The sequence below is a fragment of the Suncus etruscus genome, chromosome 10 (genome assembly GCF_024139225.1).
Source record: "Suncus etruscus isolate mSunEtr1 chromosome 10, mSunEtr1.pri.cur, whole genome shotgun sequence".
Taxonomy (NCBI): Eukaryota; Metazoa; Chordata; class Mammalia; order Eulipotyphla; family Soricidae; genus Suncus; species Suncus etruscus.
In genome coordinates, this window is record NC_064857.1 from 82378740 (window position 1) to 82521673 (window position 142934).

Below are 142934 nucleotides of genomic sequence, written 5' to 3' on the forward strand. Positions count from 1 at the left end.
TGTCACTGTTGCTGATTCTGTGGGTAGAACAGGGTAGTGGTGGAAGTGACTGCAAAGTGTGAACCAAGAAGGCTCACAATGACAGTGGCCACAGTAATAGTAACAACAGTAATACACAATACTGTAGCATAGTAATACATGGTAAGAGCGCTATATAGTAAAATGATGGCAATAGTAATATCCAGTAACAGTACTGTAACAGAAGTACAGGGTAACGGTACTACATAGTAATACACAGTAATGGTTGCAATAGTAATAACAGTAATAGTACTACGTAGCAATACTCAATAACAACTGTAATTGTAATACACAGCCACAGTACTGCATAGTAATACATAGTAATGGTTGCAATATTAAAGCACAGTAATGATCACAATAGTAATACACAATAATATGTATTACATAGTAATTTGTAACTACTACATAGTAAGGCATAGTAATATTACTATAACAGTTATACACAAATATAGTAACAGCAATCATATCTCCACTATTTTTGTTTTTGTTGTTGTTTGTGGGTCACACCCAGCAGCACTTGGGTTACTCCTGGCTCTCTGCTCAGAAATCGCTCCTGGCAGGCACGGGGAACCATATGAGAGGCCGGGATTCGAACCACTGTCCCTCCTGGGTCAGCTGCGTGCAAGGTAAACAAATGCTCTACCACTGTGCTATCTCTCCGGCCCATGTCTCCACCATTTTTTTTTTTATGTCTCCACCTTTTGATAAAAGCTCTGATAAATGGCAAATAGGGGAACCCAATATGGGGAGGAAAATGCTAAGCAAAATGATTTGTTTTTGTTTTTTTGACTCATCCCTGGCTGTACTCCTGTCTATGCTCAGGAGTGACCCCTGAAGGTGTTGGGGTGGAAACGGCCATGGTCAGCCCAGGTGCCCTGACTTCCCTCCCATCCTCCCTCCACCCCCTGTCCTCTATTTTGGCTGAAAAGGCTATTTCTTGGGAGATGTGGAGGCTGCCGGGGGCAGAATGTTCTAAGTGTTCCATGAGCTTTTGAGAACTCAATTCCTGCTGGGGTAAGGCGAAGGCACTTGGCTCTCAGTGATGGCTATAGGCCGATGAAGTCGAGTCCAGGCCTACCACTGCTCCCAGTGAACAGCGACTCTAGGGCGTTTCTGGTCAGGGGGCTGCAAGATGCACCCCGGCCACCATCACTGGCACTGTTTCCCCTAGCCAAAATCACCTCGCACAGCCTGCCTCAGTCACACAGATCCACAGACTTCTTCAGCACAGGATGGAATGTCACTTACATAATCTGGCAGGTCGCAACGGTGCCTTATGAGCCAAAACCTACCACGAACCTGTACAGTGTTTTTATTTAAAGGCATCTGTCTTCTCTCGGAAACAGTGCTCAGGGCCCGAGTAATGGCCCCTCGGTTATCTGTTACCGGTAACAGAGCAGGCCGTGCCAGCACGGACATTTGTTCCATGCGTAATTGCGTGTGAGTGCGTGTGAGACAATGCTGCAGCTGCCCCCGTTCCTGGCAGCCAAGCTCGGAACAGGATTCCGATCGCCAGCCGTGTGTTTTTTACTCTTTTGTTTTCGAGGCCCCTCAAGTGCCTGCCGCAGCACTCTGCCATCGGAACAGACGCAGCTGAGCAGGGAACCTCGCGCCACATGAGTGGCCACCACAGGGGCTGCGGGACGCCTTGTTCCACATTTGTGCTGCCAGCCCAGAGGCATGTATCTGCGTGTCTCCGGGAAGCCTCCCACTTGCCGTGTGCCTGGTTGCTTGGACTGGTGGAGGCGATGGGATTAGAAGTGCTGTGTGGGCACAGAGTGTGTATGGGAGGGAGGGTGGAGGGACGCTGCCTCGGCTGCCTGCTCATTTGCTGAGTATCAAGTGGTTTGAGCACTCCTGGACCAGATGGAGGCTCAGCTGACTGAGTGGTCGACTTTGCTCAAAGGAAACTGGTTTTTATCTCTGCTTCCCTGAGCAGCCATGGGAGTAGAGCTCATTGAGTGCTACCAAGGTTTGGTGCTCAAGCCATAAAAACAAGACAAACAAACAACAAAAAAAAAAAAACAACTTACAAAGGGGCCAGAATCATAGTACAGTGGGTAAGGCTTGCTCACAGCCAGCCCAGCTTTGATTCCCAGCATGGTTGGTTCCCTATATGGTTGTTTCCCAGAACAGAGCCCTAAGGGCAGAGCTACAGGAAATTCTGAGCACTGCTGGGTGTGCCCTCAAAACAAAACAAAACAAAATCCCCACAAAACCCTACCCCCTAAATAACCTCCACACCCCACAGTTCCTTTTTTTTTTTTTTTTTTTTGGTTTTTGGTTTTTGGGCCACACCCGGCGGTGCTCAGGGGTTACTCCTGGCTGTCTGCTCAGAAATAGCTCCTGGCAGGCACGGGGGACCATATGGGACACCGGGATTCGAACCAACCACCTTTGGTCCTGGATCGGCTGCTTGCAAGGCAAATGCCGCTGTGCTATCTCTCCGGGCCCACACCCCACAGTTCTAATTGTGACACATATCAGTGTCTTCTCTCTGCTTCTTTATGCAGGTTAGTGCCTGGACCCAGGGTTTAAAGGCATAATTTCCCTTCACTATTTTGCAGTTGGGTCATACCCAATGATGCTCAGGACTTAGTCTTGGCTCTGTGCTCAGGAGTGGCAGTGTTTGGGAGATCATTGCACTGCCATGGTTCAAACTGGGACCAGCCACATGCAAGGACAGTGCCTGACACCCTCACTCTATCTACTATTTCTGCCCAATATTTGGTTCTTGGCCTGTTGGGTTTTTTGCTATTAAGTTAGCAAATTCCTGATCACATCAGATTAGGCAGGGCCCAGCTCCTCCTTAGGTTCTGGCACATGTGAGTAAAATGTGACCAAACAACTCGGCCCTTGGGAAAAACCATTTGGGGTCATGGCTTCAGTTGAACTTGGGAGGGGCTGGAGCCATAGCACAGTAGTAGGGTGTTTGCCTTGTTTGCGGCTGACCCAGGATGGACCTCGGTTCAATCCCCGGCATCCCATATGGTCCCCAAACCAGGAGCGATTTCTGAGCACATAGCCAGGAATAACCCCCGAGCATCACAGGGTGTGGCCCCAAAACAAACAAACAAAAACAAAACAAAAAGAATTTGGGAGCAATCTCTGACTTAGCCACTTTAGTTCTACATGCAGCTACTTGTGGGGCCACAGAGGGAGTGCCCAGGTTTACCTTGCATGCAGTAACACATGCCCCCACTCTGCCAGGCCTGAAGGCACCAAAAACCACCAGGTGGGCTGGGTTATCTCTGCATCTCAGGTCCTGAGAAGCACCACATCTTGAGGTCTTGCATTGAACTGCTGACAATCACTAGAAGAGACCATGGTTCTCCTGAGGACTGCTTGGGAATCGCCCACCCTCCAAAAGATGACACACAACAAAAAAGACTTATTCAGTAGTTGTGCACATCTGTTCACCAAAACCATGTGCTTTAGGTTGTGGGTGTAAAAGTGCTGGGGGGGGGGGCACCCATGGTAGCAGAGTTGCTGAGTTGTGCCGCAGACACACTCGTTGCTTAAACTAGAGACGGAACTGTCCCTATGAAATCTCACTCATGCCAGTGGCTTTTGTATCTCTGAAACAGACAAACAGGAACATCACTGCCCATCCATACACAGCTGAGAAGGTCTCATAGCTGAACTTTCTTTTGCCATGGCTCTAGCTCCTTTCCTAAGTTCTTTCAGGCTGCTGGCAAACTTCTGGACCTTTCTGTGATGGGCACTGAGGTCTCTGCCTCCCATCCTTGCTTCCTGCCAGCCAGGCACCACGCACAGCATGGCCACAGGGAACCCTCAGTTCTCAAAGCCAGCAGGAGCAGGAGGGTTTTTCCCTCCCTCCAACCCTTCTCACAGGGTAGAGCACAGTTCCTCCCTGGGACTCAGCTGAGAAAGTCCAGGGAGAAACAGTTTCCCTGTTTTAAATTGGACCTCCCCTCAGCTGGATGTCTCCTGCCACTGCAGCTCCTGTTACTGTGTGGCCAATTACCAGCATACAAGTCCGTGCATGGGGGGCGGGATGGTGGCGTTAGAGGTAAGGTATCTGCCTTGCAAGCGCTAGCGTAGGACGGACAGCGATTCGATCTCCCGGCGTCCCATATGGTCCCCCCAAGCCAGGGGCAATTTCTGAGCGCATAGCCAGGAGTAACCCCTGAATGTCAAACGGGTGTGGCCCCCCCAAAAAACAAACAAACAAACAAAAAACAAGTGCGTGCATGGAAGAAGTTGAAGATCCCCGAGTGTCATCTTAGGAGTCTGCCCACTGTATCCAGCAGGCAGGTGAACTCATGCCCCATGGTGATCAAGGGCACGCCCCAAGAGTATAGAACTTACTGTGTCCAATGCAAGAACAAGGAGTCACCTGCCTTCCAGCTCTGGTGTGAAATTTCTCTTTTTTGGGGGGGTCTCTCCTGTCCTCCTACCACATCTCTTGCTCTTGCTTCTTAAATAAAACCCCTCACCTCCCTAATAAAAGTTCTGGGCTGGAAAGCAGCAGTCCTCAGAGCTGGAAGTCAAACAGGCTTCTCTCAAGTCTGTAAGAACTGGGAAAGCATAGGAAGGGGTTCCTAGGGAGGGCCCCCCAATTTTTGTTTCTTTTACTTAATATGCATTTCTTGAAGACATTTTATTAAAGCAGTGTGTTTACAATATTGCTTCATAGTGATGTTTCAGACAGGTTTTCAGCACCTGATCCCACCCCCGGTGACTCTTCCCTCACCAGGCTTCCCAAGTACCCTCACTCCCACCCCTAGCCCCAGCTGCTGCCTTCATGGGCACCTTTTTATTTGGTTGTTGAAGTTTGGATCTTGTTTCCTGTGTTGTTGGCATTGTGGTTGGGTCTTTAGCTCTATCGTCCCCAGCACCATCGATGCATTCCCCCTTAACCCTTACCCCTAGTTGTTTCCTGTCTTTCTCTTCTCTCCTCAGTTTCCTTCTCTGCACTTTTCCTTTCTGTAGTCTGGAGTCAGAGGTGATCCAGGCATTTCCCTTTCACACATTGTACCCCCTCATCCAGTTATTCCATATCCTACATATAAGTGAGATTATCCTGTGCTTGTCCTTCTGGGTTATTTCAGTCAATGTAGTATCTTTCTGTTCTAACCTGGTTGCAGCAGATTGCATGGTTTTATCATTCCTTATAGTGGTGGATGTATATACATTCTTTTAAAAAATATTGTAGTTGGGGCCAGAACTATGGCACAGTGGGTAAGGTATTTGTTCTGTGCACAGCCGACCTGGGTTCTCTCCCCAGCATCCCATCCCAAGCCTGCCAAGAGTAATTTCTGAGTGTAGACCTAGGAGTAACCCCTGAGCGCTGCTGGGTGTGGCCCAAATCCCCCCAAAAGAATTGTGGTTAAGGTTATATATTTATAATAGTATTGGCATTTAAAGTCTTGAGGTTCCCTTTTTGCACCTCATCATCACCACAGTGCTGAGACTCCCCCCGCTCCCACTACTGACCCTACATGCCCTCTAGTCTGCCTCTTTTTTCCCTCTACTCTGTCCCCTCTCTGTTGGGTAATCTCAGTTTTGGCATCTAAGGCCCAACAGCTTGTCATCCTTGGCTACTGTTCTAGTCCCTTCACTTGTCCCTGTCCACAGAAGAGTGAGTCCTCTGCTCATCTCCCTTTGGATGATTCCAGCTAACCTGATGCCCTTTGGTTCCTCCCACATTGTAGCATTTTGTTTCCTGATCTGTTTCCTAGTTATATTGGGTGTGTTCAACGTGTAGAGACTCAGCACACTGCACATCTACAAAATAATCTGGAGGGGCTTCCTTTGTACACAGCTGACCCAGGTTCAAATTCATGGCACCTCATATGGTACCCTGAGCACTGCCAGTGAGTGCTCCCTGAGTACAGAGTCAGGATTAAACACTGAACACTGGGACCGGGAAGGTGGCGCTAGAGGTAAGGTGTCTGCCTTGCAAGTGCTAGCATAGGACGGACAGCGGTTCGATCCCCTGGCGTCCCATATGGTCCCCCCAAGCCAGCGGCGATTTCTGAGCGCATAGCCAGGAGTAACCCTTGAGCATCAAACGGGTGTGGCCCAAAAACCAAAAAAAAAAAAAAAAAAAACACTGAACACTGCTGAGTGTGTCCCCTCCTCAGCAAACAGTGATTAAGTAAAGGACTAATTTAGGGATTTTTTTTGTTTGGTTTTGGTTTTTGGGTCACACCTAGTGGCACTCAGGAGTTACTCCTGGATCTGCAGTCAGAAGTCGCTCCTGGCAGGCTTGGGGGACCATATGCCAGGATTCAAACCAGGGTCTGTCCTGTGTTGGCCACATGCAAGGCAAATGCCTTATCATTGTGCCACTGCTTCATCTCCTACTAATTTGAATTTAATACTTAAAAAGTGATTTGTGGGGGCCGGCGAGGTGGCGCTAGAGGTAAGGTGTCTGCTTTGCAAGAGCTAGCCAAGGAAGGACTGTGGTTCGATCCCCCAGTGTCCCGTATGGTCCCCCCAAGCCAGGGGCGATTTCTGAGCACTTAGCCAGGAGTAACCCCTGAGCATCAAACGGGTGTGGCCCGAAAATAAAAAAAAAGTGATTTGTGGGGCCAGAGAGATAGCATGGAGGAAAGGCATTTGCCTTGCATGGAGAAGGTCTGTGGTTCAAATCCCGGCATCCCATATGGTCCCCTGAGCCTGCCAGGAGCGATTTCTGTGCATAGAGCCAGGAGTGACCCCTGAGCACTGCCAAGTGTGACCCAAAAAACAACAACAACAACAAAAAGTGATTTGTATTTCCCAAAGACTTAAGGCTTCAGAGAGCATCGTGCCTTCACTGTCGTCCTTGGGAGCTCTGCAATACAGGGCCAGCCAGGTGAAAAGGGGGGTATGTCAGGTGTTCTGGGAACAGTAAATTTGTGTCAGCTAAGGCCAAGTGATGAGCCTTGTTCAAAAAGCATTAAACATTGAAAGCAAGTGTGGAGCCAGGCCAGGTCACAGCCCACCCCTGCTGTGGGAGAAATGGAGCCTGGGATTCTGGAGACTGGGTGATCCTGGGCTGAGTTTTACTTCCTTCCACTGAGAAATAGGCGGGCTAGAGGCAAGGGGAGCCTAACTCAGGGTACATGCACCAGCAAAGCACTCTGGGATGCTTAACATCAGCCAATCTGGAGACTTTTGATCTACCTAAATGTGTCTTTCCTTTAAGAAGTTAAATATTCTATTGCAGATGAGTTCTCTCTCTCTCTCTCTCTCTCTCTCTCTCTCTCTCCTCTCTCTCCTCTCTCTCTCCACTCTCTCCTCTCTCTCCTCTCTCTCTCTCCTCTCTCTCTTCTCTCTCTCCACTCTGTCTCTCTTCTCTCTCCTCTCTCTCTCTCTCTCTCTCTCTCTGTGTGTTCTGTGTGTGTGTTTAGTTTTGGGCACCATACCCACTGGTGCTCAGTGCTTATTCCTGGTTCTGTGTACAGAAGAATCACTCCTGTCCTGTCTGGGGGGATCATATGTGGTGCCCTGAGTAAGTCACATGCACGATAAGCACTTTATCAGCTTTTTAATTTTGAAGATTTGTGTGCTGGGATGGAGGCTGCTTTGGCAGTGCTTGGGGGACCCTGTGTAGTGCCTGGAATACGGAATGGAGTTGGTGGGTGCAAGGCAAGTGCTTTACCTGCTCCCCTGTCTCTTGTGCCCTTTGATCCATCCTTCTTTACAGCCAGCAAGCCTCCACTTCCACTTTGCCTGTTGGAATTCCAGGTGATGGATAAGGATGCTGAGGGACTTAGTGGTTTATATATATTCCTGTTCCCAATCCCAGGAAGAAAACAGGGGAATGCCAAGGTCAGAGTCCCCGAGTCTGGGCACTTTCCCTTCAGAGTTCTTGCTGAGCCTTGTGTTTGTGTCAAATTGCAGTGGCGGCCCCAGTGGGACTCTAAGACGTCCCCAATAGCGGCTGAAAGGCCCTGACTCGGGGGGGGGGGGGGTGGCCAGGACAGAACGCTGCCAGGGAGGGCTGGTGAGGCAACCTGGCCTGGCGGGCGACTCGCCTTGCACTTGCCTTGTACCCACCTACTCCAGTCCGTATTCCAGGCACCACGCCAAGATAGCTTCTGGTGGACTCAGGCAGGCGCTCCTAGGCTGTCCTGGGGCACAGCCCTCCGCAGACTTGGGAAGCTTTGTGGGGTGGGAGCTGGTACCCCCTCCCCCCCAAGGGGTTGCCAGTTGCCCGTTGTCCGAGGTTATCCAAGGAGACCGGGTGTCTGTTGGAGAGCGCCTGGGTCTGATGAGAGCCCGAGAGCCGCAGCTGGGGAGGGGAGACGGGGAAGGAAGGAGGCCCAGGACCTGGCCCGGTCCCCAAAAGCGGAGCTGAGCCGCGAGGCGCGGGCGGTCATCCCAGGGCCATCTGCATGCGGACACCGCGCGCGCCGTCCTTGACCGGCCGCCGGGCTTGACCTTGCTCCGCTTTCCCGGGAGCGGCGAGCAGGGGGAGCGCCGGAGAGACTGCGCCCCGCGCCCCCGCGCAGGCTAAGCCCTCCCCGCACCCCGCACCCCCTTTTCTTGGATTTCCTCGTCCACGGCGCGAACCCGGCCTTTTCCCTATTCCGCGCCCCCGTCCTCCACGCCGCCGCCCCGCGTCGCACCCGGGAGCGGGGCGCAGGCCCTCCTACCTGGGCGCGGGGGCCACCCCGGGCGGCGCGCTGGGCTGTCGGCTGTCGGCGCGGGGGCTCCCCCGCTCCCCATTGGCCGCCGCGGCCGCAGGAGGGGCCGCCCCGCACTCGCCGCACCTGGCGTCGCCGCTCCGCAGGGACCTCGCGGCCGCCGGGCACAGCGCCTGGGGGTCGGGGCGCCGGGAGGGGAGGCCCGGGGGTCGCCCACTTCGCCCCGCCGCGTGACCCCGCTCCCGTGGTGGCCCCCAGGCTCCCCGCCGCCCCGCGCCCCGTGGCGGGCACCCCCCGGCGCGGGCCAGCGGCCGGCAGGATGCGCTACGCCGACCCCTCGGCCAGCCGCGACCTGCTGGGCAGCCGAACTTTGCTCTTCATCTTCATCTGCGCCTTCGCGCTGGTGACCTTGCTGCAGCAGGTCCTCTACGGCAGGAACTACATCAGGAGGTGAGAAAGTGCGGCGCGGGCGAGGGCGCGGGGTGCTCTTCCGTCCGGGGCCCCTCCGCTCCCCGGGGCCCGCCGCTGCCCTGCCCGAGGGGACACCGGCCTGTCTGCCTGCCCTTGGCCTCGGAGCCCCCGCCGCGGTCGGGTCCCCCGGCTCCGAGCTCTGAGCGCGTGCCCGGCGCGGGTCGGAGGGGCCCCACAACTTAGTTCTGTTGAGAAAAGGTGGTGTGTGTGTGTGTGTGTGTGTGTGTGTATTTGGGTGTGTGTGTGTGTGTGTGTATTTGGGTGTATTTGTGTGTGTGTGTGTAGGGGAAAGTACAGAGTGGAGTCCCCCCCAGGTTCTCTTGAGAAAAGGTGGTGTGTGTGTGTGTGTGTGTGTGTGTGTATTTGTGTGTGTGTGTGTGTATTTGTGTGTGTGTGTGTGTAGGGGGAAGTACAGAGTGGAGTCCCCCCCAGGTTCTGTTGAGAAAAGGTGGTGTGTGTGTGTGTGTGTGTGTGTGTGTGTGTGTGTGTATTTGTGTGTGTGTGTGTGTAGGGGGAAGTACAGAGTGGAGTCCCTTTCATCAGCAGCCAGGTTCTGTTGAGAAAATGGTGTGTGTGTGTGTTTGTGTGTGTGTGTGTGTGTGTGTGTGTGTGTGTGTGTAGGGGGAAGTACAGAGTGGAGTCCCCCCATCAGCAGCCAGGTTCTGTTGAGAAAAGGTGGGGTGTGTGTGTGTGTGTGTGTGTGTGTGTGTGTGTGTGTGTGTAGGGGGAAGTACAGAGTGGAGTTTCCCCCCCACTCCAGCATCCAAGATGCGGGTATATGCTTTTCAGTGTCCCAAGTGGCCGCAGGGGTCAAGTCGGTGTCCCCAGATCTACATACAGTGCATGGAGTATTTGGTTGGAAAAAAGGCTTGGGGGGGATGGGGGGTGGTTCCGAGCCCAGTAGTATTACTTGGCCAGAAGTGAACTTTGTGGACCCTTGGGGGTATGCCCTGGGGGAGGAGGGAAAGGGTACACGGATAGAGTGCACACATACACACACCAAGAACATGCATACTACATACCTGGCTTATACACACCAAGCAAGCACATATGGGCATATGCATATAAACACACACATATGCATATAAACACACACACACACACACACACACACACACACACACACACACACACACACACACACACCCCTTGCAGGAGGCTCATAGGGTCACAGTGGGCCTAAATCAAGGATAGTGAATTTCTTTTTTATCTTTCAGAGGCCACACCAAGTGATGCTCAGGGGTTACTCCTGGCTTTGCACTTAGGAATTACTCCTGGCAATACTCAGGATCGTAATGGGAGGGTCATTGAACCCCAGTCAGCCACATGCAAGGCCTGCGCCCTACCTGCTGTACTAGCTCTTCAAACTATCTCTTCAAACTGGATGGTTTTGTTGTTTGAGCTACACCCAGTGGTGCTCAGGGATTAGTTCTGGGAAGTGTGGAGGAGATTATAACGCAGTGGGCTGAGTGCAAGGCCTTACCCACTGTGCTATCGTTCAGGCCCCTTGAAATTGTTTTTTAAGTTTTTTCTTTTAATTTTGAGAGACCAATAATTCATGATACTGTTCATGACAGGATTCCATGTAGACAAGGTTCCAGCACTCCATCCTCTGCCAGAGTGGTGCCCCCTTCCCCTAGTCTGTCCCCACTCCTTCAGTCTTGTCTTTGCTGTGAGCCCAGTGTACATTTCTGTCGCTTTTGGCCACTAGTTCTTCCCCTGCCATGTTATTTTACACCCACATTCGGAGAGATTGCCCTTCCCGTTCTGTCTGACTTAGCTCAGCAGGGTCCTCTCTGTAGAGGGCTGTGAGTGACACAGACCCAGATCTGTGACTGCCACTGACCTCTCAACCATGGGGCCTCATCCTTAGCCCAGAAGCTACAGGAGCTCCTGCTCAGGGGTGTGTCCATGACTCTCTGCTGCCCCTCTGGGACAAAGAGCCTGGGAGGTGTCACTCTGCACAGCTCAGTCCCCGTATGCCAGGGGAAGTTCCCCCAGTATGCCGCTAGCTGAGCAGAAATGCCTCTTGGGGCTCTGGGGTTGGGGATGAGCTGTACCTTTGAAGACAACCCCCATCTCCTCTCTGCTAGAGGATTTTTTTTCTTTGCAGTCTCCAGCTTCCTCCCAAGGCTGACAGATGACAGAATGTCTCCACTTGGATAGAACTACCAGATCCTCTTCTTGAGGTTTCCCTTCCATCAAAGCCCTGTGTTTGTTTTTGTCCTAAGGTGGGATTGGGGGGGGGGGCGCATAGGGAGGGAGTTGGCCAGGATGTCCTTCATAGCAGGAAAGCCGAGCCACTAGACTGTTTCTGCTACAAGGCCCCTACCCTGGGCAGTTTGCCACCAGCCACACTCCCACCTTCCCCTGGGCCTTCTCTCCTGCTTGGCAAAGGCAGCGCCTAGCCCTTTCCTTGCAGATGGACATTTCTGAGCATTTTCTGTTGTGCTGGATCTTCTTCAGCTCTTTTCTTTCTCAAGTTCCTCCTGGTGTACAACAAGGGCAGCTGCCACTCAGCAGGGTGCTTTTGGGCTCCCATCCGCTGCTGGTGGCAGGAGAGTGCCCGTGACCCAGAGCTAGATCATCTCCAAACTGCGGGTAAAACCAACCTGGTCTTGGTGGATGGGTCCCCAAGTGGAGCCACATACCCGTGGTTTCCCATCCTTCTTTGACAGAAGCTCCCTGAAATCTAAGGTCCCCCAGGGGCCTCGCTTCAGAGACCTGGTTTGTCCAGAGGAGCCAAACTGGCAGAAGCTGCATTTTAGCGGAGACCTCGAGGTCCATGACGGAATGATGAAGTTGGAGCTCTGCACATGTTTGCATGATTCCCAGGGAAACATATGGTCCCTTGAGCACTGCCAGGAGAGACTTCTGAGCACAGAGTTGGGAGTCGTCCCTGAGCACCTCTGGATGTAGCCCCAAAGCCATACATAGAAGGAAGGAGCTGGAAAGATGACAGAGAGCCTGAGGCACTTGTCTCATGTGCATTTGATCCCTAGGGCCCTGAGCCCTGCCAGAAATGATTCCTGAGCTCAGAGCCAGGGGTAAAACCTGAACACAGGTGTGGATCAAAACAAAACAAAAAAACATAAGAAAGAAAAAAGAGAGGCCAGCATGATAGTGCAGTGGTAGTGGTAGTGCATGTGGCTGATCCAGGAACAGACCTTGGTTCGATTCCTGGCATCTCATATGGTCCCCCAAGCCAGGAGAAATTTCTGAGCACAAAACTAGTAGTAACCCCTGAGTGTCACGGGGTGTGCCTCCCAAAAAAAGGAAAGAAAAATGAGAGGTGGTGATAGTGGTCTCTAGCCCTCATTCCCTGCCTATTCATGCAAATGATCACCTCCTCAAAATGGCCACTATAGGATAAAAGCAAATAGCAGACAACACTGATGTCCAAGGGTTTTAAGTCTATTTGGGTCAACAAAAGGGTCACAAGCGAGATTCTCAGCAAGTAGCAGTCAAGAGTCTGAGATGGGAGACACTGCTGGGCTGGAGTTGTTAGGGAGGATTGCCTGGAAGAGGGGGTGGATGAGAGTTGGTGAGGTGGAGGAGAAATTCATAGCAGGAAGCAGAGAAGGCAGGAACAAAAGCACAGAGAAGTGACGAAACCCTGTTCTCCACTTCCATGCTGACTCTCTCCATCCTGGAAGTGGTACTGGGGAGAAGCCTGAGGAGGTTGGATTCTGTGTCATGTCCCTGCTGTGTCCTGAGTTCCAAATATGTGCCTGGGTGCTGGAGAGATAGTACAGTGCCTACGGCACTTGCCCTGCATGCAGCTGATTTGGGTTTGAACCTCAGAGGGTTCCTTGAGCACAGAGCCAGGAATAATCCCTGAGCACACAGACCTTGGAGTGATCCCTAAGCAGAGTTAGGAATGATCCCTAAGCATTGAGCCAGGAGTAAGCCCTGAGCACCACTGTGTGTATTTCCCTCTTAAAAAAAAAATAGCATGTCACGTAGGTGAGTAGTTTTGGTGTTTTGGTGAGGTGCTCTGGGGTGGTGGCTGGAAGGACTCTGGGAGCTTAATTCTTTTGACTGTGGCCAAGAGCAGAGAGGACAGGGGTCAGATAAATGCCACTCCTTGAAGGTTATCTCAGAGCTGCGGCCTTGTGAAGAAAGAGGCCAGGTCACTGCAGGGTCCCTAAGAGGCTGCCAGCCTTGGCTTCTGAGCAAAGCGGCAGAACTGTATTTTCAAACTGGTCCACAGGGTGGGTCTGTGGGCTCGTAAGTATACAGCATTAGGTGGAAGAGGGCAACCACCGGCAGGAGCATGTGGTTTTTTTTTTGCATCCCCTGGTCTGTTTCCAATTGGACCAGGACTTGAACTCACTAAGTTCTGAGGACCCTGATGTTCCAGACAGTGAGACTGAGGTCTGGGGCGACAGAAAATCCATGTATTCCCCCCCCCCCCCCGGGCTTCTCATTGGGTGAGGGACTCCAAAGATCCAGGGAGAGAAGCAATGAGAACCAGGAGGTCTTCATGGCTTATAGAAGCAGGTTTTCTTTTCCATTGAACAAAAGACATTTTTTTTCAAATTTCTTTTTTTTTATTGTTAAATTATCTTTATTTAAACACTGTGATTACAAATATGATTGTAGTTGTATGATTACAGTCATGTAAAGAACACCCCCCTTCACCAGTTCAAGATTCCCACCACCAATTTCCCAGATCTCCCTCCTCCCCACCCCACCCACACCTGTACTTGAGACAGGCTTTCTATTTCTCTCATTCATTCACATTTCTAGGATAGTTTTCAGTGTAGTTATTTTTCTAACTGCACTCATCACTCTATATGGTGAGCTTCATGTCATGAGCTGCACCTTCCAGCCCTCATCTCTCTTGTCTCTGAGAATTATTGCAAAAATGTCTTTCATTTTTCTTAAAACCCATAGATGAGTGAAACTATTCTGTGTCTATCTCTCTCCCTCTGACTTATTTCACTCAGCATAATAGATTCCATGTACATTCATGTAGAGGAAAATTTCATGACTTCATCTCTCCTGACAGCTGCATAATATTCCATTGTGTATATGGACCACAGTTTCTTTAGCCACTCATCTGTTGAAGGGCATCTTGGTTGTTTCCAGAGTCTGGCTATTGTAAATAGTACTGCAATGAATATAGGTATGAGGAAGGGATTTTTGTATTGTATTTTTGTGTTCTTCGGGTATATCCCTAGGAGTGGTATAGCTGGATCATATGGGAGCTCAATTTCCAGTTTGAGGAGGAATCTCCATATTGCTTTTCATAAAGGTTGGACTAGATGGCATTCCCACCAGCAGTGAATAAGAGTTCCTTTCTCTCCACATCCCTGCCAGCACTGCTTGTTTTCCTTCTTTGTGATGTGTGCCAATTTCAGTGGCATGAGGTGTTACCTCATAGTTGTTTTGATTTGCATCTCCCTGATGATTAGTGATGTTGAGCATCTTTTCATGTGCTTTTTAGCCATTTGCATTTCTTCTTTTACAAAGTGTCTGTTCATTTCTTCTCCCCATTTTTTGATGGGGTTAGATTTTTTTTCTTGTATAGTTCTGTCAGTACCTTGTATATTTTGGATTTTAGTCCTTTATCTGATGGGTATTGGGTAAATAATTCTCCCACTCAGTGGGTGACTTTTGTATTCTGGGCACTATCTCCTTTGAGGTGCAGAAGCTATAGAAGCAGGTTTTAAGGAAGGAGAAAAGCACCATAATCTGGGGGTCAGAGGCACTGAATGCGTGGAAACTCCCCTCTCCAGCTTGAGTAGGGTTGGGGAATGCGGAATGAGTGAGTAATTTTGCATGGCTGGGGTGTGGTGGCTGTGAACTGTAGGATGGGCTTAGTGCTGAGGAGCTCCCCAATTTAGGCCCTACATGCAGGGTAGAGACCCAGCCAGGCCAGTGCTGAGACCTGGAATCACCAACCACCAGTGCCTTGGATTGATCTTTCAGAATTGTTGTCTATGGTAACAGATATGCTTATTTTCTCATGGCTCAGGAGCCACAACAGACATACCAATGAGTTCTGAACATTGTGACATGAAACCCAACTTGTGATGAGAAACATGTCTGTTATTTTCCTTCTCTCATTAAATATTGCTCTCCTGGGATGGGATAGTACAGCATTTAGGGCACAAGTCTGGCATGCACCTGACTTGGGCTTCATTACCAGCACCACGTGGTTCCCTAAATACTGTCAGAGTGGCCTTGGTATCTCTGGTCCTGCAGAGCCTGAGCAGCACTATGTCCTCGAGCTCTTGAGCTCAACCATCAGCCTGGTTGGCTGAGATTTGCCAGTGGGGCCCTGGTGCATGAGCACCACCTGCAAGACCACTGATCCCACATTCTATCCTGCTTGAGGATTCTTGGGATATGGCTCAGTGCTGGAGCATGCACTTACATGTAGGAGGCTCTGATCTGACCCCCAAATCTGGCTGTCCGCCTGCTGAGGACGGCTCCAGTTGAACAGATCTAAGAAAACAAGACAAAAAAAAAAAAGAAAAAAAGAAAAAGAAAAGAAAAGAAAAGAAAAAAGCATGAGGTTGGGGCTCAGAGCCTCATGGACTCTGATTCTCTATCATGTTCCATAATTTTTTGTCTTAAGCTCAACCAGCAATCATTGGTGGAGCAAAGGCCATTGTTTACAAACATCTGCTTGTCTATACTAACAGCTAAACTAAAGCAAGTTAACAGGAACTATATGACTAAGGGGGCAAAGTGGCTACACTCTGAGGGTCTCTAAAGTGGATTTATCTCCAAGGAATTATCTCAGGGAGAGGTAGCAGAGATAAAAAGTGGTTACAAGGCTGGAGCCATAGTATTGTAGGTAGAGTGCTTACTTACATGCAAATGGCCCAAGTTTGACCCCTGGCACCAATATGACTTCCAGAGATGTCCAGGAGTAATTCCTGAATGTAGAGCCAGTAGTAACCCCTGAACACTGCCAGTGTAACTCCAAAAACCAAAAGAAAATAAAAAAGTTATTCTAACACCCTCATTAAGACAGCTTCTCCCTAAGATACCACTTTCTAGAATACAAAGGTCCCATAAACCACTTTTTCAACCCCTCTCCTCAGTCTATCTGACTTTCTCTTTTTAAATAAATTTAATTGTATCTATTTCTGATATTGTTCCCATCCAAGAACTGCTGGGAGTGGTTTCTCTCCCCACAAATAAATAAAAACAGCAAACAAATAAACAAACAAACAAAAAACCAACAAACAATTAAAATGAAAAGGAAGGACCTTCTGATACACATGCCATACAACTTCTTTGACACTAGGTGAAAGAAGCCAATCATCAAATGACAAATATTGTCTAGTTCCACTTCTCTAAGGTGCCTAGAAGAGACACTGCCATGGAGGTTTCTAGGGACCAGGGTACAGGACAGGGATATTGGGGGTCAGCATTGAAGGGGTGCAGTGTTGATTTGACTGGATGATGGGATCGCTGTTCACTCAAGCCATTCACTTCATGACACTGCACTGTTCACTTAACCTGCTGTAAATGGTCAAGTGTGTGATGTATAATTTATTACCATGAGAAAAATTTAGAAGAATAAAAAAAATTTAGGAACATACAGGTCATTGTAAAACCTACTGCAGATAAAAAAAAGTGCGGGGCTATGTGGTAGGTGGTAGGAAACCACAGAGAGACAGCTAGAGATAGATAGAGACAGAGAGAGACAGAGTTGGAGAGAGAGATTCTGGCACTGAAGGTAACAGGTAGTACAGAAATGATGGTGTTCATCTAGAGGGGCAAAGACAGTTTGGGGAAGAATCGGGGACACTGGTGAAGACAGGGCTAGAAAGGCTTTTTTTAGAGTGGGGGTCCTAGTAATTGTTACCTCTAACCTTCCACATTCCTAAAACCCCACTGTTAGGGCTAAAGTCTCCACAGAAACGCACATTCCAGGCATATTAAAATTTTCAAAAATTGAAAAAAAATTTTTTTTCAAAAATTGGGGCCAGAGCAATAGCACTGTAGGTGGGGCATTTGCCTTGCATGCAGTGGACCTGGGCTCAATCCCTGGCATCCCATATGGTCCCCCAAACCTGTCAGGCATGATTTCTACTTTTTTTTGTTTGTTTGTTTTTTGGGCCACACCCGGCGTTGCTCAGGGATTACTCCTGGCTGTCTGCTCAGAAATAGCTCCTGGCAGGCACAGGGGACCATATGGGACACCGGGATTCGAACCAACCACCTTTGGTCCTGGATCAGCTGCTTGCAAGGCAAACGCCACTGTGCTATCTCTCCGGACCCAGGAGTGATTTCTGAACACAGAGCAAGAAGTAACAGAGCGCCACAGGATGTTCCCAAATAACAATAAAAACTTTTTTTTTTCAATGGATGCAAGATAAGGATATATCCACATATATCCATCTGCATGTATCTACCTGTGAGGTTTGTGGGCCACTCCCTATGGTGCACAGGGATCACTCCTGTCTGCTTTCTTCTGGTGGGACTCAGGGGACCATATTGATGTCAGTGCTGTACTTGCTCCAGGATAAATATCTTAAAGTAGAAAGGAGGCATTACATTTAGAATGATCTGATTTCAACCTTCCTTTTATTTTTTTTTAATTTTATTTTAATATGTGTACAGAGTTGACTCTATAAACAAGGCAAGGCTGGGTTCAGGACTTGTGGAGTAGATCAAACTCAGGGCCAGGCACACATTAGCCATCTACTTGCCCATGCACCACCTCCTTAGCCATTCGACCTGCCTTTGCTTTTTGGGCTGTTGGTTTGGTTTTGGACCCATTGATGATGAGGGGCTACTCCTGGTTTGGTGCTTAAGGGTCAATAGGGACCCTGGAGTGCCAGGGATTCAGTTTGGGCCTCCCTCAAGTGACTTGTTCTGTACAGCTTTTGGAGTATCTCCTCAGCCTTATTAATCTGTCTTCTAGACTTAATCACAGAGAAACATCAGGCAGCCTCAGGTTGGGAATGTCCTCTTTGATTATCTTTCAGTTGAACTTAATTCTCCATAAAGAATTTGAACCTGTTTCTGAGGCCAGAGTGATACCACAGCAGTAGGGCGTTTGCCTTGCACGAGGCTAACCCAGGACGGATCTGGGTTCGATTCCTAGCATCTCATATGATCCCCCGAGCCTGCCAGGAGAGATTTCTGAGTGCATAGCCAGAAGTAACACCTGAGTGCTGCCGGGTATGATCCAAAAATTAATAATAATAATAATAATAATAAACAAGCAAAAAAAATTAAACCTGTACCTATATGTCTAGATACAAGTTTTCACTACTATTATGCAAAATATTTTTTAAAAATTTGTATTTCTTAGGCTGGAGTGATAGCACAGCGATAAGCGTTTGCCTTGCACGCAGCCAATACAGGATGGACCTGGCTTTAATCCCCAGCGTCCCATATGGTTCCCTGCGCCAGGATCGATTTCTGAGCATAAGTCAGGAGTAACCCCTGAGTGTCACAGGGTGTGGCCCAAAAAAGGCAAAAGAAAAATGCATTTCTCATCATTTTAAGTACATTTTTAAGTAAATTAATTTTTTATGTATATTAATCTTATACTTAGCAATTGAGAACACGTGTAATGAATATCATTCTATAAAATCTTCCGGGATTTCTACAGGGACATTTTTTCTTTATTTCCTTACCTTTTTCCTTATGCCTTAATACCTCATTGCTCTGGCTTAGGTTTTTAGCATAATGTTCAATAATCATGGCGTAGTGAATATCATGACCTTGCTTTTGATTTTTTTTTCCTTTCTTACAAAAAGCTTTCTTGAAGTATGAAACACTTGCTCATTTCCAATTGACAATGAAATGACTTTTAGTATATTCATGAAATGTTCTTCCATCCCACAACCACTTTTAGACCCAAGAAGAAACTCCCTATCCCACACTCCTGAGTCATCACAGCAGCTCTCTCTCTCCCAACTCCTGAAAAGAGCAAACCCTCCTCTCCATTCCATTCTAGACTCCTCCTATAAGTGAAATCTTGTGGCCCCACGTGGCAGCTGTCTTTCTCAAAGCACAACAGTTTCAAGGGTCGCTTGTGTCAGCACTTCCTGGCTCTTGATTGCCACATAATGTGCCCCTGACAGACACACCATGTTTTGTCGATCCATTCTTCAGCTCATGGCATCTGGATTTTTCCACCTCTCTGGCATCATGCTGCCAAGAAGCATTTATGTACACGTTTTCTGTGGACACATGTCTCCATTTTCTCTGGGTTTCTCCATAACAGGAATTGCCAGGAATTTCACTTCTTCCAGTAGGGTTCAAGGATCTAGTTTCTCTGCCTCCCTGAAAATGTTCGTTATGATCTTTCTGTGTGATTACAGCCCTTGTGGTTTTGAAGGTGATTTTATTGTGAGTTCTGTTTTGTGTTTTCCTGTGACTAATGATGCAGCTCATCTTTTCATTTGCTTATGGACTAATTTCACATCTTTGGAGAAATGCTCATCAGATCCTTTGTCCTTTTGTAAATGGGATGGTTTTTCTTTTTACCATGCTTTGAATTGCATGAGGTATTTATAGCTATAATGTATTGGGGCTGGGGCAATAGAATAGGGTAGACGGGCCCGGAGAGATAGCACAGCGGCGTTTGCCTTGCAAGCAGCCGATCCAGGACCTAAGGTGGTTGGTTCGAATCCCGGTGTCCCATATGGTCCCCCGTGCCTGCCAGGAGCTATTTCTGACCAGACAGCCAGGAGTGACCCCTGAGCACTGCCGGGTGTGGCCCAAAAACCAAAAACCAAAAACCAAAAAAAAAAAAAAGAATAGGGTAGAGCACTTGCACTTGCCTTGTATGTGGTCAGTCTTTTCAGTCCCTGGCATCTCACATGGTCACGGAGCATCAGTAGGAGCACCGAACAAGAAGAAAGCCTGAACACTGCTGGGTGTGACCCAATAACAAAAACAAAAAGAACCAAACCCATACTAGCAATATTGTTTATAAGATAAGTAATTTCTAAAAAACATCTCTCTTATTATTTGGGCTGTTGTCTCATTTTCCATACTAGCAATATTGTTTATAAGATAAGTAATTTCTAAAAAACATCTCTCTTATTATTTGGGCTGTTGTCTCATTTTCCTTTTTGCAGGGCTGGGAATGAAACCTAGAACCTTACATGAACAAGGACTGTGCTCTACTCTCAGCCATAAACATAGACTTGACTTTCTCGATGACACTTCAATACATAAATAAAATATTTTTACTTGTAAAGAGCTGCAATCCTTCTGTTCTTTTCAATGGTTGCTTATGGTTCAGGAATTAGATATAAGATACCATTCCCTCTGCCTCGTGTCACAAAGATTTAGTCTAATTTTTTCTTCTGAGTGGTTTATCATTTTAGTATGGATGCTGAGTCTTTCTGTTCCTTTTAAGTTTATTTTTGCAAATGGTGTGTGTGATTGATCCTGATTTTACAGCAAATGATAAAGTGTCATTCATTACTGAGTGTTTCTGCTGAGTTTTTTTTCCTAGCCTCTGTGCACTTAGAGTTATGAGCTCCTTGTCAACACTTCCCTGATGTGTATTGAAGACACTCTCACACATACGCTAGTTTACACGAACATCTTCCAGTGAACCTTCCTTGTCACAGTGGCTGTACTCATTTCTGCCTTAAAGTCACCTTTGTCTAATACTGATCAATAGCTTTAATTTGGTTGGTATTTGCTTGCCCTAAATGCTTCTATCCATTTTTCCTCAACATGTCCCATGCCCTTCATTTCATGTCCGTTACACTGTTCTGTGTCTTGTCTAGCCAACTTTGTCTTTTACCTGGCAAGTCTAGTATCTCTCCATGTTTTATGATGACCAATTTCTTAGGGTTTATGTATAACATCACCTTTGGTGCTTTTGTTTTTAATAGATCCTGCTTTGCCTCTGGGATTTCTTGGGCTGTCAGGAGGAGTTTGCTGCTGCAAACCTGAGCTTTGCTCTTGACCCGACCCACAGGACCACTGTGGCTTTGTGACTCGGCCCCTCTTTCCTTGCCAGATGATCCCTCATCCCTTTAAGAAAGTGTCATAGTCCCCTGAGTGATAGCACAGTGGATAGGGTGCTTGACTTGCATGATGCACCAGACTGGATTTAATCTGTGGTACCTTGAGCCCTCCAGGAGTGATTCCTGAGAATAGAGTCATGAGTAAGCCCAGCTGGGTGTGATCCTTCAAAAAAAAAAACAAAACAGAATAAGACAAAAAACAAACAAACAAAAAAAGCACCAAAAGGCATCTTAAACACATCTTGGTTATTAATTTAGGGTTTCCTAGTAAGGAATTTTGTATATTGGCACTCCTGGATAGTGGTTCCCTGGCCAGAGGCCTACAGGTGTTTATTAACAATGTTCCTCGGATCCATCTATGTCAGGTGGGACACAAGGGGTTCTGGGAAAGACATTGGTCAGTTCCAGGGCAGTTCTGCTGGGATGGTGCTGGGGTGAGGCTTCCTCACAGGTGAGGAGTTTGGGCTTTTCTGTCTCAGGTTTGCTAGACTTTGACTATGGGCTGTCTGTGACACATTGCCATTTGGCCAAGGCTCTGTCCCTATGTGAGGCTGTCCAGTAAGGGATCAGCTCCCAGGGCCTCTTTTCTCTCTAGGGGCCCCTGGTGCAGAGGGAGTTCTCTCAGTCTGTCCCTGAGGCTCAAGTTCCTTCCCTCACATCCCTGGGGTCAATCTGGACCTGGAGCCTCACTCTTGAAAGAAGGTGTCTCTTCTGTCTCCCAGCTTTGTTTTGCCTCCCTTTGTACCATCATCTGCCTCCTTTTGCTTTCTTCCTGCCCATACACATCCTATTTTGTGCCCCTTCCCAGCCATGGTGCTCCTTGCCTGCTGTGAGCCCAGCACTTCTTCCCAGTGCTGTCCTGGAATCTATGTGTTGTGTGTGTGTCTGTGTGTGTGTGTGTGTGTGTGTGTGTGTGTGTGTGTGTGTGTGTGTGTGTGTGTGTGTGCCTGTCTCCAAGGCTGGGGCAGGTGTGAGTCCAGAGGAAATGAAGCTGTCAAAGACAAGTCTCGACTTTGTGCTGCCTCCAGAGGGTCTCTTTGAAGGCAGTCAAGTGGTCCCCATATCAGGGACAAAGACAAGGGGCAGCCCCAGCAATGGGGATCTTGGGGGCACCCAAGGGTGCATCAGGGTTCTCTCTGGGGGATAATTCTGGGGTATATGCCAAGAGGAGGGGACCGTGGAGAGGAAGCTGACTGGAAGCTGGGCACTGGAGATGATGGGATTAGTGGGGGAGGTTTGCACCTTGCTGCAGAGCACCTTGTTTCCACTCAGTACAGGTCTGTTGTGCTCCTGCCTCAGGACTGAGACCCCAAGGAGAAGGGTGAGCCCACAGGGGGTAAACTGAAGCGTTTCACAGTCTTGTGTCCCTATGCTGGCTAAGCCCGAGAGTGTGGCTGCTTTTGCTCCGTGCTCCAGGTCCCTTATGAGCCAGGGCCATCCCCCACCCTACCAGCTGTGTAGCTGACCTGGGGGGCTCATGCCAGCTTCGGGGCATACACCCTGTAGCCCCGAACCTTCTATGCCCCGCCCCACCATGTCTATCTCTAGGTCTTGTTGACATTTGTACTTAGCAGTAAAACTGACCCTCATAGAAAATTTAGTGTCTCATATTTGCTCTCTCCAGCTTGGTTCACTTCTCATCTAATAGACTCACGCCCAATAATTGTCAGATGTGGCTCTTAGCTGTATACCATGAGGGATGACATTAACTGTTTACTTTTATTGACAGTGCATGAGCCACACCTAGCTGAAGCAGATAAACCCAGATGAGAAAGACTCACCTGTTAAACAGACACAATTGTCCTCACTTAGTCTCAGAGAAGGCGAGGCCCCTGGCAGGGCCCAAGGCCCATCAGAAACCATGGATGTTGTGTTTAGCCTGAAGTTCTAGACCTTGGAAGGTACTAGGCATTGATTATTGAAGAGAGGAAATTGTACTAATAGTATCCCATCATGTTTTCCTGACAAGGGACCAACCTCCCTTGTGATGGGAAGGATATGGCTGGCCCTTGGAGAACTAGCGGAGGGTCCTGGAGAATACAGGGCCCTTCTAAGAACTTGGCCATCATGGAAGATTATGAGAGAGTGTGTGATGAACTATTATGGCATCTCTCAGCAGCCTGAGATCTCCAGGAAGGCCTCCAGGTGGGACTATATGTGGTGCTAGGAGAACTAATGGGTATAGACACAGATATGGGGGTTGCTCTGGAGCAGGCAGTATCAAAGCTAGAGGAGCAGGTAAAAAGTCCAAGTGGGAGTGGGCTCTTTAGCTTGTCCTGATGTGTATGTCTGTGCTCACTCTTGCCAGAGAGGATGCCAGCCTATGATACTTGCCCTGGTAACCCCAGCACCCCAGCTCAGCCTTCCTCAGCAGATCTGTCCAGGGACCCATGTTTCCCTGGAGCCCCATAGCTGTCCCCTCACAGGAGCTGCTCCCCAAGACCGTTCTGTCTCTTCCAGGTGGGGCTGTGGGCTGCTGTGCTGCTTCTGATGCCAACTCATCTCTTTGGGTTTCCATACTGCCACCAGTACCTGCAGGGGCATCTCTGCCCCTCAACCTTCCTCCCAGTGCTAGCGCAGGGCTGTGTGCAGTCAGTCTAATCACTCAGGCTGATGAACTGGATTCATTTACTCATTTCTCAAGGGTCACACTGCTGCCTAAATTGAATGTTCTCTCCATGCTTGACCTGGGCTAACCAGTCCTGAGCTATATCTAGCATATAGCTATATATGCTATATATATGCTAGTCCTGAGCTATAGAGTATTTATGGAATATTGGAAATGTGTATGAATAATTAATGAAGTTAGTTTTGTGGGGGAGCCTCACAGGCTGTACTTAGGAAGTCTGGAAACCCCCCCCCACACACACACACACTGGTAATTATCTATCAATGCAAGGGCCCAAGGACTGGTGCTGCACAGGTCCTGCAATGCTGAGGATCTCTTGGCGACCTTGGCAGTTCTGGAGCCTCCAAGGCTGCACCCAGCAATGCTTAGGGACCATGTAGTGCCAGGCGTCTAATCTGAATTGGCCTAGCATATGCCCATAATGATAATAAATTTGTCCTCACACAGGCAAGGCAAATACTCTGCCTGAGCGACACATTCTGTAAGTCTAACACAACAGATTTCAAGACATAACTGGGGAGAGAGTACAATGGACAAGGCACTTGCCTTACACACAGTGGAACTGGGTGTTTTACTTATTTATTTACTTGAGCTTTTGGGCCACACCTGGCAGCATACAGTGGTTACTCCTGTCTCTACACTGAGAAATCACTCCTGGCAGGCTCGGGGGACCATGTGGATGCCAGGGATCGAACCTGGATTTGTCCCAGGTCAGCCTCATGCAAAGCAAATGTCCTACCTGCTGTGGTATCCCTCCAGTCCTGAACTGGGTATTATTTTTGGCACCCTATATACTCCCCCAATTCCCCTGAAGAATGGTCCTTGAGCACAGAATCAGGAATCAGCCCTGAAAACAGTTCTGAACAAACCCCCAAACAAACAACAACAACAACAAAATAGACATTGAGGGCATAGTACCTTCCCAAGAGTAAACCATCCCATTAAATGTTTTATATGTGAAGTGATAAATTTTAGGATTGAGTTTAAATATATCCAATGTAATTTAATATGAAATTTAATTCACCTGCCTTTTTCTGACTTAAGTAACTGAGATTCCTGGGTTCCCACGCAGCTGTAAGAATAGTGCAGGGAGAAGCCATCTGCCTGCTTTCCTGCTCTTGCCTTCTAGTTGAAACCTAGTGGGGAAGTATAGCACAGAGTCCTACCCATGAACTTGAGTCCAGCCCATCAACCTTTTTTGCCAATCTGTCCATTCTGCATGCATTTTTGTGTCTGTGCATTTCCAGCTATGCCAGTTTATTACACGCATTTAGCTTGGTTTATAATGTGGTCAGCAGAATGTTCTAGATTTCATAGGTGGCATTTTTGCAGAATGGCACTGTTCTGAGTACTGTTTGCCAAGATGCATGAAACAGTTCTATTGTTCTAGAGCTCTGAAGGAGAGGGACTGAGGGTGTGTGACATGTTTACAAACTGTGGGGACTCAGCACCCAGGGGGTGGGAATTTTCAGATGGACAGACCCCTCTGGCCACAGGCTGCCTCAAAAACTTGGGCTATAAATGGAGAACGGAGGTGATGTGTGTGAAATAGGGTGAGATCTCCAGCCCTAACTTTCCCCTCTTTCTCACACCCACTTTTCCACTTCCCCTCTGTTTCTACAAAGGCTTGAAGGGATCCCTAAAGTCAAGTTTGGGAGCCAGTGAGTCAGGCTAAAGGTTTAAGGGATGCCTGAAAGGAAGAGTAAGAGGATGGATTTCACAACCTTGAAATCAGGTTTGCAGGGAGCACTAAAGGGGCTTTTTGAAAAAGCAAATCAAACCACAAACATAATACATAACTTCTACAAAAGGGTGGCAGTGAATTTCTTCATCTCTGTATCCCACTCAGCAACCATGGCCTAAACTCACCCATCACAGAATGGCTGGATGGATCAGAAAACTGAACCCCACTTTCTCCTGCCTGCAACAGACATGCCAGAAACAATCAGAGTAAATGCAGCCTTCAAGTCAAAGGCTGGAGAGCAAGTTTACAGGCAATCAATTCCTCTGAAAAAAATCTGGGTTGACGTGAAATTTAAACAGGCCTGAGATGGGACCAGGGTGACAATCCTGGATAGGGTCTTGCTTTGCATATGGCCAACTCGGTTTGACCCTGACATCCTATATGGTCTCCTGATCTCACCAAGAGTGATCCCTGAGTGCAGAGCCAGGAGTAATGCCTGATTGCTGCTGGGTATGGCTCCCCTAACTAAAATAAATAAACAAAAAAAGAACAAAAACACTATCATATTATGGACAACTTGGTCAACCATGGTGCCTAAATTGAAAACAATATAAATAAAATGAATAAAGTATAGTTAATAAACAAAAAAACTTCACTGTCATAGAAATAAGAATGGCCATTCCCTAATGATTAAAGAGTCTATACATCATGAACCCAGACTCTTAATTGTACTATCAGATACTAAAACTGCCAACAGAGGTGCCAGAGCAGTATAGCAGAGGGGGTAGAGTGTTAGCCTTGAATGTGGCCACCTGGGTTTGATGCCTGGCATCCCATATAGCCCCCAAGCCTGCCAGGAGTGATTTCTGAGTGCAGGTTCAGGAGTAACCCCTGAGCACCACTGGTTGTGGCTCAAACCTCCCCCCAAAAAAAACAAAACAAAAAATACCAATAAAACCTGCCAACAGACCTGAAGTAAGATACTGATAGCAGCCTACTAGTGGTGGGAAGCTTCAACATCCCTCTGTTCCCAATAGATAGATCAATTGGGCAAAAATCCAACAAGGAACACTGACCTTAGTGGAGTCCTGCACTTCACCCAGCCTCAGGCCCATCACTCCATCAAGTACTCTGTCACTTATTTTTTCTGACTGATTTTAGGTTCCCAGTGCTGTGACCACAGATGTCTCCAAGGTGGTACCCTGCTTTGGTGTGTACATCTGGGAAATGCATCAGAGCCAAACTTCAAGTCATTTTTCCCTGCCTCTGCCTATTCCTCTGTCAGAGGCTAAACTGTGTATTGTGCTGTGGTATCCTCTCCCCATTGTCCCCAAACCACCACCATCTGCGCGCGCGCGCACACACACACACACACACACACACACACACACACACACACACACACACACACACACACACACACACACACACACACACACTCACTCATGATCCCATGTTGAGGGCCTGACCCCCAAAACCTGTACAGGAGACCTCATTTGGAAACAGGGTCATTGCAGATGTGGAAACAATGAAGGCAAACGTGGAATCAGCTAGGCGGTTGTTAATTTATACAGACCCCTAAATGAAAGTTGGTGACAGAGAAGCACCCTCACCAAAGCTTGGAGCCAGACTGATGCATCTTGGGAGAGAAGAAGTGGCTACTGTATTTTTTTTTTTTCCTCTCTCTGCTTAGAGAGATTCTCCTTGCGGGTTTCTGGATTTTATTTTCACCATGTCAGACTGGAGTAAGTGGGGGTGTCCCCTGAGCCTGGAGTTCTGGAAAAGAAAGATAAGAACACAGACTCCCACTGTTGGGGGCGGTTAAGGGGAGATGTGAAGGGGAAACTCTGGAGGCCAGGAGGCAGTCTCTACCCCACCAGCCTGCAGAAGACTGAGAGAAACACAAACCAGACTCCCTGACCCCAGGCTCACAAGCCACCCCAATAGCACCTTGATCTTGAACTTCAGCTTCCAGAGCAGCCGGATCATACCCTGCCATGACCGAGTCCCTGACCTGAGTTTCTCATGACATTGGGGGGCAGTCTTCTGACATGGGGCAGCCATCCTCCTCTGACTCTAAGGAAGTACTAAGTTGTTTAATTTACAAGTGTCTGAGGTTCCCCCCTCCTCGCCCCCATTTCTATATATAATCATTTCCAATTCACAGTCTTGTGACCCGAGTGACAGTTGATCCGATTTCTATTTCCCTTACGGAGATTGTGGGACCAGCACAGGAATGTTGTATACGCTGGAGAAGAAGGCACACTCAACTCTAGGGGCAGGAAGTCCCTTCCATATGTCTTTTCTCTTGGGGGGGGGTGCTTCCAAGGGGTGAGGTGGGAGTGCCCTGGAGTAGGTCAGACACCCCAGGGGTTCCAGCACCTGACCTTTAACCCACCTGGTTCCTTTGTTCCTCAGGGGAGTGGGAGCAGGTAGGGGGAGGGTCTCTTTCCTTACAAACTCCCACCCTGAGCCCCACATGAAAGCCCCTAGCCCCAGGGGGATGAAAACACTTCTTTCCCCCCCCCCCCCAGGTGTCTAGTGTGTCTCGAAAAATCATATGAGTCATTGGTGAGTCAGGAGATGAGGACAGGAGAGAACATGGAACCGGTAATTAGGCCCATTATTCCCCCTTTGCAAGGCTTCCCAGCTGGCAGGCACTTCCGCTTTGATCTGGGGGGAATGGTGTCGTCTTTCCTGACCACACCACCCATGGGAAATGGGGAGAACTGAGGAGCTAGAGCCCTCCCACGTGAGCTCTCTGCATCTCAGAACATGATGCTAGGTCCCTTCATCTTTGGGCCCCAGAATTTTGGGGGCCCTAAGACTCCAGACTGATGGAGCTGACACTTCCCCACTTATTTATAGGCTCCCGAGTCTCAGTTGCAGGGGACCCCCCCACCTGTACCTCTCAAGCCTTCCCTTCCCTTCAGCAAGCCCCAGAACAGATCCTAGGGACAGTCATTGCTAGTGATGGAAAGTTCTAGCTTCTTCTGGAATATTCTTCCCTCTCCCTACCTCCCAACTCATCTGTTCTTTCACCCCCTACATCCCTCAGTCTTCTTTTCTGAAAAGACCACCAATAATACCCCATCTGCATCCCAAGCTTCACACCCCTTTTGCACCCTCTGTATTTCCAGGACAGCACCACTTCTCCCTGTCGGGTTAAACATGGCCCTTCAATAATAATAATGATGGAGCTGGAAAGATAGGACAAGTAAGGCTCTTGCCTATCATGTGGTCCACCCAGGTTTGATCCCAGCACTGCATACAGAGTCAGGAATAAGCCCTGGTGCAGCCCTCAGACAAAAAAGAAACAAACCTCTCCCCCCTCCGAAAAAAAAAAAAACACAAAATCAAAACAGATATAGAGGGACTGGAGTGATAGCACAGCAGATAGAGTGTTTGCCTTGCACTGGCTGACCTGAATTTGATCCCTGACATCCCATATAGGTCCCTGAGCCTGCCAGGAGTGATTCCTGAGTGCAAGACAGGAGTAAACTCTGAGCACTGCTGGGTGTGGCAAAAAAACAACAGACAGACAAACAATAAAACCAACCCCTCCCCCAAACAAAAAACCATTAGAAGTGGAGGGGTGCCAGAGACAGCTCACAGGGGTATGTGCTTTGGGGCAAGCTCCAGCTGGAGATCCCTGGCACCACATAGTCCCCCAAGACTGAGCTGGAAATAGCCCCTATACACCTCTGGGTGTGGCCTTAAGTTCCCCTGATTGAGTCCTCCTCAAGAACCTGGGTTTTGGGGAGGAACAGAAGTGGAGCTGCTCTAGCCTGGCCAGTGCTCACGGCTCTCCAGGCTACAGTTACTTTGGCCCAGCCTCCCAAGGTGTGTCCCCTGGCCTGGCCACGTAGAGGGAAATGAGAAGTTTTGGGTGAGAGACCTCTAAACCATCTCTCTGGGCTTCCTGGATGGACTCAGGGTGGTCCCTTCCCTGACTCTGAGGCCCTGGTTTAGTTCCTAACCAGAAGGGCACATCAGCCAGGCCCTCTCACATCACACCCCTCACCCTTCACCAGTGTGCTAACAGGGAGGAGAAATGCAGATGAATAATTCAATAGCTTCTCCTCCCACTGTAGTTATTATTTTTTTTTATTTTGTGAATGACTCTCTTTTATTCATTTCAGTTTTGAATACAAAGGTCCCAGGGTTGGCCTTGTAATAACTGCAGCTCTATCCTGAGCCCAGTGCTTTGTCAGTTAGTGGGGATGATCACCTGGATTTTCTCTGGGTGTGGGAGGCAGATCTTCTGCATGAGACAAAGGTTGAAGGTCATGGTCCCAGCTGAAGTGGCTGGTATCCATTGTCTCCCTCCTAGAATGGTGGTCAGGACTGAGTGAGATGGTATGAAGAAGCAAGTCCCAGCTAGAGTGAGTGTCCTTACGACTTGCGAAAGGGCATGTTTGATCTCATAGGGTTTCAAAATGAAATTCACATCGCTAATGTGATGGCAGCGCCCAGTGCTGGCTCCTGCTGTACTTTAATTGTTTTTGTTTTTGGTCTACACCTTGCAATGCTCAAGGATAACCCTGACTCTGCACTCAGGAATCACTCCTGATGATGCTTTGTTTTGTTTTTTTGTTTTTGTTTTTGTGTCACACCCGGCAGCACTCAGGGGTTCTTCCTGACTCTATGCTCAGAAATCGCCCCCAGCAGGCTCGGGAGACCATATAAAATGCCGGGATTCAAACCAATGACCTTCTGCATGAAAGGCAAACACCTTACCTCTGTGCTATCTTTCCAGCCCCTCCTGTTCCACTTTTTTTTGTTTTGTTTTGTTTTTGGGCCACACCCGGCACTGCTCAGGGGTTGCTCCTGGCTGTCTGCTCAGAAATAGCTCCTGGCAGGCATGGGGGACCATATGGGACACCGGGATTCGAACCAACCACCTTTGGTCCTGGATCAGCTGCTTGCAAGGCAAACGCCGCTCTACTATCTCTCCGGGCCCTCCTGCTCTACTTTTATTGGATCTTTTTCACCAGACTTTTACAGAGCCTGGTGCCATCTATGAGGCCCAGTGTGAGCACAATGGCTTGTTAAAAGAAAGAAGGGCATTCTGGGATTTTTTGACTTGAGAGGTTCATGATGGAGAATGACTGTTGACTTGTGTAGCCAGGACAGATCCATCAGGCAGGCCAGCCTCCCACCCCACCTCAGTACATATTGTATCCTTGAGCTAAGCCTTGATTCTTGGAGGACTTCTAAGGGGGATGCTAACCCTAAGGCCCCCAACCTCTACGTAAGTCTAAGTTCTTCTGATGGGTGAGAGTAGGATGAGAGGTATGAAGTGGGGTAAGCCTCCTCATACTAGCTCGAAGAGGCCTGGGTGGCAGAAGCCATGCTAGAGAAAAACTTGTAAGTCTGCCCATACCCTTTCTGGTCTTAGTGCAAAGAGGTGGTCAAGCTTGGGCTTCCTTGTGGGTCCTTTATTGACTCCAGCTTTTCTTGGGACTCTCCTATCGCTGTGCAGCAGAGGGTGACCTTAAAGCATTTGCCTCTGCTTTCTTCCTTGAATATGACTAAGACTTGATCCTAGTGTTTGAAGCCAATAACACAGAAAGAACAGTTCCTGTAGGCTTTCCTGCGGAGATCAAGGGTGATATTACTCAGCTGAGATTGTGTGTAAGGATCAATGGGATGGTCTTTTCCTTCTGAGGCACCTGGCTAGGCTTTCCCTGGATCCCACCAGTAGTAAATGTTAGTAGGGTTATTTGTTCGACTTGCAGCCATGGGCATGTTCCCAAGTCCGCCTGAGCTGTGTCCTCTCTCATGCAAATTCTGGAGCCAATTTCGCATCAGTTCTTTTGGAAATTGAGGCCATGTACATAAATTGAGGTTGTTAATAGTATGGAGTCAATCAGTATCTCTCTAAACTGAACCCAAAATTCTCCCCCAAGAAATACCTTGTGCATCTCTTAAAAATATAGTGATCCCTCTGTGAGTAGATCCTTCTGGAACTCATATTACATGAACTGATCCTCCTAAGCACTGCTGGGTGCAGCTCTGGAGATACCTAAGCACTGCCTACATCACCTCCAGCAGCTCAGGGTTGAAGCATCACTGCATTCTCAGGCATTCTTTGAACCACCTGTCAGCCAAGAACCACTGGACACTGTCTGGGGAGTGTTTTTTCCCCCTGGAAAAATTTCTTGAAATCAATAGATAAACCAACGGGAATAGTTTTTTGGTTTGCTGTTGGGCCATATATGGCTGTACTTAGGACTTTCTCGTGGTTCTCCCATTGGTATCTGGGGAACCCTATGTGGTGCTAGAGATTAAACCCAGGTTGATTGTGTATAAGACAAGTGCCTTACCTGCTGTACTAACTTTGCACCCCCAATAAAAGAAAATGTATTTATATGATAGTCAATATATTGCACCTAATAATTATTATATGGAATTATGTATAATACATGCAAGTAATATGTAAATATATAGTTTTCCATAAACATGGATATTATATATCTATGGAATACCTATCTCATCTGTGGAATATTTATCCTATCTGTTGGAATATCCTGTCTATGGAATATCTGTATTATAGTGAGGTAAAGATATGACATCATCATTTATATATAAATAAAATATAACATCTCCAGAAGCTGAGATGACTCCAAGGGCATTTTGCTGAGATATCTGACACTGTCCTCTCAGACTGAGTGTCCTTCAGTTATGGAGATGAGAGTCTGAGAAAGACCCAGTAGTGGGGTAACCCAGCCGAGCTTGGGGAAGCCCCCCATCTGTTGTCTCTTGCTACTGAGGCTCTCTAGAAACTGGGCTGACATATTGAGGGGGGGGAATGACAGGGCTTTGAGGAAGGGGCTGCTCATAGAGGATGGGGCACTGGGACACTTTGGGGCAAGGTCGCCAGAGATGTGCAAGATCATTCTCCTTCTTGCAGGCTGGGGACAGAAACTTGAGACTTCACAGGGGTCACTCAGGATCTTTGTGTTTTTGCTTGTCTTTGTTTTGGGACCAAATGGTGATACTTGGGACGATTCCTGGCTCATTGCTAATTTTTTTTTCAGAGGGGCTCAGGAGACCATGCAGTACTAGGGATGATGCAAAGCACATGCTCAACCCTTTCATTCCTTCTCTAGCTTGGGACCTGCCTGTTACTGGCTGGTCTGAGTGGAGCAGAGCCTGTCCAGCAGCCTTCATTGTCTTAGGTATCCTTTGTTAATAGAGTTTTTCTTCTGAGGATTTTAAAGCTTAAAGGTTTTACTATTACTCCTTTACAAAAATATTTAGGGCCATACCAGGTAGTCCTCAGGACTTACTCTGGATTCTGTGATCAGAGATTACTCTAGGTGGGGCTTGATGATCCATATGGGGTGCTGGGAACCAAACTCGGGTCAACTGTATGCAAGGCAAGTGCCCTACCCTCCATATTGTCTCTTTGGCCCCAGTTACTTTTTCTTTTTGGTAAACCTTACTCATGGGTGAGTGTTTTGAACAATCTCTTCACATTTAAGATAAATCTCTAGAAGATCCTTTGGTGCTCAGTGAAGTGAGCATTGTCTAAAGATAATGGTTCTCATCCAGAGTAATTATGCCTCCATAGGTCACTTGGCAGTGTCTGGAGACAGGGGGTTGGGGTATGTATTACTCGTTAGGCAGTAGAACCATGAGTGAGAGTCCATGGTCTTTCACTAGTAAGTGATGGTGATGTGGTGATGCATTGGAAAGTTGGGTTTCATAAAAACTACAATGTCTGGCTTCTGGTGCAAGCTTGCTCACCAGCTTGCCCTTCCCATGGTGAACTCTAGAGGTTGGGGTTGGAGATACAGAGACCAGGGACCAGAGAGCTCCGTGACCTTGACCTTGCTACTTCTCTAGTTTATGTGTGACTTATGTATGATTTGGCCTGGTGGGTGAGTGAGCCTAGACTGATGTGGACACTCTGGAAAGCTCTGTGGTGCTCTCTCCTCCTTCTCTTCCTTCTCCTCCTCCTCCTCCACCTCCTCCACCTCATCTTCCTCCTCCTCCTGGCTCTACTTTCCTCAGGCCTTGGCCAAGTGTACTCAAGGACAGGTGTCACTTGGGGCCATGACAGAATGCGGTTCTGGCAGACAGGTGAGACCCAGCACTAGAGTGTATACCGACTGCCCCATTCTTTTACCAGAGGCCTCGAATTCGGTTGGCAGAGTGGCGACCCGCTGGCCAATTGGACGGGGTTCTTTAATGCCACCGACGACCCAGCAGTGCAGAGCAGCAGTGACTCCAGCTCCAGGTACAGCCCGGGTGAATGACCAGGGAAGGTGGGAAGCTCATCCTGGGATGACCCATGGCCCTTGCCCTATGACCCCCTCTACTGGAGGACCCACGGAGTGCAGTGGGAAGACAGGAATCAAGAGAGAGGAGTAGGCTCAGCATTGTGTCACTGCATTTGGGGATCCTGCCTTGTCTCCTTTGACTTGAAGGGTGATGTAGAACCAGTCATGGAAAAGTAGGCACCGATTATGACACAATGAGCGCCAATCATCTCAAAGTAAGGACCAGTCACAGCAACATAGGGCCAATCACAGAAAACGAGGGCCCAATCACAGTAGAGGCTAATCACTGCAAAGTAAAAGCCAATCACGGTAAAGTGGGGACCAATCAAAAAATAGGGACTAGTCACTGCCTAATAAGAGCCAATCTCAGCAAAGTAGGACTTTCTTAGCAAAGTAGGTGACTCACTGCCATGTATCTCATGGTGTGAGGGTGCAGGGAGTGGAGGCACTCATGGCAGAGTCTGGGTCTCAGGTCTCCAATTGAAGTAGTGTAATAGCTTTGTCTTGTGACAGGGGTTTTGGGTATCAGATCCCAATGGTGATTCGTTTGTTGTTGGTTGGGAGGCTTGAGGTGTGGGGGGCTGTCCTCTGAGTGCCCTGTACTCTGAATCCTATAGGCATACAGTCCTTCCTCTGCCCTCAGGCAAGGCTGGACTTGGCTAGGGAAGACCCAAGTTGTGCAGAGGGCAATGCAATTTAATATTCATCTTGTCATGAGGTTATTTCTTGGATCTGCCACAGCACTTGGAGCTAAAATCAGCAGTTAAGGACACTGTGTATTCAGGAGTAGAATTTGGTTTAATATTCATGGGCTTGAATGAAAATGGAATCCTCTCTGCTGGGGTGTGCTCTTTGAGGGAAGGCATGGAGGTGGGTATTTTTGGACCAGGCAGTTGTAGGGCATTAGGCGTGGCTGGAACCTGTCTGCTCAGGGTTCAGAGAGGCTGACAGCATTTGGTTCCTTGATTTTTGCTTTTCTTAGTGAGGGCATCAGACTGTGGCTACAAAGCTCAGGGTTATGGGGGTGTCCCCACCCCCACAGCTCAGGCTTTTGCTCGAACCTCTTAGGGCCACAGCTTTTGTCTGTATGTATGATGGGAGGTCAAGTGAGTGGAGTGGTTGGATGAAACCCACAAAGAGAAGACCAAGTGGCCTTACCTAGACTACCCTCCACACTCAGATGGGGATGATATAGGATTGTTGTCAGGGGTCTGTCTGTTAGAGGACTCATTGAAGAGCTTGTGGACAGCTTTTGGCCAGAAAATAGGACTAAACTGAATGTGGGACCAGGCCTAGGTTAAGGCATCTGGGCCTCCAGTGCTGGTCCTCTGTCAGCAGAACTGACTCCCTATTTTTCCTGCCTTTTCAACCCTCTTCTGGCCTAGTTTCCTATCTCCACCCCTAATCCCAGCTCTCCTCTTTTTCTCCCTCTGGATCCCTTCTCCTTTATTCTCTTTCCTGTTCTCAGTCCCACAGGCCAGTCCCCTCTGCCATGGCATCAGAGACTCTCTTGGTCTTTTCCATTTTGGTATTGACCTGAGAGGCCCATTATTCCAAAGCATCCCCAGCCGGTTTGATTTTCTTTCAGAGAGGTGCCCTTTGCCCTTTGCCCAAGACCTCCCCTTTCATAGAGTAAATGTGATGATCACACTTCTCGTAGTTTTGACTGGACTAGTCATAGTTTTAAATGGACCTTTCAAGAAGTCATTATATATACAGTTAAACTCAGGCTGGAAAGGTAGTTTAGGAGTAACGGTGCTTGCCTTGCATGCAGCTGACTCTGGTTCCATCCCTGGTACCAAGCTCCCCAGAACCCTGCCAGAAGTGTGATCCCTGAGCATAGTCAGGTGTAGCCCAAGCAAATAACACCCCTTAAACACACACACACACACACACAGACAGAGAGAGAGAAATAGAGAGAGACAGAGAGAGAACACTAAACAGGTAAACCAGTTAAAAGACTGGTTAATGGTTAACCTTATTAGAATGGAGGGGTACCTTGGAAGTTTCTTTTTTCTTTGTTTTTATAGAGAAGTTCCTCAGTTGGAAGGCCACTTGGTCTACATTTGGGAGGTGTCTGGGATTAAACACAGGGCCTCACACATACCAAGAATGCGTTTCACCCCTTTGAGCTATCTCTCTGACTCCCAGATACATTATTGAAGAAGTAGCTCTGACTTCTGTGCAGTTGGTGGGGCATGCTGAGGAGAGGGTGGCCTGAAAAGCAGGGTGCAGCCATCACAGGGGGAAGCCTGGATTCTTTCCCTGGCACCATACAGCTGGACACTGCCAACTGTGGGTCCATCCAGTGCCTTTGAAGGGCTTGAGAGATGACTTAGGAAGGACATCATGGTAAGTCCTCTCCCCATCCATCTGTGTCCGGAATTTAGGATGAACTTGGTGGTTGATGTTCTTTGTCTAGTGCATAATTCAACACCTGCCATATTTCGCTATCTATAGTTGTGTGGTGTATTGAAGTGTGGTTCAATCACCATCATTTATTATTCATGGTGCTGGAAGGAAAGTCGGGAGGCACCATATTTAAGCAGAGGATCCAAAGTCGCAATAGGGGAAAAAGTGACTCATAAGTTATGTCCTCCATCAGGAACCACAAGGAGAGGGAACAGCTCCAGATGATAGGTGGGAAGATGCAAACAGGTCCACAGAGGAAATGGGGCCAGGGAGCGCTCGGAAAGGCAGCAGGCCAGCCTGTGCATGGCCAGCAGCTGGGTCACGATCAAGCCCAGTTGGAAAATGTTTGTGTTATAAAACACTCGGATGATAGCTGGACTGATTTCCAGTTGGGGCCTGCAAGTGCCCAATACAGTGTCCTTTGGGGAAAAGCTTTAATGAGCAGGTAGAAATAATTCCTGACCTGCAAATGCTTCTGAGTGGATGTTTTGAACTGCATTGTCTTGCATGCTGAAGTTCTGTTTCTTCCCATCTTTGAATTCTAATGCCCTCTCCCAACCCCTCCATTTGACATGTAGATGCTTGGTCAGAGGAAAAATATGACTGAATCAGTAATTCTCAAGACAATAGGGATGAGGGCCAGGAGGACCAGCCCAAAGTTGGAAGCTTGCCACAAATACTGGGCAAGTGTGGTTAGGGCAGAGAAGGGACCACTATGACAATGCTAGTTGGAACTGATCACTCTGAACAAGAACTGAGTGCTGAAAGTAAGTAAAATGATATGCATGATACTCTTTCACTAACAATATTGAAAACCACAGTGTCTAAAAGGAAAAAGGTGGAGAGAGAAAGGCAGATAGAGAGAGAGAGAAGAGGAAGAGGAAAAATGTCTGCCATAGGCCAGGCAGGGGAGAGGGCAGGGAAAGGTTGGGATGGAAACTGGGATCATTGGTGGCAGGAATGTGCACAGGTGAAGGGTGTTGGACATTGTATGACTGAAACTCAATCATGAAAAACCTTGTAATTGTGTGTCTCATGGTGATTCAATTCAATCATTTATTTCATTTAAAATGAATTAAAAAAAAAAAAAAGAATGACTGAATCAAGGGCCCAGTAAAGGCAATAAAGCTATGTCAATGTCTGTGGACACTTCGGGAGAGATGCTTCTTTGTACCAACCCTTGTTCCTTTCTTTTGAAATGTGCCCCCAGCAAGGGAAAAGTCACTTGAAATTGTCACTCCCTTAACTCCTGTGCCCCTGTGCAGTGATCAGGATTTTTCTCTCCAGAAGAATCTGTCACTCTGAGAGCTCTGGGTGTCCTGGTAGGAGAGGGGAGAAGATATAGAAAAGAGAGAGAAATTCAGGGGCTGGAGTGACAGCACAGCAAGTTGGGCATTTGTCTTTCATGTAGACACTTTGATCCCCAGCATCCCATATGGTCCTCTGAGCCTGCCAGGACTAACTCCTGAGCGCCATCGAGTGTAGCCAAAAAACTAAAAATAAAAGGGGTGGGGGGAATGAGGCAATGAGGCAGGTGATACATTTCTGCTCCCACAGGCTGAGAAACTCTCCCAAACTCCACCTGCAGTTCAGGGAAGACATGGGATGGGACAGTGGAGGCAAGGGGAGGGTGAACTTTCACCCTCAAATTCTCATTTCTCCATCAACTGCCAACTGACTACTCAGTGCTTTTGTCCCTCTGGCCCTGCCACCAGCCTGCCAGCCTGAGGAGCAACAGGACAGAATAGCAGCACTCTTGGGGGCTGTGACTTTGCAGAATGTATGACATCATACTTAGCGAGTTAGGGTGTCCATGGGAAATCATCCCATACCCCTCCAATCCCCCAGGTAGAGAGCAGCTGAGGCTAGTGTCCTGGACAGGCCAACTCAGTCTGACCCAAAGCCCCAGCATTCAGAGCTTCCCTCGTCTTCTGCCTCTGGCCTCTGCTGTCCACCTCACCTCCTTCACGAAGCTTTCCCTGATTGCCCCTTTAGCTGAGAGTTCTGTGAAACGTGTCTGGCCAGAGGGCTAGTCAGGTGTTCACAAACTCAGAACTCGCCATTTTTGTCTGCTCAGGCTGGGAGAACTGTCCTGATCTGCTGGTATAGGGTGGCAGCTTGGGGGAGCGTAACCTGCAGACTCAGCGAAGCCTTGCAGGGCCCTTCCCTGGGACTCAGCACTGCTGGCTGGGGGTGTGTGGGAAGTCCATGAAAGAATATGGTTTCTGAGATTTGGAACTGGCCTTTCTTGTGAGCTGTGTAACTTTCCTGCTGGGGTGCAGAAGACAGCTTGGGTCATGGAAAGCTAAGCAGAGGGTCTCTGGCTACTTCTGCTCCCCAGCAGAGCCCTGGAATTGTCGAATGGGGATCAGTGCAGCTGGGTTTGGTGCTGTCAGACTGCAGAGCTGGAAGGAGCTGAGCTGAATTCTACGTAGAATGTGATCACGCCACATGGAATTGTTCCCTAATTGTCTCAAGACAGCTGTAATTAGGGAATGAATTGTGCAGTGCACGTGACAGGCTCCTCCTCTCTGCATGCATGGAGGGATTGAACTCCAAGTCAGGGAATGTGGTAGTGGTGGTGGAGGCAGCAGCTGGTGTAGATCTTGACAGGCAATGCCCACGGCCCAGGACTGTCTGGGCACAGCAAGTGCCAGGCACTGCGCCGGACACTGACATGTTCAGCTGCTTTTCATCCTTCTCAAACAATCCTTCTGAGCTGGACTTTGCACCTGGCATGGGGAAAGGAGATTGAGTCCCCACTTGCAGGCAGTGTATGTGAGGTGGTCCATCTCCCCTCCCCGTGCTTTGTAATTTCAAGAGCCCTGACTGAAAAGCTTGTCTTTCTGGGCTACATACACAACCTCTAGACTTGGGATTGGTGTCCTTGCAATCTCCTTCCTGTCTCAACTGGGAAGTGCGTTTCAGGGTGTGGGAATATTCCCCCCCTATTATAGTCTGTACTATAGGAAAGAGGGTTTTGTTGTTTTGTTTGTTTTCTGTGGTGTAAGGGGTGCACTCTAGAGGCTTCTCACACACAAGGCGATACTGTTCCCATAACCAGTCTCCAGCCCGGAGGGTCCTTTCAGGTTTCTCCTTCCCTATCTGTGACCCACCCAGTTTTCCTTACCCCCCAACCTTCATCAGCCCCTGTGTTTATTTGCCATGTCCCAGATTTGGTCACTGAGAAATTGTTTCCTCTTTTCTGCTCTGGGAGGGTCTGCCTTTTAACTAAGGCATCCTGGGTTAGATTACCTTAGGGAAGAGACTTCCCCTGAGGTGGAGTGTGTGTGTGTGTGTGTGTGTGTGTGTGTGTGTTTTGTGTTTTAGGGGAATGTTGTCATGAGCTGACAGTGTCTGCCATGTTAGGTGCATATTGGTTCATCATTTGTCTGTCTTTCTGATCTTTCTCTCTTCTGTGGAAAAGGACCAACCACCTCCCCCAAATGGGTAGAGTAGTTCCCAGCTGGGAAGTTGGAGAATCTGGGTTCTGGAACCAGAGACCCTTTCCCTCCCATGCCCCAACAGACATGAAACTTTCCAGGAGTGGGCTGCAGGCCCTGGGGGTATGTCTCCCTCAGCCCCATCCCCCCCCCCCCCCCCCCCGCCTTTCACTTTGCAGCCCTAAATTGAGTCTGTGTTGGTCCCCTCTGGGCCTTAGAAACTCCTGCATGAGCCTTTCCAGGCCTCAGTTTCCTCCTCTGGCAACTCCTATCTGATTCTGCCCCTACCAGGGTCCCCAGAGTCACCTCCTTGGCTGAGTTTGTCCTGCAGGTTGAAGGTACCAGTACTTCCAGTGTCCGCCTACCTATTCCTTGAAGGGAAGAAAAATTGAATGGAAAGAAAAATAGGGCTGGACTGGACTAGGATAGTGTGTGGCTGTCAGAAGCAAGGGATGTCAAGGGTAGCTGAGTCTCCCACACAGATGGCTAGGCATGACTCCAAAGCCTTCCCCAGAAGATGGGCTCTGAGAATCCCCAGGGTTCATGTTCAGAAGCTCCTACATTTGCTTTTTGGAGACCCCGTAGTATTTCTGTCTGTTCCTTTACACATTCGTCTGGGTCTCATGCCCTAAATCTTCCAAAGGGCCCCATTCCCACTCCCTTAGAGGTGCAGGTCTTCAGCACATAGATTTGAGGTGAGGGTGATAGGTCTCAAGCAGTCCATGGCCCATATTTCCATGTCACCATCTTCACCATCTCCCATGACCAGTCTTGCTGCAGCTGTGCCAGGGAGGCCTCCATTTCCCTTTCCTGGAGCTGATCTTGTAGAGGTCAGCAGTGCCCTCTTGGCAGTTGCTGGGTCACTAGGCTGTGCTCAGCCTCCTCCTCCATTAGCATTGGGCTGGACTGGCTCTTCTGCTGTGGACACACGCTCTACCCCTGGCTTCTGGCCTTTGGTTATCTGGGTTTTCTCCCTACTATGGACCTGCCTTCCTCTCTCACCTCTGTCTCGATACAGGAACTGACTGCAGGCTCTGCCTCCTCCCTCTGCCTCCCAGAGAGCTCCTGAGTACTACTGCCCTGTGTCCTTCCTCCCTTCCTCCCATGGGGTCCGTCTTGATCTCTTGGCTGAGCAGATTGCTCTCTGGCTCACTGGCTCTCTTGGATGTCTTGGCCAGCTTTGCACGGCCCTGGAGACTCAAGTAACACGAAGAACCTCTTTAATTTCTGTCCTTCCCACCTCAGATGGCTCCATGCGCCTGTGCGTGGTGCCAGCCGAAGTTCTCCTTTATTTTCTTCCTCTTTCATTGCCAAAACATCCTGCTGCTCTACCTCTGACCTATTTCTGGGCTGCCTCCTGCATGCTCACTTGGTGCCATCTATCATTTCCTCTTTGCAGTAATAGCATCTCTTTGTCCCATGCCTGCCCTCTCTCTAGTCCCTTCTTTCTCAAGCAGCCTGAGGGAACTGGCAAAGGAGCCTGTCCTTCCTTTGCTCCTGCTGTGCTGGGGGTCAACTCCTGGGCTCAGACTCTTTCACACCGCCAACCTGCCTGCCCTTCCCCTCCCTTCTAATCATGCCTCCATCTTACAGACTTTCCTGAACTTCCCACTAACTTTCACATAGCCTACAACCCCTCTCCTGCCTTCCTGTTCTCTCACTCTCTTAGTCCCATCTTGCCTTCATGTCTATTTGTACTCCTGACAGTGGGCTCCTGTCTGACTGAGGTTTTTGGCCTTCACTGGACAGGGCAAGTCCACAATGAGTGATTGGAAGAGGATTAAGTGTGTGTTCATTGAACGGTCCAGGAGACTGTGCAGGAGTCACATGGGATTGCCCTGGAGGAAGGGCTGGAGGTTTGCCTGGGGGTTGTGAGCACAGGGGCAGAAGGGTGGGAAGGATTCTACCAGGAGGCCAGCAGCCAGGCTGATGTCTGGTGGGCTAGCAGGTAGTAAGGAAAGACCCTCTGTGCGTTTGTGAGTGCATGTACTCTACTAGGGTGTCTCTCCTTGGAGCTGAAGTGGGGAGAGGAGGAAGAGCAGGTCTCAGCCTTTAGCTTAACCCAAAATCTCAGGCCAGAAGTGACCTTCCAGTGAGGCCCCCACCCCTCCAAAGTGGACTGGTTTATTACCAAGTCATTAAGGGTGGCACTCTACACTCTGGGCCTGTCACCATCCCTATTATCCCTGCCACTCAGTTCTGGCACCTCCTTGGGACGGAAGAGGAAATGCAGTCCCCAGAAGTGATGTGGCAGCCTCACCACTCCCTCCATCAGAACCAGGGAGCTACACGGTGGGTGGGTGGGTGGCTCTACTCAGCGGGGAACCAGCCCTTCCAGTCTCCCTTCATCCATTTGGGAAGTTGCTGCAACCCTTTTGCATCATCAGGCTACAATTTCCAGACTCTGATTTCTGTATGGATCTGACTTACGAATCAGGCTCTGATGGCTGCTCTATCTGGACACAGCAACTGTTCTGGTTCTAGAAATAGAATGGAACCTCAGCTCATGAGGGGTTGGCAGCCTGGGGAGGAAGGGTCGGGTGTTGCTTAGTCAGACAAACCCCAGATGTCCATGGCTGGTCAGAGTCAGGGTGAGGAAGATCAAAGAAGTGAAGGAGCACTTGGGAGTTCTGGGCAGTCCAGAGCCTGTGCTTCCTTTCTGGAGCTACCAGGGGCTGGCTGGGAGGTTTGGGGCTGGTGATGTTCTCTCTTGCAGCCTGAGTCTCTGTGATGAGTTGGGCAAACCAAACTTGCTCCTTGGGGCTGACTAAGCAGGGAACAGCCAGAGAGGAGAGTATTATACTATAGCTCACATACAGCTGGGCAGGGCATGCATTTTGCTAAGGCATTACACCTCCCCTCCCTTGTCCCCCAAACCAGGTGGTCGAAATCCATCTCTTTCTCCCCCACAAGCCACCTAACCTGCTGCTTCATCCAGAGAATGCCTTTCTCTTCAGTTACATAGCTGTTGTCTCCACCCTGGGCTCCTATGCCTTGTGGAGTCTCTACATCCTGCTCTGGTTCTCTGATCTAGCACTGGGTGTGACAGGATTCTGGGGGCTCTGACTGTGGCTGAGCTTGGCAACTTTCCTGGGGGATTGGGTAGGCTTCTCCAAAGTGCTTCTGTATGGTTCAGGGACCTCCTGGACTCTTCTGCTCTTGTGTTTCAACAGCATGGAGGGTGGCAGGACAGGGCAAGGGAGCTGCATACCTGGGCCTCAGCTTGTACTGACTAAGTCCCATTGTTTTTCAAGGAAGAGCCCACAGTCCTGAATGCTACTCTGGAGGCACAGGGCAGGCCCAAGAGCTTTGTACCCCATGCCTGGGTCTGACACTACCATGTTGTCTCAGCTCACAGAGCTGGAGACTGCAGGAGGTGGGATCCAGGTGAGAGGAGGGGGCCCGTACCTTAAGGCCATGTGGTCACCTTCACCCCTGCCTCTGTCTTTTCACTTTGTGGGCATCCATCACCTGCTGTTGCCCATCACAGTCCCTGAGGACACTCAGCTCATGGACAGGACCCAGGCATCCTGGCATTGGCTGTTGGCTTGTGGTATCTGAGATGAACTGGGTACCTGAGGTGACCATCTGGGAGGGGACACAGTTTCCTCCCTGTGTCTGAGCAGGGTAGAGATCAGCTTTCCAGAAGAAAGAAGAGACACCACTGACTCACCTTGAGAAGCTGATGCATTTCACTGTGTTGGAGAAAGTGTTTCTCTCCATCCTCTCAGTCTAAGCTGGAACTCTTGAGCAGGAGAGCCATAACTTAGAGCTGCTCGAGTAAAAGGGTCAGAACTATTGCAGAAAGTTCATAAAGCTGTGGAGATGTACTTTTCCCTCTGGTTGCTAGGGAGGTGCCCCTTGCTTGCAGTTCTGAGTGCCACATCCAGTCACTCATGGCTGGAGTATTCTCTGTGTGTGTGTGTGTGTGTGTGTGTGTGTGTGTGTGTGTGTGTGTGTGTATAACGGTGCTGTGTGTTTATGTGTATATGTGTAAACCATGTGTATGTGTGTAGATTTGCATGTGCATATGTGAATATGTCTGAATCTGTGTCCAGGGTTTCACCCACCATTCCTCAGGCTTCTGGGAACCAATCTTAGAGCATTTCTATTGTGAAGCATATACTCCAGCCTTCAGAGTTATTTTCCCATCTCCAAAATTTTTTTTGAAAATTTCTTATCTCAATGTTTCAGGGAAAAAATATCCGGATGGCTCAGAAACACAAAACACTCTTTTTGTGACAGTTTTCTTCTGGTCAACATGGCTGCTCATGTCTGTATTTTGGATAGCATTGCACTAGGCATAAAGGTCTGTATCCAGCCAGATAGAATTTCCATGGCTTCTTCCAGAATGTGGGCTTGGAGCATCGTGCCAGACACTTGACTGTGGGTTACCTAGGGTGGCAACATCTCACCGTCTTATTTCCCCCAGTCTTTGGGGACCAAGATGGAGCTGGCATGACTTCCAGCCAAGCTCAAATTGGATGGTTTAGGAAACCAAGTTCTGAGTCCTGTTTTCACCAGTTTTCAGAGATGAGAGTGGCCTCCTGCTCTGGGCACAGTACAATTTTCTCAGCAAAGCTGAGGTTCCACATGGAAAGGTTTAGGGGACCCTGGGGTCTGTTCCCATCAGGCATGGGCTGGTGCAGTCACAGAAATGACAGACATGCAGGATAGACTTTGAACGCCAACTCGGGCCAGCTCCAGGGTTGGGTAGTGGGTAGAGGGGACTTGGGGGTGAATATGGACAGAATCTTCCTCTGGGAAGGAGCTGATGAGGTAAAGATGTAGGATTAGGATGGGCCCCTGTGAATGATGCCACTAGATGGTCAAGGGGATCAGGGCAAGGGCATAGTTTTGTGAGGATGTGGTGGCATAGTCTGCGCTTGGATCCTCAGATTAGTATGTCCCAGGGATGCTGATCCTGAAGGGGCCTCACACACACAGCTTTTACAGGAGGCCCAGCCTAGAAGGGTGACGCTGGTCGGACAGCCCCGTGTCCTGGCAGAGCTCAGCACAGGGTCCCCTGGTGGGTAGCGGGGGATCAAATTACTACCACCACCACCAGCAGCAAGAGATGGGCCAGGCCAGAGAGTGGAGAAAGTGCCTAACTCAGCTCTGCATTAGTCTGGGGAACCCAGACCAGCTTCCTAATCCCTGGTCCTCTTTTCTCTGGCCTTTTGCCAGCAGGAGAAAGGGGAAAGGGAAAGTGCCATTTCTTGGGCTCTGTGCTGTGCATTTCCTGACACACACATGGCCAGTTCATGTCACTGTTACATGCATGCTGTGCTTTTTTTAGAAGTGCTGATTTTACAGATGAGAGCCCAGAAAAAAATAATGGCTGGCAGAGAAAGGCCATGAGCCTAGCTCTTCTAAAAGTCTTGAAAGGGAGTGACAGAGGTGAGGTGGGGATCATGCAGGATGACTGATAATGGGAGAGCAGGTTACTGTTTACTGGAAAATATTAATTCATGGTGCCGTTGTCTTGGCTGGGAGTCCCCAAAGCACGGAGGGAAACATGGTTTCTATTTTAGTGCTGGATGTGCCTTTCTACATCACGTGGTTCACTCGGATTGTTCTGTGGAGGAGAAAGAAGAGGCCAGAGAAGGGACGTGATTGACCTTAGGACCTTAGGTCACAGAGCTGATTTAGATGCATCTCACCTGATCCCTGCCAGTCCCCCCACTGATCTCCCTCTGTTGGAATCTGGAACCTTCTCCCTTCACAGCAGCTCAGGGCACAACTTCGGTGACCCACTGGATTCTAGAGAACATAGTGCCACTGGCTCAAGTTGCAAACAGTGAACCTCATGATGGTGATCAGATACCAGACCTTGCTTACTGATGTGGGCTGGAAAATTCAAGCCATTTAGCACCAAGGGCATGCACTGTCAGAGTGTGACCTTGGTGACGCCTTGTTTTCGGTTGTAGATAACAGAATCCACTTAGTTAAAGCTGAGCGGGATTTGTTAGGAAAAATGATCCTTCCAAAATGTTGGCTTAGTGGAAGAAAGACTCTGGGCTGAGCTTCCAGGAATGGGACTCCCACTGACCTTTGAAATGAGGTTCTTGCCTCCACTATCATCTGAAAGGTGCTGCACTGTAAAATCACCACACATCTTCAACCCCAAGTGAAAAGTCTGAATCAGGATTGCTTGTGAAATAATCCAAACCAGGCTGAGGAGGAAACACGTAGAATCTTGCAGTCTTTTACAACAGATTTAGCAACAAGCTGCTTACCAGAACTGTTTTAATTGACAGTTTTTATTGTTTTTCTTACAGAGACCACCCCCAGGTGGAACAGTAAGTATATAGTAAGGGCAGATAGCTCAGGCTATCCTGAGCCTGTCCCACCCAGGTTTACATATAAGACAATCTTTGTTTTGGGTGAAACCAGATTGTAAACAAAGATACAAAGAAACCAGGGATGAGCTTTGTTTTAGATTAAAATAGGTGTAAACTAACAGGTAGGATTAATGGTCGCACCCTAATCAGTACTCATACTCCATCCTAGGGTATGATCTGATGATCCTACAGCGCCATAGTTTCCAGGAGGGCTGCCACCTCTGTCATTTTCTGCATCAGCTAAATAGTGCATTTCAGAGAACACCAAGTTTCATGCTAAAAAATACCAAGTTTCTGCTAAAGTCAGAGCTAGAGTTCTGGCTGCAAAGGACTGGGAAATTAAAACTCAAACTCTTCTGAGTTTGGTAAAAGTACAGAGATAGCAAAGACAGATCTCTCTGTGTTTGAGACACTCAAGAGTTTGGAAGGGAAAGCCTGTAAATGGATTATTATAATACAATCATCATTCTGATTAAGAGGTAGTGTGCAGAGGGACCCTCTAGGCAAAAATGCAAACACAGGGGCATTTGAGTTAATACGGAACCATGGACTTATTGATAAGAGTTTGCTAAGTGAGAAAGATTAATAAAGGAGTTCCAAAGTACAGAGGGGCAGAGATGAGTGGAATATTTTGGGACCCTCAGTGCCTGATTCTTTTATGATGAGCATAAAGAGCTTCTTGATTTTGTGAGAAATGATTTTATTCTCTAAAAGTTTTAGCATTTTAAAATATTGCTTTAATTCCTTAAATATGCAATTAGACTACTTAGGCTATCAAATATAAATTTAACTACTAAATATAAAATTATATTTCAAAGCTATAAATAATTATTTAAATAAATCAATTTGAGTATAACTCATTTCATTTTCTAAAGCATACTCACAGGGCCAGAGATAGTAGAGAGCAGTGTTCGGCAACCTTTTTTTCAACTGAGCCAAATCTTGCCAAAACCACAAATGAAATTTATTTTGAGAGCCACATTTTTAAAACCGAAAATACATAGGATGGCACACTGTTTTTAGTTTCAATAAGTTTTTATTGAGAATATTCTGCATACAAGTATCCACACAGAAATCCGAGGATTGCCGACCACTGGTATAGAGGGTAAGGTGTTTGCTTTGTGTACAGCCAACCCTGATTATAGTTCTTGGCATTACAGTCCCTGAGCACTGCTAGGAATGGTCCCTGAGCACAGAGCCAAGAGTAAGTCCGGAGCACACTCATCTCATGTCTGGTCCCTAAGCCCCCCCAAAAAAGTTTACTTACTATATTTTCCGGCATATAAGACAACTTTTTAACCCATGAAAAATGTCTTAAAAGTCAGGGGTCATTTTATACGCTGGTTTACAGCATACTGAAACTTACTCCAGCTTCAGGGACGAATGATCTGCCCCCCTCTTACCACCGCATCCCATCCAGCCTCTGGTGTCATTGCTGGTATGTAGCTTTCCGGTGTCAAACCCTTTATTTTAACAAGAAAGTAGGGGGCCATCTTATATGCCGGAAAATACAGTACATAAATGTGTATAGGAAGTTAGGGGTTAGGGGTATGTATGAAATTTATATGTAAACATAGCTGCCACATAATTCTGCAAATATTATTTTGAATATTATAAAAAATAATTTAATGTTTGGAGATTGTCATGGATGGAACTTGGCATCACACACACATGAAGCTTGTGTTCTACCCTGGAGCATTTTCAGCCCCCTCAGCTCCCCTTGTCATGGAGGCTTCTGAGAGATGCTGGAGAAATGACTTTTTTTTTAAATCCTTGGTCATTTTTATTTTTAGGGTGTTTTGGGGTAGTCACACTCAGTGGTCAGTTTTTTTGGAGGGTAGCACCCAGAACTTATTTCTGGTTCTGCACTTAGGGATCACTCCTGCCTGTGCTTGGGGACTATATCGGGTGCCGGGATCAAACCCACATTGGCTGCATGCAAGGCAAGTGCCCTATCTGATGTACTTTCTCTTGCTATTTAAAAGGCACTGGTCTTGTGGCATCATTCCATCTTCTGATTCTCTAGGACCTGAGGCCACTGACCCCAAATTAGAATGACTTGACCCTAGAGTCTCCTTGATTCCTTGGTGCTGAGCTGTGGTGAGGTCCCACTCTCCCCAGTTGATCTCCTCAGTCTCGATAAATAGTCTCAGAGACAGGATGTGGAACCCAGCATGGGTGGCAGGGAGAGTCAGCCTTGGTGCTCACAGCAGACTCCTTGGGGGTTTTCTAGGTGAAGATTTGTGCCAGCCTGACTTTGAACAAGTGCCGCTGCATTGGCACCATTTCCTTAAGAACCTGTGCTTGCTTCAAGTCTCTGTAACATTTGATGAAGGACATTTAAAAATACATTCTAGACTGCAGTGCAAGGGGAACCTAAATTCTCTAGGCTCTGGGAGATTCTGTGACATTGCTTTATTGTGGGCTGGAGAGATAGGATGGGGGATGGTGGTTGCTTTGCATATGGCCAACCTAGGTTCTATCTTGGGCACTCCACATAGTCCCCCTGAGCACTACCACGAGTGGTACCTGAGCAGAGAGCCAGGAGTAAGCTCTGAGCACTGCTAGTTGTGCCCTCTTCCTCCCCAAAACCCACCAAATTAAACAAAAAAAGAAACATTGCTTTATTGGGATACTGGCCCAGTTGGACTTCTCTGGATCTGAGCAGTCAGTGTCCTTGAGGTGAGGAGGAATCCCTCCTTCCCCAGGCAGTTGGAGCTATTAGAGGGAGAAGGGACCAGCTGCTTCCAAGAATGATCTCAGAGGACAGTGGGAACCAGAACCTGCACCTTCCCCTTCTCCCCAGGCCTGCTTCTGGCTGAAAGAGGTTTACTTTCTTGGTTAGTGGGAATGGGGATAAGCCAGAGAATCCCTTTAAGGAACTGTCCACTAGGATGGGGCTGGCCTGCTCTGTTGATCTGACCAGGATCTGTATTGCCCTCTCAGAGTCCTGGGAGGCCCCCAAAGCCCCCCAAGTCTGGCAGGAGTGGTTTGTTTGGGTGGTAACCTCTGTTCCCGGTGCTCCTCAGGTACTTCGAGTTTTACGAGGGCCCTCTCGAGTTTAATTCCACAAGATGCCTGGAGCTGCGGCAGGAGATCTTGGAAGTAAAGGTGCTGTCCATGTAAGTGGGGACCACAGTGTGTGTGTTGGGGGGCTGGGGAGGGATGCAGAAGCAAATGGAACAGAGAGTATCTGGAAGACAAGAAAGTAGGTCTCACTTCCCTGGGGCCTGTGGTGTTTTGGGAGCCCTGCAAGAGGAAGGCAGCCAAGACGATGAGGAAACAAGGCCAAGCTGGCAGGGCCGCCTCTGGTGACGCGACTCCGAGTCCCGGCTCAATTACTAGTGGCCATGATTAGCATCACAGGGCATCTCGGGAGGGAAACCATGTAGGCCCTGAGTACCTCATCTGAAACTCTGCCCTCCCCGTGCCAGCACTGAGCCTTCTGTCTCCTGGCTAGAACCTCAAAGATGTCACATAGTCATTAAGAATATTGATTTTTAAAAGAGCAACTGAAAAGATGCAACAGCATTCAAGAAGTGCCAAGAGGTTGGCCACGAATCTCACCCTGCCATGTGCCGCCTCCTGCCCTCCCCAGCTCTTCTTCGAGGCAGTCCTTGCCTCCTTCCAGAAAGGCCTTCTCAGTCCCTATGGAGGGATCAGCTTTGCCTTTGTTTGGAGAGGGCTGAGGGGCCACACATAGCTGTGCTTGGGGATCTTTGTGGTGCTGGAGACCAAATATGTGGCTCCCAAATGCCTGTGTTCTAGTCCTGTGAGCCGACTTCCCAGCCCAATAAATGGCAAGTGTGCTGTGCTACTTGGCTTCCCCAAATGCAGCCTCTGGCTCCTTGAGCAACTGGTTGAAGAGCAGCTCACTGGGTGCATTTCTGTGGGTTATGTGCAGGTGTCCCCCACCCTTTCCCAGGACTGTCCTTGAACCCCTATTAAAGGAAGCTTGTGCCGCTGACTAGACGGATTATTTGAAAGCAGTTCTATCTCTTTGTGGGGAAGTTGCAGTCAGCAGGGAGGAGTGTAGCCTCCAAGGTGAGAGAGAGAGAGAGAGAGAGAGAGAGAGAGAGAGAGAGAGAGAGAGAGAGAGAGAGAGAGAGAGAGAGAGAGAGAGAGAGAGAGAATCAGGCTAGCTGGACTCTACCTTGCCCCCACCCCCAATAACTGCCACACTTTACTTATACTTTAAAGACAATTGTAAGTTGCAGGGGGCGTGTCCCATTACAGGGGATCCCAGTCCAACTGCCATCATGGGGTGGGGGGGTCATCACCTTTTAAAAGTACATCAATTAATTTCCTTAAGTACATCAACAGGGGTGGGTGCTGGAGTTGACACAAGGCCTCAGGTGTGCCCTACCTGCCTGCCATTCCTGACCTCTGGGTCATGGTCACGATTCTGTTAGATGTCTGGCCTGACTTCCTATCAGTGAGCCATAGAGGGATCCGTGGGACAGGGTCTAGGCTCAGTTACTACAGTTCAGAGCTGCAAGCCAACCCAGGGTCTCACCAGCTCTGCCTCTGACACTCCCTTGCTTCTCTGAGCCTTTCCTTATCTACCAGAAAGAAACATGATGACCAACTCCTTTACAGGTGCTGAAGAGAATGGTGGAAACAAGGTGCACAGAAGCAAATAAAATCAGCCCCAGGGTCCCAGGCCCCAGGTTCTCTGCTCATGTTCAACCTTCACCCCCATTTACTCCCACTTTCCGGATATAGCAGCCACAGCTTCTTTATCTGCTCTTCAGATGCCATAAGCTCAGCAGCTACTGGATAGCTTGGTCCTTGTTCTAAGCAGGGACCCTCTCTAGAGACAAGCACAGATGCCACATGTCCCAGCAGCCCTGACACACACCATGGTGGGTGCTTGCGTTAATGGGACTGGGGAATGCCAGTGCAGGGGCCAGGAGACCCACAGCCTGCTGTATCCCAGGCCAGAAGGGTTAGCATCAGGGGAGTGTTTGTGTATGGGGAACAGACATTGTTCACTAGAGGGATGACAAACATGGAACCTTGGAGGGCTCAGTTTCCTCTTCTCTGAAGACCGGAGCATCTATCCACTGGCATTTCCAGCAGGTGGTGGAGAGTGAATGGTGTGACTGGTGGTGGGATTTAATTAGCTGCACGGTGACCCAGACCTCAGTCAACATCCAAATCCACAGACATGCTAGGAGGGAGACCTCAATGTTGGCTCATAATTCTGAGCACAGACCCTTCTGTGTGTTTGTGTGCTTGAGCCCTCACTGAGACTGTACTTTTGTGCTCTCCAGAAGCAGATATAATGCTTTATTTTTAGTTTCTGAGCATATCTGATGGCTCCTGGTTCTGTGCAAAGGGATCACTCCTGGCAGGCCCAATTGCGTGGAAGGCAAGTGCTTTTTCCAGCTATTGTACCTGATCTCTAAACTTGGAACTCATTAAAGCGGAGTGTTATGGTAAAGGTATAGGAAGGTCTGAGAGGGCAGTCCCTGCTCCTCCTGTGTCACCTCCCATCTCTCGTGCTGAAGTCCGATGTTGAAGTCCCCTTGTGCCCCTACTATTGTCCAGTCCTCATTGGTTAAGACCATCCTGACCCAGGCCACTGACTTCAGCAGCAGACCACCTGCTTGGGGCTAGAGGCCTGAAGTCCAGCACCAGGAGTTGTTGGGCTAGAACTCCTATGGCCTCTCCTCTGCGCTGTGCATGCTCCTTCTCTCCTCCCTTTTCTGATGTGTCGGAGTCCTGATCTTAGTCATGCTGGGCACCTCATGATGTTCCTTTAGTCACCTCTGAGGATATCATCTCTAAAGAAAGTCACATTCTGGAATTTTAGAGCTTAGGACTGTAGCATCAAAGTTTTGCAGAAAACACAGTCCTTCGAGGGGCCAATTGAGATGTGAGCTAGGCACTTTATTTCACGTCTAAATCATGGGTGCCATTGGGGGGAACCTATTTCTGCACCATCTGAGCCCATGGATGTATTTAGTGGCCTTTGGTCCTCCCTGTGTTCACCTCCATTTCTCACTGAGCCCCCTCTGAGCTGAACAGCCATCCCAGCTGCTGACCCAGGGCTTTGTACTGCATGGCAAGTTGTCCTGCCTGGAGTCTTCCTGGCCTGGGAGTCTGGGCCTTGGTGGCCACTGCAGTATGTGTGAAGGGATAGGAGACAGGAAAGGCAGAGGCGGCCTGTGGGGCATCTGTGTGTGAACTGGTGGTGGCAGTGGGGTGCCCAGAGTCAAGGGTTTACCTCCTTGAGCCTTCAAGCTGCAGATGGGTCTTTCAGTGCTGAAATCCGAGAGCCCCGATGCCAGCTCTGATCTGAGTGGTTCTGACACCTTCAGCCCCCGTGGGCTTCACTGTGCTTTGGCCCAGACCACACCAAAGACTCCTGGTTACTGTGAGTCAGAAGAGATGGCTGAGTCCCCATATGTTTAGAGGGGTCCAGCTGGCTGTGCACTGAGGCCCCTCAGGAACGCGCACGTCTGCTGGCTTTCTAGCTGAGGAGACAGGCAAGTGGATGATTCATTAGGGAATGTTTCTCATCCAAAACTGCTTGTGTGCACCGTAAAAAGCAGCGAGCCAGAAAAATTCCCACAAGAGGATGCCTTCTTCCCAGCAGGTCAGATACCCACTGAGCTGTTGTCAAGTAATAAAATATGAAAAGGCGAAAGACACAGGTTCACATCTTTTAGCCCTTCCAGATAAGCTTTCTTCAGCCTTTTATAGCTGTAGACTGGCACTGCCCTGCATGCCAGGCCATAGACCTGAAACTATAACCAACGGTGTAAACCAGTGAGTTTTCACCTTTTCACACCTGTTCATTTGCACCTATGCTTGAAGAATGCTGTTCTGGGGCTGAAGAGATAGTATAGTGAGGAGGGTGGTTGACTTGCACACAACCAACCTACGTTTTATTCCCGTTTTATTCCCATAGTGTTTCCTAAGCCTTGCCAAGAGTGATTCTTGAGAACAGAGCTAGGAGTAAGCCTGAGTGGTGTACCTCCCCTCCCCCCAAAAAACACATTGATCCGGGGATCTTTCTCTCCTTTCTTCTCTCTCTCCCTTATTCCTTTCCTCCTTCCCTCCCTCCCTCCTTCCCTTCCTTCCTTTTCTCCCTCCTTCCTTCCCTCCCTTTCTCTCTCCCTCCCTTCCTTCCCTGCCTCTCTCCCCTCCCTCCTTCCTTCCCTCCCTCCCTCACTTTCCTCCCTCTCTTCCTTTCCTCCTTCCCTCCCTCCCTCCCTTTCCTCCCTCCCTCCCTCCCACCCTCCCTCCCTCCCTCCCTCCCTCCCTCCCTCCTCCTTCCTTCCTTCCTTCCTTCCTTCCTTCCTTCCTTCCTTCCTTCCTTCCTTCCTTCCTTCCTTCCTTCCTTCCTTCCTTCCTTCCTTCCTTCCTTCCTTCCTTCTTTCCTTCACTGTTTCTGGTTCTGGAGTGACCTTCTCATTATGCTCATGTTGTTCCAGGGAGTAAATTTATTATAACACTGTGATTTACCAAGCTGTTCATAAAACAGTTGTTTCAGGAGTTAAATATTCCCATACCAATCCCACCACCAGCATGTCCTTCCTCCCACCAAGGTCCCCAACCTCCCACCCACCACCTCAGCTTGCCCACTTTCAGGCACAATAAATTTACTTCTGATGGTATTATCAGAACTTAGATCAATGAAAGTTAGTTTTTGATAATTGTTTAGCAATTCACAATGGGGTTACTAACGTCATTGTCTGAGGACTTGTTGATAGGTTGGTGCGGGTGGAGTTCCTGTATTGCTATTTAGAGTCTCTTCTTTCTTTCTTTATTATTATTATTAATATTTAAAAAATTAGACACTGCAGTTATAAGGTTGTTCATAATACATTTTTCCTACAGATAAAGTTATAGGTTTAGTTACAGTCATACAATGTACAACAACCTTCACTAATGCACATTTCCCACCACCTGTATTCTCAGTTTCCCTCCCACCCCTGCCTGCCTCTGGAGCAGGTATTTCTCTCTCTCTCTCTCTCTCTCTCTCTCTCTCTCTCTCTCTCTCTCTCTCTCTCTCTCCTACCCCTTTTGACACTGTGATTTGTGCTATTGCTAATTAAAAGGTACCATACATATCACTTTATCCCTTTTCAGCACCCAATTCTTGTCTAGAGTGATCAGAGCCTTTTTCTTTTTAAACCACATCCTAACTGTGCTCAAACACAGGGAGGGAGCCTGGTACCTCTGCTGGAGAGGCCTTTTCTACCTCTATTTCTCCTTTCCGGATGTGTGTGTGAGTTTAGTTCTGAGGCCAAGAGAGAGGTGGGGTGCCAGCATGGTCCCATGGGCAGGATTCTCCAGATTGTGGGTGCCCTTTATGCCCAAGAGAATCAGAGTCCTTGAGCCTGACCATTTACTGTTCCTACACTGGCTCCTAAGCAGTTGAGTGAATGAATGGTGAGGGTGCAGAGGAAACCTGATGGAAGCAGAACCATCAGGGGAAAAGGAGAAGAAAGGAGGCATATAAGGTAGTCATTGTTGGGGCTGGAGAGATAGTACACAACAGTAGGGCATTTGCCTTCCAAGCAGACCCAGGACCAATGGTGGTTTGAATCCCAGCATCCCATATGGTCTCCCATGCCTGCCAGGAGCAATTTCTGAGCACAGAGCCAGGAGTAACCCCCGAGCACTGCCAGGTGTGGACCAAAAACCAAAAAAATAAATATATAAGGTAGTCATTATAACCTCCTTTTTTATTGTCACCCTTTTTAATACCAGGTTAGAACAAAACATGTAACACACTGAAGCTTGTAACAGTGTCAGCTTCAGACAAAAAAGCAATCCATGGTTCCAAGTGTCAAATGCTTTGTTCAGAAGCACTGAGAAAGGCCCATGGGAAGTGTGAGGCTGGCTCTTCCCCAAAGGCCAGCTACACCTTCAGGAGAACCCCTCTGTCCTTGTCTGTCCATGAGGGCTGGGAAACATCAGCACGTCCTGTGGAAAACAACAGGCATGCCAGGGCCTATCTTTGCTGACAGACCATGCAAAGGCACGCTTTTTTTTTAATTAAATATATTTTTTATTTAAGTAACATGATCATATTTGGGTTACAGTCATAACCAGAACACCCCCCTTCACCAGTGCAACATTACCCCCTCCCCCCTTCCCATCCCCTGCCTGTTTTCGAGACAGGCATTCTACTACAGTAATTTGTTTTTAAGTTCAGTGAGTTGTATTTTTTTTTCCTTAAAGGATAAGAGTAAAAAATATAGTAAAGGTGTGATAGTGGCAATCACCAATGTTTGCATAGGTCCAGAAAAATGGAGAAAATGGGAAAAAAAATTCTTTTTTTGTTTTTGTTTTTGTTTTTGTTTTTGGGTCACACCCGGCAGTGCTCAGGGGTTATTCCTGGCTCCAGGCTCAGAAATTGCTCCTGGCAGGCACGGGAGACCACATGGGACGCCGGGATTCGAACCGATGACCTGCATGAAAGGCAAACGCCTTACCTCCATGCTATCTCTCCGGCCCCGAAAAAAAAAATTCTTGACCTGATTACAAAAAGGCCTCACCCCAGAAGTTTATTGGCATAAGACCTACTCTGGGTTCCAGGCATACCAGTCTATCCAACTCCAGTCATTCTCAAGGTTCCGGTGAAACTTTTTCACACTTTAGCTATAGTTGGTATCAGACTTTTATATTTAAAGACTCTGGATTCTGTGCATTTCTTTCGTTGATGTCAGGCTGATGTGGAACATCCTCTAGTTTCAGCATATCATTAAATGCAGAGCGATCTGCTCTGCATGCAGACTGTTGCTGAGTCACCTGGGTGTTGGGAGCACTCTTTGGAGTCAGTCAATGCCAAAGCAGTGGTAGGTCTTCTCTGGTAGAGGCTTGGATCCTGGGAATGTTAAAGACAATTGTGGTTGTTTCCATAGTTCAGGTGTGTGTAGGCGATGCCCATTCTTCTGAGGCCTGAGCCAAATCATTATGTCAATGTTCAGGGTAAAAGGCCTAATTACATTTACCAAATTTGTGTTCCCATCTCTATTAGATAAGAACTTGTTTGTATATGTATTATTTCCCCATTTTAATGAAAGGCACGCTTTTTTAGTCTCTGCATTTCACTGAAGCAGGTTTTGTGCATGACTTTTCATACATGTGGAAGTGTTCTTTTCCCCACCCCTCTTGCTCTAGGTCCTCCCCAGCCCTACTCCTTCATCCCTCGGCATCTTCCCCTGGTCTTGCTTTCCCACTACTTTCAGCAACGCACTCAGATGTTGAGATGCCTCTGAGATACCTTTGAGAATCTGGATCAAGATACTAACCTGCAAAACCCAAGCTTAAATGAAAGCTGGCAGGACTTGGTGGAATGCAGGGAAGAATTTCTGGCTTAAATGAGAAAACAGCAGAGCAGGGGAGATAGCAGAGGAACCCCGCATTTGCTTCATGTGCAGCTGTGGACCCTGGTATGAACCCCTGGCAGCATGTATTGGGCGCCAGGCACCACCAGGGGTTACTCTTAAGCACAGAGACAGGAATAGCCCCGAGTGCTGCTGAGTGTGGCCCCCATATTGTGGCCTCCAAAAGCAGTTACCATGAAAAGGGAACTGCATCCAAGTGAATGAAACCTGTGTGTACAAGAGTTTGGAAGTAAGGGCATGATGCTCAGATCTGGAACAAACAAATCATCAATGAGAAGGAGATGAGGGTCCTGTGGAGGGCATAGCATGTGTGCTTCAGGGAGTGTTGAGTGTTGGGTGCATTTGTTTAGTCATGAGCATTTACCTAGTGCCACATTCTGCCGAGCTCTGTTCTAAGAAGCTGAAGTTCCAGCACTGGGATCGTGTCGATGGCAAAATTCTAAGTATGGACATGGAAATTGGCATCTTAAGAACCATTTGTTTGAGACTGAATTGATAGCACAGTGGGTAGGGCATTTGCCTTGCAAGGAGCCAACCTAGTTTTGAATCCTGTTATTCCTTATGATCCCACAAGCTTGCCAGGAGTAAATTGTGTGTGCAGATCAGAAATGACCCCGGCCAAAAAAAAAACAAAAACAAAAACAAAAAACAAAGAATGAACTGTTGGGGGCCGGGCGGTGGCGCTAAAGGTAAGGTGCCTGCCTTGCCTGCGCTAGCCTTGGACGGACCGCGGTTCGATCCCCCGGTGTCCCATATGGTCCCCCGAGCCAGGAGCAACTTCTGAGCACATAGCCAGGAGTAAACCCTGAGCGTTACCGGGTGTGGCCCAAAAAAAAAAAAAAAAAAAAAAAAAAAGAATGAACTGTTGAATTATTTTGTTGGGCTCCATCAAAGGGAAAGAGGGATGTGGTGTGACTGGTCCTTTTCCAAAAGGTGCTTTAAGGCTCTCACATGCAGAGTTGTTACACCCCAAGCAGCACAAGTCTTGCAGATGCATATTTCACTTCCTCACCCCCTAGAACTGTGATCTGCCCTTGTGAGGGAACAGACAAAGACATGAGCTTGAGCTTGTTGTGATGAAACCCCTGTGTGCCAAGTGGAGTGGGGTCATCACAGACCCGCCTAGTGCTGGGAAGCTGCCCAATCCCCTTTCTGGGAGAAGCTGGTCATCTTCTGAGGATGAGAAGGTTGCAAGACTGCTTAAAAATATACCCAGGGTTTGTTTTGGTTAGCAAAGTATGGTTGGAATTAGGGGCTGAAGCAGTATTACAGTAGGTGGAGTGTTTGCCTTGCATGTGGCCAACCTGGGATCCCATATGGTTCCTCGAGCCTGCCAGGAGTGCAAAGCCAGGAGTAATGGGGCCAGAAAAATAGCATGGAGGTAGGGTGTTTGCCTTGCATGCAGAAGGATGGTGGTTCAAATCCCGGCATCCCACATGGTCCCCTGAGCCTGCCAGGAGTGATTTCTGAGCATAGAGCCAGGAGTGACCCCTGAGTGCTGCTGGGTGTGACCCATAAACCATAAAAAAAAAAAAAGCCAGGAGTAACTCCTGAACACTGCCAGGTATGCCCTAAAATAAAAAACCAAGCAATCAAACAAACAAAAAAAGCAAAGTATGGAAAGAACTGGAGCAATAGTACAGTGGGTAAGGCACTTGCCATGCATGTGGCTGGCCCAGATTCAATCCCTGGTTTCCCTGACGGTCTCTGGAGTGATTTCTGTGCATTGGCATAAACCTTGAGTAAGGAGCCCAGGGATCACTCCCAGAAGTGCTTTTATGGGGTCATCCCTGAACATAGCATGCTGGGTGTGGTCTGGAAACTAAAACAAGATCACAAACAAGCTAAAGCACGGATGCAGAAATGATGGTCAGAGGTGAGATGACTTAGGATCCTCAGGAACGGGCCACGTAGCTCATCATGGGTGCCATATGAGGAACATTGGGATGGCTGGGAGGCAGTGTGGGCAGGCACAGGACCGGCAAGTTTCAAGAATGTCTGTGTACCTGGAAGCCTGGCACAGCCCCTTGCTGTCTGATACCTGTCCACTGGTGAGCTCTTGAGTTGGTGGTTTGCACAAGAACTGGGAGCTGGCAGGAGACTCCTCTCCATGAAACAGGAAAATGGGGAGCATGGAGGAGCGGCCACGGTCCAGCCGGGAGGAATGCAGGTGGGACATATATTGAGGGATGAGAATCCAGCCCAGCCCCTCACTCACTACCTGTCTGTGCTCCTCTCCCAAGGGTGAAGCAGACGGAGCTGTTCGACAGGTGGCGGAGCCTGCAGATGTGCAAATGGGCCATGAACATCTCAGAAGCCAACCATTTCAAGTACCAACTCTTTTCCTTCCAGACAGCCCTTGCTTCTCTGCTCCCCTACTCCTCTTTCCTGTCTCCCCAAAGCTGCCCCTGATTGGGATTTGGAATCTGGCCCAAAGACAGGCTGTGTCTCATTATCCCAGGTTGCCTGGGCACCATGACTCTGCTGGGCTGAGTGTTCTCACTTGCTGGCTCCTTTTCTCCCAGGACAGTAATGGGCTGTGGGGCCCCAGCAATATAGGTGTTAGGTCTCTTCCTTGGGGTCTCTCCTCTTTTCTGAGCAACTGCTCTGACTCAGCACTTGGGTTCCTTAGCCTCCTGGGGGGCCTGAACCATAATAGGACCTTATTCTACTCGGCTCCAACAGAAACTAGTAGAATATGCATCTGCAGGATAGTTAGATATTGTTTGTTTTTAGGTTATATTCAGCGATGTTTATGAGTTACTTCTGGCTTTTTCCCTTCCCTCCCCTTCCCTCCCCTCCCTTCCCCTCCCATTCCCTTCCCTCCTCTCCCCTCCCCTTCCCTTCCCTTCCCTCCCCTCCCTTCCCTTCCCCTCTCCTCTCCTCCCCTCCCCTCCCCTTCCCTTCCCTTCCCTCCCCTCCCTTCCCTTCCCCTCTCCTCTCCTCCCCTCCCCTCCCCTTCCCTTCCCTTCCCTTCCCTCCCCTCCTCTCCCCTCCCCTCCCCTTCCCTTCCCTCCCCTCCCTTCCCTTCCCCTCTCCTCTCCTCCCCTCCCCTCCCCTTCTCTCCCCTCCCCTCCTCTCCCCTCCCCTTCCCTTCCCTCCCCTCCCTTCCCCTCCCCTCCCCTCCCCTCCCCTCCCCTCCTCTCCCCTCCCCTTCCCTTCCCTTCCCATGACCATATGTATGCTGGGGATTGAACCTAGGTTGGCCAAGCACCTCCCTATTGTATGATTGATCCAGCCCCACAATGTCCATCTCAACAAGAGGTAGTTTAATCTTTTCCTCCTTCTTCCCGTCCCCTTACTATTGCAGCTGTGATTTCTGTCATGTTGGCTGATTGCTGAGCATGTGTGTGGGGTCTGGAAAAGGGGCCTCCCCGCCACCAGGGCCTTCCACTCTGGCAGCCTGAAGTCAGCTGATGGCACCCAGACTGCTCGTGGACTCCAGAGGCCAGTGCAGTCCGGGAATGGGCTGGCTGGAGCTTTTAAAGAAAAGTGAAACAGCAGGAGGGGCTGGAAGGGCTCTGGGCAGCTGGGACAGCATGATCAGAGGCATGGGATATGGATGCAGGAGGACAGGGTTCCCCATCTCCTTCAGGGCCTTGGTTCCATGACCACTTTGTTGTCCATGGGGCCAGGCTCTGCCTTGGCATCACCAGCCTGTCCCCCTCTTCTCCGGCAGGTCCACACTGTCCAGGTGCTGCAACGCCCCGTCCTTCCTCTTTACTACGCAGAAGAATACACCTCTGGGGACGAAGCTTAAGTACGAGGTGGACACCAGTGGCATCTTCCACATCAACCAGGAGATCTTCCGCATGTTCCCCAAGGTTCGGCTCAGGCAGGCAGCAGGTGGAGGGACTGACTCAGTATGGTTCGTGTGAGCAGCAGGGCAGTGGGCCTATTACTCTGCCCTCTGCACATAGTGGTCCTGGCCCCACTAGTCGTTCTGCTCTGCTTCTGGGAGCTTTCTGGGGTCCTCTGGGACTTCTAGGATCCTCTCTAGGCATCCTCTAGGGTCCTTTCTTTGACTACCAGTTAGCTGTTATTTTAGTGATTTTTGGGGAGCAGGTGTTTGTTTCTGTTTTCCATTCCTTATTTTTTTTGTCCATACCTGGTGACGTTCAGGGGTTATTCTTGGTAGGCTGGTGGGGGAGGGGACCATATGGGATGCCAGAAATCGAACCCAGGTTGGTCACATGCAAGGTAAATGCCCTACTTGCTGCATTATCTCTCTGGTCCCTGTTTTCTGTGCTTGCCTGGCCTGTAGAAGGTTCCCTAAGATGTCTGGGAGTATGATGAAGTAATGATTCCTCATCCCAGGGAGGCAGGAGATCAAAACCTGTAAATCCAAAGGTGTGTGACCAAGAAATCCTAACAGTACAAAGCAAGGCCCTGGAAGTCTGATGTGGTCCAAGTCAGCCTTGTGTGGTTGGTCATAGGTCCCACAAAGACCATGTATCCCTGTCTGTTCTGCTGGAGTGTGCACTAATATCAGACATTTACTCCATTCCTTTTACCTAAAACAAATGAGGGTGTCTCCTCTGTGGAAAAGTCGCGTGGTCAGGATCCAGAGAGACATCAGGATAACAGGTATCCTTACAGGAGTTAGGTTTCTTACAGGCATTGTGCTTGCCTTGTTTGAGACCAACCCTATTTTGATCCCTGAAGCCTCATGTAGTCCTTGAACCCCACGAGGTTAACACCAGGAGGGACTCCTGAGCACAGAGCCTGGAGTACTGCCAGGTGTGGCCGCCCCCAAAGAAAATCATGTGATTTTCTTGTGAAAATCTGACACTTGTGCTTCCTGTAAGGTTGGCTGTGGCCATCTGACTGTATTGTATGGTTGTGGGTAATGCTTTCAGTAGCCACAAGACCCTTGACAGCAAGAAGTTTCCCTTCCACTCAGACCTAAAAGCAGCTCAGAGGTGGCTGGTTCTCCCAGGGCTAGTGTGGCGCCCTCTGGTGGAGGATTCCATAGAGCTCCTCATTCACTGCTTCTCTACTGTGTGAGATTTTTCAGGAGGGCCTTCGAGAAGGAGGCTCTCTGGGATGAGTTCATAGCCACTGCTGGAGAAGGCCAGGTGGGTGGAGGTCTTTGCAGGGTGGTTTGTAAAGATGCCTAGTGGGGGCAGGTATAGTTTTTTCAGGAGACAACTTGAGGTTCTGGGTTTAGGGGAGAACCCTAGGGGTTCGTGGCCTTCTTTTACTCATTGGAGAATGTTGGCATGAATGTGTTGAGAGTGCCTGTCATGAGAATGTTGGCAGGGGGCAGGTGGGGGATGCTAGGGAGGAGCTGGCAGTAGGGAGGTTTCTGATGAGCCCCCCCTCCCCCAACTCACATCCCAGTGCAGGAGGAGAGGGGGAGAGGGGGAGCTGCCGAGAACACGAGGCCGCCACAGCAGGTGAATCCATGTCTCACACAGGTGGTGCCTGTCAGTTGTGACATATGGGTTCAAGCAGGACTGAGGGTCCAGAACCACAGGGAGCTGGAGGTGGCTTGCCAAGTGCTCTCTGGAAAGGATAATAAATATTTCAGGCTCTGCAAGCCATATGGCACCTGTCACAGCCACTCACCTCTATGGTTTTGGTGTGCAAGGAAACAGAGATAATGGATACACAAGCCAGTGAAGCTTAAAAACACAAAATTCCGGGGCCGGAGCAATGGTGCAGCAGTAGCGCATTTGCCTTGCAAGCAGCTGACCCAGGACAAACTGTGGTTTGATTCCCCCGGCATCCCATATGGTCCCTTAAGCCAGGAGCAATTTCTGAGTGCATAGCCAGGAGTAACCCCTGAACATCACCAGGTGCAGTCCAAAAAAAATACAAAATTTCCACTCACTGAACTCTCTACTCAGTCACCTACCCATATATTCTTACAGTATTCCATCATTCCCCCATTCATTCATTCATCCATCAATCCATCCATCCATCCATCCATTTTTTCAGGCATCTAACATATACCTATCTATCATTCCACTAATGCATCCCTCAGTTCATCCATCCATTCACCCATCCATCCATCAGGCATCCATCATTTGTCCAACCATCCATCTGTCCTTCTATCCACTCATCCATCCATCCATCCATCCATCCATCTATTCATCCAGCTACCCATCCATCATTCCATCCACCCACTCATCCACCCATTCTACCTTCTATCATTTTGGCAAATATGCCTTTATTTGTTCAAAAGTACTTACTATGTACTTCCTACATAACAGACAATTTTAGGAATGAGGCATACAGGGTGAATGAATAGACAAAGTTCTTGTCCCTAGAGAGCTCATGTTTTTACTTGCAAAAGACAATGAACAAATAAGCAAATATGGGCACATTATAATTTAGGAAAATAAAACCAAATCTATTCATAGCTGTGGGTTGTAAGAAAACAGATCTGGTCAGATGTGGCCCAAGAGCCAAGATTTATCTTCCTCTTAATCAGAAAATGTCATCTACAAGTGTTTTCCTCCAGGAAAAATTTTTTTTTGAGTTTTTAATAAATGGACCTTCCTGGTCTCGTACCCCTACCTGGAAGATTCTGTAATTCAGGGATGGAGTTTAGGAATTCAGCAAGCAACACTGCAGCCTTGATAAACTGATATTTGGGCATTGCTGACCTCTATGAAAAGCCTTTGTTGATCTTGCCCAAGAAGACTTTGGCTTCTTTTCTTTGTGGTAAAAGTCAATGTCACTTCTCCCATCGTCCCCCCCCCCATTGTGAAACCCTGGGCTGTCCCTCCAGGGAAGAGGGGCCATGGAGGACAGTCCCCAGAGATAAATGCAACATGTCCTCCAGAAATTTTTGATTCCTCGGATCTCTGAGTGCCAATGGGCTGCACTCATACAGGAGTATGTAGGTGGTGTTGGGAGCAAAGCTACTCAGCTAACATCTGGACATCAGAGATGGAGAGGACTGGCTCATTTACTGCTAATGATTCCATCTCTGTGCCAAGATGCCTTTGTGATTAGCACTTCTCTGCTAAGTTGGGGACAGTTTTGGTTATAACAGGGATATTCCTGAACTCTCACAGCCAAAGGCCAGGCACTGCTGAGCCAGCCCCTTGACAATGAGAGTATGGCCTCTTGTGTCACAAGGCACAGAACAAATAACAAGAAATACTCCATACCCACCTCATTATGCCAACAAGGAAACTCGAATCTCCAGCAAATTTTATAAAACACAAGAGACTTGTTCATAGTTCTCTTATCTCATTATGGGGCAATGAACCAGGGTTCAATTTGGCTTTTTCTTTGGGGGGGGGAGGGCACACCTGACAGTAATCAGAGGTTACACTTAGTGCTGTGCTCAGGGTTCATTTCAGGCAAGGTCAGGGGACCCTATGGGGTATTGGGGATCAAACTGAAGCTGGCTATGTGCAAGGCAAGTTTCCTATCCATTGTACTATCGCCCTATCCCCATCAGTTTTTTTTTTTTTAACTCTAGCCTCCAATTCCAGTTAGCCTAGACTTCATTGGTTTTGCTTTCTGAGTTTTCTGCTTCTGGGCAAGCTAAGGGCATGGGATGCTTAAACCTTGCCTCCAAATCTATGTTCTTGCTAGTGTTGGGATCTCCCAACACTAGCCATCTAGAGCATCAATCAGGCACAATCAGGTGAGATTGTAGTCAGTCAACAATCACTTCTTCCTGCTGCTTTATCTGATCCCAGAAATTTATCCTGGAACTTTGAGGGGCAGCCAGTGGGGGGGTGACAGGGTCACATGAGGTGAGATGAAGGGCTAGAAATCATGTGCTTTGCATGCTGAGTGCCCAGATTAATAGCCTGCACCAACTCGTCCCCTGAGCATTGAGCTGGGAGTAGCTGAGTGAGGTGATCACTCAGTTCTCACAGTGCTCCTGAGAAAGTTCTGAGCCCCAATTTTGCCCTGTGCTTGAGGCTCTTTCCCTGGATACCAAAGGAGCCTGATCTCTCTAAGGCCTGCTCAGCTCATGACCTCTTGTTCCTGCTGTCCCCAATCCCTAGTATCTGTCTCTGCTCATAGGGTTTTCTGGGCCAGTGCCTTCCTCTGGAAAGGGCTCTGGTGCCCAGATGTTCCTGCTCTCCTCTCTGTAGCCATCATCTTCCTGAACACACATGCATCCAGCATCACAGCCTATTCTAGAAGTGTTTAGAGACTGAGCTGGTGGTGCAGGGAAGGCCAGAGTGTGGGTCGTAGAGACCAGCCCTGTCTCTCCTGTCTGGGAGTTGGAGGCACCTGGGCCAATAAAGTAGGCTCTGTACAAGGCTCCCTGTCACCCCAGTCCAGTCTTGTGGTGTTTCCTCTCCCCCACTACAGCACCAACCCCCTTCCTCCCATGCTGGTCTGGCCGACCTAGAGGCAGAGCTGTGGGGAGGACAGGGGTGGCATCTGAGCAGGTGTGTCCCCACAGGACATGCCGTACAACCGCTCCCAGTTTAAGAAGTGTGCCGTGGTGGGCAATGGTGGCATCCTGAAGAACAGCCGCTGTGGACATGAGATTGACAGCGCTGACTTCGTCTTCCGGTAACAGAATGGCCTTCCATGCCCCTGCCTGGCCCTGCCCTACTCAGTTTGTCGCCATGTTCCCTGATGTCCTTGTTATCACCGTCTTCACTGGGGAGGAGCCAGAGGACCTGAAATCAGCTGTTCCTCAGCCAGCCTGGAAATATTCCAGCAGTCATTGTTCCTACACCTGAGTCCTTTCCCCTGAGCTTTCCTGCATGAAGACAGTCCTTTAGGGCCCCCAGTCCTGCTGGGGGGCTGCTTTATCTCTGCCCTTGACCTCTCATCTCCCTCATCTCCCTCCCTACCTCACACCCAGAAGTGCTCTTTCCCCAACCCAGCAGTATATATCTCCTGACTGGGATACCTGTACCCCCACACCCCCACTGAACACCCCTTTTACTCTGTCTCCTGTTTGCTTCTGTCACATCCCTGCACACACAGCGTTTGCAGCCCACACAGAGCAGAGTGTCTGTGAGCCAATCACTGTGGGACCCTGAATGTTCCCGAAGCCCCAGTCCCAGACCCGAAACCCTTTCCCACCCCAGGCTCGCTGCCCTCCTCCCTGCCCCTGTCCAAGGTGCTGTTGCCAGCAAATGCACCCTCAACCACACGCTGGGAAACCAACCAGCACACACATGACACCTTTCCCTCCTGGCCTACACCGTGGGTCTTCCTCAACCCAAACTCAGGGGTCTCCAAGATGCTTTGCTGCCTGGGGCCCTTAGTGGGAGGGGTCTGCTCACTGGACTTCCCTGCCTACCTCCTACTCAGCCCTTCAGAGCCGACAGAGAGGATCTTGCTGTCCCACACTTCTCCCCAAATGCATTTCATGGCTGCCGGGATCCCCCACTGCTTCCTCCTAAGCTTTTTGACCCAATTGTCCTGCAAGGGTCCAGGGAACACTAGGCCTAATCACTGCAGCAGGTGTCCCTCTGCTTGGAACCTCAGCAAAACCAGGGACTGGGCCTGGTCTGTGTCCCACAGCCCAGCGTGGGAGAGCCCCTTATGGGCTGCCCTGTGCACCCCTTCACCCTTTCTTTGAGCCGAGCCTCATCTGCTGCCCAGCACCATGGACAGGGACTTGACTGGATGCCTCCTGTCTCTTCTGCAGGTGCAACCTGCCCCCTATATCAGAGAAGTACATCATGGACGTGGGGGTGAAGACGGATGTGGTCACTGTAAACCCCAGTATCATCACCGAGAGGTCAGTGGCCTTTTCTAAACCTGGACTGTCCAACATGGTAGCCAGTAGGTGTGTGTGGTCCAGGCACTGGGCATGTGGCCAGTCTTGGTCTGAATTATGCCTTTGGAGAAAGTGTACTCAGATTTCAAAGTCTTCCTGTGCAAAACAGGATGCAGGCCTTATTCATTATTTGTCACTGATTATTTGTTGATTGCCTCTATTCTGGTCCTTTTTGGCTCAAGGAAACATCAGAACTCATTGCAGCCAATTTTTTCTTTCGCTGAAATGTGCTTATGGCACATTTAAAAGTGCAGATACACATCTTGTTTTTATTTGGACAGCACTTGTCTGATGTTCTTTTCCTAAGGATGGGTCAGAGAGTTTTCCAGAATGTGGCTGGGGGTTGGTGGTGATGGGGGGGTAGTCAGGAAGGGACCCCTTTCACCACCACCTTGTGGGATCCATCTGCCCCTCCGCCTGCTCCAACGGAGGGGCTCATGTGTCAGAAGAAGGATGAGGAGTGGTCAGAGGTGTGAGAGGAATCACCGGAACACTCTCAGGGAAGGCAAAGGTGAAAGAGAGGTCAGGAGAATGGGGGTCTGTGTTAAGTTTTCTTGGGGACGGGGTCCTGGAGAAAGATGGTGTGGTGAAGGGCAGGAGCTCCTAGGGAAAGCCTTTACTCCCTGTGCATGGGCCATCTGAGCCCCTGAGGTCCATTTGGGCTCAACTCTGCCTTCCCTTCGGCTCTCCCACTTGGGCACCTACACTTTTGTCTTTAAAAAATTTTTTTAGAGGCCGGAGCCATAGCTCAGTGATAGGGCGTTTGCCTTGCAAGCAGCTGATCCAGGGCAGGCCTTGTTTCAATCCCTGGCTCCCTCAAGCCAGGAGCGATTTCTGAGCACATAGCCAGGAGTAACCTCTGAGCGTCACTGTGTGTGGCCCAAAAACCAATAAGTAAGGGGCCAGAGAGATAGCATGGAGGTAAGGCATTTACCTTTCATGCAGAAGGTCATCGGTTCGAATCCCGGTGTCCCATATGGACCCCCGAGCCTGCCAGGAGCGATTTCTGAGCACGGAGCCAGGAAAAACCCCTGAGCACTGCCGGGTGTGACCCAAAAACCACACACACACACACACACACACACACACACACACAAAAACACCAAACCAATAAGTAAATAAATAAATAAAATCTTTGTTTTGGAGCCACACCAGATGGTGTGTGGGACTTAATCCTGGCTCTGCACTCAGGAGTCACTCCTGGGGTGCCAGAAATCGAATCTAGGTTGACCGTGTGCAAGGCTAGCGCCCTATCTCCTGCGCTCTTATTCCTCTGGCCCTTTCTGTACTCCCTAGCCATGAGTGTCCCATGAAGGCTGACCCATGTGCTAAGATGCTGGGAGTGGCTGAAGACTCGGGAGGAGATGGCCGCAGGCTGGGGAGGGGGTGAGAGTAGAGGTACGCTGAGACTTGGGGGAGATATCTGGAGAACAGGGGGAGGTGGCCGTAGGCTTGGGGGTGAGGGGGAAGGTACCCTGAGACTTGGGGAGGTATCTGGAGGCTGGGGGCTGTGGCTGCAGGCTGGGGGCTGAGGGGAGAGGTACCCTGAGATTTGGGGGAGATATCTGGAGACTGGGGGGCGGTGGCCGCAGGTTTGGGGGTGAGGGGGGAGTTGGCTTGAGACATGGGGGAGATATCTGGAGTCTGGGGAGCAGTGGCCACAGACTGGGGGGCGAGGGGGAAGGTACCCTGAGACTTGGGGAGGTATCTGGAGGCTGGGGGCTGTGGCTGCAGGCTGGGGGGTGAGAGGAGAGGTACCCTGAGATTTGGGGGAGATATCTGGAGACTGGGGGGCGGTGGCCGCAGGTTTGGGGGTGAGGGGGGAGTTGGCTTGAGACGTGGGGGAGATATCTGGAGGCTGGGGAGAGGTGGCCACAGACTGGGGGGCGAGGGGGAAGGTACCCTGAGACTTGGGGAGGTATCTGGAGACCGGGGGCTATGGCCTGGGAGTCCCCTGAGCCCGCCCCACCGATGGTTCCACGTCCCCCGCGCAGGTTCCACAAGCTGGAGAAGTGGCGGCGGCCGTTCTACCGCGTGCTGCAGGTGTACGCGAACGCGTCGGTGCTGCTGCCGGCCTTCTACAACACGCGCAACACGGACGTGTCGATGCGCGTCAGGTACGCGCTGGACGACTTCGGGGCGCCGCAGGCCGTGTACTACTTCCACCCGCAGTACCTGCTCAACGCGTCGCGCTTCTGGCTCACGCTGGGCGTGCGCGCCAAGCGCATCAGCACCGGCCTCATCCTGGCCACCGCGGCGCTGGAGCTGTGCGAGGAGGTGCACCTCTTCGGCTTCTGGGCCTTCCCCATGAACCCCGCGGGCCTCTCCATCCCCCACCACTACTACGACAACGTCAAGCCCCGGCCCGGCTTCCACGCCATGCCCTCGGAGATCTTCAACTTTTTGCACCTGCACAGCCGCGGCGTCCTGCGCGTGCACACGGGCACCTGCAGCTGATGCTGAGCCGCTCTGGGCACTGCTGGGCGCGCCCTCCTCGCCTTGGGGCGCCTTCAGTCCTGGCACTGCTGGGTAGGGGTGTGTGTCTGTGTGTGCGCGCGGGGAAGGTTGTGATTCCCCCCACTCCCTGGCCAGGACGGGGTGACTCTGCCCCACGCCTGGAGGCCGTGCGCTGCCCACCGATGAACATGATATGGGGGCATCCCTCCCTTAGGTGGTCCACCCTCATTTCTGGTTATTTGGCTGGACCCAAAGCACATTTCCATTCCACGTTAGCACCTACGAGAGCACAAAGATTAGCTGGGAAGCCTTGAGAGAAAGGAGAACAGGCTCGGGGACTGGAGAAGGGACTTAGGGCAAAGATTCTAATTTGAATTGAGTTTTGGGGGGCACTGACTTTTTTATTTATATTTATTTTTTGCTTTTTTGGGCCACACCCAGCGGCCACACTCGGGTTAATCCTGGCTCTGCGCTCCGAAATTATTCCTGACAGGCTCAGGGAATCAACCATATGGGATGCCGAAGATTGAACCCGGGTGGACTGCGTGCAAGGCAGGTGTCCTCCCCATTGTGCTGTTACTCTAGTCCTTGGGGGGCGGTCCTGATTTTTTATACCGAGACCATCCCTGGAATTTGCTTTCTTGAGTCTCACAGCTTCAAGACTAACCCCACAGCCAGATGTTCCTGTGAAGACAGTGGTGCAGAGAGTACAGACCCTATCCCTGCGCAAAAGGGCTACTCTAGCATCTAATGCCGTGGGCTCTTTGCTGAGGTCACTCTCCCCCTATTAAAAAAAAAAATCCACCACTTCCTCAGACACACGGTCTCAAGTGCTGGGTTTGATCCAGCCCTGGATCTTTGAAGAATTCGACCAGTCATTTGCACTGAGGTTTTCAAGCCAATGTTATCGACTCGGTTAAGTGCTTAGCAATTGCGCTGCTTCCTCTTCTGTCTCCGTGTTTTCAGCTCTGTTTGGACCAGGAGTTATTTATAAGAGCCTTTCCTCCAACTATCGCAGAATCCTGCTGTGTCATGCTGCTGTATCAGAACCACCAGGCTCCAGGCTGCCAGGCGCGCCTCTGCGGTACATCAGCATCATTGGGGTTTGGACCCAAAGGACCAGACTTCCTGCCTGGCATAGCCCTGTGGTTCCACATGTGAGAAGCAGGACATGGCTGTTCAGTGAGACTCTTCATGAGAACTGCCTTAGAACTTCAGCTTCATGGACTCTCTTTCTACTGGAGAGAAATTTCTTCCTTCCTTCCTTCCTTCCTTCCTTCCTTCCTTCCTTCCTTCCTTCCTTCCTTCCTTCCTTCCTTCCTTCCTTCCTTCCTTCCTTCCTTCCTTCCTTCCTCCCTTTTTTCCTTCCTTCCTTCTTTCTTTCCTTCCTTCCTTCCTTCCTTCCTTCCTTCCTTCCTTCCTTCCTTCCTTCCTTCCTTCCTTCCTTCCTTCTTCCCTCCCTCCCTTCCTTCTGTATTTCCACCAACCAGTTCTGCTTTGGTCTGAGGTTGGGTTTTTTGCAAAACATGATGGCAAATTGAAGTCTCTGACACCTGGATGGTGGGTGGGTGGTGTAGACTAATAATAGCACACTTGACCCTGCACACATACAGTCTGAGGATGAGAACTATGATGGCACCCCAGGAACAGATCTACCCTTTATCATCCCTTTTCACAAGCAGAGCCACAGCCCAGCCAGGAGAGCACAGACTGTGGGGACTCTGTACCCCTGACCTGGAACTGCTTCCTTAGCCAAGACTAATCTAGGCTTGTGTTTCTTGAACGGAGCAGGAACAGCAGTGTTTAGGGTGACCTTTCACCTTTGGTAATTTACAGGAAAACTGTCTGTGGAAATGGCTGAGGAGCCTTCAGAGGCCCAGGGAGAGGACCCTATGTGGTCGTGCTTTCCTGGGCTCTACCCATCTCTCCCAAGTAGAAGCTTTACAGGAGAGATTCTGGTTATTTGAGGGTTCCAACCACTTGTCTGGGGTTCTTGAGTCTAGTTTTTGAGATTATGTCATGTCTGAGGTACATAGAAACTTGGTGCCCAGGTCAGGAAATAGGGCTGGTAAGTGACTGGGGTCAGGGCACACCTGGGTGGACAGAGCCTGCTTCCAGAATCTACTGGACCACCGTGTTCTAGACAGAGAAGTGTCATAGGTTGGGGACTTGGTCCAATAATCTCTGCCATGCTGCAGAGTATAGTGATGGTGTCTGTCACAGTGGTTAGAGAGCCCTATGGCCTTATATGCAGGTGGCAACAGTTTTGGCTAGGTTTTAGAATAACTTCCCGCTGCTCTTCTGGGGTGTCTGTCTTTATCTCTACACCTAGGTGATGTGTGAGGGTCTCTGGCATCTGTCTGTTCTCAGCTTGGGTGGTGTTGGGGACGTGCGGATCTAAGCCATAGACACGGTTCACTATTAAAGTAGCTGTGACATCCTGCACTTTGGTGCCAGGTTCTCCGAGCGCCTTCTCCATAATGTCTCCTGTCGTCATTGTCCCATGAACTTTGGGACAAGCAGGTGTCCACTGTTCAGACAGGTGAGCACAGAGGCTGAAGATCATTCCGTGACCTGCTCATGGTCAGACACCCATGGACTCTACATCCCCAGAGCTTGTGTACCCAAAAGTCTCTGCAACCTTCCAGCCTCTGTCTTTGGGAGCCAGAGGGGATCATATGGAATCTGCCATTGCAGGACACTCTTGGGCCCTGCTCGCATGACAAATATGTGGGACGCCTTTCTGGAATGGGGAGTCACCTCTGCAGGTGCCCCACAAGTGGTCACTCAGGAGAACAGATGCCATGGACACAAGGGAGCGAAGGTCAGCCTACCGCTGCAGGGCAAGGAGGAGGTTCAGAAAGGGATCATGGGACATGGCTATCTGCAGCCACTTGCTCAAACCACATGAGACTCTGTGTGGGATGGCCTAGTCTTGTGGTTCCTAACCCACTTTCTCCAGCTAAAAAATTCCCTGCCCTCACAGACACACACACACACACACACACACACACACACACACACATCATCCCACTAAAATTAAGGTTTTGTTTTGTTTTGTTTTGGGCCACACCCGAAGGCACTCAAATTCTGGCAAATTCAGGGGACTATGTGAGATGCTGGGGATTGAACCCAGGTAAGCTTCGTGCAAGGCAAATGCCTTCTCTTTTATGCCATTGCTCCAGTCCCCCAGGATTAAGTTCTTACTCTAGGGAAATTGGTCCCCTAGTAAAACCACCACCAGGTCCTCCATTGTGCTCACCCCACACTCACTGTGGGCATTACTGATGGCGGACAGGAGACTTGGTGCTCAGCCAATGGGAAGGAGCTATGTCAGCGATGCTGCTGCCTCTGCTTCCAGTCAGGGCCTGGGACAGCAGAACCACCACTAGCCACGCCTGGACTTGGTTCCAGGAGGAGGGGGTGCTGCTCTGTGATAATGGGGGGGGGGGGAGTGTCAGCAGAAATACAGTGATGATGTAACAGGTACACATTTAGGGCCACACATTGCTAGGTCCTTCGGACAGGGACAAGCTCAGTACAGCCCCTGCCTTCCCAGAATTCCTTATTGTATGGGTATATTCGAATGTCAAACCAAGAGACCCACCATCTCCACCAGGGGCTGTGCGGTAGATCCTGCTGTGGGGGTCACCAAGGGCATGCCTGGAGTCAGCTGTGGATCCTGCTGGTGGGAGATAGTGCCTGGTGACTCCCATACTGTGGGGTCCCCTCGGATCTCTTTCTTTTTCCTCCTGCTTGCTCAGAGCTCTCTCTCTCTCTCTCTCTCTCTCTCTCTCTCTCTCTCTCTCTCTCTCTCTCTCTCTCTCTCTCTCTCTCTCTCTCTCTCCCCCTCCCTCCCTCTCATTTTTATGTGGGCCCCACAGCCAGGACCTACCGCACAGTCCCTGTGGACCTGGTGGGTCTCTTGGTGTCCTATACACTGCTTTCTCTCTACTCCTTGAGGTTGTAAAATGCTTATTTTCCCTCGTTCCTTTCTTTGTTCTTGTGGAGTTCTGGCCAGAAATCACACACCTCATTGTAGTATGGAGGATCCCAGTCTCTACATCAATCCAGCTCATCCTCAGGCATGTCAGGGTGTGCCAGGGATGGCACTCAGGCCACATGGACTTGCAAGGCCAGTGCTGTCCTGCTAAGCCATTTCTGCCCTCCAAACCACCTACCATCCCAGACTGAAGTCTTAGGTGAAAAAGAGCAAAAATCAGACTCCTGGTCTAGTAACTACAATATCTATGCACAAGAATATCAATAAAAATCACAACTTGCTCTATAACCAGCATCAAATGTAGCCCACTCAGGAACAGATCACACTTACAGATCATGTCTATAACTCCTTGTGGTCAAAACCCTATGAAGATTTGCCTTCCTTTTGTTGGATCATACTGATCGGGAGCATGAAGCACACATGCCTACGGCCCGTCACACTTTCTGTCCTGAAAATCGAAGACCTACACCCACAAAAGGACATCCATACCCTTCCCCCAGACCTTGTGCCCCACCAACCACCATCTTGCTACCTGTCTCTGTGGATCCCACTATTCCAGGAACTGCAATACTGTACTCAGAATCAGTCTTATCTTCTGGTGACTGGGTTATCATACTGAGAATCACTCTATGCAGACCATGTGTGTTTCCATCTCCCTATTACAAAATCCTTATTTTGACTTTAGCTTTGAACAGTGAGTCAGCTGGTTCCTGGCTCCTGATGTCTGGCACCTTTTCTGGGGGCTGGGGCAGGGCAGTTGTGCTCTCATGCTGCCTGCAGGCTCAGGTGTCCTGGCCAGTCAGTGTCCTGTGGGTGCTCAGTCCCGTTTTGCTCAGTGTAGTTCTCTGCATAAAGGTTTCACCTGTGAACCTTCTCCTCTTGCTTTACCTTCTCCTCTTTTTGCCTTTATCATCTCCCGTTCTTTTTGTTTTCTCTTACTTCTCCATCTCTTCCTCCTATTCCTCCTGCTCCTTCCTCTTCCTCCATATCTTTCTCCTCCTCCTCCTCTTTCCCTTTCCCCTTTCTCCTCTCTTCCTCTTCTTCCTTCTCTGCCTCCTCCTCTTCATCTTCTACATTTCAAAGAGAACAAGAGAGGAGGAGACAGTAGCATGGCTTCACTTTTGGCACAAAAGTCAGAAATCAGCGACTGTTTTTCAAATGATGGAGAGCTGGTTGATGGGGACCAAGGATGGGACCTTGGCAACCCATTCACTCTTTGCCTTCAACTAGACAGCTTGCTCTACTTTGAGCTAATCATGTGGTTTGTTCTAGACTTCTGGATTTTAATCCCATATCCCTCAGGCACTCCCTATGATAAATAATGGTCTAGCCAGATTCTCACATTCCCAAAGAATTGGATTTAGTTAGCCTGGGAGTAGGGCCCTGTGCCCTTATTTTTAAAACTTTCTAAGTGACTCTTTTGTTGTGTTAATTATTTTTATATTTATTGGGGCAACACATGGCTATGTTCAGGGATTACTCTTGGCTCTGAGATCAGCATTCATGGCAAGCTCTGGGGACCTGGTATGTGGTACTAGGGATCAAACCGAGGTTGGCCTCATGCAAAGCAAGTGTCCCAAGGTGGAGCTACCTCCATGGTTTCCAAACATTTTAAAGACAGATAAATGATATAAAATATTTACAAAGTGAGGCATGCAGAAGCCTCTCCCAGAGATAGGGACTCTACAGGTGCTAGAATGAAGCTCTCAGTCAGCCTGTACATTTTGTCTGGGGCTAGCCTGTGATGGGTGAGGATCACTTTGTGGCTCATACCACTTTGTTCTCCCTGGAAGGGACAATTCCTAACCACTGGGCTGGGGATATTGGAGCTAAGTTCAGTGCCACTTACCCCACTCATGGAAAACAAACCAGGAGTGGTGATGACAAAGCACCCAGGAATGGGCCTCCCATGCCCTGCCTGCCTTCCTCCTCTCTGTTGGGAAAGATTTGGGATAAAATCAACCCTTATGTCCTGTCCCAAAGGTCAGTGCAGCCCTGATCTCAGGAGGGGCTCTGTAAGAGGTCGATACATGAGCCTGCATAGTTTTCTAAAGTTCTTCATTAGGAGCCTCTAAGAACCCCTGAAGATCTGATGCTTGTCAGAGGAGAAAGTGGCCCCTGTTTTATGAGACAAAGGAAAAGGGCCAGAGAGATATGACTGGAGTTAGGGACGTTGTCTCTTTGCCTGGATTGGATCCCCAGCACCCCAGCAGGTCCAGCAAGCACTGCCAGGACTAAGTCCTGAGAACCACTGGGTATGGCCCCCAAACTAAAAACTAAAAGGCAAAGAAATAAGATCCTATCTTGGGGTCCAGCAGCCAAGTCTCGGGTGATGGACAGTCATTCCCTGCCCCAGAGATGGGCGTTCTGAGGCTACCCCAGTTTACTCTTTTGCAAAGGCTAATCCTTCATAGTGTTTTCTCAACACTATGCTGCCTTCAATTCTTGTGAGCTTGATTCTGGTTTTATGTCAATAAAGTGAGTTGAGGGCCCGGAGTGATAGCACAGCGGCGTTTGCCTTGCAAGCAGCCGATCCAGGACCAAAGGTGGTTGGTTCGAATCCCGGTGTCCCATATGGTCCCCCGTGCCTGCCAGGAGCTATTTCTGAGCAGACAGCCAGGAGTAACCCCTGAGCACCGCCGGGTGTGGCCCAAAAACCAAAAACCAAATAAATAAATAAATAAAGTGAGTTGAGAGGATGGCAGGGGGCTGGCATACTGCTCTGCAACATGGTCCTGAGCATGACCCCTGGTACAAATTTCCTGTCCCCACCAGCCTGCTGTAGCCTCAATGGCCCCTATGAAGACCTTGAGACAAAAAAAATATAAGATACCAGGTACCAAGCATGCCAGGAAGATGACTGCTAATCTCACAGAAGAGCATTAACCACCAAATGGACATATTCCAGAAGACATAGGGCACCGAGACCTTCATGGAGGGACCACTGGACTGTAGTAGCCCCCAAAACACATAAGCACCCTTTTCCCCATCTCCCTGGGATGCATGCCCACCACCTCCCAGAGGAAGACACACTTGTCTGATTGAGCCAGGAGTACAGTCCACTTTAGATGGTCCCTCCCTGCCCTTGAAACCCGTTTCTAGAAAGTACCCAGAAGTCCTTTGTCCAAGCAAAGGGGCTCCTCATCTAATAGGTCAGATAGAGAATGGGACACAGTCACTCTCTGGTGACCCTGGCATGGGGATATAGGACAAGAATGAGGTGGGATGATGGCCCATAGAGACCAGTCACCATTCACTGTCTCCTGGCACAGGGAGCAGGAAGTCTGTTCCCACCCAAAAGGCCCAGGAAGTGATGCTCTTGAGATTGCTGGGTTGGTGACTGAGTGCTGAGCTTTTTTCAGGGGCCTGGAGAAGGGCCGAGTCCTGAGCTGTCCACCTTTGGCCTCTGACTTCTTCCCACTGGGTCCCAGAGGCAGCAGCAAGGGGAGAAGGGGCAGAAGAACCGAGTGCCTCCTGCTGGCTCCCAGGGGGAAGTGTTGGATTTGAAGTCTCAGCAGAGCCGAGCTGGAAGGAGAGGAAAATGGAGTCTCTGGGGGGTTTGAGAGGAGGTTGTGGGGAATCCCTGGGCAGCTCCTGCACTTTCCCGGAAGGTCCCTCGTTCCCTCCTGACTGACCTCAGAGCAAGACCTTCTGCCCAGTTTAGTCTTCAGGAGGTGGTAGAAAGAAACCCCAGACTTTGCTCCTGAATTTTAGGGCTGCCCTCGGGCCTTGGGATTTGCTGATTCTATTTATCCTCTTTTTTGTTTTGGATGTGATCAGTATTTAATAGGCTAAAAAGAAATAAATATTTCTGGACTTATTTTCTTGCAAATGATATTAATACATACTTCCATCCTCCTGGGGGTTAATTTCTTTTTTTTTAAACAACTTTATTACATACATGATTGTGTTTGGGTTTCAGTCATGTAAAGAACACCACCCATCACCAGTGCAACATTCCCATCACCAATGTCCCAAATCTTCCTCCTCCCCACTCAACCCCCTCCTGTACTCTAGACAGGCTTTCTATTTCCCCTCGTACATTCTCATTATTAGGATAGTTCAAAACGTAGTTATTTCTCTAACTAAACTCATCCCTGTTTGTGGTGAGCTTCATGAGGTGAGCTGTAACTTCCAGCTCTTTACTCTTTTGTGTCTGAAAATTATTATTGCAAAAATGTCTTTCTTTTTTTTTTAAACCCAGAGATGAGTGAGATCATTCTGCATCTTTCTCTCTCTCTCTCTGACTTATTTCACTCAGCATAATAGATTCCATGTACATCCATGTATAGGAAAATTTCATGACTTCATCTCTCCTGACAGCTGCATAATATTCCATTGTGTATATGTACCACAGTTTCTTTAGCCTCTTGTCTGAGCTCCCATCATGAAGCCATAGCTCTTCTCCAAAACCTAATGGCTTGAACTGATTCTTATGTAGATGAGTTTGTATGTTTTTAGCTGACACTTGATCAAGATACATAAACGGGGTATTCGGCGGGAATGTTTGGACTCAATTATTCCCTGCCCCAATGCACCAGAGCTGAAGATGTGTGTGGCCCTATAAGGGCTTTCTTGGCCCTTCCAGGCCTGCTGTCATCTCCCAGAGGTCCTGCAGGTGCCCATGGGTGGTGGTGGTGGTAGTGGCAGCCCAATTGGCACCACTGCTGCTGTGGGGGTTTCCTGTGTGTGGAGACAAAATGGGTCTATGGCTGCCTTATGTCCCCTCCCAGGAGCTGCCTAGCAGATTTCCCCAGAGAGAAAAGGGAGATATGGGAATGGAGAAGCTGGGGGTGTATTGTGGAATGGAGTGACCCTCCCTGGCTCTGGCAAGAGACGAAGACTGAGACAGAGATACAGAGAGAGAGAGAGAGAGAGAGAGAGAGAGAGAGAGAGAGAGAGAGAGAGAGAGAGCTTCACTGCTTCCTAGTAGATGGAGGGGCTGGGGGTGCTGTTTATTCCATGCAAACTTTGCCGGGAGCCTGAGCTGTGGTTGTCTTTGAGTGACTGATGCAAGAGTAATGGCTGTGACTTTGGCCTCAGAACAATATCAAGTGGCTTGGTATCTGCCACGGTGTTATAAAGACCATCAATTTCCAATAAAACCAGATAAATGGTTCACGTAGCAAAGATTGTGACTCTGGCTTTGTGTGTGTGCATATGTCTGTGCATGTATGTATATGGATTGAGCATTCATATATGATTTTATGTGTGTGCAGGCTGTGCACATGTTTATTACACACATGGACACACATGTCTGCACCATACACACTGCACGCACAGGGTATGTACACACCTATTCATAGGTGCATATGTATGAACATGGTTTACATGCAATATACCATACCGCTCACATGTGTATCTGTCTGTGCAGACATGTATCATGCACACATATGGGTTTGTGAGGAGTGCAGAACCACTACTTCGGGCAGTTTGGGGGTTCTGTGAAGATGGGGACACCTGGAGGCAGGAGTGACAGTCTGAACGGGAAGTAGATGGGCTTCCAAGTAGGGCTCAGACCAGATCTGACTGATGCATCTGACGGGGGTGAGGCTCTGCAGTTGAGGGGACCAGGTCACACTTATCCTTTCCAGCAGCATCAGCAATTCTGTGTCACACCTGGAGATGGCGGCCAGAACAGCCAAGCAGCAAGAGTGTTTTCACAGCCCAGCAGGTAAGTTCCGTTGACTGTCAAGTGAATCACAGTGCAAACACAGGAGGAAAACATCAAGTGCAGGCATCTTCGGAAGCCAGGATGCCTCTTTAACTCCAGGGTGGTGTGCAGGGGAGGGAAGAGGTGGGCCAGATGGCCAACTCTCAGCGCTAGAATCCACCAGCATCATGAACTTCTGCCTCTGAGTGTCTGGCTCCAGGAGCACTTCCTAGTCTGAGTGCTGAAAACACCCCACACTCACTTTTTGCTACTTGAGGGCACATGGCCGGGCTTAGCCCTGGACTCTGAATTGGCAGAAGGAAGCAGAGTCTGTTCTGCTCCAGCATGAGTGGCGAATGGGGGGGTGAAGGAGAGTTCATCTGCTCACCACTCACCCAGACTTCTTTTTCAGCATGGTGTAATCCCTAAAATTGGTTCTTAGCTCTTTGGGAGTTTATAAAATCTACCCCCGCCCCTTAGTTTTGAAATAAGTCGTTTTTCTACTTAAACTAAGGCAGTGCTATTTGTTTGTTTGTGTCTTTCAAGCAGTGTTCAAGGGGTTGGGAGCCCATTTCTGTGATATTCAGCCACTCGCATGGGACAGTCAGTACTTGGGACAGTCAGTACTTGGTAGCCCCAGTGCTGCTGGTGCTACCAGAGTCATTTTGATGGTGCCAGAGATCATACTTGGGGCTGCATATGCACACAAAGCATGACCTTTCCCCTATCTACCCTGCAGTATTAATTCCTATTTTAATTAACATCTTTATTTAAGCACCATGATTACAAACATGTTTGTAGTTGGGACAGTATTAATTTCTTTTTTGTAATTTTTATTTAGATCATAATGGCTTACATATCTTTCACAGTAGTATTTTAGGTACATATCAACATTGAGGACAGTATTAATTTCTCATGCTTGAAATCCAGAATCCTGGCTGATAACATCCCTCATTTATATGAGATATAAATGAACAGCTTTGAACCGGAGAAGGACATGACCAGAGGCGAGTTCTGGAATTCACTGAGAAAGTGGAAGAGAGGAGACTGTGTGGAAGGGAGGTGACTGTGTGTGTGCACACACTTGTGTGTATGTGCCTCATGCATGTACACATGGCAGTGGCACAGACAAGGTTCAGAGTCACCCTGTCTACCCTTGGTATTCATATCTGTTCACATGGAACTACTGAGAACTCAGTGTCAGCATTATCACATGACTGTGAACTCTTTTTTCTTTCTTTCTTTCTTTCTTTCTTTCTTTCTTTCTTTCTTTCTTTCTTTCTTTCTTTCTTTCTTTCTTTCTTTCTTTCTTTCTTTCTTTCGTTCTTCTTTCTTTCTTTCTTTCTTTCTTTCTTTCTCTCTCTCTTTCTTTCTCTCTTTCTTTCTCTCTCTCTTTTTCTCTCTTTCTCTCTTTTTCTCTTTCTTTCTCTCTCTCTCTTTCTTTCTTTCTTTCTTTCTTTCTTTCTTTCTTTCTTTCTTTCTTTCTTTCTCTTTCTTTCTTTCTTTCTTCTTTCTTTCCTTCCTTCCTTCTTTCCTTTCTTTCTTTCTTTCTTTCTTTCTTTCTCTCTCTCTCTCTCTCTCTCTCTCTTTCTCTCTTTCTTTCTTTCTTTCTTTCTTTCTTTCTTTCTTTCTTCTTTCTTTCTTTCTTTCTTTCTTTCTTTCTTTCTTTCTTTCTTTTCTTTCTTTTCTTTCTTCTTTCTTTCTTTCTTTCTTTCTTTCTTTCTTTCTTTCTTTCTTTCCACACCCTTTATGCTCAGGGTTTACTCCTAGCTCCGCACTAAGGATTCACTCCTGATGGGTCTCAGTGGACCATCTGGGATGCCTGGGGTTGAAGGCAAGAGCCCTACCCTCTGTACTATTATTCCAGCCCCTCTCTCTGCACTCTTCAGGGTTGCCCGCTGGCTGGCTGAAACTGACATGCTTCCACTCTGCAGATGTCCAAAGTCTTGCCTGGGACAGAGGCAGGGCTGTGAAGGATGCCCTGAGCATCCATCCCTGGCCAGTCACAGGTGGGGCCACATACAAGAGCCACATGCTAAGGAGCTTGGAGTGGGCATTCTCATCAGCAGCCAGAACCTGATCTGATGTCTTTTCCTTAGCATAAGGCTTTGAGGGAACATTCTTGCTGCAGTGTACACCATCCTCTGGTCCTTTGGAACAGTGAACAGCAGTGGCCAGTTGGTGTGAGTCTTAGAGTCTCACGAATAAAGTCCAAGTGTGCATTTACTCGCTATCTTGATTGGACATGCATATTTTATCTCTCTTAGGTGAAGACTCACTAAAGAGATGATTTTCAGGGCCATGTGGGAAAAGTCTAATTAGCTTTATGTTGTTTTGTTTTTTGTTTTTGGGCCACACCAGGTAGTGCTCAGTTATTATTCCTGACCCTGCACTCAGGAATTACTCGTGGCAGGCTCGAGAGACCATAATGAATGCTGGGAATTGAACCCAGGGTGGCCGCATGCAAGGCAAATGCCCTACCTGCTGTGCTGTCACTCTGGCCCCTCAATGTCTGGTTAGCTTTATAAGAAATTAGCAGAATCTTGCAAAGGAGCAGTGCCATTGTCCCCAAACACTAGCAATGAAAGTGTCCTAATCATCCACTGTCCTTCCCAACACTTGGCATTATTTCAGACCCCTCAGGTGTCCTTATTTGTGTCCTCAGGCACTGAATTTTCAAAAAATGTTCTCATTTCAAAAATTTTGGAAACCTCCCCACTTCAATACATATTGCATTCTTTGTTCCTGATTGGGCCCTCATACGAAATAAATACTTTAAGTTCTTCCCCCCCCCCCCGCACGGAACGGATCATAATGCAAAATGACTTTTCTTAGTCATTTTCTTTCCTGCCTAAGAACACAAATGTAGTTAACAACTGTCATTTCACATAGTGCCAGCTGGGGGCGCGCGCCACCCGCTAGTGAATCTCACTCTTCCATCTCTACCGGTTCCCGAATAGGGGAGGAGAGGAGGCGAAGTTTCCTGGGTCATTTTGGGTCAGAGCTGATTGGCCCCGACAGAGACCCGGTTGGGTTGTCCCTGGGAGCAGGGTGGGAACAAAGCTGCCCAGGCAGGGAGGGTAGAGCATTCAGAATGCTGCCCCAACTTCATCAGTGAGCCTCTCTTCTCTCTCTGTAGTCCCCCTACCCATTATCCCTTTTATCCCATTATCCGGTTATCCCCTTGGGTTGTAAAAACACCGAGCTGCCTCAGGAAAGTCAGCACACGGGCACCCTCAGCACATCTGGCTCTCCCATGGGTGCTGGAGAACTCCAGGGCACCAGGCTTCACACTGGTCTGACACCTCAGTTACTGTGGGGGTATTTTGAGGCATTGGGGAAGGGACATTGGCACTAGTGATGAGTGTGGGAATGGAACATTGGATATCGGATAGTCTATTATTTTATTTCTGGGGGTACCACACTTGGTGATGCTCAGGACTTATTCCTGGCTCTGAGCTCAGGGATCACTCTGACTGACATGGGGGACCATATGGCATGCTGGGGATTCAACCCAGGTCAGTAATATGCAAGGCAAATGCCTTACCCACTGTACTATCTTTCCAGTCCCCTAATTAAAAAATTATTTAGTTTTTGGTCGGAGAGGTGGTGCATGCCTTGACCATGTTAACCTAGGCTGCGGTTTGATCCCCCAGTGTCCCATATGGTCCCCCGAGCCAGGAGCGATTTCTGAGCACAGAGCCAGGAGTAATCCTGAGTAACCCTGGATGTGGCCCAAAAACCAAAAAAAATTTTTTTTTTAGTTTTTGTTTTTGGGTCCTAACTGTCGATGTAAGGTCTCCCTCCTGGTGTGGCACTCAGAGATCACTCCTGGCAGATTCTGGGGACCATAAGGGATACCCAGGATTGACCTGCAAGTACCCAATGTACTGTCACTCCAGGCCCTAGGAACAGCATCATTAATCATAGTGTCTAAAGCAGGGGTCTCAAACTCAATTTACCTGGGGGCCACAGGAGGCAAAGTCGGGGTGATCCTTGAGTGCAAAGTCAGTAGTAAGCCTTGAACATTGCGGGGTGTGACTCAAACAACCAAAATAAAACAAAACAAAAAAAAGATTCCTTTAGGGCAGGGCCACAAAATGTTGTATGGAGGGCCGTTTGTGGCCCGAGGGCCGCGAGTTTGAGACCCCTGGAAATAATACAAAACAAATAACCTCCCCAAACCTCCCAAACTCTCTGGGTGCTACCCCCACTAGGATTGAAGCTTGAGAGTTCTGATCTTGGCCTAGGTAAGCTATATAAGAATTGATTTCACAATCAATTTCACAATTAATGGCCCCAGTCACTGCTATATTTGAATAAAAATAGCCCTGCCGTGTGTGTGTGTGTGTGTGTGTGTGTGTGTTTGTGTATGTGTGTTTGTGTGTGTGCATGTGTGTCTGTACCTGTGTTGTGGGGGTTACTGGAAATGATCCTTGCTTTTTGGGCCACACCCAGCAGTGCTCAGGGACCACTCCTGGTGGGGTTCAAATCCTGGCATCCCACGAGCCTACCAGGAGCGAGTTTTGAGCATAGAGCCAGGAGTAACCCCTGAGTGCTGCTGGCTGTGACCCAGAAACCAAAAAAAAAAAAAAAGGAGTGAGAGGGAATAAAGGGAGACAGAGTTAGAGTTAGAGGGAGAGAAGAGAGACAGTGTAAGAGTAAGTGAGAGATAAAGAGACAGAGAATTACAGAGAGACATTGGAGAGATCAGAGACAGAGAAGGAGAGAGACAGGAAGACAGAGCTAGAGGGACAAATAGAGATAGAGACAGTGAGAAAGAAACCCCACAGTCACAAATAACATTGGGGCTAGGTCTCAGAAGCCCAGGGGGCCTGAGCACTGACACCAAGAAGTTGAGGGTTTAGCCTGGCTGGCGGCACCCACTGCCCCTGTGGTGACTGGGAGGTGTCCAGGCCCCATCCTTGCTGTGAGGCTAAGCGGGAGTCACATATCTAGGTTGTGACACCCGACTCCCTTCAGGAGAGGAGTTGGCGCATGAGGGAAGGCAGGTGCTGGCCTGGTCCTCATAAATATGTGATGAGGAGAAGGTCTGGGCTGGGTGTGGGGGCCCAGGAGGGTGGCAGAGAGGGGACCAGGACAGGAAGGGTAGAGGCAAAATTCTGGGCTCTGCTTTGCGTGGCTGCAGCCCTGTGAACACCTGGTCCCCTGCATAGGCTCTGCACCCCCAGATCTGAATGTAGGAGGCCCTAGGTCCTCAGGCACTCAGGGAGGGAGGACGGGGTCCAAAGAGGTGGGCAAGTTGGGCACGGTGAGCAGCTGGGTGCTCGGCAGGGGCTGCTGACAAAATGATGCCCCAGAAGAAAAAGAAGAGAAAGAAGGACATCGACTTCCTTGGCCTGTACGAGGAGGAACTGCGGGAATATGACTCGGAGGGCGATGAGGAGGAGCTGGAGCATGAGTACTACAAGGCCAAAGGTGTGGGCCGGGTGAGGGTTGTGGGGCACAATGGCATGGGGCATGGGTGTGAGGGTACAGGACACAGAGTACCCCCTGGACGCCGTCCCCTTTTTGAGGGAGAATTTCAGGTTCCTTCACCCTTTCTCCAAGAGGCTCCCATTGTGTCTGTACTGTATCTCCTTGCTGTGAGCCCCTGGCACAGGCACGACATGAGGGTCCCTGTTGAACAGAAGCACAGTATCCTGCCTGTACCTGTGTATTCTTGGTGACCCTGAAGAGGCCGGAGTTCCATGTCCACACTCTTCAGGCCCTGCCTATCCCAAGAGTTGCTTTCCTGCCCGGTTCTGCATGCAGCTGGCATAGCTACCTGGGTGTGCTGAGGCGGTGGCATTTGTCTCCTCATGGATACAGGCCTGGGAATGAGCTAAGATATGCTAAGATATGCGATGGCCCTTTGGGGAGGGCAGCCGGGCCTCAGGGCATTGTCTTTGCAGTCCCTTCCCTGCAACCTACGATTCAGCCTTGAAATGCTTCACCTTCTCCCCAGGGATGTCAAAAGGTGGTGAACGGGGACCCAGGGGCTAGTTTATTGTCAGCAGAGATGGAAGATTTTCACTTTATAATGTTGAGAAGTTTTTGTTTGTTTGGGGGACCTACCCGGAAATGCCAAGAGGCTACTCTGGGCTTTGTATTCAGGAATTACTCCTGATGGTGCTCCCAAGACCATAGGGGTTGCTGGAGATTGAATGCCCTCCTCACTGTACTGTCACTTCAGACTGTATTTTGGGGGGGGTTTGGGCCACACCCAGCGGTGCTCAGGGGTTACTCCTGGCTGTTTGCTCAGAAATAGCTCCTGGCAGGCACGGGGGACCATATGGGACACCGGGATTCGAACCAACCACCTTTGGTCCTGCATCAGCTGCTTGCAAGGCAAACACCGCTGTGCTATCTCTCTGGGCCCCAGACTGTATTTTTAACTCTGAAGTGCATAGACCACAGACTTGCAGTTTATCGCAGTCTCCACCCCTCCTCTCAGGTCTGCTTCACATGCTGGGCCACCTGCCTGGTTCTTCCAGGCATTCAGATTCTCTGTGCTCCCTCCAAAGTGGCCCAAAGGTCTTTCCGGTCCATGTTCCTCTGTGCACACAATATTTATTGAAGATCCTCCAGCACTAGATTTCTTCATGTACACAATTTTTATTGAATATTCTTCAGCCAAAGTGCAGTGTTCAGGAGCTACTTCTAGCTCATTACTTGGGGTCACTCCCAGGAGGACCGTGGGGTTCTGGATATGCATGTCAGACCTCCAGGCTATTTCCATAGCCTCCTCCTGATATTTACTGAATGCCTACTTCTGTGCCAATCCATGGACTTGTTCTAGTTCTCTCTTTTCTTCTCTCTCCATCTTAACTTCGGAAACTTAGTTCCAGTCCCTTCTTGAATCTGGCTGGTCTCACTGGTGCTTGCTTTGGTGAAATCAAAGCCAGAGTGAGCAAGCTGAGGTGGGCATTTCTAAGGGATATGGATAAACCCCTGAGGCTGTGCAGTCAGCTTCAGAACACAAGTGATCAATGAGGGAGATGTATGTTGTGGGGACACACAGAGCCTCAGCTGGGTCATAATGGTCACCTCCTCACCTCCAGGATTGTTTCTCCTCTACTCCCCCTGAATCTGTCTTCTTGCGTTACAAAGAGAATCTTGGTGAATGTGATAGAGAAGAAGGAGAAAGTCCTAAGGTTTCCTTCTCTGTTTCTTGGGTCACCTCTAGGTCACACTGGAGTTACCCAGTAATAAGGGGGTGGAGGGCTGCTCGTCTACTGCATGAAGGAAGTGGAGGCTATAAGCCCCCCTAATAAGGCAAACCCTGTCAGAAAAAGTGAGTCACCTCAGGGACTGGCACACATCACAAAGAATGAGAACAAGCAGTGCTGGTGGGTATGTGGAGAGAAAGAAACTCTTATCCACTGCTGGTGGGAATGCTGACTAGTTCAAGCGATATGGAGATTCCTCCAAAAATTGAGCTCCCATACGATCCAGCTATACCACTTCTAGGAATATACCCTAGGAACACAAAAATACAATAGAAAAACCCCTTCCTTACACCTATATTCATTGCAGCACTATTTATAATAGCCAGGCTCTGGAAACAACCAAGATGCCCTTCAACGGATGAATGGCTAAAGAAACTGTGGTCCATATACACAATGGAATATTATGCAGTTGTCAGGAGAGATGAATTCATGAAATTTTTCCATACATGGATGTACATGGAATCTATTATGCTGAGTGAAATTAGTCAGAGGGAGAAAGAGATACAGAGAATAGTCTCACTCATCTATGGGTTTTAAGAAAAATGAAAGACATTCTTGCAATAATTTTCAGAGACAAAAGAGTGGAGGGCTAGAAGTTCCAGCTCACCTCATGAAGCTCACCACAAAGAGTGGTGAGTGCAGTTAGAGAAATAACTACATTGAGAAATATCATAACAATGTGAATGAATGAGGGAAGTGGAAAACCTGTCTAGAGTACAGCAGGGGTAGAGTGGGAAGGAAGAAGATTTGGGACATTGGTGGTGGGAATGTTGCACTGGTGAAGGGGTGTATTCTTATGACTGAAACCCAACCATAATCACTTTTGTAATCAAGGTGTTTAAATAAAGATATTTAAAAAAAGAAAAAATGAGCCACCTAAGAGCTCTAAAGTGATCTCAAAGGCCACCATACAAGCTTGTGGTGGATACTTTCTTCTCCTGAAGCCTACCCAGGGGGTCTGCCTCTTAAAGGGGCCTCCTTGATAATATTGTCAATGGAGCTGATGGTCAGGATGACTATGGAAGTGGTGTTGGTGATGATAATGGAGACAAAAATAGTGCTGATGGTACTGAGGAGGAGGAGGATCGTGATATTGTTGATGAGGAAGGAGACTATGGTATGGATGAGGGTATTGTTACTAATGCTGATGATGACAAAGAAAATGGTGACAGTGGTATCAATAATAATGTTGGTGGTACTGATGAGGATGGTGATGGTGGTTTTGAAGATGGTGGTGGGGCTGGTAATGACAGTGAAAGTGATGATGGGAAGGTGGCTATGAAGATAATAATGACAAGTATCTCCCACTTCAGGGAGATAGATCTTTGAGGAAATTATGAAAGATAGTTGCTCAGATAAATTTCCAGATGTGAAAATGCTAGGGCAGTGAGTATAAACATGGAAAATTCTATTTTATTTGGTTGGCCATGAGCTTTCAAGGAAGAAATGACCTATCCTACATGATGGCCAGAGGGAAATGGAAGGAGAGAAAAGCACGGAGACTCAGTAAAATTGTGTTGAAGCCACATAGACACATAGCCATAGTATAAGGATTCAAATTTGGATGAGTTTAGTTCCATCATCCATTTTCATTTCATCATCTGTGCAGGCAATTAATTATTCAACCACCCCCATTTGCCAGGCTTTGAGCTAGGAGCAACCAGCACTGTTGCTGGTCATTCTTTGTGATGACCAGGGGACTTTTTTCATTAGAATCCTCTCCTCTAGAGTGAAACACAAGTGTCTGTCTTTTACTACATGGTTTTTAGTTATTAGAATTGAGCTCTTTTAATTTAACTTTTTACAAAATTTGTGGAATGATATTCATAAGCACAAGCACTTATAGGTACAGTGTGTTGAAGATCTATATACAGACATGCTGTGTAGCTCTCATTCTAATCAGGACAAGAACATTTGCAGCCTCTAGAAAGATCCTTGACTGTCCTGCCCAGGGGTAACAGCTCTCCTGATTCTATCACCACTGATTAGTATTTCCTGTTCCGGAACTGTGCACAAATGGAATCAGACTGTGTAGATTTTTTGTAAGGTCTAGTTTTTGTTAGAGTATTTGAGAGATCTATCCATGTTGTGATGTGCTATGCAGTTTGTTCTTTTTTTTGTTCTGTAGGATGGCACTCTATGTGTCAACATTTATTTAACCATTCTATTGTTGATGGACATTTATTTGGAGTTGGGCCAATATTTAGCTATCACACATAAAGCTAGTACAACTCTTGTACACATCATCTGATGGACGTGCACAGACATTTCTCTCTGATCTATAATTGGAAGTAGAATTACTCGATTATAGGGTGGACATATGCTGAGCTACGAGTGTTTGTACCAATTTACACCCCACCAGCAAAGTATAAGAGCCTATGTTCCTCATTATTGCCTATACTTGATGCTGTCATTCTTAATATTTTAGTTAATGTGGTATGTATCAGTATCTCATTGTCCTTTCAGTTCACATTTCTCTGGTTAAAAAGTGATACCTAAGATTTTTCCATATGTTTATTGGTGGTCTGGATGCCTTCTTTTTTGGGGGGTGAGGTTTGGGTCACACCTGGCAGACCTCAGGGGTTACTCCTGGTTCTATGCTCAGAAATCACTCCTGGTAGGCTCGGGGGACCATATGGGATGAGGGATTTGGACCACCATTCTTCTGCATGCACGGCAAACACCCTACCTCTATGCTATTTCTCTGGCTCCTTGCATGCCTTTTTTATGACCTGCCTAGTTAAATTTTTAATTCATCTTTCAGTTTTATGAAAAATAAGATGCTTCTGTTTTTGACTTGCTGTTTGATGAGAATTGGCAATTACGTCTGTATAAATACTAACCAATCTATACAAGCAATGTTTATATGATTCCCCTGAAGTTCCCTGGGCCCCTCTTAATCCCTGTTCTGTTTTTATGGATTCAATTGATCTTTCAAGGTTTTTATGTAGAAGGCATTATATAATGTCTCTGAATTATTTTACTTAGCATAACATGTTCTAACAAGTTTGAGATTTGTCTGTCTGGCACATGTCAATACTTTTTCCTTTTTAATTTTTAAACTATTTAAAGGAATTGCCTATAATAAGAATTGATGCTATTGTGGGAACAGAATTTACACAAGGCAATGCTAAATTTGCTTGTTTGGGGAAAACTGGTCTACATTCAGGAGTGCTCAGGGGTCCATATGGGGCCAGGGGTCAAACTTTGGGTTTTGTATATGCAAGAGATATGCTCTACCAACTGAGTTATCACTCTGCTTTTATGTTGAGCATTTTCCACATCTTCACTACTCTTCTACCTCCCTGATTCCCTTTTATGGGGAGTAGTGTGTGTGTCTCTATCATGCTTATCTTCCCTGTCATTCATGGGGTAGATATGTTAGATATTTTTGGCTATTTTTGGGGGGAGTCATACCCAGTTGCACACAGGGCTCTATGCTCAGAAATCGCTCCTGGCAGGCTCAGGGGACCATATGGGATGCTGGAGTTTGAACTACCATTCTTCTGCATGCAAGGCAAATGCCCTACCTCCATGCTATCTCTCCGGAACTATTTTGGCTATTTTGAAGAAAGTTGTCTTTGTGGGTATGTTTTTATATTTCTCTTGGGTAAATACCTAAAAATGGAGTGTTTTTATTGTTTTTATTGAGGTACCATGATTTACAAAACTGGTAGTGATAAGGTTTCATGCATACAATGCCCTGATACCACCCAAATGTGTAACTTTAATGAGAATTATTGAATTATTGCCCATTTAACATATCCTACCTGATTGACCTTTGTTACTAAATTATTATTATCTGTTGTTTTAAGGCCACACTCATGCCAACAGGGCTTAATCCTTAATCCTTAATCCTCTATTCTCAGGGATCACTTCTGGCGGTGCTCAGGGGACAAAGGGCAGTGCCAGCATTCAAATCTGAGTTGGCAAGGCAAGTGCCTTAGCCTTTGTATTATCTCTCTCTGGCCTCTAGCTCTGTGGATTCTTTAAACTTCCTGCATGAGTTTTTTTGTTGGGTATCTACAAATAACTTCTTTTCTTTCTTATTCTGCTGAGTTGTTTTCATTGTTATAAAGTTCAATTTATTCAATATTAGTGGATAACATCTCATTTAAGAAGTAGCTGTGTCCTTTTTGGTCTATGACTGAGGTAGTTTATTCTTCCTTTGTATCCCAGACTCTTATTTTTGTCAACTTAAATATTCACAGCATTTGACTTCTCTCATGTGATGTGGTTCTAGAATTTAATTTTCCCTGAACGATCTATCTAGAAGCACCTTGAGTGGGTACAAGCCATGTGGCCAGCCTTCAGGTGCTGGCACTAACCCCAGGAGGGTTCCAGAGCCTGTGGGGGTGCAGGCACCACTCAGATGGATGTAGTGAGGATGAGGACACTGGTTATCACAAGAGACTGGAAGTCACTCAAAGGTTCTGCTTCCTTTCTTCTGCCCATGGCGCCTTGCTGGGGGGGCTCTCAGAACTAAGGTCTTCCACAGAAAAGACATCAATGGTAGACAATAACTTCAAGGGGACAAAGAGAAAGGGAGCCTGTGCTCCCAAAGGTGCCCCAGAGCAGCCAACCTTTGGGTGGCATGTTTTAATATTGTAGAGTCAGCACCCAGGAAGGAGTTAATGGAGGACTTGCACTGGCACAAATCTGGAAGTGATGTCTTGGAGGTCCCAGCAGAGTTGGAGAGAGGCAGTCCAGGCCTCTGAGCTTCTTGGGCAAGGTGCCAGGGTTGACACTGTTTGGCTTGTGTCCCAGCTTGTTCCACTGCCTACAGGCCTAGGATAAACTTGGCAGATGGCTTTGGTCTTGTGGTGGAAACCTTCGTGGGCTGATGCTGGTCTCAGGGGTTTGGAGGATGTAGCAAGGCCTCACTGAGTCCTTCGTGGCTGGTCTCCCCATGTGAGATAACAGGAATGTTGGCTGTTCACAGCCACATCATTTCTGGGCCCCCCTGAGTCCACCATGTTCTCCTGTTCCCTTCTGCAGTGTACGAAGTGGTTACAGCTACAGGGGATGTTCGTGGTGCAGGGACAGATGCCAACGTCTTCATCACCATTTTTGGAGAAAATGGGCTCTCTCCTAAGCTTCATCTCACCAGCAAGTGAGTACCAATATGTAGGGGTTGTGTGGGTTGTGTGTGTATGTTGTGTGTGTGTGTGTGTGTGTGTGTGTGTGTGTGTATGAGTGAGTGGTCCCTGTTCTGGAGCACAGGGTCCCTGCCAACCACCCAACCACCCATGTGGTTTTTCTCATGACTTCCTGTCAGTGTCCACCTTCTCTAGAAGTCAGAATGTTAAGGATTCCCAATGTTAAGGTGCTGTTCCTTATGTGGGAGGCTCCATACTGAGGGCCATGAAAATCAGGTAGTACCACTCAGGAGTCCCATAAGTTTGGGAAAATCTCTATTAGTTGAGCCTTGGCACCCACTTGGGTCCTCAGAGAGTAATTGTTCTCCTTTTGGAAAACCAAGGCCTGGGCAAGAGAATAGGCTCATTCTGGTGAGGAAGCTGTGGATTGGAAAGCTTGGTTACCTGAGTCTCTGGTAGAGGCCAATGTCCTGTTAAACTTTTCCCCTCTCACAAGCCCATCAAGCCTACCAATACATGGTGAGTGTGTGTGTGTGTGTGTGTGTGTGTGTGTGTGTGTGTGTGGTGTAAATGTGTATCCTTGTGTGTCTGTGTGTCCTCATTGGGTTCCCATCTCACTACTGCCCCCCAGATCATGGCCATTTGGCCATTTCCTTTCTGGTCCTCTCACCCCTCATGCACACAACACACATGCTTGAGACCAGGTGTTACGAGTCATGGGTGTTGCTTATGACTTAATCATAGACTCAGAGCTCTATAGAGAAGCCTGGAGATGGGAGAATGGCCTAGCCCATCTGTGCTGAAGGTGACTGGGCCTCAATAGATAGGTTTTGGGGCCACGGAAGACCCGTCCTTCCTTCATCCTCTGATACTCCACTTACACTGGCTTTACTTTACAGATTTACTTTACAGATTTACCTTACTTTACAGATTCGAGTGGGTTATTTATTTATTTATTTATTTTTGGTTGGGCGGGTACATTTGGGGATGCTCAGGGGTTATCCTCAGCTCTGCATTTAGGAACCACTCTTGGTGGTGCTTAGGGGACTATATGGGTTTCTGAGTATTGAATCTGGGTTAGCCACATGTTAATAGACAATAGTCCTACAGCCAAGAAATATTTGAAAAGTATTGAATAAATCTTGTTCAGTTTTTCTGAGGGAGATGGAGTCAGGGAAGCAGGATGAATGACTGAGTCCTGGAGTTTTGATCCTCAGCCCTTGGGTCCTTGAACATTTTAAGGCAATAGTGGGAGGGTGATGGAGTCCCCTGAAGGCCTTCTGAGGTGGCAGGTGGTGGCCTGTGGAATTTTGGGCTTGACCTGCATGGGTGTCAGGGATGCGGCCCATGAGACAGGAGAGGTGGGAACCTGGTACTGAGCACACGAACTGGTTCCTGGGATGCAGACTGGTGTGAATCATGTGACCCCGTGGCAGACATAACTTCCTGTTTGTTTCCCAGAACAGGGTACGCCCCCTGCACTCCGCTCGCGCTGCAGTGATGTCTTGTCGAAGCCTTTCTCTCCTGTTATGTGGGCATGGTAAAGAGAATACGGGAAATGCCCAGCCTCTTTGCCATGGGTGCGCCCCAGGCGCCAGGGAGATACTACTGAGTCCTCAGGACAACAGCCCGATTGGTTTGGAAAGTCCCAAATATCTTTTTCATTTATCTGTTTTTGTTTTTGTTTTTAAGTCATACCTGACAATGCTCAAGGGTGTTACTCATGACTCTGCCCTAAAAATTTACTCCTGGGAGGCTCTGAGAGAACATATGGGATCGAACCCAGGTAGTCTGTGTGCAAGGCAAGCCACTGTGCTGTCACTCTGGCTCCCCCCATCTTGCCTTTTTAAATTTTTTTCTTTTTTCACCATACTTAAGAAGTGACAGAGCTCTCAGCTCTGTGCTGGGGGGCCATGTGATGCCGGAGATGGAGCCTGAAGCTCCCACGCTCACATTCTATGCTCCAAGTCCACTAGCCCAACTTAGCCTTTCTGAACGTCAGAAGTGACTATTACCCCTTTTTCTGGGCCTTCCTCACTACCACTCCTTCTTCTGGCATCTGTACCCCTGAAACCTCTCTTGCACATTTTCCTTTCTCTTTTGTGCCTGCTCCCATCCTTCATCTCCTAGAAGGCCACCGAATCTCCTTTTTGGACCCAGTGGGAGGGTTTGTCACTAAATTTTCAGCTATGGAGATTCCAGGCCACCACTTTTTCTAGTGGAGAGGAAGAGGCTAGGGGATCCCTGTTGAGGGGAGAGAAGACAGAGGCCTTGGGCCCAGGAGGGCTGCCCACTCCCTGACTGTTTTGTGAGGGATGACCCAGCCTCTGTCCCACTCATGCTGCAGTTGTTGAGCTGAGGTCAGGCCCTGAACAGAGATTCAGGCTTGCAAGTTCTGTGTCCATCAGCCCACAAGAAGAAGCCATGTGGAGCCAGATGATGAGGTAGCAGTCCTGGGCCTCTAGTGTCCGTGCTGGGTCAAGAGGAAGATAGGACTCATTTCAGAGGGGAGGATGAGGCTGTCTTGGCTCCAGAGGAATAGATTGCTGACATATGGAGGCAGAAGGCAGGCTGCAGGCCTGTGGGGGTTAGAGGGGACCCTTCAATAGGACTGTGTGAAGGACAGAGGGGGCAGGCAAGTAAGAGAGGAAGACAATACAGAAGGCAGTGGCTAGAAGTGGGTCTGGGGCTTCTATTAACAGTGAGATGAGAGAGAGGATTCACACCTTGGGGCTTGGGGAAGATGTGGGTGCTGTAAGAATAGAGAAAATGTCGGGCCTGGAGAGATAGCACAGCGGCGTTTGCCTTGCAAGCAGCCAATCCAGGACCAAAGGTGGTTGGTTCGAATCCCGGTGTCCCATATGGTCCCCCGTGCCTGCCAAGAGCTATTTCTGAGCAGACAGCCAGGAGTAACCCTGAGCACCGCCGGGTGTGGCCCAAAAACCAAAAAAAAAAAAAAAAAAAAAAGAATAGAGAAAATGTCAAGGAAGATGTTGCAGAGAATAGTCCATTAGCTCAGATTTCTCTGAGTGCAGATGTGGGGCCCCAGAGGTGTACATGGCTTTAGAGGGATCCCCACATGCCTGGTGGTCCAGGTGCCTAAGACTGCAGTCAGAGGCTCTGCGAGCCTTAGAAGTAGGTACCCTCATCTCCACCTGTCCCCACCCATCCCTGAAACTTGCCTCAGAAGCCCTTATATTTCCAAACTGCCTTGACTCTCAGGGCTGCTGTTCCCATCTTGGCATCACATGTCACCCCAAATCTACACTTATAGTATAGACACAAGTTCCTTTAATTTTTTTCTATACACACAGATTTGCATGCATGCCTTTATACATAAACACTGTGCATACATTGTAATCTACACATACTCATGCTTGTATACACGCACACACATATGCTTGTATACCCTCACACACACTCTCTCTCTTTCTCTCTCTCTCTCTCACACACACACACACAGTGGTTTTGCCTGCTTTCACTAATAGCTCAGGGTCCCAGGGACTTGTTGCAGTTCCTTCTTTGCCACCCAATGCTACCCCAAATCTCTACTCCCTGGTATAGACTTGAATTTTTCCTTTTTAGTTTCACACGTCCTAGAAGCTCAGAGTTTCAGCATTCTAACTGCTGAATGGGGTAAAACCAGTGAAGATGGAGCCTTAGGGAGAGTACTCTAGTCTTGAGATTCACCCACCTTCCGCCCCCACACTCTGGCCTTATTTATTACCCACCTTCATCTCCTGCTTCTCCTCATTCTCTCACTGCTTGCCTGTCCTTGTCCATTTCCCTGTACCCATGATCTCCTCCCCTGTCCTGAACTTCTCAAAGCTATTCCCCTAATACACGGTCAGTCCAGGTACCTGGTGTAGAGACTGATTCTTGTTTTCAGAGGCTTCTGTCCACCGAGGCACAAGTGACAGGGTCATTTCCACTCCTGCGCTTGTGCCAACAACTGGGACCCAAGAGGTGATCTCCCTCTCTTTGGGGTTCCCTTTTTGTGACCCAGGACCAAGTGTTCAGAACATGGCAAAAGGATGGGATCTCCCGTATTTGCTGGGGCTTGGGGCACCTACCTGTTCATTCTTCCTCTGAGTGTGTTGGGCAGCTGGGACATGGTAGCCACCATGTTGGCTGAAATGTTCTGTGCCTTCTGGGATTGGGGACCCTGCTGGATGGCAGGCATGTCTGGGGGTTGGGGGGTATAGTTTGTACTACAGGAACTTTGATTTGAGGATCCATAGCCTCACATCAACAACCACAGAGAACTCCACATTCCCAGCACTCCCTTTATCCTTGGCTCCAAACAATTCTCTGAAATCCTGTGCAGTGACCTACCAGACTATGATGTTTGAAAGCAGATCCTGAGTGGGTTGTGTTCAGGCTGATTTGAGGTTATTCCAGCCCCCTTGTGAGGGAAGAGGGGTGGGGACAGACAACCAATCTCTGCATGCTTCCCCTTTCTCTCCCTGGAAGAAGGCACAGACTCGCTCCATGTACAGATTCAGGAAACGTAGAGTGCTCCCCACACTGCCCACACTATGAGAGTGCTTCCCTGCCCAGACTGCAAGAATCTTCTGGTCTTGCTGCCTCGTCTCCTTAAAAAGCATCCCCCTTCCCCTAGTGATTGCATAGCTTGGTGAGGACTTAACATATTATAGAAAGGAAAGAAGCCATATTCCACCTGGTGGGGACAGGGGATCTTTCTGAGTGTGGGCCCCTCTTCTTCAGAGCATCTCCTCTGAAAGGCTGAAGAGAGGCATTGGGAAGCCAGCAGATTCCCTGCACAATTCTCCTCCTCTTCCCAGTCTCATCAGCATTGGAGGGTACCTCCAGCCCAGACAGTTGCTGACTTAGTGGGTCTAGGCTGTGGAATCGAGGTGTGGGAAGCTTTTGCTTTCATCATCATTTCAAACTCCAAACAGCTCCCTTGAAAAAACTAAAAAATTATACAGACAAGAACAAGTCTCTGGCACTGATCCTACATCACAGTCTTCTGGAGACCTGAGGCTTTGGAATGGATCCTTCCACTGTCACTGAGCTTTTTGCTGGCCACATCCAGCATTGCTGGGATGTGGCGAGGGGCTCGGGGCCTCCCTTATACAAGCTTCTTGGGTCACAACTCTAGCTCGCTTTATACCTAAGTTGGTATATTTTCCATTGCTTATGCTCTCTGTATATCCTATTTTTTTGTGTGTGGTTTTTGGGTCACACCCGGCAGTGCTCAGGGGTTATTCCTGGCTCCAGGCTCAGAAATTGCTCCTGGCAGGCATGGGGGACCATATGGGATGCCGGGATTCGAACCGATGACCTCCTGCATGAAAGGCCTTACCTCCATGCTATCTCTCCGGCCCCTGTATGTCCTATTTTAATCTGCTTTTTACTCTAAAACCTATGACAAACCTGTTGGTTTGATGAAATATTCTTTTTTTTTTTTTTAGGAAAGTTGGGTCTCATCTAGCAGTACTCAGGGCTTCCTTTCTCCACTCAAGGAAAACTCCTGGCTGGCTTATGGAACCATAATGCGATGCCAGAGATTGAACCAGGATCAGTTGTGTGCAAGGAAAATACATGCCCTACCTGCTGTATTATTGCCCTAGCCTCTGAAATATCCTAAAGGCCAGGATTGCTTGTGATTACAGAATATTCCATCTATAGCTTCCAGGAAAACTGTTTCTTTGGTATAAAAAGTGCCTCTACTTGATGTAGACATTCATGTCCTTATTCTAAAAAACCAATTTCCTGGCCTCATTTGATAGAACAGGAAATAGCACTCACTCTTCTCTATGTTTCTGGGTCACACGATCTGACACACAGTATTGATGGACACAAATTAGCTGAGCCATTCCCTGGCTCTGAGCCTGAGACCAAACATGGTCGTACCCCTCGAACCCCCCAGAAGGGAGAGGCTGGAAGGCCCAGCAGCAAGTGTCTGTTCTGGCAGGAGAACTTCCTGTTTCTCCTTTGCTTCTCCTCTTGCTCTTCTTTAAGAGCTATTAGGTGATACACTCAGTTTTCCATCCCCATTTCCCATCATTGGCACTGGGACCTAGTGGGTACTGGGGTTACAATTCTTGAGCCATCATGATGTCTCATAATAATGAAGCCCCTTGACTGCAATAGAGGCAGCCCATGGTTTGAAAACTGTTTAAGGACACTTATGGACCATTTCAGTACCACCCAGAACAGTCTCACTGCTCTGCCTTTTCATCGTCTCTACTCACCACCAGCCATTCGTGGCCTGGAGTGGGCATGGCCTGGGGAGTTTCCCCACTGTCTTTTCACTCAGCATCATACATGTAGGATATTTCATGGGTGGCCTGTGTTAGTGCTGTATAGTGATGTGTATTTGCATGTAGGTACTATAGAAACCCCTCCTTTCTAGTTCAGGCCCTGTGCTTTACAAAACTGCTTCACAGTGTCCTGTGAAACAAGTAGGAGTGTCCTACCTCCCCTGCTCTAAGTCTCTTCTTATCCCCTTTGCCTCCCGTCCCACCACCTAGCAAACTCAGTTCTTTAAGATAAATTCTCAGAGTTTTTATTATTGGTCATTTTTTATTCCCTTCCGCATTCCTTATTTTCCACACAGGTGAGCTTGTCTGGTTGATGTCTGCCCTTTGATGCATTTCCTGCACACGATCCCTCAAGTCTTGCTCAAGTTGTCACAGGCTGCAGCACTTCATCTTTCCTCAAAGCAATGTTGTATTTCACAGTGTCTAGACCTTAAAGTTGTTCTCATCTGTTCTGGGCACTATTCTGTCTTCCTTTGATAGCCATGACACTGAAAGTCCAAATGCTTCAGAAATGAACAGTGTTTACTTGTTATTTAAATGTTCACTACAGTATTTGCTTTTAAATCCAGTAGCTCTGTAGACTTGGGGGCCTGTGTTTACACAACTCTCCCTTCCTGGGTGGGCCAGAACCTTGAAGACATGCAGCAATTGTGGGTCTGTCTCTTCCACTCTTGCCACGTCCAGAAGTTTGGTGCACATTCTCTGCGCCCTTTGATGTCTTTTTACCTCTACGAGACAGCAAGTGTCCATTCCTCTGGCTTCAGGAGCTTGAGTTGTGCTTGAAGGCCTCAGGGACAAAGCTCATGGGGCAACTGCAGTTCAGGCAGTGTCTGAGGTTCAGGCCAATGGGCCTGTTTGCAGTACCTGAATCAGAGTCTCTGAGCCTCAGAACCTGAAAGTCTCCTGCTGCCCAGAGCACCACATAGGCAGACAGAGCAGACGCAGCTCCCAAGTCTAACACCCATGCCCACTACTTGTTGGGAGAGAAGTTGGGGCCATAGCCTGGCTCTTGAGATCCTGGTCCAGTGCCCTGGGGTTGCTGCGAAATGTGGAGGAGAGAAAAGGGAGCGAGAAGTCTAGGGAGCGCTGAATCATCCTCACTGCCTGCCTCTTCCTGGGAAGAGTTGCATTGACAACCCCAAAAAAAGGCAACCCCTGGTGGCTGATGGGTTTGTGTTCCAGCAGGGAAGGAGTCACTTAGCAAAGCCCATTATAGGGGTGTGGGCACCGTGAGGAAAGAAGAGGCCCTGGAGTGTTCTGCAGGTGAGCCCCCATGACAGTCCACTCAGAGTGCTAGAGGTGGACTGGACTGCTCCCAGTCCTCACTGCAGTGGCACAAGACCCCAGTCTCCAGCTCTATCCCTCTATTCTTTCAGAGGCCACAACCCTTGCAGTGAGCTCCCTCAGACCCCTAATACCAGCACCTAACACAACAGGGCCCTCATTTCAAAATCAAGAGGGCAGAAGAGGCAGCAAAGGTGCCCTGGTGCCAGGGAGGGGGGGTCTGAAATCCAGGTGAACCCTGCCTGTCCTTGGCCTCCTCCTTTCAAACCATGGCAGAGGAGAACCATGGATTGAGCTAAGCATTTTACAGGAGTGGGGTGAGTGATGGAGGAAGAAGGGGGTGCCTTCCAATCCTCAGAAAATATAGTGGAAATTATGTTAAAAAAAGAAGGGGGTGCAGAGAGCTGGGGACTACTTGCACCAGGAGCCTCAGGTCAGTGCTAAGAGCTCTCATCATTGCAGGAGTGAATCTGCCTTCGAGAAGGCTAATGTTGACGTGTTCCGGGTAAGAACCAACAACGTGGGCCTCATCTACAAGATTAGGTGAGTACTCATGTCTGGCTGTGTGTGTGTGCATGCAATGGTTTTGGGGGACATTACTTTTATCCCTGGTACTACCTGATCCCTCATGCACCAAGCTGTGAGGAGCCGTGGAATACTGTTGGATGCAGCCTCAAAACCCAAAAGTAAAACAAACAACAACAACAAACACATAAACAAGGTGGGGATATTTCACAGTGGTTAAAGCAGGTCTAGCATGTACCTGACTTGGCTTTTAAACTTGGCACCGTGAGGTCCCCTGAGCAATACTGGGTACAGCCTTGGAGATCCTCAGAACCATGGAAGGGGACCAGGTATCCCTGGGATGTCAGGGCACAAGCAACTCTTCATCCTAGGATTCTTGCATTGAACTAGTTGGCTGAGATTTTTCCGATGGTGTCCCTGGGCACTGTTTGGGAAATCCTCAAAATATCAAGGGTAAAGCTGAGAATCAACTAGGGTGGGAAGAAAAGAAGGCAAGTGGGGAGAGAAGGGCCGTGTCTCACTGTTGACACCTTTTGGGGGATGACTGGCTCCTCTGGGTGTCCTTAGAAAGCTATCAAAGTCCCCTAATACTGCCCCCTCATCAAGTCACATGCCCTAACCTCCTTCATTAGAGTAACTTCTCAGGGGGTCAGAAAGTTCAGGACAGTTTTTCACACACTTGAAAGTTTTCTCTGAGTAACACTGGTCCACAGAACCTGCTCCTGTGATGTGTGTTCTTTGATGTGTGCTATGTGAGGTATGTTCTAGCAGTGTTGTCTCTAAGGCGGGCTCTCTGTGGTATGTTCTTTGAGGTGTGCCCTGTGAGTTTGTCTGTGTGAGGTATGTTCCATGAGGTATATTTTGTAAGATGTGTTTTGTGTAGTGTGGTCTGTGAGGTGTGTTCTGTGAGGTATATTATCTGAGACATGTTCTGTTAGGTGTTCTCTATGGTGAGGAGCATTAGTGGGGAACAGAAAGTTGGTGCTGAGAATGAGACTTTCAGGGTCACCCAGTTATACACAGACATTTCCACTGAGGAGGTCTCTGACAGCATGTGCACATGTGTGCTCATATGTGCATGTGTGTATATAGGAAGCACCCACTCATCTTGGTCACCAAGCAAGAGTCTTCACTTGCCCCTGGGCCACCATCTTGCCTTGCCCTCACCACCTCCATTTATCCAAATGCAACGTTAATTTGTGGTCTTAAGATTCTAACAATGGGGTCCAGCCTTTGTTTCTGGCTGGAGCTCCTGCCCACCTCATATTGAACCAGAAGGACCAGAAACTGGCTTATTTGGGGAAGCACAAGAGTGTTGGCACATAGGAACCTGTGGCCCAGGAAAGACTTTAAGAGTAGGAAAGGGCAGGGCTCATGTGTGGGCAGTGTGGACAGCCCACAAGCATATCTCCTGGTCAATTCTGGGCCTGTAGGTCTGCTGGGTGGGTGACCCTGAACTGGGCTTGTATTGTTAAGGACAGCAGGCATAAGGTTCACTGGGCTGGACATGAGAAATCAGGTGCAAAATAAGAATGTCCAGGAATTCTATTCAGGGGCAGAAACTGGAAATCAGAGAGGAAACTGGGAATGATGAGGATGAGGGTAACTCTAGAAAGTGAGAGAGCTGGGGCTGGAATTGGAAAAATCTCAATCAACACTGTCCAATACAGAACTCCCCATGGCTGCAGAAGCCTTGAAGGGTGATGAGGCCACACTGGACTGTGCTCTGCATATCCAAGGCAGCCTATTCTCTAAGATTCCATATAAGAAAGAATGTGTGCTAGCTCATTCTCCTTCCACATAGCTCTATATTGAAATGATAAATAGGGTAGATGGAATATGGCATTAGAAAACTGATAAAACTCAATACATTTACTACTAGTTTTAATGCGACCTCTTAGAAATGCAAAATGTAGGGGCCAGAGAGCTAGCATAGCGGTAGGGCATTTGCCTTGCAAGCAGCTGAACCAGAACTGACGTTGGTTCAAATCCCGGCATCTCATATGGTCCCCCGTGCCTGCCAGGAGCGATTTCTGAGCATAGAGCCAGGAGTAACCCCTGAGCGTCACCAGGTGTGGCCCAAAAACCAAAAAAAAAAAAAAAAAAAAAAAAAAAAAAAAGCAAAATGTATATATGTAGCACACACATGTTGTATTTTTAATTAGCATTTTTATTTCAGAATGTTGAGTAAAGATTTTTTAAAATTTAAATTATTTATTTAAAGAAAATGTATTACATTGTTGACATAACTGATCATAATACATTTGTTTTGGGATGACATAAAGCAAAGTTATTAAGAAATAGAGAACAAAAAAAAAAGAAATAGAGAACAGAGAACTAAAAAAATGGAAGAAGGGGAGAGAATTCATTAGCAGTTATATTGTGAAATTTCTTGTATCAGTTATAAAGTCATTACTGAAATAGCTGAAGATTTAGTATGCTCACATTTTTTTCTCTAGAGATGGGAAATACATTAAAAATGTGTGTGTCACAATTGTCATTTGCATAGGCACAGCAAAATATGGAAGAAATTGGAAACAAACACCTTTGGCCTAAAAAATAGGGCGATCTTACCCCCAAAGCACCTTGGCATAAGACCAACTCAAGGCTCCAGGCATACTCAGTTGTCCAACCCTCTAGTCATTGTTGGTGGTCAGCTCTTCAGTCTCACAGTTGTTGCTGTCAGGTTTCTGTAGTTATAGATCCTGGTTTCTGTACAAGTCCTGTGTCAAAGACCCGGTGGTGTGTTGTGTCTTCTGGTTCCATCTCTCTATCAGTTAACGCGACAGAGAATCCTGCCCTAAAAGCAGACTATTGCTGTTGCCTGGTTGTCAGGGTGGTATAAGAACTGTTTTTGGAGTAAGTTAGTGCAGTGGTGGTAGTAGGGCATTCCTTGGTAGAACTTATGTTCCTGGTGTTGGTGTGGGAAAAGTTGTTTGTTTCCATAAGTGGAATCCCCAGTTCAGGGGGTGAATAGTCAGTGTTGAATCTACTGGAGTCTAAGCCAAGTCATTAATGCCAAGTGTCTAGGGTGTAAGGTCCCTCTGCAGTATAAAAAATGTTGTGTTCCCATCTCTATTAGATAAGAACATGTTTGCGACTGCTAACTTTTCCTATGTTGATGTGCCTATGCAAAAAGGGACAGTGTCAGAGGGAGTTACTAGCGCATATGGGGGGTCGAGGTGTCAAGTCCAACAGACCCTAGAGCATTTTGTTTACATGAACTTTGAACAGAGATTTGTCTACTAGAATACTGGAATATACTAGTATTTATAGTACACATATAGTATATGTAGTGTAGTATATAGTATTCCAGTATATTACTAGTATATTGAATGGAACCCAAGGATAGGATAAATTGCTGCTATATGAAAAGATGTTTGATAACAGTTATGCCTATTAAAGGGGTGTATCTAAAGGAAATATTCAAAGGAAATGTATATGTCCTCTTTAACTCTTTGAAAATATACAGGGAAGGGGCTTGAGAGGAACAGCAGCCAGTCACCCATGACAGAACTTTCAAAAATGAACATTCAGGAGTTCTGGTGGGGCTTGGTGTTTCTTCTGCCAATGATAGGGTTGTGTTTTGGCCACAGAATTGAACATGACAACACGGGTTTGAATGCCAGCTGGTACCTGGACCGAGTGATAGTGACCGACATGAAACGGCCACACCTCCGATATTACTTCAATTGCAACAACTGGCTGAGCAAGGTGGAGGGGGATCGCCAGTGGTGCCGTGACCTGCTGGCCAGCTTCAACCCCATGGACATGCCCAGAGGTCAGTGCCGAGTTGGGACCCCTTTCTCCCCTCCCTGGCCAGGAGTCTCACCCAGACCTGTCCCCAGAGTCTGCCTTCTCAGGCTTCTGGTTGCCTGTGACCATTCTAATAGCAAAGAAGCTGGAGGAAGTGGGGCATGCTGGAGACTCGGAGAGGGATGGGAGCACTGAACAAACCTAAGTTTTCAACTACTCCAGTTGCTGGGTACAATCCACGTCCTCTGGGTTCAAGGACAGCTGCCCGTCTTCTTATTTCCTTTCCTGCCTTTTTCTTTTCGTTGTTGGGCCGCACCTGGGAATGCTCAGAAGTTACTCCTGGCTCTGCACTCAGGAATCTCCTGGCAGTCTTTGGGGGATTATATGGAATGTCGGAGATTGAACCTGAGTCTGCTGTACGCAAGGCAAGCACCTGATGTACTTATCTCTTAGACTCTTGTCTGTCTGCTGATCATCAACAAAGCAAGAAAGGCAGCCATAGATCATTCCAGCTGCTCCTCCTGCCCAAATCCTCCATCTTTGAGAAAAACTTAAGTCATAATTTCCATGGTTCCCCCAGCCTGGTTGGCCAAAAATTCAAGAAGAAACTCTTGGTTCTCCTGAGCACTGCTTTGGAGTCCCATATTTCCCCAAGTAATAGTAGTCCTGATGGCTGTGAAATGTTTTTCTTTTGTGGCTCTGATTTATATTTTCTAACTATAAGAATGTTGAGCATTTTTCTGTGTGGTTATTAATCACTTGTGTATGTTTTGGAAAAATTTACATTTAAGCCCTTCACCCATTCTAAAAGAAGTTTGTTTGGGTTTTTGTTGTTGAATTATAGAAATTCTGGAAACATTTCTGGATATTTACCCTTTGTCAGATATAGGATTTCAGATATTTTCTTTTATTCATGGATTGCTTTCTGGATCTATTGATAGTATAGTGGTGTACAAATGATTTTTTAATATTAAGTCCTGTTGGTCCACTTTTTCTTTTGGTACCACATCAAAGATATCATCACCAAGTTTAAGGTCATTTTACTAATGCCTGTGTTGCTTTTAAGAGCTTGTTGATTCACATTGGGTAAATTGCTTTCATTTTTGTTTGTTATCTTTATTTGTTTGTTTTGGGTCCTGCTTGGTAGTGCTCAGAGCATATCTCTGGTTCTACACTCAGCGATCACTTTTTACCAGAGCTCAGGGTAACATGAGGAGAAGCAGGGATTGAACCTGGGATGGCCATGTGCAAAGCAAGTACCCTATCTCTCTACTACTTTGAGTAAATAGTTTATATCTCTGATATAAAGCCAGGGCCCAAGTTCATGCATTTGCATGTAGATCTCCAGATATTCAACATTACTTTATGAAAATACTGTTTGCTACCCAATGAATGGTTTTGACAGCTTGTTGAAAATTAGGGACAGAATGTAAAGACTTATTTCTGTACTCTCAATTCCTCTCCATGGTCTAAATGATTCTTTTAATGAAGCCTATATTTTTTATTAACTGTATTTATTTATTTTGCAGTGCTGGGATCTAACTCAAGTCTCATGCATGCAAAGCATGCACTTTAGCACTGAGAGCCATATTCTTCTCTTATTAACTATATTTAAAGGTGACAATTTACTACATTAGCTTATAGTCAAAGTACCCTCATTCTCCTAGGTGATAAGATGTTTCACCATAAGTTGTTGGTTTTTGCCTGAAACTTCAAGGTTCCTGAATTCTCCTCACTTATCCCAATAGTCATTGGAAGTGAGTGTCTTCATCTTAGCCAGTTCTCCTCACATCTCACGGTGTATTCTAGGCAGATATCACACTTTCTGATTTAGTATCTCTGATGTAGATACAGATTTCTGGAAGATTAGTAGCCATCACTACACTTGTCTTCCTTTCCTAGACAGTGTCAGGGGTCATAACAAATGTGGGGCCTGTGGAAGGTTTCTCAGCATATCTACACAGATTATTCTTGGGAACATAGTCTTGGCTACCAAATAAATCTAGAACTTCCCTTCTTCCTGTTTGCATCTGACATTCCTACATTTCCATGCATGCCTGACTTTCTTCCAGAGGAGCCCAGTTTTTCTGCCTGGAACAGTTTACCATTTTGGCAATGTAGGACCCAGAAGGATAGAGCCACTGCACTGACATCTGTATTCAGCTGCCCACCCAGGGCCAAGATCTGAGAGTATTTCAGTCCAGCAGCGGAATCATTGGTCTTCTTTTTTTTTTTTTTTTTTGGTTTTTGGGCCACACCCGGTGGTGCTCAGGGGTTACTCCTGGCTGTCTGCTCAGAAATAGCTCCTGGCAGGCACAGGGGACCATATGGGACACCGGGATTCGAACCAACCACCTTTGGTCCTGGATCGGCTGCTTGCAATGCAAACGCCCGCTGTGCTATCTCTCCGGGCCCATCATTGGTCTTCTTAGCTGCTGCATTGTGTCTACCTTCTGAGCCATTGTCCGACACTGGGTCTTGAGTAAGGACATGATCCAGGCCCACAAAGTCCACACAGTCTGTCAGGGAATGCAGGCACATTGTTATAATGTGGGTGCCCTAAAGAAGGGCCTGCCTGGGTCTCCATAGTTCATTGCTCCAATGCTCTCCTCATTGTATCCTAGATTTAGTCTCACAATGCCTTGCTAGTGATGATCCTGGACAAGATGTTTCTGTATCTGTTCATGGGCACACATTTTGCAACTTGTTACTTTTTTTTTTTTTTTTAAACCTTTAGGATCCACAGAAGCCTGGTCTCTGGTTTCAGGAAAGGTGAGAACAAGTGAAGAGAGCTGGGAGACAGTGGGGGAAGTCTTCCTAAATCCCTCCTTTGGTTTCTTGGTCTTGAGCTGGCAGCTCTCATTTTTCAGTGTTTGTTCCCATTGTGCCAAGACCAGTGGCAGATGGCAGAGCTGTTCTTACAAGCACTCTAAGACCCAGGGTATCTTTCAGGGGGACCCATGGGAAATAAGCTTTGGGTGGAGACACCTTCTCTTCACCTGCTCCAGGTAGTGAAGCAGAAGTTGGATGACTGAAAATAGTCTCTGGACTTCTGGCTTCTTCTTTTTTTTTTTTTTGGTTTTTGGGCCACACCCAGCAGTGCTCAGGGGTTACTCCTGGCTTGTCTACTCAGAAATAGCTCCTGGCAGGCACGGGGGACCCTATGGGACACCGGGATTCGAACCAAACACCTTTGGTCCTGGATCGGCTGCTTGCAAGGCAAAAGCCGCTGTGCTATCTCTCCGGGCCCGACTTCTGGCTTCTATCCCTTCAAGCCTTTGCCAGGTTCCAGCAGGGTGGTCTCAGCAGAGCCTGAGGTGAGGTCTGTGAGAGAAAAGTCTGGTGCTTCCTTCCCTGCATGCTAGGGCCAGAGGAAGGTCAGGGCCTGTATTGTCCATCCCTCTGTCTATTTTCTTCCTCCTTCAATTCCCACAAATTCCCTCTGGTATGAGTCTCACATAAACTGCTCCCTTCCTTCATCTCTGCCTAGGTTCCCCTCTCCTACCCTGACTCTGGAGGAACAGAAATCTGCAGCACTTGCCAAAGGACAGAGATTACCACAGGATTCTCTTACCCCACCAGTTGATAGGGGTGAGGGAAGGAATATCCTACACAGGCAGGAGGAGCCTTTCAACCACCTCCTTGCAAAGCAGATATTCTGGCCAGGTCACAGCAGAGTGGGCCACTGAGGCCTCAGTGGCTGAGAAGCATCATATCTCATGAACTACAGCTTCCTGCTTAGGTGTTGACTCAGGAGTGATCATTGGAATTTACCCCACTGGGAATGGTTCTGCTCACATCTGCAGACTTGAGATCTCTAGTACTTAGGAATTTGGGGGAGGTAAGAAACAGGCTTCATGTGGGTACAGGAAGGTTTCTTGTGTACACATGCATGTAGGCATCTGTAGTCAAGAAGACTAGAAGGAGCTTTGGTGGGATTGGGAATAGAGCTGGCGTCTCTTCTCGAAAGTAACTTGTTCTCTCCTGGCTACTGCCTCTTCTTACCAGAAGTTGGGTAAGAGACTCTGGCTTTCTCTGATTCTCTGCTGGGCAAATTGCTGATTTTACTCCCTCATCCCGATGTAATCAATTTGGATATGCAATTCATGAGCACAAACCTTCAGTCATAATCAATGCATGTTCTGACCAGCTGCCTAAGCTGAAAAATCCAGGCTTCCCATCCCTCTGTAGGATCAGGGGTAGGACAGGTCAGAAATGAAGGAGGGTAGATGTGGGAATTAGATCAGATGGGATAATATGTGATCACTGGATGGAAGGTCATGCATGTTGAGTGTGTGTGTGTGTGTGTGTGTGTGTGTGTGTGTGTGTGTGTACTATATCTATATCCAGTAGTACCCAGAGTGTTCCTGGTTCTGTGCTCAGGAGTGACTCCTAGAGGTACTCAGGGGACCTGGTGCTTGTCAAGAATTAAACCAGGGTCAGCAGCATGCATGGCAAATACCTTACCTTCTTGTCTCATCTTTAACCTTCATGGCTGAGTCTTGAAAGAGCTTGTGCTGAGAGACTGGGCATGGTAGGAAGTTGTAGGACTGGGGATGAGTCTCACGGGTAGAGAGCTTGCCTTGTATATGTGAGGCATCCAGATGGATCCTCAGCACTGGGAAAAATAAAAATTAAAAAACATGGGGCCTGAACCTACTACCTACTATAGTAGGTATAGAGTACTTGCTTTGCACTGGGTTTGATCCCTGGTATTCCATGTGGTTTTCTGAGCTGAGTGATCCCTGAGAGCTACCAGGTATGGCTTCCTATTCAAAGTAAAATCACATTAAAAATACAACCTGGTGAGGCCAGAGAGATAGCATGGAGGTAAGGCTTTTGCCTTGCATGCAGAAGGTCATTGGTTCGAATCTCGGCATCCCATATGGTCCCCTGAGCCTGCCAGCAGAGATTTCTGAGCATAGAGCCAGGAGTAACCCCTGAGCGCTGCCAGATGTGACCCAAAAACAACAACAACAACAACAACAACAACAACCTGGTATAGGGCAGACCCTACTCAGACTTCTCCCTGTTAACATGATGTCATTTTTCTGCCTGATGACCAAGCACTCATCCCCCCTCCCCCACCAACCCACAATCCTCCCACCTTGAGAGCAATGAGAGAGTCCCATGATTTAAATTAGTACAATTCCCACACCATGGCACTTTGGGTCAGTGCTGTCAGCTTGGCAAGAAAACAGGTGTCTGATGCCAAGAGCTGCTTGCCAGCTGGCCTGGAAGCTGTTCACACCTCAGAGATGTCAGGCCTACTTCAAAACCAGAACCCATCATGGAGGAAGTAGAAAGGTTGGGTGCAGTGAGCCTGGTATGGGTACAGAATGGTATGGGCTCAGCCTTTCCACTAGTCCCCACTGGGACCTGATTCCTGGTCTTTGCTGGAGACCAACCATATTCTAAGAACCATTGAGTCTTCCTAGGGGATTAATAAGAAATAAAGCAGCAGCTAGTTTTGTGTTCTGTGGGAAAGTAACTAAGGATCTGATTGTTGGAGGAGGGAGAGCCCCATGAAGAAGCGATGGCAAGGACTAGTGGATCAGAGAGTAGGCAGAAAGGAAGGTGGATGGTGTGCTCACACTCAGAGTCCCAGTCTAGATTGGCTGTTTTTGCTTTATCAGAAATGACAGGAGGCTAAAAACTGTGACAGAGGCTAAAAATTGCCTAGAACCCTGAGAATAGGTGGGTTTGTGCTTGCCTAGTAGCACCACAGTCTCCATACCAGGTTCTTTTATGTTTGTTTTCGGAACCATACCTAGATATGCTTAAGGCTTACTCATTGCTTTGTGCTTATCAGGGGTCACTCCTGTTGGGTCTCAGAGGAGGTGCCAAGGATAGAACTGGGGCCACCTGACTCCAAGCCTTCGCTGGGTACTAGCTCAGATGGCCAGAAGTGGGTTCAGGTGGACTCTTTGGGATCCTCAGGCTTCCCCCCTCCCTCCATACTCCAGAGGAGAGGTGCAGGGGGAAGAGGGCGGCCAGATATCTGGCTTCCAGTTTCCTCTTTGATTCTGGAAGCCAGCTCATGCCAGGTCTGGGGTTTGGGGAGGCCCCATGCCGGAGGCCTTCTCCCTAGTCTGAGGAGTGCTGGGAGGCTTGGCAGGCTCCCAGCCATCCTTGTCTTTTTTCCCTGGACTCCAGGCCCTCCCTGGGTGCCTGCTCAGATGGCCAGAAGTGGGTTCAGGTGAATTCTTAGGGGTCCTCAGGCTTCCCTCCTCCTTCCGTACTCCAGAGGGGAGGTGCATAAGGAGGAAGGTGGGCAAATATCTGGCTTCCAGTTTTTCATTTGATTCTGGAGGCCATCTCTTCCCAGGTATGGGGTTGGTGGAGTCCCCATGCTGGATGCCTTCTCCCTAGCCTGGGGAGTGCTGGGATGCTTGGCAGGTCCCAATCCATCCCTCTCTTTTTCCCCTGACTCCAGGCCTTCCCTGGGTGCCAGTCCAGGTGGGCTCTATAGGCGTCATCAGGCTTTCCCCCTACCTCTCCTTACAGTAATGGGAATGCGCTTTGGAAGGAGGGCAGGTCGTTCTAGCACTGGTTTATGTTGGGACAGTCACTGGAAATTTTTTCTCCTTGGTTTCCTATTGACAGTATTGTATGCATATAGTTTATATATGCATAATATCCAACTTGTATTGTGACCTTGACACTGCCCTACAAAGCTCATATCTAATCTTTTACTGCCTCAATCCCAACCCTTATTTCCCCCCATCTTCCCATGTAGGTGCAGCTCATAACATGAAGCTCAACACATAGAGTGATGAGTGCAGTTAGAGAAATAACTACACTGAAAACTATCATAACAATGTGAATGAATGAGGGAAATAGAAAGCCTGTCTTGAGTACAGGTGTGAGTGGGGTGGGGAGGAGGGAGATCTGGGAAATTGGTGGTGGGAATCTTGCACTGGTGAAGGGGGATGTTCTTTATATGACTGTTGTCATACAACTACAATCATATTTGTAATCACAGTGTTTAAATAAAGATAATTAAAAAAAGAAGAACTGGGGCCAGCTACATGCAAGGCAAGCCCCATATTTTTCTGCTTTCTCTGGACCCACCACTTCAGGTTCTTGCAGCCAGCATCCAGGTTATCCTTTTTTCACTGTAACTCAGTAATGGTATATAGTGAATGTTACCCAGCTCCAGAGGGGCACCCAATCTCCAATCCCAGCAGGGCCAGGTTGGGCTCAGTGCCCAGCATTTGTCTGAGGAAGGTAACAGGACAATAAAGGAATTGGGATGAACGAAGAAGGGATTAATACACAAGTTTTTCTGATGGGTAGTGGATGGCAGGATCCTGACTGGTGCAATAACAAACATAGTGAAAGCAAGCTGGCCATAAACAGAATCTGGTACCAGGGTGCCTGACAATTCCTGGGCCTCTCCAAAGAACATATTATTCATCCCAGAAATATAGTTTTTAGAGGGCAGAATCCCAACATATGTGCACCCCAAAGTTTTATTCTGGCTTTAGTATCCAAGAGTAATGAGACCTGGTTGGCTTCATTGCCTTCCCTTCCTTTTCAGGGGGGGCCTCAGTGGCCTCCAGGGGTCTTTTTAGGATTATCAAACTGTTGATCTTCCACTGGCCTTGAGTACTTCCCATTGGCTGTGCAGATTTCATGGCCCTGTTCATACTTTATTCAGCATGGGTCTTCATCCCCACCATTAGCTGCCTTCTGATCTCTCCTCTATGGTCCAAACTTGACTCTACTGTTCTGATGAATGTCATATAAGCACGAGTAGCTAGCTACCTTAAGCATGGGGCTGCCATCTCTTCATCTGTCATGTGGGGACCCTGAAAATTCCCACTTCAATAAATTCTGTAATCTGGGGAATGAACAGGGAGGCTCTGGAACCAATTCATGGTATGGAGAGCCAGGAGGGGCTCTTGTGCTTGCTGTAGTCTTGGCATCTCTCCTGTCCCTGCCTTACCCCATGCCAGGCTAGTCCTTACTCTCTAAATGTATAAACTCAAGATTCAGTGTTCCCAGAACTGGAAAGGCTTCCTTGGTGTCAATATCTCTCTAGGACTCATAGGTCCATCTAGAGCAATGCTGTTTTACTTTTCTCATGCCTGCAGACTGGCACCTGTCTCTGGACCCCTGCTGCAGACATCTGGGCTGTGTTCCTTGTTGGGTCTCCTCGAAGCCAGCAGGAAGTCCCACTCCCTCAACTTTCTTTCCACCCCTGACATTCCTCAGCATCACTATTACCTAGGACCCTCTGAGCTCTATTTGTTGTGGAGCCCCTGGAGTGGTCTTGAACACCCCCTCACAGCTGGAGTCCTAGGTGTGGGGGAAGCAAAGCTGAGTCTCACTCTTCCTCTGAACTCACCGCGGCTTCCCACCCACCCCATCTGCTCCCACTTCACATTGCAGAAAAGCATCTCCGGAAAGAGTGGGAAGAAGAGAACTGCTTTGAATGAGGCTCCAGTGAGGATCATAAGATAATTTAGGGACAAAAAGGAACCTTATTTACCTCTCCTTCATCTGAGAGATAAGAACAAGAGCTGAGCATGATCGCACAGTGTAACCTAATGCAAAGCTCACACCCTGCACACTCCATGCCAGCTCACACTCCTTCAATGTCAGGCAGGCTCATAAATAACCCTAGTGTCAAGGATAGATCCTGAAAGTGGGGGCTGACTTGGCCTGATGGAAGCATAAAGGAAAGCTCCATCTGGAAGGCTTCATGAAGGAGTTGATGCTCAGGTGAGACTTTATGGGTGGGAAGGAGTTTGCCAGGCTTCTAACAGAATGAGGGGATGTGAGGAACTGACAGGCACCCATGACCATATATATAGCATGTTATCTTTTTTTTTTTTTGATTTTTGGGTCACACCCGGTGGTGCTCAGGGGTTACTCCTGGCTGTCTGCTCAGAAAGAGCTCCTGGCAGGCACGGGGGACCATATGGGACACCGGGATTCGAACCAACCACCTTTGGTCCTGGATCGGCTGCTTGCAAGGCAAACGCCGTTGTGCTATCTCTTCTGGCCCGGGGTATCATTATTATTATTATTATTATCATTATTATTATTATTATTATTATTATTTGTTTTTTGTTTTTGGATCACACCCGGCAGCGCTCAGGGGTTACTCCTGGCTCTAAGCTCAGAAATCTCTCCTGGCAGGCTTGGGGGACCATATGGGACACCGGAATTCAAACCAACCACCTTTGGTCCTGGATCGGCTGCTTGCAAGGCAAACACTGCTGTGCTATCTCTCCAGGCCCAGCAGGTTATCTTGAGCTGGGAGTAGGCCCTCCAGTTCACAGTTTCCCTGTGCTCTCAGGACCCCATACTCTACTAGCAGCCTGAAGCTTCCAGGAAGGGATGAAATGATATCTTTGTCCCAGGCTTGGTGAGTTTATGTTCAGACACACCTGTGTCTAATAATGGTCATTTTTAATTTTCCTATTGGTGGAAGTGGTCCTTTTTAGAGTATGAAAATCTAAATTTAGGACACAGGCATTGCCTTGGCCCCTGCTTGTGCCATTCTGGTGATTTCCTCCTCTGAATCTCAGATGTTATCTGGAGGGAACCTAGTGGTCACTCAAGAACAAGATTCCACCCACTAGGTATAACTCTACACCTATGCCCTCCTGCCTGCCAGCCTTTCTGCCAGCCTAAAGGTTTCTATGCCAAAGTCATCTTAAAGGCATGAGTCATTTTCCATGGACATGCATTATCTTTCAGGGGTCCTTAAAGCTAGAGAGGTCCCACATATCATCATCTGCAACCAAGAGGTACAGCTTAGTTCAGATTTGATTTTGGGGGATTTTTATCTTCAATTTTTATTTCAGGGGGAAATTAGGTATAAAAAATTTCAAGTGAACTAAAAAAATAATCAGTGAAATCCATTATAATCTCATAATCCTAAAGTAATTATTGTTTATTGAGTAATTAGCCAATCTTAGGCATCATTCTGATATATATCTTCTGTCTATCTGTACATCAATCTATCATTTATCCTTTTTGTTTTTGATGTATACCCAGTGATGCTCAGAAACTGCTCCTGATAGTATACTTGGGGGTCATTTCTGGCAGTACTAAGAGATTATACAATGCTGGAGATCAAAACCAGAGCTCTAACTTTGAGCCATATCCCTGACAACTATCTATCTATTCTCTCTAATTTTTTCTTTTTTCTTTTCTTTTTTTTTTTTTTTTTTGGTTTTTGGGCCCACACTCGGTGATGTTCAGGGGTTTGAGTCTATGTTTGTTCTGACTATTCAGGTGTGTTTCTTGCTGGTGAGCAGATGGACGGGGCTAGAAAGTTACCCTGGAGAGGGGCTGGAGGTATGATGCAAACAGATCAATTAAGCAGGAGTGAGTGGGGAGAGCCAAGAGAGTGACAGCTTATCTGCCCCCCATTGACTCACCCTGATACCACCAGGCTTACCTTAACAGTTTCACACTAGTTGTTCTGTTTCTTTGGAGGTGTTGAAAGGGATAGACTCTTTCCCCCTATTTACTGCCCAAGAGTGCTATGAGTGAGCGCCTGTTGAGGGTCTCAGTGATAGTTTGAGAGTCCAACTGATGGTGTGCATGTTTAAGTGGTGGTTTTGAGTATCTGAGTAATGTGTTGAGTATCTGAGTGATGGGTTGAGTGTCTGAGTGCTTGTTTGATGGATGCTTTAAGTGTCTGAGTAATGGTTTGAGTCTCTGAGTGATGGTTTGAGTGTCTGAATATCTGTTGAGTGTCTGAGTGACGTTTTAAGCAGCTGAGTGATGACTTGAGTATCTGAGTGATAGTCTTATGTGCATGATGCTACACCGGGTTTGACTACGGCCCACACCTGAGCACACTGTCTGTGCTGCACAAATAATTCAGACCTAGAGGCTCTAGAGTGGGACAGGTTTGGAAGGGGAGTGAGCTAGATCTGGCAGCTCAGAGGTCACCTTCCTGTCCAGATGCCTTGAGTTCAAATCTAGGCTTCATCATTTTAATTTTCTGTTGGGGCCATACTAGACTGTGTGTGTGTGTGTGTGTGTGTGTGTGTGTGTGTAACCAGGCAATACCAGGTGTCCAACACAGGCCCCCTGCAGACAAAACATGTACACATTTCATTGTGCTCTTTCTAGTCTTCCTGCTTTTATTTTCTGAGATTTTGGGTCATACCCAGAGGTGCTCAGAGATCATTCCTAGTGGTGTTTAGGGGATCTATGGGGTTCTGGGTATCAAACAGGGGTCTGCTGTGTGCAAGGCAAGTGCCTTACCCCTGTACTATCTCTCTGGTCCCTGCTTCTCTTTTTTTTTTTTTGGTTTTTGGGCCACACCCAGCGGTGCTCAGGGGTTACTCCTGGATATCTGCTCAGAAATAGCTCCTGGCAGGCACAGGGGACCATATGGGACACCAGGATTCGAACCAACCACCTTTGGTCCTGGATCGGCTGCTTGCAAGGCAAACGCCGCTGTGCTATCTCTCCACCCTGCTTCTCCTTTTCTCACGCTGAGAACATAATTATTTTTGAAGGCTCCTGCCTCTTCTGTTGTCTCGTCTGTAAACGGGGTCAAGAGTTACAATGGGGTTTGTCGAGGACTGAATGACATCATGGAAGTAACAGGCCTAAGTACTCAAGAAGCATCAAACACTCTTGCGAACGTTGTCTAGAGTGGGTGTGTCTGCAAGGAGAGGTAGGAGAAAGCAGAGATGTTCTAAGGCTGTTTGAGGGGGCAGGCCAGCTCTCAGGAAGGGGGGGCATCCCAGGCTGGCAGTGTCTGTGCCACTCCATGCTCAGTCTTCACTCCCACACCTGGACAGGCTGGAGTAGTTAGGGGCCTTCTGGGCAGGCAAAGCTCATCTCTTCTTTCACCCCCTTAGGCAGCCCCTCTTCCCTGCCCTCCCACGCAGCTCCTGTGCCATCTCACGATCTCACTTTCACTGCCACGTGGCTGGGCTCTCAGCGAGCGGAAGTCCGCGTTTGCACCACCACGGATGGACTTGGGGGTGTGATGAAAATCCGTCCAGTCATCCTCCTCCACCCGCCAGCTTCTCACCTGCCAAAATAAACACAGCACGTTCTAATGACACAGATCTGGGGAGGCTGAGAGAGGAGGCGTAGCACATCACGGTTCATCCAGGTGCCACTTGGGAGCACTTCCAGTCAGTTACCTGGCACTTGGGCTGGAGCCTTTCTGGGCAAGCAGGATAGGGGTAGGGGTGGGACTTGCTTGAGTCATGCCACAGGGGAACACAATGAGCAGCTCCACTGTGGATGTGGCACTGGGATTCTGGGGGTTCTGGTTCCCTCATGGCTGTGCCTCTCTTCCCCCAACCAGCCTCTCCCAATAACCCAATGCGGCTCTATGGGGTGGCTGGTGCTGGCTGTTCCAGACAGAGCAGGGGAGGTTGTGGGGGAGGCTGGCATAACGGGTGCAGGAGGCAGCTCGGCCTGCCAGTGCCTGCCTTTTCTGGAAGCCCACGCAGGCAGCTTCCAGCTGGCCTGCAGGCGACAGATTTCCTGTTTGCAGGAACAGCCTTGTACCTCTGCTAAGGGGCCTATGGAAGGGAAAGTCGTGTGTGTCCGTTGTGCAGGGCAGGGAAGTCACAGTGCTGACTCCTTGGGCAGACAGTTTCTCTGAGCTGCAAATACCTCCACCCACTCACCCTCTCGCTAAATTCTATTTAGTTAGCAAAGGTACCTGTGATTAGTTCTGTCCCAGGTTTATATCCTTTCTTCTTCTTCTTCTTTTTGGTTTTGGGCCACACTTGGTGGTGTTTAGGAGATACTCCTAGCTCTGTGCTCAGGACTTACTCCTGGCAGTGCTCAGGGGATCATATGGGATACTAGGGATTGAACCTAGGTAAGCCATATGCAAGGCAAATGCCCTACTAGCTTGGGCCCCTTTATTCTTTTTTGTTGTTGTTGTTGTTGTTCATTCAGTGCTCTACGTGTTCTTTTTGAGCATGCTCTAACTGACCTACCACAGAAAGAGGCTCTCTTTACAGGCCAGGGCTGCTGGGGGAAGGAGAGTGACATGGGAGACACTGGTAGATTTGTGGTACCACTGGTGACAGTTATCCAACAGATGGCAGTAAAGGGTCTTGAAGCTGAGCTATTCTTTTTCTCATTTGCACGAAGGCGCCTGAGGGGCCTCCTATGGAAGTGCTGTGGAAAGGTCAGAGAGAAATCAGAACCTGGGAGGATTTCATAATTAGATCATAGGCCAGCTGCTCTAGGCCAGGCCAACTCTAGAGCTGTCCAGGGTAGCGATTCCTGTCTCTGTCCCGAGCTCTAATCTCTCCACACTGGCTTGAGGAAGCCATTGAGCTCCCTGCTAGCCTGTCCTCAGTGTGGCCTCCCCCCTCTCCTGCATCTGCTCTGAGTTTGCTCTGAGTCAAGCTGCAAGCTGAAGGTCCAAGGTCAAAGGCTATGGGGCAGGACTGTGCTGCCTCTGTCTCCACCCTTCAGGGAATCTCAGACTGTATCCTCTCCTTCAGCATCACAGGTCATCAGACTTAGCCCAGGCACACAACTCCATGCTGGGCAGAGAATATGGCTCCTTCTACCCCTCCTTGTCCACTCACCAAGAACAGAAACATCCTGCCAGTCTTTGAAGTCCTGAGCTGCTTTGCTCAAGTGGTTAGAAGGTGACACTCTGACCCTTCATCTTCTGAGGGAACCAAGACTCCCTCCCTAGGCAGTTCTGTCCCCCCTCCAAACTACCAGGTGCCTACCTGCTACCCCCACAGGGAACTAGTTCTCTATTTTTATTTATTGGGGGTGAGGGAGGGCAGCATCAGTGATGTTTGGGCTACACTTGGCTTGGTGCTTGGGTTCACTTGAGGGGGGTATTCCACATTTGAAAAATGACCATATTGCTTTCCAAAATATGTTGCATTATTTGACATTCCCACCAGTAGTGGTTGTAGGTTCCATTTCCCCCACATCCAGGCCAACACTGGTTGTTTTGTTCTTTTTAATGTATGCTAGACTTATGGTATGAAGTGTTTTTGAAGTTTTTAAGTTTGAAAAGAAATCAAGGCCAGAATAAGATTTTATGGCACAAGAAACATGATCAGAAACTCAAATGTCTGTGTCCACAATAAAGTTTTATTGAAATGTAGTCATGTACACTTGTTTATGTACTGTATCCAGTGACACTCTGGGGTTCTTCCTAGCTCAGTGTTTGGTGGACCAATAATGCCAGAGATTAATTCCAGAATTTCTGCATGTAAAGTATGCCCTCTGGCCCACTAAGCTCTCTCTCTATGGTCTTGTCTGCATAGTATTTACATAGTTGTGTTCAACTGTTTTTGTGAACCCACAGCAGAGTTGAGGAACAGTGGCAGAGACCAAGTGGCCTGCAAGGACCATCATGTTTGCCAACTGGGCCTTTACAGAAGAACATTATTAACCTCTAGCATTGAGCTTAAGGCCATGCAGAAGTATGAGGAAGCTCTGGCTTGGAGCTCCTCTGGTATCCTTAGGCTTGGGAAAAGCTCCATTTGCCCTCTGAGTCTCCTAATTTGTTTCCTAATTAGTTTCCTAATTTGTCAATGAGCATTTCAATGTCTCCTGTCCTGCCTGTGTGAATCTGATGGCATGTGGCTTGGGTACTGCAAGGCTTGTGGAAAGGAGTGGGATGTCAAGTGCCCCCCGCTTTTCAAAGGCTAACATGCTACAGCATCACTTTCAGGAAAGCAGGACATCATCCCATTTCCAATTCCAGCCAAAAGTGGAGAGGTTCTTTGCTTTGGAAAGCAACAGTAGCATCAGCATTTGCTTTGCCCAGCTGTGGTGGGAGTGCCTGCCCAGCAGCAGGGCACCTTAGCCATGCTCATCCCCCTGAACTCTTTTAGGCTGTGCTTTATCTTGTTCTTCTAGCTTTTTCTGTCAGTGAATGTTAGTTCAGGTTTGATGTAATTTTGGTACAATTTAGTTTGTTATTTTTGGAATCTGAGAGTGCGAGGATTTTTCAAGTAAGTCAAGACCAATGGCTTCTCCACTTCATTAGATTTTGTCTTCCAAAAGGCTTCCTGGGATGAGTCTGCGTTCAGATAGTGGGGGAAATCTGTGTCTGCCCTGGATAGCAGCTCAGTTCTGCTGATGATGCTCAACTCTTTTTTTTCTTTTTATTTATTTATTTATTTATTTATTTATTTATTTAATTTTTTTTTTTTTGGTTTCTGGGCCACACCCAGCGTTGCTCAGGGGTTACTTCTGGCTGTCTGCTCAGAAAGAGCTCCTGGCAGGCACGGGGGACCATATGGGACACCGGGATTCGAACCAACCACCTTTGGTCCTGGATTGGCTGCTTGCAAGGCAAATGCCACTGTGCTATCTCTCCGGGCCCAACTCTTTTTTTTTTCACTTTCCATCTTTCTCATCCAGGTTCTTCTGGCCTCTGCAGCAAAATTTTTCTTTTTCTTTTTTTCTTCTTTTATTTTTTTGAGTCACACCCAGTGGCGCTCAGGGGTTACTCCTGGCTCTGCACTCAGAAATCGCTCCTACCAGGCTCGGGGGACCATACGGGATGCTGGGAATTGAACCACCATCAATCCTGGGTTTGCCATATGCAAGGCAAATGCCCTACCACTGTGCTATATCTCTGGCCCCATGGAGCAGGACTTTTCAATCTTTTATTGGTTAGTGGTTCTCATGGGATGGGATAGGACGAAGTAAGTTTTCTGTGTTGGGGCATTTCCCTCTCCCAATTCCCCCCTCTCAGTGCCCCCCTTTCTCTAAACTTGTGGTGAAGGGAACTTAACATGTGAAAACCCACTTGATGCAAGAATTGTAAGTTTGTACTTGCTGAAATTTTGCTCACAGGAAGCTGTGGGTGGGAGGGGATATCTTGAACAGCCACTGAGGAAAGAGACTTAAATCCATGGTGCTAAGAGTTTGCCAGTCTTGAGAGAATGAACCCTGCTTAAAGTTGGCTTCACTCTTGCATCAGTGCATGTACGTCATCACAATTTAGGCTTGGCGCTGGTCCCAGGGGTTTGTTTGGAAAATGGCATATCAAGGACTCTGAGCTTAGAAAAGGATGTGGAAAGAAGGGATAGAGCAGTAAGATAAGCCTTATTGTCCCTTGACAGGGCCATTCAAAGTGCGAGTGGCTTTTATTTTTCTGGTAGGCTCAGGGGACCATATGGGATGCTGGAATTCGAACCACCGACCTTCTGTACGCAAGGCAAATGCCTTACCTCCATTCTATCTCTCCGGCCCCTGGCTTTTATTTTTCTCCATTGCTCTTCAGTGAGCAGGACTGGCCCACTCTTGGATGGGCTACACTGGAGATCACACAATCTGTGAAGGCTCCCTAGGATCCTGATTGGCAGTGTCCTGGTACGTCATTCAGCATGCATAGAGCCTCATGCATTATGCCTCCATTACTGATCTGTCTGTCCCCAGGGGCTCCCAAGTTGTAAGAAGAACCTGCCTCGCTGGCTGTGCCCCTTCTCCCTCCTCCATGCTCTGAGCTTACCTGACATCTGGGGAAGCTCTTTTTCCTGCAGTGCTGGCCCAGAACCCCATCTTGCTGTGGACTGGAGGAGCAGTCCATGCTTGTTCTACAAGTGGCGTCCTCCAGCTCTCTGATCCCCTGACTTCCTCTTCTCTGAGGTTGGGCCTTTTGCCAGCCTCAGCCAGAAAGGCCTGGAAGCTTCCTGCCCAGAGACTTTGCTCTGTCTGGACTCTTGACTCCTGACCTTTGGCTGCATTCCCTGTTGACTCTCGGCCAGCTCCACTTTGCTGAGCTTTCCTAGGACTCAGATGCCCAATGCCTAGTACTCCCTGGGCTTCCCCTGGGCACTGCTCTACATCACCTTACTCTCTTGATGCCTGGAGCATCAAGTCTGGAGGGAGGGATGAATTGAGTCACCTCTGGCTTTCCTCCTTGGCACACTGCTGAACTCTGCCCTCCTCATGTGGTGCTGGGCTCAGAGTGGCTGCTCAGAGTTACTTGAGACTGGAAATTCACTTCCTCCCAGAGCACCCTGCTTCTTCATGGGATGGTCCTGGCCACTAGAGCAGTGAACTAAAATATTCCTCTTTGTCATTCGACTTGCTATTTCTGACTCAGCCTTCTGGAAGGATTCAGGATGCCTGATGCTCTTTCCACAAATGTTTCCCAGCCCCCCACATCCTGTCTTCCACTCCCTCACTCCCCCATTTCCCTCTGGAGTCCTATTGGCCCTTCTGACAGACCCCTTCTGCTCAGAGATCTGCCCCCATCCTGGCCTTTCATGCCAAGGGGTTCTGGGCTTCCTGCCCCTAGTAGAGGGCTCCAGCTTCTAGGTGTAGTGGCCCCCGTTGTGACTGATAAAGGACAGGAATAAAAAGGAATGGTATGCAGAAGTTTTGTAGTTGTGGAGGCAGAATAGACCCCAAAGGGAGGTCTCTGCCGTTGTGGAGACAAGTAAGATCAGGGTCTGCTGGACTAGGTCTTCTGAGTACAGGTGCATGTTCTTGTGTCTCTGTGGGGGTTACCTGGAATCCTGCCTTGTGCATAACTCTCCCAATCCCTACAGTCCCAGCTCAAGACTCTGAGGTGAGACTTTCTCTGTCCTCACTCCTAGGTAACAAGTACGAGGTCAAGGTGTACACAGGGGATGTCATCGGTGCAGGAACTGATGCTGATGTGTTCATCAACATCTTTGGAGAGTATGGAGACACAGGTACTGGCAGAAAATCTTCATCTTTGTTTTACAAGAAGGTCACAGGTAGACTTACTTTGGTAATGGATCTCCTCAAGAGTACTCATTAGTACCGTTAATGCCTGGGGCCATGGGAGACTCATAATAGAACCTGGGATCTCATAGGTGCCAGACATACTCAAGTCATCACTCACATGCCGCTAGGATTGCATGTGAACAGGTTGTTTCTCATCATACTGTCAAAGAAAGGCAGCTCCTGGCTCCTGCTGGCTCCTTGTCAAGCATTTCTTTTTTGGGTGGGTTGGGCCCTGGTGCTCAGGGCTTGCTCCTGCCTCTGCACTCAGAGATCACCCCTAGCTTTGTGCTCAGGGGATCTTGTGCAGTACTGAGAATAGGTTGGTTGCATGCAAGGCAAGTACTCTAACCATGTGTTATCTTTCCAACCTCAGGCATCTGCTTTTCTTGTGATGAGATTCCTTGTGACCTTTGCTAGACAGAAAGATACTAATACTGTAAATCATGCAAATGTGGTATGTTTTTTTTTTTTAAAGAAACTGATTTGTAGTTAGGGTCCAATTTTTTTTGTATTCCTGCTTAGCCCACACTCTGCCCCTCCAGGGAGAACATTCTCATAGACTCTTTATCTCCCTCAGCCTCATGCCTTTCTTGATTTATATTTGAGCCTGTGGCTATGCATGGCCTGATCCAATGACATTCGATGTTTGTGGCAGACCAGCATGGTGCCAGGGGACAGAATTAGACTTGACCTCATAGGCGAAGTGAAACTGCCGCAGAAACAGCTGCAGGTGCTAGAACATTCTGCTGGCTGGCAGAATGGAGGCTGGCGCTTCTCTCCTGTGCCTGCCAAATGAATGGAATTACATGGGAGCCAGGAAAGCTGCAGAGATATTTGAATTCTGGACACAATATATTAAAGAATTCAAAATGCGTTATAGAGCTTATAAAACCTTTTGAAAACGAGCAAAATCTCTGGGTGCCAGAAATGCAGAGGGAGTTCAAAAATGGAAGAACTGGCTCTGAATTGATGTTGGGACTCTTGAAGAAGGGATCTTTTATGTTCAACAATCTAAGGGATGGGATTTCAATGAGATCTTGACCCTTTATAAGGCAAGGTTGTTGAAATCAGAGCCACCCAGAAATCCAGGAGTCCTGAAAGTTCTCAGGTACATCTGTAGGAAGGACAGAGGGGAAATTTTGCTCTTCAGTACAATAAAGTTATCTCAGTAGGAGCTCTGGATGAAAAATCAGTTGTGGGGAAATCAATACTATAGTCTTATATACCTTGATTTTTACACTATGAATGTGACTTGGGAGCCCCCCAGTCCTTATTATGGAAAACTGTTTTGTGCCAACAAGACATTTGAGTGCATGGCAGAGACAATGAAAGGTCTGCTCGAGAGGTTCACAGATCAAGTGCTGGAGGTAAGTTTAGCTTCCAAGTACTACACACATTCATGGACACAGAATACTATAATTGTACATCAACAGACACAACCAAATAATCAGATTGGGACCTCTAGAGTTTTGTCTAACAGTTACAGCGAGGACTGTATTTTAATGATGTTTAAGCTGGCTATGCACATGGAACAAACAAGTGAATAACAAAGCACCATTAAGAAGATAGCAAACAAAACACAGGAAGTCAAAATAGAATTATTAAGCATAAACATTTAGTGAGTGGGTTAGAAAGCATAATTAGAAACTGTTCAACAGAGAACTAAGAGCTAGAAGGTAAATATGAATTAGGTCGGCTACATAAATGGTTAGAATATATAAATGAGAGACCAGGAAACATGGAGGCAAGAGTAAGTTTTAATAGACATTGACCATCAGTTGTACAAACAGACCAACAGACCGTAGAAGGGGGGGGGGAGAAGAAATATTTGAAGAGATAATAGTTGAAATGGTCTCAAAATTAAGCAGAGATAAATTTTCAGGTTAAAGGAACAAATGGGATTATGGAAATAGATAAATAAAAACAAATTTGTATTTATTTATTGTCATGAAACTAAAGGCAGCAGAAGAGATCTTAAACATAGTAACTGTCACTAGAGAGATGGCACAATACTTTGCATTCAGGGGACCTGGGCTTGATCCCCAGCATTGCATAATTCCCAACTACCACTGGAAGTGACCCCAAGTACAAAGCCAGAATTAGCCCCCTAGCATTACCATTTATTTGGCACAAGCACCAAAAAACTTAAGAAAGTGACCGACTTTGGTAGTTTTCCTGCTATAAAAAATTAAATTGATAGAAAATTCCAATAAGTATTGACTGTACAAAACTGTACTGGGTTGGAGTGATGGCACAAAAGTAGGGTTTTGTCTTGCCTGTGGACAACCCAGGAAGAACACGGGTTAGATCTCTGGCATCTCATATGGTTCCCCGAGTCTGCCAAAAGAGATTTTTGAGTGTAGAGGCAGGAGTAATCCCTGAGTGTTGGCAGGTGTGGCCCCAAAACCAACCAACCAAACAAACACATATTGATTGTGACCAGTATTAAGACTTCGGAAAATACAAACTTGAAACACTAGTAACCATCATCTTTGGGAATATGATTGTAGATAATGTGATTTGAAACAAAATAAGTTTTATTGTCTATTATTCTACCCATGTGAGTAGAGATATTGATTAACTTTAGTCTGAAAGGTCAAGTTATGCAAAATTGAAAGTAATCACAAAAGATAGAAAAATATTAACTGTAAACATAGAAATGTATAACTTCTAGCTATGCTGTGGAGGGAATAGAAGGCCACCAAGAATCTAATAGAAGGCAGGATATGAGGAAAGAGAAGCAAAGATCAAGAATATGGGGATTAGCAAAAGGTAAGATAAGTATATAAATAGTAAAAAATAGAGCTAAACACAACAGTTAAAAGATCTCTCAGGCAAGATGAGGGTCAGAAGGACCAGCTCAGGATATGAAGCTCACTTCAAAGAGGGGTGAGAAATAGAAATGATACACTAATAACTACCATGACAATGTTAATGATTGAGAGAAGTGAAATGCCTGTCTCGAATACAGGCCCCTAGGGGGTATGGGTGGATGGATATGGGTGGCATTGATGGTGGGAATGTTGCACTGGTGAAGAGGGTGTTCTTTATGTGACTGAAACCCAACTATAGTCATGTTTGTAATCATGGTGTTTAAATAAAGATATAATAAAAAATAGGCAAGATAGATAGTACAATGATAAGGTGATTTTTATGCATGTGGCTACTGGGTTTGATCCCCAGCATACCATATGGTTCCCTGGGCACTGCCAGAAGTAAGTCCTGAGTACAGCTGGGTATAGCTCCCCACCTGAACAAAATATGTTAAACTCATACTAATAAAAAGAAAAATATTTTGTCTAAAGTATACAATAAGAAGGGTTGATCATAAATCAGATGAATAAAATATCTGAGGAACATATCAAAACAGAAAAGAAGGTGGTATAGCATTTCAGAAGCTCCCAAATTTATTTGACTCCTATTCATAAAAATAAAATGCTCGGGCCCAGAGAGATAGCACAGTGGCATTTGCCTTGCAAGCAGCTGATCCAGAACCTAAGGTGGTTGGTTCGAATCCCCGTGTCCCATATGGTCCCCCATGCCTGCCAGGAGCTTTTTCTGAGCAGACAGCCAGGAGCAACCCCTGAGCAATGCCGGGTATGGCCCAAAAAACAAAAAACAAAACAAAAAAATATGCTCAGTACTCCCTAGAAATCTACCTTCTTTAAGAGAGCAGGAATGTCTCCCAAGTTCTCTGGAGGCAATTGAGATGGTAGTTGCATTTTTCTAGCACCCTTGTTATCATTCACTTTGAGAATCACTGAGCTATATCAATATCTTATCAACTTAATTCTTTAATACTTTGTTAGAAATGAAAGCACATTAGACAATGAAAAAAGGAAAAATCTACCTGGAAGATAGAATAAGTCTAAGTTGGTATATGTTTTTAAATACTCCTTAGATGACATGAAGCAAAAAGAAGAAATTTCTTCTTCCTTTTTGGGAGGGGCATATTGTATGGTTCTCAGAAATTCAGTTCAAGGACTGTTTTGGTGTGGCATTGAGGATACTCTTGGCAGTGGGGGAGATTGAACCTGGGATACTGCATGTATTTCATTCAGTCCTTTGAGGCATCTCCCTTGACCCTTTTAACAGAATTCTTAGAGAACTTTGACAAATATATAATCAGTGGAAAAATTTTGATATGATACTGAATAATTGATAAGTCAAATGGATAAAAACTTATTATGGTGCAGAATGTTTTAAATACAGTTATAAGCATATACTTAACTTCATTACACAGAGTTCTGTCTGAATGTTCTAGAGAATATATATTTTCTTTTCAACAACATAATGACTGCAAAGCAAATTTTAGAAAAGACAAATGGAGCAATAATATAGAGTTAGCATTGTTGATCATGACTCAAGAAAATTATAAGGAACACCAATTTCTTGTTCCATTGGAAAAAAGATTTTTAATTTTCATAAAATAGTCATCATGTACCAGATCCAGGAGAATATGCAGAACATTAGAATATTAGTAAGACAGTTTAATAATGTTGCTAGTTACAATATTAATATGCCAAAATCAAAACAATAAGCAAACAATCCATGAAAAATATACAGCTGAGGGGGCCAGGAAGGAAACTCAAAGTCCTACATGTAGGAGCCCTAGATTTGATACTCAGCATTGTATGATTCTCTGGGTACTGCCAGTAAACACCACATACAGTTTAAAATAGCAACTATAACGTGCCTATGAATAACTACCCAAGGAGTTTAAAAAAGTGCAATAATATACTTAACATAATGCTGCGGACCTTTATCCTAATGAGATAAAAAGTCCCTAAGCATAACCTTAGTGAGTTCATTTTCCCACTGAGAGTCAAGCGGGAGCACAAAGAGGTGAATATGAAATATGAATTATGAAATGTGAAATAAATGAGACCACACAGAATGCATGGGGACTTGCGTCCAGAAAGACGAAGACAAATTTATTTTTTGAGCTGGGTAACTTTTAAGGGTTGAGCTCTGGAATGTGGGGTGTAATTTTGTAGATCAAAGAAAGTGGGAGATGGTCAGGGAAACAGAATGAAAGGCCATGGCTAAAATCTGCATATTAAAGAACCGATACTGAAGGTGAAAGGCAGTTTTGTTGTGGGTTTGCTTTGTTTTGGGTAAGCAGGAGAAACCAGGTAATTTTCAGGGAAGTGGGAAGAGAGAAATGTTTTAGAGTTTTGGGGAAAACTGAAAATTGCTTTACTCATGAGCTAAGTTTTGGGAAAAACATGATCGTGGCGCCAAGGTAACAGAGATCACAGAGAACTGGTCAGTGGGAGACTTTTGGCGGGATTTGTACTGTGCTTCTTTGTTAGAATTACTGAGGCCTGATTTCTAATAATGGTCAAAAATAAAGAGAGAGATAGTTACAGCCACGTTTTAGAATTATGGCCAAACAATCCATGCAAAGGGTCAACTGACTTGACTGCTCTAAGCGGGCCTTTTTGGCAAATAATTCTTTTTCAGGAGTGCAACACTTCTGATGTGTGTGCCCTTCCTGAGTGGGGTGTAACAACATAATGCATTTGAAATGTCAAATTTTGGCCAAGAGAGGTTGTAGTGGTTAAGGCATGTGTCTTGCATGCAACCAACCCCAGTTGGATCCTGTGGGTGCCCTTCCTGCAGGGGCACCAGTTAAGATGTGGTCATTCTTTCTTGGAGGGAGATCGTGCATACACAAAGACAAAGGCAGACGGACAAAGACAGACAAAAGTGGGAAAAGAACTTCAGCCAAGACTGAATCCAATTCCACTTATTGAAACTCAAGGCCCAACTTAAATACTATTTTGTGGACACAGCTCTGCTCGTAAATATGTGAATAAGAGGTAGATATATTAAACAGACGAATAACAGGATCCATTGGCTGGTGAAATGGAATGTGCAGATAATGAGCTCTGTCTCCATCAGGTCGGGGATGTACTGATAATGGAACCTATATCTCCAGCAGGTGGAATATACAGATAAAGGGATCATAAATGTTTACATTTACTTCTCGGGGCTTCCTGCTTTATGGCTCTCTGTTTGATGCCCTTAAGTTTTGAATGGTTAACAATCAATTCTCAAATCTGCCTGCTTCTAGCAAAATTCTATGTCTGCGTTTCAATCCTGTATTTTTTGTCTGTTCTTTTTTTTTAATTTTTTATTTTGAATTATGAGAACAAAAGATGCAAAGAAAGAGGACAAGGTAAAGTTACAGTGGAAGGACAATCACCCATAACATAATTCTCAGAAGAAGTCCTCTTGCTGATATCTTAACTTTGAACTTTCAGCCAAAGAACGTTAAGATAAATAAAACAGAATCCATGTACAATTACTTTGTCCCTCAAGCCCCCAGATTGTAGCACATTATAATATTTCTTAACAGCACACAAGGCAATCTAAAGCCATAAAACTTATGTAACTCCTTAAACATTAGAGGCATAGTATTTTTTACATTTCCATGTACATGCGTATTAGCTTAAGTTAACCTCAAATTTTAAGTGGGTGCATTTTAAGGATTAGAGTCAAAGGAGCACAGTAAAAACGGTGTTAGAGTGGCAATTGTTGTTTGCATAGGCCCACCAAAATATGAGAGGCATGGAAAGGAATAACCTTGGCCTAAATACAAAGAGATCCTACCCCTGAAGTTTCCTGGCATAAGACCAACTCTAGGCTTCAGGCAAGTTATCATCCAATCCAAGACATTGTCCGTAGTGCCAACACACTTTTCACACAGTCTTGTCTGTTCTTAAAGGGGCTCCCTACATTAGCTTCCCTGAACCCCACCAGAAATGATCCCTGAGGACAGAGCCAGGAGTAAGCCCTGAGCACTGACAGATATGACCCAAAACAACTACTACCATAACAAAAGGCCAACAAAACTCTCAAAAGACAGTATTCCACAGCTTAAGTTATTAAAATTAATGGCCACAAAGGGCTAATTATTAGAGCCAGACAGATAGCTCAGGGGCTGCCGATGGTCCCAGAAGCACTGCCAGTAGTGACCCCTGAGCACAGAATTGGGATAAGCCATGAATTGAGCACAGTCAGATGTGACCCAAAGCCCCATCCCTCCAGGCCAAATATTGCAGGATAAATTTTTCAGTAACAGTAATATTAACAATCTTCATAATAGGAGGCTATCATAATACAAACTTTTTTTAATTTTTTTTATTATTTGCTTGTTATCCTCCTGGGACTGGGTAAGTCTAGCACACTCCTTTTAGAAGCAAGAGTAATCTTACAGTGCTGTGAATTCAAGCCGTTTCAATCACAGCTGGCACCTCTTGTTGACAAAATGAGAATTGATGTTTTGGGCATATTTCAGCCAATCAGTAGCATCTTATTTTAATCATCTCATCTCCTTTAGAACATTTGTGCATTCTCTGGGGGACTGATGTTAAGACATTGTAGATCTCTAGAAAGTAAAATATTCTGATTTTGACAGAAAATAAACACACAACAAAACCATGGGAGAGAGTCAAAGACTTGAGGCAGCTCTGAGGAACTTGAGAGCAGAAGAGGAAATATTCAATCACTGCTTCCAACAACTGTCTTGGAGGAAAGAGATTTGATTCAATTAGAATAAGGATTGGCTATTTCAATTTTTTACTTTTTAAGAATTAAATTTTTTTTTAAAATTTTGGGACCATACCTAGCAATGCTCTTTGTGTTGCTCTGGGGATCATATTGAATGCCAGGAATCTAACCTGTGTTTGCCATATGCAAAGCAAGTGTCCTACACACTGTACTCCAGCTGTACTCCACTGTACTGTATTCCAGTCTGGAGGGGATATTTTAAAAAAGAAAAAGTTCTAAGCATTAGATGAGAGTCAAACAAAAGTATGCACATCTTAAATGTGAAATCCACTGAAATGAATTATCGAATGGGTCTGATTATTTTCTAGTTTCATCTATCCAGTTTCAGCCATCTAATTTCTATCCATCCACCACCATCTACCCCCCACCCTCCACTCCCCCATCCATCCATCCATCCATCCATCCATCCATCCATCCATCCATCCATCCATCCATCCATTTATTTGTCCATTCATCTGTCATAGTTGATCCCTTTATGAAAGTCCTCTCTAATAATCACTAAGGTTGTTCTTATAATCTAAAAGCTGGTTCCTTTTTTTTTTTTTTGGTTTTTGGGTCACACCCAGCAGCACTCAAGGGTTATTCCTGGCTCTATGCTCAGAAATCGCCTCTGGCAGGCTTGGGGGACCATATGGGATGCCGGGATTCGAACCACCATTCTTGTGCATGCAAGGCAAATGTGCTACCTCCATGTTATCTCTCCAGTCCTAAGAGCTGGTTATTTATTTATTTATTTATTTTTTGGTTTTGGGGCCACACCCGGCGGTGCTCAGGGGTTACTCTTGGCTGTCTGCTCAGAAATAGCTCCTGGCAGGCATGGGGGACCATATGGGACACCGGGATTCGAACCAACCACCTTAGGTCCTGGATCAGCTGCTTGCAAGGCAAATACCACTGTGCTATCTCTCCGGGCCCAGAGCTGGTTCTTTTTGTTTTTGTTTTTGGGACACAACCAGCACTGCTTAGGTGTTACTCCTGGCTCTTTGCTCAAGGGTCATACCTGGAAGTGCTCAGTGGACCATATGGGATTCCAAGGATCAAACCTGGGTAGGCTATGTGCAAACGCCACACCCACTGGTGCTATTGTGCTAGCCCCCAAGAGTTTGTTCTTTAAAAATGTTTTAATATCTTTATTTAAGCACCATGGTTACAAACATGTTTTAGTTGGGGTTCAGTCATAAAAAGTACACCCCCCTTCACCAGTGCAATCTTTCTGCCACCAATGTCCCCCATTACCTTCATCCCTTACCCCCTCCCTCACTACCATTGTCATTATAGTTGTTGTATAGTTATTTTTTTAACTGCATTCATCAATCTTTGTGGTCTTAATACAGTTTACTTTCTAGAGTGGTGTCAGCCCATGGCCCAGCTGAGTGGAAGAACAGAGGACATCACATTCTGCCTGTCTCTCATCCCATCTAACGAGAGACCTCCCCCATGGACTGATTTTTGGATAGCTCCCTCCAGTGGGAAGAGCTGTTTTTCCTCCTCCTCCTCCTCTACTTTTTCCTCCTCCTCTTCTTCCTCCTTCTTTTTCTCCTCCTCTTCCTTCTCTTTCTCCTCCTCTTCCTCTTCCTTCTCTTTCTCCTCTTCTTCCTCTTCCACCTCTTCCTCCTCCTTCTTCCTCCTCTTCCATCTCTTCCTCCTCCTCTTTCTCCTTTTTCTCCTCCTCCTCCTCTTTCTGTTCCTCCTCCTCCTCCTCTTTCTCCTCTTTCTCCTCCTCCTTCTCCTCCTCCTCCTTCTTCTTCTATTCTTCCTTTTCTTCCTCCTCCCTCTATTTTTCCTCCCCCTCTTCCTCCTCCTATTTTGTGACTTTCTTGTGTATCTGTATTTGAAGGGGAGCGTAGGCTGGAGAGTGAAAAGGACAACTTTGAAAAGGGAGCAGAAGACAAGTTTATGTTGGATGCTCCAGACTTGGGACAACTGATGAAGATCAATGTTGGCCACAATAATAAGGGAGGCTCTGCAGGCTGGTTCCTGTGCAAGGTGGGTTCAGCTGCCACTCTGTGGCCCCTGCAGGTGGAAGTGGGCACTTCTGGCCCTCCAACTGGTCATATTTTAGTCCTCTTATTCCTTTCTGCCTCCATGCCTCACTTTACATTTGAGCCTTTACTCCAGTTCAGGATCCTATTGCCTAAGTGACCTCAGATATCTATGAATTTTTAGTGTTCTTTTGCCTTTTTTTTTTATCTTTGTCAACTCCCCATTCTGGTTTTCAGTTATCATATGGTTCCTTTTCCTACTTCTACTTTTCACTGTGACCTAAAAATTGCAGGGAGCAGAATTGCTAGGAGGGTTTGAAAGAAGCATCAGACTTTGTGAGAGTCCAGGGGGTCTTTCCTTCAAACCAAGCAGGTTGAGATAGAGCCAAAAGCACTCACTTTCATCATCAGCTTTATGCAGACATGTGTTAGCATCTTGGAAGCCATTTTTGTTTTCTTCTTAGTTCTTCACTACATCCTGGCTAGGTTTAGTGATGAAGAAACTGAGACCCAGAACAGAAGTAAAAGACACTGAACTCTATTTGAAAGCTTATGGCAAGTGTTATTTATAAGTGGGCAGGTTGTAAACACCCTTAGGAGAGGGAGGTGCTGGAGAAGCTGAATCCAGGAGGCTTTCTAGTGAGGTCCAGTGAAGCTCAGTGGGAGGATGAGACTGGGAGAAAGAAGAGGGCAATATAGCAGTTGCTGAAAGTCCAGTATGCTTGGTCAGAAGGAAACCTGAGTTCTATCCCTGCAGCAGAAAAATAGCAAAAGGAAAAAGAAAGAAAATGGGTTTTCAGTTCTTCCTATATATTTTTTATTATGATATTTCAGTTCCCAGAGCAATGGTAGGTAAGTTCATGTGTAATTATACATACATACATACACACATACATACATACATGGGAACCTCTAGCAGTGCTGGGATCCACCAAGGTTCTGGTTGGTTATGCTCAGGAAGCTGTTGGAAGGAGGATAGAACCTGAGGCCCTGCACAAACCAGCCCTCTGAGCAATTTCCCCCAGTTTCTGTTGCTGTCTGATCTTGAAAACTGTCTTATTGATTAAGGCAGAAAGCAAGCCCTTAGATTTACAGCCCTATGATAGGAGATGCAGAGTTGAGACTTTGTTCCTGCTTAGCTCCTTTATGTTCCTGCGTCTGTTAGGTGTTGTTTTAATATAAAATAAAGAGTCCTAGTGTGAAGGTTGCAGGGTGAGGGCGGAGAGATCACAAAACAGTCAAATGAAGTTCCTGGAGTCAGCCAGCTTTATTTCATAGTCCCTAACGCCATGCACACCTCCTCACATGGCCTCTATATTAAGCCTTTTCCTAGCTGCTACTTCTCTACTCCTTCTGGCTCTCTCGGCTTCTGTCTCCCTTTCCGCTGTTTTTTCCATGCTTCCTACCTGGCTTCCAGGCTAACTAACTCCCTTTGCTGATGCTATTGCTGCTGAATCTGATGCTAAATCTCTCTGTTGAATCTTGCTGTTGAGTTTTGCTTCTGCTACTCACTTCTCTAACTCTCCTTTTTTTTTTTTTTTTTGGTTTTTGGGTCACACCCAGCAGCGCTCAGGGGTTACTCCTGGCTCTATGCTCAGAAATCACCCCTGGCAGGCACAGGGGACCATATGGGATGCTGGGATTCAAACCACCATCCTTCTGCATGAAAGGCAAATGCCTTACCTCCATGCTATCTCTCCGGCCCCCTAACTCTCCTTCTTAATCCCTTTTTCCGCCCCCCCATGCAGACTCCTTTACCCACCTGTTTCAGGTGTGGTCAGTTCTGATAATTCAGGTGAAATAATAAGAAGTTGGGGTAAGGGATACTCACAGTTAGGCACACATTTGGCTGCAAAATACCAGAAAATTTAAGTGCTGTGTTCATCCAGTGAAGGACTTCTTTTACTTCTTTTTGCTTGCTTGCTTGTTTGTTTTGGGTCATACCCAGCATCGCTCAGGGGTTACTCCTGGCTCTATGCTCAGAAATTGCTCCTGGCAGACTCGGGGGGACTATATGGGATGCTGGGATTGGAACCACTGTTCTTCTGCATGCAAAGCAAACACTCTACCTCCATGCTATCTCTCTGGCTTCTTTCACTTCTTTGACATAAATCTTAGATGAGGTGAACACAGGGAGCAGCTGCCCTTTGAGATTTTTGCTTCCTTGTGTCCCATCCCCAAGTTGGGGCTTTCAACCTCAAACTTGCGGGCTCAGAATCAGTATGGCTGCTAAATCCTGGACAGATCTCTTCCTGGCAGAAAGAGAAAAGAAGACAAAAGCAGACTGTTTCCCTACAAAGTTTTCCTTTTGAAACAAACCAATTCCTCTTGGTTCTTCTTCTTATGTTTCTTCAACCAGAAATGTGGTCTCTTGTAGATGGTGCCACAAGTGGCTGCCTTTCCAGCCATTAGTTAGAAGGAGGCTCTGAAGAAGATGCTTGGCAGAGTGCATGAGTGAGCGCATCTGAGAGCACAATGCTTTTTTCACCTTACTCAGCCTGAAGTCCCTTAAGCTCTTGGTTGGAGACAGAACCTTAATCAGCGAACAAGGAATAGCTATGATGCCTTTGGGATTGGGGCTTGCTTAGCCCTGACTACAGCCAGCTTGCTCCTGGGACGCTACTTGGTGCTTGGACTGGAGACAAGATACCCAAGGGCAGAGGTGGGAGGTTGGCTTGTGCCAGAGTAAGGCACTGGCAGGCACCTTACAGCCCAGCACTTTCATCATGGGCAAGAATATGGTTGGGGGTGAGGAAGGGTAAAAGCAGCTACCAATTCCATGGGGGTGACCTTGATAGGGCTGATGTGCTGCTCTGGGGAGGTGCCTGCTGGGTCATGTCAGCTTCTGCCCTCTCTGTGTCAGAGCACCCCTCACCTGGGGCAGGTCCTTGTGCGACATGTCTTTCCACTCTCAGGAAAGGGGAACATGGCTCTTTGCCTGCTGAAATGGGAGGTGGAGACTAAGTTGACTTGGCCTTTTTCTGCACAAGTTGTGTTGGTTTTTGTTTTCTTCCCTTTTCTTTTGTAATGCTTATAAGAATGCTTACAAGATTTCCTTTCTCCTGATAAACCCAAGGCCTTGACAGGCAGCACTTGGGAGTGGGGCGGATTGTTCATTTGTTTCTCCCTCCCTTCCTTCTGTTTCAGCTTTTTCACTTTCTGGAACATGGTAAGTCTTTGCTAGGAAACCTCGGATATTTTTTGGTTATTATTTAATTCATTTGTTCATTCCCTCTGCAAAGCCATTTCTGAAGACACACCAGGTTCTTGCTTGCTCAGTCTCATCAGAGTCTCCGTCTGGTCTACAAAGCTCTCAGCATTCTCCACTCCTGGCATTTCTATTTCCTTTCTGCTCCAGAAACCCTTATCAAAACCCCACCCCACTTGATTTGCACATGAGTGGATTGACCAGTTCCATTCTTGCATTTCAAGCATGTGCATCTTATTTTATTTAATTACTTATTTATTTTTTTGCTTAGGGGCCACGCCTGATTTACTTAGAACTTACTCCTAGATCTGTGCACAGAGATCACTTCTGCAGTGCTGAAGGACCATATGTAATGCTAGGGATCGAATCGGGGTCAGCCTTGTGCAAGGCAAGCACCTTAGCCCCTGAGCTCTCTCTCTCTCTCCAGCCCCATGTGCTTTTAAATGATGCATACTTTATTTTTTTCTTCTAACAGTTAATATATGTCTGTTGTAAAATATTTAGGAACACACAAATTAGTAAAAAAATAAGATTATCTGAATAACCCTAAATCACCACCCAAAGATAACCTGTGCTCATATTTTGCTACATGTCCCCTATTTCTCTGTGATTTAATATACATGTTTCAGTTGTAATGAGATCATGATAAGCACAATGATTTACAAACTGTTTCCCCTCTTAGATATAACATGCATATTTTCCAAGTTGTTTAAATGGAACAACATGATGTTCTCCTACATAATTTTAGTGACAAGAATCATATTTTATTGCACAGATAGACCATGAATTATTGAACCAATTCCCCTTTGTAAAATATTTTCTCTTCCCCCGCCAGAATTGTTGATAGTACAGAGACTGCTGATAGACACACTTGTAGATTATCTTCATGCACAGATGCGATTATTTCTCATGATAAACTCTTTGTGATACTCTATTATAAGAACTTTGATGTATTTGCCCCTCTAAAATTTCACTTGTCTTGATACCTTATTCAACCTTTCCATATCATTATTTCATTTTCAATGAAGTCACTGCTATCCTTAGTAAGGCTGATACTCACTTTATTGAGATGAAACCTTCTGGTGTTTTCTTTAAACATACCAATTTCTTGAATTCTCTTTCCTCTACTTTATATCAGTGCTTTTCCACACTTTTGATCTTCTGGATTCCTCTGGAAGTTTCCTTTCATCCTCTTTCCCTTCATTTTTTAAATCCTCTTTCCTCTCTTTATTGCTCTTTGTTTGTTTGCAAACCAAACATTAAAATTGAAGGCAAAATGCCAAAGGAGATGCTTCTCTTTGAGACTCATAGGATATTATATCCTAGGAAAAGGTCAGGGCCTACTCTTCAGTTCCTCCCTTCCAGTCCCTTGTACCTCAGGGCTGACTTTGGAAACTCCCCACAGCATGTTCCTTTCGTTTACCTTGACTCAAACCAAATTTTTGCCCCTACTGCCCCTGGATGAGACTTAAGTCTGTTAAGTCTCTCAATGACTTTGCAGGTCAGTGTGCCTAAATCTTCGTGAAAGTTCTGTGATGAAAAAGGAGGAAGAAAGTTTTCAGGCTGAATTAACTCAAGTTGAAAAACCAGAGATTGGGGACCACCAGCACCTCCCTTCACTTCTGAATACTTCAGTTAACAGCTAGCCCTAACCTCTGTCCTCTTCCTCTGTTCTACTGTTGTCTATCTATTGATACCCATTCTCTCTGTTGCTTGTCTTGTCTTTCACCCTCAGTCACCATCCCAGGGGAGTCTTTGGTTTCCTGTATCTCTACACCGGTCTCTGGAGCAGTCCATTTAAGTCCCTGGTCCATTCAAGTTCTAGCCAGGCCTTTCAGTGCTTTTGTTGAGGGACTCAGGGAGGGTTTTCACAACTAATTCTTGCAGAGGGATTCCCAGGTCCATGGCCCAAGTGTTTCCAAGCTCTGATAGAGGATCCAAAGGTGGCCAGCACCCCTGTACTGTTCAGTTGACAGTGTCCCCCATCCTCCAGACACTCAGACTCAGGGCACAGGACTGGGTATACCTCTGTGATGGGTGTGTGCGATTCCTGATTAGCTCAGTTCGGCAGCCACTTCCAAGGAGCTGTGGCCATGAGTGGGACATGGTGCTGCATCTGGGCCATGTCCTTGGCCCCTTGGTTTTAGGGACCATGAAAGAAAAACGAGTCTTTCCTGGAGCCCTTCTGTTCTAGAGTGGCAGGACAGAGACCTAACCTAGGTCTTTAGGACCTGAGTGGAGTTTCTGTTTTCTGTGCCATGTCAGGGAAGGCCAGAATTGGGTGGGTGGGCTGGTACCTGATGCCAGCGTCAGTGGGAGGAGGATGCTCAGGTCTAGGGTCTAGGGGTTTCTTTAGTCTCTAGCCTATGTCCTGTCCTTACCAATATGTACCAACACTTTTATACTAGGCCCTGGGTGTCCAAACACCCATATTCCAATGTTGAGCCTGAAAGAGAAAAGAGGCAGGTCAAGGGTAGAGCATGTTTGATTCCTGATGCTTATCCCCAGCACTACAGGGGTCCCCCACCCACACCTTGGAGCCCTGGGTGTGTCTTCTAACTGGAAGAACTTAAAAAGAAAGGAAAAAAAATCAGAAGCTGACAAATCCTAGAAATGACTCTTTCTATAATCTTATCTCCCCAAGTGTCAGGGAAAGCCCAGCTTGCAAGGAACAAACTTCTTCCCCAAGGAAGGCTGAATCAGGGACTTCCACAAGCAGGGCTGAATCTCTCAGTCTGAGAAAATGGAAATAGCATGGCTTGTGTGCCAAACAGGAGGAGCGAAGAATCTTGCACAAAGAGGAGAAAAGATGGGTTCAGAGAGGCACAACAGTCAGTCATCCCTGCGGGGTGTCTCTATGCTTCCCACAAGGATACCCTAGAAATAAACTTTCTTGGACTGCTCTGATGTATATATGTGTACCAGCAAGACCCGGAAGTTATTGCAAGTACTGACCTTCGGGTGTCCCTTAATGAACCTGTCATTCTGCCCTTACTTCTTTCCAGATAGTCATCGAAGATATTGGGAACAAGAGAAAGTATGACTTTCCTCTAAACCGCTGGCTAGCCTTGGATGAAGATGATGGCAAAATCCAGAGGGACATCTTAGTGGGTGGTGCTGAGACCACAGGTAGGACTGGGGCAGGGTCTGGCTCAGCTCTCACTTTCTGCATGCTGGGGGAATATTTGTGTTTGGGGGACGACTGGGGGCTGCTACTGATGGGTGAGGGACAATAGCTCTCCTGCTCCTTAAATGTTGGTTCATCAGGATTACTGATGTCTGAGAAGAGACGAAGGAGATGCCTCCTACCAGACATATGCTGCCCAAGGCAAAAAAAAAAAAAATCTTGGCATGAGCCAGAATGGGACTTTCTGTCACCTGGCCATTTCTCAGAATGCTGCTTTATTCTTTAATCCCACTGCTGAGTGTTTCTTCTCTGCTGGATGCTTGACTATTCCAAGTTGAACCTCCAAGTTGAATCTCTTCTTGCAAGTCTTCCCCAGACTCCAAAGCATTATATTATCCCCTACCCACCCCTAAATGACTAACACCTGAAATGGCCAAAACTCATAAACTCACAATATTTTCATCCTCCTTATATATTCCTTCATACTACCACATATGAAGGCAAAATGCCCTCTACTGAAAATTATCAGCAAAAGAGAAAGTGAAAAGAGTCAGATAGTCCTGCTTTAAATCAAGAAGAATTGAATGCGAATTAAATACAAGAAGAATTGAATCATAATTAAAGTTGATATGATAGAATTCATTGAGCAGCTATTAATATGACCGTGTTAATTAAATTAATAGTCAGTACTATTATTAGCTAGCCAGGTTTTTCCTTCTCTTTGTTAGTTTTTTGTAGTCAGGGCTGGCAGCTCTCTGTAATAAGACTCAGTGATGATTCCTCAAATAAGATGCATTGACACACAAATTCTGACACACAGGGTGAAGTGTCCAGGGAGACAGAACAGTGGTTAGAACAGGGATGCCTGCCTTGTATTCAGGGAACTGTGTTGGAAAGCAGATGCTCAGGGGTCCCAGCACAGTCTTTGGGTATAGCCCTGATGACCTGGGCTCAATCATGGAACCATTTGGCTTAGATGCCCAAGAATTCTTAAAAATGGCCTTTGGGGGGCCGGAAGATGGCATGGAGATTTGGCATTCGCCTTGAAGCAGAAAGTTGGTGGTTCAAATCCCGGCGTCCCATATGGTCTCCTGAGCCTGCCAGAAGCAATTTCTAAGCGTAGAGCCAGGAGTTACCCCTGAGCGCTGCAGGGTGTGACTAAAAAAATGGCCCTTGGGCTCCCTAAACCTTGCTTGGGAAACCTTTCCTGAGAGAATAAGATGAGGGGAACTAGGAGGAGCATTGGCTGTTTCCTGGAGGAGGATGACCTTGGGAGGATGCATGGGAGGTGGTGGGGCAGGGAGGCTGGGCAGGACCAGGCACATGGTTTTATTGCAGCTCTTACAGAACTTCTCTGTTTTCTCCCTCCCAGCTCTTTCCTATATTGTCACCGTTTTCACTGGGGATGTTCGGGGTGCTGGTACCAAATCCAAGATCTACTTGGTCATGTTTGGGGCTCGTGGGAACAAGAACAGTGGCAAAATCTTCCTAGAGGGTGGCGTGTTTGACCGAGGCCGCACAGACATTTTCCACATCGAGCTGGCAGTGCTTCTGAGTCCCCTGAGCCGCGTCTCCATTGGCCATGGCAATGTGGGTGTCAACAGAGGCTGGTACTGCGAGAAGGTGCGGATGCTGAGGATCCTTCCCATTTCATCTCTCCTATTTTCAACCTTGTTCTTGTCTTGCTTCCTGATTTGCTTGGGACCACTTATAGAGCATGGTGTCCCATTTCACTGCCTATGCTAGGTAGTGCATGGCCATCTAGTCTGTCTTGCCAATGGCTTGAAATGGGTCTTTCCTGTCTATCTCTCCCAGCTCCTCTACACATCTTTTTCACATTGAGCTTTGCAAGTTATTTATAAGTGAAGGTACAGACTGATGGTTAGGTGGTAAGAATACTTAAGAGCTCTCTGGGGGAATGGATCAATGTAAGCACAAAATCTAAGAAAGAAATTTTCATAAGTCAATGGTAGACCACTTGACCAATGGGAGAAGCAAAATTAATTTCCAAGAAAGAAAAACTGAAAATCTAGTCATCTAAGCAGTTCCATTAGGTTAATCATGGAAGATTTAGCCATATTTCAGAGCATGCTTTGAGCATCCACAAAGTGGGGAGTCCAGGCTTAAGTCTGGGGGTTCAGAATGTGATTGAGATGGGAGGAGAACAGAAAGAAAGAAAGAATGAGCTTAAAACCAGAAGAGGCAAGACCAGAGCAATAACATAGCTGGTAGGGTATTTGTGTTGCATAAGGCCAACCCAGGACTGTTCTCTGCATCCCAAATGGTCCCCAAAGCCCACCAGGAGTGATTTCTGAGGGAAGAGCCAGGAGTAATCCCTGAGTGCAGCTGGCTGTGGACCCAAAACAACCACCACCACAACAACTAAAACCACCACCAAAAAAAACAACAACAACAACAAAAAACCCACAAACCACAAAAACTATTTGTGTTGCATAAGGCCAACCCAGGACTGTCTCCTGCATCCCATATGGTCCCCAAAGCCCACCAGGAGTGATTTCTGAGCCAAGAGTAATCCCTGAGAGCAGCTGGATGTGGCCCCAAAACAACCACAACCACAACAGCTAAAACCACCAAAAAAAAAAAAAAAAAAAAACCCCACAAACCACGAAAACTAAAGAGGCCATTCCTTTTTCTGTTTGTTTGTTTGTTTGGGTGTTAGGAATGACTCCTGTCTCTACACTCAGGGATCACTCCTGCAGCTCGGGGGACCATGTGGGGTGTCAAGGATCAAACCAGGGTGGTCCTCATATAAAGCAAGTATCCTAACTGCTGTATTAGTGCTCCTTTAACAATTGTTCTTTTTTTGTGTGAAATTCCAGACATTATCTTTCATGGGATTTACTTTTTCCCCCTATAAGACAATATAGACAAAGCAGTTCAGTGTTTAAGTTAATATGGTTTAGACTAACTGAGACTTACAAAATGCATAAAGAAATTAGATCTTTGAATAGAGCTGTGCACATAGAGAGAAAGGTTTTCAATCTGGGCTAGTAACAGCTTGCTACTTATTGGTGGGCAAATTCTTGGAGATGTTTCTGCACCTAGGATTGATTGAAATCAGGGCTGGGAAAGCTCCACCCAGGACAGCTCTAATGCATAAGATCCATCATGATGGAGGAAAGGAAGGGCTCAGGAGCTTGCTGAGCTTTTCTCCAACCAGGAGCCCTGCTGCAGCAGACTATGCTCTGTGTCCCCAGGTGGTAATTCTGTGCCCCTTCACGGGCATCCAGCAGACCTTCCCCTGCAGCAACTGGCTTGATGAGAAGAAAGCAGATGGACTGATTGAAAGGCAGCTCTATGAGATGGTGTCTCTCAGGAAGAAGAGGCTGAAAAGTAGGTGGACCTGGGGTGGGGCTGGCAGGAAGTTCAACAGAGATCAGCAAGATGGAGCAAGAACTGCTTCTCAATTTTCCTCTAGAAAGAAGGGGTGAAGGCTTTCCCTTAGGGTGCTGAGTATCCAAGGCACAGGCCACCTGGAATCTAACACCAAAGCTGATGATGCTCCAGTGTCCCCAAACACTGTCAGAAATGGCTCAACACCTCAACACTGGGAACTCTGCATGTCCTTGAGAGGGAGTGGCTGGGGTCAGCTCTGCTCTTTACTCTTAGTCTGCTGAGATCAAAGAGGTCCTTTCTTTTAAATGCATCTTGTGGGTTCCTGCATCCTGGCCCTACTAAGTACTCCTCTTAAATCCTGAGCCTATGTCTTTGTTCCCTTATTGGGAAACTCCCTTTGCCTCCTGAAGTTCATGGTGCAGCTAACCTGTTTCTGCAGAATTCCCTTGGTCTCTGTGGGTCTGGACTACAGATCTGAAGAAAGCCGGCACCAACACTCCCATCTTCATCCAGATTTATGGGCAGAAGGGGCGAACAGATGAGATCCTCCTGAACCCCAATAACAAGTGGTTCAAACCGGGCATTATTGAGAAGTTCCGGGTAGGCAAGGAGGGTGATGGGTGAAGGGGAGGAGAGGGACAGGGCTGGGATGGTATTCTTGTGGGCCTCTGGCTTAGTAAGCCAAGTTGGATCATGTTGAATGATTGGACGGTCCCATGGAGATTTTGCTCCTGCAGGAAGTGCCGAGATGGATGGTTGGCCGTGGAGCCAGTTTAGATCTGGCCTTTCTTGGGAATCAGCCTAGCCTGAGTCAAATCAACCAGAAACAATGATGGAAAAAGCTTGAGCATTCTAATCACATGGGTGGGATTGTAGAGCAAAGACCCAGGAAAAGTTCATGTCCACTGACCACTCTGGGCCAAATTGGAGCGAGGAGAGTTTCAAAGGCAAAAGTACATTTTAGCAAACTTTGAAAGATCTTCAGCCTTGGCTTCCCAGTATGTACATAACCAGAGCCAGGCTTATTTGGCCAATACAAGTGCTGCTTTGACCTTTCGGTAAGAATGATTTGTAATTTGCTTCCCTTTCCTCAGAGCCCCTATCGGAGTTCTATTCTCCCGCTCGCTTCACTGCTCTTTCTGTGTTTGTCTTCCCGGCTAGACTGCAGCCACCAGGGAAAGGGCACGGCAGCTGGATTGATCTTTCTGTGTGTTTCAGTGCCCAGCAGAGGCCTGGGGCTGGGCCTGTGCACAGCAGCAGTGCTGCCATATGGATTTTGTTACTGGATCTTTTTTTGCTTAGAAGATTCTCTTTCGTCTGGATCTGACTATGGGTCAGTTATTTTTGTTCAGAGCCATCAGCCTGGATGAAATCCTAGCTCAGGACAGCCTCACCCTCCCTGCCACAGCCTCTGAGGGGCATGTGAGGATAAAGTATCTGAGATCAGCTACCAGCAGATCCAGGCTTGATGCTGAAGTAATGACCAAAGCTGGGTTGAGGGGGGCAGGGTTCCTGGCAAAAGTCAGCTCTGAAACAAACGCATTTCCCTTGGCCTTGCCCATTCATCCTCTGTGCTTTTTACCCTAGATGGAGCTACCCAATCTGGGCAGATTTTATAAGATCCGGGCATGGCATGACAGAAGGAACCCTGGCTCTGGGTGGCACTTAGAAAGGGTGAGCCAGGTTGACTTGATGGGCAGGAGAAAGTGGAGGGTCCTTTTCCATGAGCCTGGGGTTTAAGTGGCCTTTGTGCCCAGAGAAAATAGGTTGGGGGAGGGCTACAGTGAGAGATAGATGGGGGCATCCAAGGGCACAGAATTTGGGGTACAGAGGAGACTTCCATGTAGACTAGGAAAATGCTCAAGGGTCAGAGAGATAGTACAGTGGTTAGGGCACTTGCCTTGTACATGGTCAACTTGAATTTATTCTCAGAATCACAGACATAGTTTTCCCCACCCCCAAAGCCCTCAGTAGTGATTACTGAGTACAGACCCAGGAGTAAGTTCTGAGCACAGCAGTTTGCAGCCCTCCTTAGAAGAATAATGCTCAGGGGCTCAGGAACTGTGTCTTATTCCTCATCACCCGGCTGCTCAGTGAGTGATGGGCATCAGGGTCATTAATATAAATGTGACACTCCACCTTCTACATGGTCTGGCTTCTCTCTAGCAGTTGGCTTTGCCCCCCCACCCCCCCATGAGTTTGAAGGATAGGGATCCCAGGCTATGGGGAACTCTCTGCAAGGCACTCCCTCACTCACCACATCCTCTGATCCAGATGACCTTGTTGAACACGCTGACCAAAGACAAGTATAACTTCAACTGCAACCGCTGGCTGGATGCCAATGAGGATGACAACGAGATCGTGCGGGAAATGACCGCTGAGGGTCCCGCTGCGAGGAGGATCATGGGCAGTAAGTGCTCAGCAGGGCTTCTTTTCAGGAGCCAGTGGAACTCTAACTGGTGTGCCAGGGAGAGGTGCTGGCTCGTGAGCTGTGGGGGCTTGCTTACCTGTGGGGCATCATGAGGCCTCCTCCAGGGGAGACACCTTCTCCAATACATGATGTGGTATGGGGGGCTTCATTAAAGGGGAAAGATTTATGGGGTTTTGGGCCATGAGGGAGCTTGAAGAATCCACACTCAGCAGTAGCTCTCCAGAACCTTCTAGAACTGAAAGGAAGGCTTTTCACAGAAAAGGGTTGGAGCAGGGTCTTCGTCACTTCCTTCTTGCTGCTCCCAACAGGTACTCTACTTCTGTTTTAGGCCAGGGACTCAACTTTCCCTTGGAATCCAGCCCTACACTCTCATTTGAACCAGAAGAACCTTTGCCTTTAGGATGTAGGAGCAGAGTGTTGGCAAACATACATGGCCCTTGCCCAGCCTTGCCCTAGGGAGAGATGACTGAGTGATCCCAGCTTTCCCTTCCTTGATCTAAAATGAGCCATATAACCCTACACGAAGACAGTAGTGATTGATCACAACTGGCACTGGAGATAATTAACCTACTGCTCATCCTCAGGGTAGCTCTTCTTTCTTCTTATTTTTTAATTAGGAAAGTGATATTACAAAATGATTCAAAGTTAAACAAAGCCAGAAAACCATATCACCCATAGTTCCAAGAGCCCTTATGAATATGTGAGCAGTAAAGTGCTTCAGGCACTTGCTCATACAGTAGCTCTGCTGTGCCTCTGTAGAAATAGTTTGCACAGAGTCAGATCTGCAAACACTTGGGGACCAAGCAGCCTCTCCCAGTCTGTAAGTGAGTCCCACAGCACCTGGCTTGGCATTCACACAATCTGCCATCTTGCCCTGGAGGGCTTTCCTTCATGGAATGATTTAGGATAGTCCAAGATATCAGCACTCAGACAAGGGAGGGAGGAAAGTCCTGACCTCATCACATGGCTAGTTACACAGTGAGGCCCCAAGCACGGTCCGCTGCTCCCGGCTCAGTGACCGTGCTGCCTTTTCATGCTTGGAAACAAGGTCATCGCCTCTCTACAAATCTGCTCACAAGTACTTACTTCTTTCCTGCTCTGGATTTTCCCTAGAGTTTATCTGACTTGATCAAGCCAGAGCTGCCCCAGCTTGGAGGAGACCTCTCCACTTTGTGAGCCAGAATGGAGTCTGCAGACAGGGACTACAGGGGAGGCCACATGGGGTGAGGGGACAGGACTGCTTTCTCCTCACCACTCCTAGAGCTCATTTTATTTTCTTTTTATTTGAGGG

The 142934-nt window shown here is 47.6% G+C and overlaps 2 protein-coding genes across 4 annotated transcripts in view; both read left to right on the forward strand.

Annotated features, from left to right (window-relative positions):
* The first annotated feature begins 8883 nt into the window (after nt 1-8883).
* Nucleotides 8884-69022, forward strand: ST8SIA5 (ST8 alpha-N-acetyl-neuraminide alpha-2,8-sialyltransferase 5). 3 transcript variants are annotated; one of them, XM_049781557.1, is made up of 8 exons: nt 8884-9071; nt 33518-33625; nt 48897-48989; nt 58481-58567; nt 59917-60061; nt 64624-64736; nt 65830-65922; nt 67956-68527. In XM_049781557.1, exons 1-8 carry the CDS (start codon nt 8941-8943, stop codon nt 68416-68418), a joined length of 1233 nt encoding a protein of 410 aa, XP_049637514.1. In that variant the 5' UTR covers nt 8884-8940; the 3' UTR covers nt 68419-68527. The 3 variants fall into 3 exon arrangements, with proteins under 3 accessions (XP_049637514.1, XP_049637513.1, XP_049637515.1); XM_049781558.1 differs by lacking the exon at nt 33518-33625 and having other exon boundaries at nt 8885-9071; XM_049781556.1 differs by lacking the exons at nt 33518-33625; nt 64624-64736 and having other exon boundaries at nt 67956-69022.
* A 14361-nt stretch (nt 69023-83383) lies between these two features.
* The window catches only part of LOXHD1 (lipoxygenase homology PLAT domains 1), a 154297-nt gene continuing 94746 nt past the window's right edge, over nt 83384-142934 (forward strand). Inside the window, 12 exon segments of the mRNA XM_049781504.1 lie at nt 83384-83513; nt 90305-90419; nt 98442-98522; nt 102101-102285; nt 119807-119905; nt 129376-129524; nt 135734-135857; nt 137228-137478; nt 139074-139209; nt 139652-139812; nt 140800-140886; nt 141487-141622. Coding sequence (XP_049637461.1) covers nt 83384-83513; nt 90305-90419; nt 98442-98522; nt 102101-102285; nt 119807-119905; nt 129376-129524; nt 135734-135857; nt 137228-137478; nt 139074-139209; nt 139652-139812; nt 140800-140886; nt 141487-141622 — 1654 coding nt within the window.

Bases quoted from the DNA above. Each gene is read 5' to 3' on its own strand.
- ST8SIA5 (XM_049781556.1), top strand. From the start codon at position 8,941: ATGCGCTACGCCGACCCCTCGGCCAGCCGCGACCTGCTGGGCAGCCGA. The intron at 48,990-58,480 runs GTAAGTGGGGAC...TCCTCTCCCAAG, and splicing joins GAAGTAAAGGTGCTGTCCAT to GGTGAAGCAGACGGAGCTGT. The intron at 65,923-67,955 runs GTCAGTGGCCTT...TCCCCCGCGCAG, and splicing joins CCCAGTATCATCACCGAGAG to GTTCCACAAGCTGGAGAAGT.